This window comes from Homalodisca vitripennis, chromosome 6, assembly GCF_021130785.1.
Source record: "Homalodisca vitripennis isolate AUS2020 chromosome 6, UT_GWSS_2.1, whole genome shotgun sequence".
NCBI lineage: Eukaryota > Metazoa > Arthropoda > Insecta > Hemiptera > Cicadellidae > Homalodisca > Homalodisca vitripennis.
The window spans coordinates 60,425,001-60,542,500 of record NC_060212.1 but is presented as its reverse complement, the minus strand read 5'-3'; the positions used below and the strand labels follow the sequence as shown (position 1 = coordinate 60,542,500).

Sequence of the window (117,500 nt, the reverse complement as noted above, 5' to 3'; positions counted from 1 at the left end):
TTTTTAGAAGAGCTACACATCTTATTTTTTCGCACAATTTTATCGCCGAAATATATTAAAAAAGTGAGGTATCAGAGACTTTTAATTAATTAATACAGTTATGATGATGATGACTGTCAAGGCAAACATTTTTATTTTAATGGTGTGGATGTGTACATAAAACAGTATATTAACTTAAATTTCCTTTCCATAATTATTTATGAGACTTAAAAATACAATTATAAAATAACCTATTAGTAATTACTATACTATACACCAAACTATGATCTTTGCTACGCCAAATTTAAGAAGACAGCGAGCACAGCAATATTACGTTTCGTAGTTTTACTAAATGAAAAAAGTTAACTGGAATTAACTGTTTATGAGTGTAAATACTGAGAGACATATAGTGGCGACCTGTATTAACTGATGATGCAAGTACGTAGCCAGCGAGGGAATCCTAGGAGTCCAGACCCCCCCCCCTTATTTTTTCAATTACTTTTTAGTAAACGATTATTATTATTATTTAAATAATTCGGTATTACTGACATGTACTGCTGAAATATCGTTCTCAACAAAGAAACAGGTCAAGAACTTTTTAAGGAATAAAATGGGGCCTTACTCTCTGTCCACTAAGGGAAAATATCAGTAGTCTGGACCCCCCCCCCAACATTTTTTCCTGGCTAGTTCTTGTGATGTGGGTGTAGCATGTGTTACAATAATTGTGTTACAAATGAGAAACAAAATGTAACATGTTGGAGAGCATTGACTACTGTTGTTAACCAACCATGACTGTGTGGTATATGTGAATGTTGAGTTTAGCTCCAGTTCAACTTCCTCTTAAGGAGGCATGTGACACTTTCAGACTTGTGACTTCTGGAATCTGACTCTTGGAAGCCAAAATGAACTCTTAACATCGTTTCGACATAGAGGGGTCCAAACTATAAAATACAGTCCAATCTAGGCGAAGAGATACTCTCATTGTCTCATCAGGTGCTCCTTCGTCAACGACTTTTTTATCTCTTCAGACGAACATGACTCCAGCCAGATTCCAGGAATCCAGTCTGTGACAGCGTTAGATTTCAAACGTGCAGTAAGAGGAAAGTGAACTGGAGCTAAACTCAATATTCGCATTGAATCCACCCTTCCCACCATAGCTACGTTATGTGTGACATAATTTTATGGGTATAATAAAGAATGCAGAACTAGAAAATATCTGAACTACCGGTAACAAAATAATTACGTAGGTAACACAATATACACACTTGTCTAAGGTATCGATGTCGAATTACACTAAATATTACAAATAGCATGCAATACTATAATGAAGAGATATTTAGAATATCGTTGTTACCAAGAATATTATTGGACTTCATTCAACATGGAAGATTATATACTAACTCTGTTAAATGACCATGAATATTACATAAAGAAATTCCGAGGAGGAAATGTTCTAACATCTAAAGTTATGTCAGTTTATATACATTGCTCAAGAAAAACTAGGGATTTTCTATGTGAACTGTAAACGAATGTTAGATAAAGGGTATGCATTCAATTCCACAATAGTATAGGTATTAACTAGTAATGTTCTCTCCAAGAGGATACACATCACTCTTACCGCAAATGTGGAGATTCTGGGACGCAAGGGTAATTCGACAGGTCTAATCTACTGAGAGAGATGACTTTTGGAGTTGGCGGGGTTTCTTCCCTAAGAATCAAAGATTCTTGCCAGCCTAGACATAAGGGTGTGCCACCCCCTGCCTGCTTTGACTGGAGAGGCTGGTTTAGATCTGGCTTCTCCTTCTTCCTAGGAGACATGACTTGAGATTATTGCCCTAACGTTATCCACATGAATCTCGACAGGAGGCGGCCTCTACTCCCAACCTTACCCATCTAAAATACCCTGTCACAGCGGAAGCAGCGCAAAGGTCCTAATGGGACTAGATACAATATTCTAAGCTTCTTGTCCTAAGAGAACAAAAACACTAGTAATGTTTATTGTGAATGAATAAAAACAAAGGGTATACATACAATACCACTATAGTAGAGGTATTAACTACTGAAGTTAATCGTTAATTAATATATCAAGAGGACGTACTATTGCTAATAAGGTAAGAGTACGCCCTACTATATGTGTCAAGTAACAAGTTTGCATGCAAAATGTTAGGTCTGTAGCGCGTTTTATTATCGAGATAATCTGTAGACATTCATCCAGACGATAAATTTTTACATCCCCCAGCAAATAAAAGAGAAACTTTCTCAGCCAACTGAGTGATATGGTCCAATCACGCTCAGCCAAATTCCATGAATGGACCAGCACTATCATGGAACTCATTCATGTTTATGTAAAGACGAAGTTTTATTCATACATTAAAGTCTACAGATGGAAAATACTCATCTTTTTCCACATTTCATATTTTATTCATTAAGCTAAGTTTCTTAGCCGTGTTTAAATAATAAACGTCTACACATGAAGTCACAAAAAGATGATGATGCATTCATTCGTTAAGATAGGGATAGTCTACACATAATTGGCCTCTGGTTAGTTCCATGTGTTTGGTCAGTGAGTGAAGACCTATTTATTTATTTCAACGGTAACCCATTTACAAAATAGCCTTAAACACAATTATTACACGATTTAACTATAATATAAACATTAGTATTGGCACTATCCATAACTGAATAACACAATATAGTCCAAATCTAAGTAAAACAAACAGACAAAGATGCAGTCAAGCTATACTGCAATAACTGTACAGCTAAGCTGTATTGTTACTTGTATTTTTTAGTTCAGATTTAAGAATTAGTTTAGTTTTTATGAACTGTTTGTTTTAGAGTTAATGTGTATGGACAAAAACACGGTTGTTGTGATTCCTCACTTATGCATATCACACTTCTGTTCTCGGTTCCATTCTGCCGCACGACGGCTCACGCTTCCTCGCCGCTCTACCGGGCGATGAGGTTGTACAATTTTATACAGAGCTTAGGGTCTGATGCAGACATTTTTTTGACTCACAAAATGTATTTAGAATTAAATGCCTCAGAAGTCTAAATTAACTAATCAGCTGTGTACAATGTAATTAATTTTTATTGTACCTATGTTTGTAACTGTTTGATATTCCATTCAATTCATTGTTTGTTCCTATTTATTTCATGTGCATATATTTATTACTCATTTTTTGTTGTTATCATTGATACATATATTATTATTGTTATGGATTGTTACAGATTTATTTATTCTCTTTCGTTAACTTATAAGTTAAAAGTTATAGATTATATAAGTTACAGGCAATAGAATGTAAGTAACAATTTTTTTTTAATGTTATCACATAATTTAAAACTATATATAAAGTGAAGTGAGTGAAGAACATTCCCACAGTTAATCTATATATATAAAAATGAATGTTTGTATGTTTGTCCTTTATGGAATCGTGAACTATTGGACCGATCATGATGAAAATTTGTACGTATATGTATTTTTCCACGGAGAAGATTTATAAGCTATGCCCATCCCTTTCCCGATTCAGGATTCCGCCCCACTGGTTACAGAAATACCCATAAGAAATGCATTGCAGCAAACATATGTTAACGTCTTTTCAAATTTTTAATCAGCTGTTCTTTGTAAACATATATTACACTTATAGTTTTAAAGCATAGAGTAAGCTTAAGAGAAACGACAAATTTTGTTTAAACTGTTTTTGCAATCACTGTTAAACATAGACTTTACTATCCAGATAATACAATTCAAATTTGACGTAAAAATTCACCTTTAACTGCAATATTTATTTAATATAAACCATGCTCATGCTTGATCAGAAGAGTAATGCAGATATCATAATTACTATCTTACGTTGGCTACAAATATAAAGAATGTTATAAAATTAACCTTAGTTGTTTTTTTTTTGACAGAAGTATGGTTCTCAAAACTCCGTGTGTACATATTCTCTCGATCGAGACAACAAAGCAAGCTCAATCGTGGCATCGGAGATATAACTAATTTAATCTAAAATTTATTATAGTAAAAAAAAAATTTACTAAGTAATATAAGGACTTCGGTTCCTAAGATTTGCGTGCGAAGCCGTGGGTAACAGCTAGATAGAGGCAGGAATATGGTACATACCTTCATAATACGCCCAAGAGGCTCACGATGGAACGACTATCAGTTATCTCAGCAATGTTTAGAATGTGATAGAAAAAGAATAAGTGAATATAGTGTACTGTTTTCAACGGGAAATTGCGTGCGAAGCCGCGGGCAACTTTTGCAAAAAATTATTGAAATGCGCAGCAAAGCGCGCCGGGCCCGCTAGTAGTTTATATGTAATAACTGCTTTATTGTAAATGGTCAATACTGTTATAAAGCATGCAAATAAAATAAAATAAAAATAAAAATCACAACGCTTTGGTATACTTTGTTTGTCGTGTCACAACGCTCTGGTATGATTAGTCTACTTAAAACCTAGATGTTTAGGTTAGTTTTTCACCAACGGAAAAGGTCAGATTGCAGATCTCAAAATGTAGAGTTTCTGATTGCTTTATTACTGAACGAAGACAAATGTCCGGAAAAAACAGATTCCTTCAAGGATACATGTATTAATAACATATATTTAAATATCGTATCTGTGTATTGTTAAAAAACCTATTTTATTCCGTCATTTTCTCGTTGCTATTATGGTTACCCAAAAGCCTAATGTAAAACTTTTTGCTAACGCTCAGCCAAATCGCATGGAGTGACGTACATCATGATCAAACTATGGGTATTTATATCGAAACGAAGCTTCGCCCAAATTTCCAAATCTATATGTCAGTTCGTTTTCGAGATATCGTGATTACAAACAGATAGACAGAGAGAAATGACATTTTTCTCACCCCTCGAATGATAGGCTTCGCTACCGCTCAGCCAATACGGAGATGTATGGACTACCAATTTTACTTATTGTAAATCAATTTAAAAAGGAGTTATACTAGTCCTAATAATCAGTGGTACTATTTATCTAAACTGATCATATAAATATTATGTAATACTACATACTATATTGAAGATTAAGGAGTTTATGTTCATCCAATGTTAACCTGATGATTAAAAATTAAAAAGATTTGTATTATTTATATCTGGACGATGGAAAGATCGTGAAGGAAACAGGAATTATTCGGACATTTACGATTGTTCAGTGATAAAAAAGATCAGTAACACTACGGTAGATTAGTTCACCTGAGAAAGAGATCAGATTGCATATCTTGAAACGTAGTGTTACTAATTTGTTGTATCACTAAACGATGGCAAGTGACCGAAAAATCCTGTTTCTTTCATAACGTTAAAATTGTTATGTAAACAAGAATTAACCAATTGTTACAAACCTTGAAGTGTTCTTGAGCATCGTAAACGGTCCTCCCCTCAACAAAACAATTGTCAAAAGACTCAAATGGGGAGCGCACGACTCAACGTTCGAGAGCCCCTAGACTCACAGAACGCGGGAGACGATTAACATTCATATCGTATGCAGCACTGGGCTTAATTGGTTGGGGGTGAAATGGGGGGCAGATAGGATCTAGAGCTCAGCAAACAAGTGGAGGTCCAGGGCTCGAGCGGGGGCGAGACGCGTGTAAGGCTATACTCTGTCAATTATCAGTGCATATCATTACGGGCAACAGCTGGCTCTGGGGTCATGATTTTTGTGGAAGGGGGATGACTATATGCGTAAAGCATTGGACAAACACTAGTATTGAAAAGAATCAGGGCTGGGCCAAGACGGCAAGCCTCTATAGATGCTGACATTCTAGTCAGTACTGTTTTTTTAATCTCATTTAAGCCTCAGCGTCAGCTATGCCGGCTTCGAAGTGCACTGGTTTTGATTTATTATTACTATTACATTTTTGGACCTTCCCGGGATTTGAACCCGTGATTTCTCGGTTAGAGAGCCGAGACTATAACTATTAGTCTACGGAGGAGGACTAGACAGTACTAATTTCTATAAACAATAGAAAAGTTAGATCTATAGTTTCCAAAAGGCATTCTTATTTGGTTACTATGATGTCTTTGACCTCCTATAGTCTGAAGAATTATTTCTGATGGTTTCCTGTAGTAACTAAAATAACAATATCTCTATTTCCATAAAACAATTACAAACTATCTAGGATCATATCAAGAAAACATAAATACCTAATACTTATCAATGTGACAAAGTGGTGACGAAACAAACACCCTATAGTGTTCTCATTCATACTTTATTTTTCAGACGTATAACTAGAAGTGGAAATATTCCCTAAATTTCGCGTTTCAGTTGTGTATAAAACTAGAAATTATAGATACAGGACATGTCAGTAATCACGTTGGTATTCAAAAATCATGCAATTTAAATTATTGTATGACTCATAGATAAGGCTTTAACATAATTTGGCACAGCATTGTATTCTTTAGGAGTAAAGTACGAAGCGTACCCGTGAACCTGTAAGGGGTTCCCTTAGGAATAGAGCGTGATGCCCTGCCGTTCTTGGTCGGCCGTAATGCAAGGAATAATTTAGATTTGTAATTAGATTTACAAAATCGTAGGCTAAACATATCTTAAAGCATAATTTTGAAGGGAGATAAGGTTTATGCCTTACTCAGAGCCACTTTACTACGAGTATTAGTAATTTGTCGGCAGAGTAGAAAAATGCAGCCAAACGGGTTTTAATATTTTGTGACAAGTCTCTATAAGCGATTACAATATTAATTTTTCGCTGGTTTTTCCGATGTTTTATAAAACATTAATTACCATATACTGTATAATTACTTGTATGGAGTCGTTGACATCTTTGGCGTTGACCACTATAAGCGAGGAGTGAGTTGTACAAAGTTAGAACAGAATTTAATTGGCTTAGTTGTCTCAATAGTCTTGGTTAAAAAGTGCTTTTTGCATAATTATTATAACATTCGTCATGTATTAATCGATTTCTCGTTTGAATTGAGCACTTTTCAATCAACATTGTAAGTCTCAAGAGTAACACCAATTTTAACACAATAAAGGCTCGTACTTAATATAAAACTATCGTTCTATTTCAATCTTGTCACATTTTTGAAAATTCTACTTTTTGGAACTTCCTGCAAAAATTCATGAAGAATGTTCATTGAAGACAATTATATCTATAATCAATGAATTTGTCAATGGTTTTGAAAAGAAAGAATACATCCTTGGGACATCTTTAGATATTTCCAAATTAATTCTATCATCTAGGGTGTACCTCACGTTGATGTCCCATATTATCTCCGTGATATAGAGATCACGTGTTCAGACTTCGAATAGAAAGTCGGTAGTTGGTGTTCCACAGGGATCGATTCTAGTACCAGTTCAGTTTTGTTTATACTCAAGATGAACCTTAAGCACGGAAATTCGTCCAATAAGTGTATAACATAGGTCACTACATCAAATATTTTTCACTAGAGAAATCCAAAACAAACTGCTTGATTACTTCTTATCTTAATACACAAAGGTTTGCTCAGATTATCTTTAAAATAAACTATTTTTAACCCAATATTAGACATTTCTGACGTAACATATTAGATATTGAAAATTTTATTTCCCCTGAGGCATGGAGGACAGTGCTCTCTTGGGGAACACACATTTCCTTAGGGTGTAATTTAATTTAATGACTAGTAATTGTTGGCATGAAACGTTGGGTTTGACTTTATGTTTAAATATCAATTGCATAAAATTGTAAATTTGTTATATACAAAAAGTTAATGTTTAATTTTTACCATTGACGTTTGAAATTTATCATATCACAATTCATCAAATCAGCACTACTCCGTGAGATCTTATTTGGTTCCAAATTCCAACTCTAGCAGTTCTTTTTAACGCACATCTCCTCCATTTTCTATTTTGGACGATTGCAGTTCAAAGGTTTTTCAGAACTATTGTCTCCATCACTTTAACAACATAAATGCACAATTAATTTGATAAGTTTCCTCCTTCAATAAAGAAAAGGTAAAGGTAAAGCATGTCTTATTTTTCCAGGTAGAGTTAGAGCTAAGAAGTCCTCCCTAACACTTAACCTGGGGACCAACGGCTTAAAGGTGACTTCCGAACCACCACTAAAGGCCGGGCAGGCGGGCTGCTTGCAAGGACAGGATCGTTCAGCGGTCACCCATCCAAGCAGTAGCCACGCTCGACGTTGCTTGATCCGATTATCTTGCGATAACCTCTGTACTCGCTTACACTGCGCCATTGCCAACAATGGTAGTATGGAGTAAATTTTCAATGGTTTGCCTAAAGGTACATATTGTGAAGAAACAATCAAATGTTAAAATACTTAAAGTTTACTACTTATAAAAACTTTGATTTTGTTACTGGCTAGTCAAGAATAAAGGTTGTTCAGCATTCCATCCAAAGAGATTCCATTTAGGGGACGGCTTAAAAATACATACATCGACAGAACTTGGAGAGATCTTTTTCATTATGTTTATTATTAACTGAATCTTGATATGCGGAATAGCCTTTATACATGTTATTGTAAGAGCTACTTGCTCAGCTGGTCACCATCGCAATTGTGAATTATTTGCACATTAAAATTTTAAAGTTATGCAGAATGATTTCACGTTGATTTAACGCTGCTATCAAAATATACTTTACAGATTACATTTTTATCCTAGTATATTAAGTATGGTAGTTGAATTTTTATCAATGTGCAAACAATATTTTTCTAAAATATGGTAGTTTTTTTATAAAACATTTAATTTGTATTGTAATTTTCGCAGTATATTTAAAGGACAGACCTGCTGTGTCTCAAATATTTCTTTTGATGTTGCACTTTGGGTTTTACTCATAATTATTACGATCAATGACAATATTTTTGCTGTTATTTCGCATTATTTACGGTAGTTAAGAACGTAGGAATGTGGCTCTTAAAGTTTTAATCTGCAATATCTACAGTCTTATAAACTTGCATTATAAATATAGCAGCTTACATAATGAACAATACGTTTAAACACTGAAAATTTGAATAACGCTGTTATTTTGTGTATCATAATTTTACAGAGTAATATCGATGTTTTATTATTTGCAAGTCTATGAGTAGGTTGGAAGGCTATAATATAAAAAAAGGACGGACACCCGAATATTACAAGAGTGTGGAGCGCTAATACCCGAGAAGACAGGAAATTTGGGAATAAAGTTCTATTGAGATCTCCAATTCGAAGATTAGGCAGGTCGGTGAAGTGACCCGGGCAGAATACAAACATCTCAATAGCGCGAGAGAGAGCACCCCTCCCCCTACTTATGTTGCTTGGAAGTGCCGACAGATCGCAGCACCAGATAATTCGCAAACAAAAAACACAAACAGTCGTTGACAAAGAGGTGTTGGGGGCAGATGTCCTGAGATAGACGACCTTTGTCAGGACTATATGGAGTATCAACACGGGCTTTCTTTAAGAAGTCATTCAGTTTTTGTGCCGAAACGAGATACAAGGGTCCTGCGCAGAAATGTCCTCAGATCCTTTAAACCGTGATCCTTGCTCCAGACGTATCTCCAGTGTCACAACATATTCTTGTGTCAATTGAGCGAGTCTCTTAGCCCAGCTACCTTGGTAACAGTCTATTATTGGTAAAAAAAAAACTAGGCCTACTATTTTTTGTCTTTCGGGTAAGAAATTAAACATACCCAAAACGGCTTCAAATCTAGATTTTAGTTTCTTTACTTTCTCTTTTTTTCTTGATTTTTTTAGTGACAATCCAATTTCACACTTACAACTTCTAAGTACATGTATATGTACTAATTGCCGCCTCACCTGACGAAGAGGATAGATATCATCTCTCGAAACGTCGTTTTTTTTGTTTATTTAGGGAGAGGCAGGAAAAATGCAATTACGCACGCATGTGGCCAGCCTGTAGTGTGAGACTCCCCTAAAAACGGGTTTACCCACTAAAAACCTCCTCTACTCTTTAGGATTCTAACCTGGAATTGTTGATCACATTATGTCAGGCTAAGCCTAAATTTGGCTTAAGCCCGTGGGGCTCGCTCCTTATTTGTAACATATAACAATGGCAAATACATGAAATCTTTTCAAACCCTTCCATTGTTAATAACAAACTGTAATCAACGAAACTAATACAGTTATTATTGAGGACGTCAATACCAATAAAAAATTAGCAGATTTATGACATTAAATATACAAGTAATATTAAGGGAATTTTTTTCAGCAATAAAGTTAACTGCCTAACATAAAGTTGTCTAACATTTGTTTGAAACATGCAAAATTTAACATTAGTTTTTTTGACTTTTTGATTTTTGGTCACATGTACTATTTTGAACCTGTTTCTATTCTTTCTATTGAAGTTAACCAAAAATATACTATAATTTTGAATTGGGCATAGTATAGTGTAAAATTGCTGTTTAAAACCTTAGAAAACAAACCCAATTTTGTTTCTAATATGTAGTCTATATTGTCTTATCTCTGTAATGGAAAAGTTCGGTGATTCCAAAACTGGTAATAACACCAACATTGTTGAGCGTATGAAATGTGGACAGGTCCTTTTCCAGTCATAAGAGTTATGTGAAAGTTTCCCCGCAGGAGCAAACTTTTTCCAAGAGGTCCATCTATATGTATTCGCATTCGTAAAACGTGCAGTGAGTTTATAAAAGTAATTTTATTTGCTAAGTTCATTTCAGTTTGTTATTGGCACTAAACCTGTTTCCTGATAATTTCAAGCATAAAACAACCGACAGTGAACAAACCTAATTTTGGGTTGAGTACGAGATTGAGTGCTTGACTTGTTCAGTGTCCTGAACAGATCAAGCACTGAACAAGTCTTTTTCAAGCATTCATTTGTTGTATGAGCCTTCAACACTGATATAGGGTGTTTAAATGACTTGAATCTAGTAAATAATTATTTAGTTCAAGAATTTCATACTTAGGTAGTATCGATTAACTTTATCAGAAACTACATCGATTTTGCTAGGAATAAAATTTAAGAAATAGCGCGATATAACAGGGTGTAACCCAGTGAGGATGTCAAAGGAATTGTCTAATTAATAATCCTGATATAGTTAGTTTTCATGGGAGTGAAAGATTAATATACCGTAGCTTAAAATTTGTAAATGACGATGGAAGGTTTGATAGGATAACATGATTTCGGACATTTGTCATCGTTATGGTCAAAAAAATGTATAACACAACGTTTCGAGGATTGGAATCTATCCTCTTCATCAGGTAGGATTAGTAAATATAAAAGAGGAGAAAAAAGGGAAGGAAAAGGGTTTAAACATATCCAAAAGCTGCTTGGAGTCTTCTTTTTGTTCTATTTTTGTATGTACTAATACCTTCCCCATCAGAGGAAGAGGATAGATTTCAATCCTCGAAACGTTTTTTTATCTCTTTTGTAACCATAACGATGACAAATGACCGAAATTCTGTTATCCTGTCATACCAGTATGTTTAGATCATTAGAGAAAAAGATGAGTCGTTAAAAGAATATGGTGGAAACATGTAAGAAGGATAAACAAAGGGCAAAAGACAATATAAGGATTGAGTTCGTTAAAGATGTTTAATGAAAGTGGGATGATATACAGGTATTCTAGATTAAAGTAGTACACCATTTCGTAGTCGTTCTTAAAGTAAAAAAACCCAAAACGAAATTTGGGTCAGATAGGGGTGTATTCAATGTCGTATTTTAATACTAGACGAAGTACCTATATGAAAAATATCAACTGGATTACGAGTGGAAAAACAATTTCCAAAAACATCGTAACTTTGTTAGGGTTACAAAGCTTGGTTTGGCTTAATCGGAGCTTATTTATTGCCTTTCCTTTTATTACATTTTTTATGTACTTATATTCATATGTACTTTAAGCTAATATTTTAAAAAGCGTATTAAATTAAATAAAGGATTATTTGGAATGTATATAAAAATTGAATGATTAAAACTATCTCCGAAAAGACCAACTATTTACTAAACTCTACACTGCATTATTGAATATTGTGATGGAAAATGTAATAATGTTTGGATAAATTAAGATTTGAAAAACGTCAAATTATGACCGTTTGTAAAAATCTAGGTCGGGGAACAATGACGTCATCAATATAGAAGCATCCAACTCTGTGCATCCGCCACCCTATAATAAAACCAGATGATTGAAGTTGTTTACCAAATGGACTGGCAATTTGAGCTGGCATATTGGCAGAACTGTCAGCTCAGATCAGCTGTTCAACAATACATATTGTGTGGCTAGACAGAGAATATACTCGTAATCAAAGTCTACTTACTGACCTCCTCATTGTTCTGTCCCCCGCCCCCACCCCACTCGGGCATCGTATCGAACCCGTCAATAATACACGGTCAAACAATTGTTTTGATTGATAAGGCACCTATTATTCGGCCTTTGATTCGAACAATAAAATATTCGCTTTATTTAAGCTTGTCTGCCAACCTGGTTTAGGTGTAATGGATTTCGTAAAAGTTTTAGTAGTTTTAAGGCTCCTAATCTGTTATTTTCTGTGATCTTCCTTTTCCGTTTCATTATTTTTTTTTAAATTTTAAATAGCATCTAATTTTTCTGAGTTTTTATTTTCACAAAAGTAGACTAATGAGTGGCGTAAACCTCGATTTTGAACTATGTTAATGTCCAATTTTTGGGGTCTACTAACAAAAGGTTCTGAGTTTTTAAATTTAAATATATTCAGAATTAAAATTGTACATCTTATTATTAAAGACAGACAATTTTGGAAACAACATGGTTGTTATTATTCTATAAGAGACAACTAAAATATAATATCTGATGTTTCAGTCAAAAATTAATTCCTAACCTTTTCTGGTGTAGGCAGCCAGAGAGTTACGAGTTAGAAAAGAAACTAAACTTGGTTCATAGGTTCCTCTTTGTCCAAGAAGGAACCGTATTGTTTTTGGAGTTAAAAGTCAAAGGGCAGTTCACCAGTCTGTCCGTGTGTGCGTAGGGCGAAAAAGTATAATTACCCACAACTAACTAGTAAAGCTGCATAGATAACTAGTAGCTGTTTATTTCTGCGTTTAAATATATAAAGAAAGTAATTTAAAAACTATAACTATCAGTTTTTACAAATAAACTGAAAATTTGAACATTTATAACTCGAAAACTTGTGATCCGATTAAAACAATAGTTTTTTTTTATCAGATAGGTACAAATATAATTTTTAATTATGTAATCTTAGAATATATAAAAAAACAGTTTTTCATGAATAAAACTAATAGAAACTTTAACATTTATTCTTGATCGGGTGGTCCAAATACTTCGGCATCTGTCTTGTTACGAAGCTCTTAAATTCATTACCTTAATTTTGTAAACCTCTATTTAAAAGTTTATTTTAACCCAGATTTAATTGAACAAGGTGTTGTTAATTTACCGCTGTTGGTGAGAAAATGGCCTTTGACATAAGGTTGCTAATTGATCCAAACAACTAAAAATACTTACAAATTGCGATGAAAATTAATGGCCTAAGCTTTAGCGAAGCCTTTACTGTGGGGCTGGAAAAATTTAATTTCCGCTTATCTATCTGTTTGTATGTTACCAAGATATCTCGAAAACGAACACTGATTTATAGGGTTAAAATTGTGCTCGAATCTTAATTTATATACGATGAACACTGAGTTCGATTATGGTGCATGTCACTCTATTGGATTTGGCTGAGCGTTAGCGAATATGTTTATATTGGTCTTATGGGTAACCATGATGGCAACGAGAAAATATCAGGATAAATAAATTTATATACAAACCAAATTTATTCATAAAAATATTTAAACGTGTGGCACATTAACACATGTAGGCTAACTATTCCAACACTTCTTTGTTTAAAGTTTGTTATTGACGATGGAGGATGTGACAGGCTAACAGGATTTCGTTGTTACAAAAGTTATAACACAACCTTTCAAGGATTGGGATCTATCCTCTTCGTCAGGTGGAGGAGGTATTAGTACATACCAAAATAAAGAACAGAAAGAAGAAATGAGGGGAAAGAAAAGGGTCTAAACCTCGAAACGTTGTGTTTTATATATATATATATATATATATATATATATATATATATATATATATATATATATATATAAAACTTTTGTAACATAACTATGGCAAATGTCCGAAACCCTGTTATTCCAACACACCCAAAATAATCTTATGGTGACTTGGAAGTCGATGACATAATTTGATTTCAGCGCACTCTTTATGCCCTCCTTACCCACTGGAACTTTAATTGTTTAAACAATGATATGAAACCCAGTGTAATGAACAAAAATGTAAACGTACCACCTGGCAAGATATGTCGAGAAAGGTTCATCTATAGATTTGAAATTTTTATGCAACTTCATTTTTACATATACAACAATGAGTTCTATGACGTTGCTAGACCAACCATGGAATTTAGCTGAGCGTCGCTGATGCAAATAACCCAGTAGGCTGACACAATTTCTCCTTTGTTTACCGGTAGACGTAAAATTTGTTTCCTACGATCTGTCAATAACGAAATGAGCTACATACTTTAAATATTGCATTGACCTCATCGAGGACTGTTATGTAACACGTGATGTGACGTAATCCTACCTTGTAACACTATAACTACCAATGTAATTTTGTTGTACACAGAAAAAAAGAAATTGTGTTGTAACCGATACTGAGACATCATTACGTTGGCTGCAATTTATCACTTTTGCTAACTTGGTCGACACCAAAATGGTCATAATCCGAGATTAATTGCGATAAAGGGATCGGCGGATACGCAGTTCGAATAATCTGGACGTAGGGTACAAGTGAATCATGGGAGGGGGAGGGAAGGGTTGTGCACGTGACCTTGTTGATAACATTTACGATAACATGGCACATTTAAAACGGAAATGTTTAGCCACTTTAGTTAACGTTAAATCGTTGACAAAACTATCCTATTTCGTTCAATGACATTTCCATAGCATAATTATGACAATTCAATGTATTGGGTTCAGTGAAATTCGAATTGTTTATTTTATTACAACGTCGAAATAGTTCAAACTAAAACGAGGTGGAAATAAAGACTTTTAATTGCAGTGTTTTATTTTCGATTTCTTTAACCTGAAAATTTGAAAAGGACAAATAACTACCGTATATTAAATTATTAATTTCAACATAATTATGTAATTGTTAAAATTAATGTTCTTAAAAGTATAAATTATACATGCAATTTTATTATATAAGTTTATTCATTACATTCTAAGGTGTTCACACAGGAATAGATTACAAAATTGTACTATCAACGTACTGATTTATTCTTAATCTAAAGTTATTTTCTTTGATATAGCTATTATATTCCATCACTTCGTTAATAATCCTTAGAAAATTGGGTTTTAATACTAGTAGGTATACTGCTTCACATAATAACTTTGTCTGTTATTTTGTTTGTTAAGTTTGTATCAGTATCCCACTGTAGCCCGTGCTAGTGTGATGTGTGATTGTGATACTCGTACTTGTGATTTGTGCTCGGGACATGCATCTTGTGCAGTGACAACTTCTGGACTGGACTCCAAGCAGCTTTTAGGTATTTTTGAATCCTTTTCTTTTCCCTTCTTTACTTCTTTCTGTTTGTTATTTTTGTATGTATTAATACCTCCACAACCTGACGAAGAGGATAGATTCCAATCCTCGAAACGTTGTGTTATACCTTTTGTAACATATAACGATGGCAAATGTTCGAAATCCTGTTATCCACTATCTGTATATTATGTCTAGGTATAGGAAGTATAAATGAGACATAGGATGTATATTATGCCTAGGTATAGGATGTATAAATGAGACAATGAATAGCATCACTAGTAGTACGCATGAGACATGTGATATACTTATCATGAGTGAGACAGTGAGACAGCGATATGATTTCGGTTCAGTTTAGTCCGGAGAAAGATTTGCCAGTCTCAAGCTATAAATAAATTTAAACTTTACTTACACCAAATGAAGAGTTAGTTTCAGTGAACTAACTTCGCCTTGTCTCTATACTCTCGAAGTGGTGTTGAATCACCAATCAGAAAGTCCTTGAGTGCAGGATGTGGAATTCCAAAGTTACGACACAACGCAGTGAGACAACTATCCATCCATACAGCATCTCATTCTCCGTTGCACGTCTTCCAAAACAAGTTAAAATTGCAATAGTTTCATTGACAGATTTACTCCCTGATTAAGTTAAGCAACCAGATTGTATACTTTAAAAAATGCGAAAATAATGTAATCCCGTGTGTGTTCGGTTAATCCTAATAATAATGCGAATGTGCCTTTGTATTTTGTGTTCCTTTCACGCATAAACTATTCGACCGATTATGCTGAAATTTTACATGGACATTCATAGGGTATCTAGGATGAATATAGTCATAGTCTTACTGTATTTCGAATATCACTCCTGGTTATACCTCACTGGTCTCTAAAGTAGCAAAAAGTCCCATCTTGGTCCATAAAGTTGCAAAATATTAATTAAAAGAACCTGTTAAATATGTAAACAACTGTTCTGCGCAAACATTGATTTATGACAGCACAACAATATAACTTACTTACATTAAAACATAAAACCAATATTTAATACTAATTTTATTTTTATTTTATTTTTTTTTTTGTGAGGCCTTTCGATATCAAGGATATCTTCTTCAGATAAATTCGTCAGATAAATATATTCTTGATATCGAAAGGCATCACAAAAAATAAAAGTATTAAATATTGGTTTTATGTTTTAATGTACGAGTAAGTAAGTTATCAGTAACCAATATAAGCTCCATCTACAACAGCACAACAATATGTTTAATTAATTTAACCACTAGTTTCAATTTGTTTACAATTATAGTGCAAAAGCATACAGTAAGCCTATTCTTAACTACGTTTAATTGTACATTTTAGGAAATATTAAGTAGCAGTGTTTGGTCAGTAATATAATCATGCAAATATAAAAGACAAAGTTACTATCGAACTTTTACTATAAATTTAAATACCGTTATAAAACCTATTTTAGTTGTCTTTTGACAGATGTAGGCTTCTCAAACTGTTGTACTGTATATTAATATTTTCTTGATCGGGAAATAAGATAAAATCAACCATGGAACAATAAAATGTTAAGACCAGAGTAAATTAAAATGTCCTTAAATATACACTCTGACATATTTTCTTGATCGTGGCAACAAAGCAACTCAACATTGGCGTCGGAAACATAATTCACTCGAACCGGAAGTGGCCATACACGATTATGTATTTATTTTATGACTCTTGTAGTCTCATATATGCTGTCTTTACTGCAATATTATGAGGAAATTAATAGTGCTTTAACAAAATAAACTGTCAGTTTATCCTTATAGTTTAAACAATACAGGTTGAAAATAACTGTCATTAATATTTATAGTAGCCTATTAAGCGTGCTGATTTATTACATAGGGTAAAAGTGGAAAGAATTTACAAACGAAAGTGGATTTTGTTGTTGACAACTTTAAAAATATTTAATTGCTTTTTGCCATACAAAAATTACGTAAACATTGATGCACTTTGTACAAACCATATTCGTTTTGCGGATTCTTAACTATCATTGTAGAATCGTGACTTAAATTAAAGATAACTCATTTCACGTAAGACAACAACAATAAACTTACTTTGTTATGAGAAACTCTGCCAGATATGTTCTAATGTTCTAGCTAAGACTTAAGCAACACAGCGTATAAAATATAATATTTTAAATGTTGGTTCCGTTTGTATTTTGTCTATACCGATACATTAATAACAAATCAAGAGAATATATAATAAATGATTTAATTCTATAATCGTGTCAATAGTACACCCAATCTACTACGACCACCAATATATACCTTTGTATTTTTTACAGCAGCAAAGACTTACTATACTCTCATTGTTCAGTTTAAGTGTGTCAACAGGTCTGGTTCAAAATAATGCGCCATTCCTTCCTGCGACAATGTTTGAAACCCTCATGAGATCAAGAAAGTCTATTAAATTTCGATTTTGTGCGTCTCTCGGAAATTTTAATTTTCTAGCATGCACTAAAATCATAATGCCTGATGCAACTGCAGAATAAAGGTTTTAAATATATACGTACTTAAGATATTACAGATGTTACCATTTACGATTTTAGGATTGTTTATTTAAGTAAAACGTCTCTAACTAAAAATAGAACCTTCCCTTATTTACTTTCCTCCTCAGGTCCTGAAAACTGTTTTCATTCTGCTGCAACGCTTTTGACTTCAGTGAGAGTTCTTTCAGTTACCATTTCACGTATTGTGTCCTTGAAAATTATGAACACACCCCAAGCTATGTTTGTGATGAAACAACGTGTTCAATTTACAATTGTTGTACTTCAAATCAAATAAAATATCCTTTATTTCCATCAGACATCAGACTTTAAAATAAGTAACGAATAATTTCCAATCTTTTAAAATATTTCTAATATATTTTTATGAGAATTATTTTATTTATATTTATATATATATATATATATATAATTTGAAAGGTTTCATATATATATATGCAGCAACAGTTTTAATGATATTTACTTAAAAAACATTTTCAAGTTTTTGGAATATTTTCTGCTGATACTTGGCAACTAATGACAGCCTTGGAGGCTAAATCTAGAAGTAGTTCAAGGGGGTATAAAAAGTACATTTGGACTTTTCAAATTACATAGACATGTATATAAATAAATTGTATAATCGTTTTTAGCCAAAGGTGTCGCAACTCAGTTTCAAATTAACTGATCATGACTTCCACAACTCCATAACTGAAAGAAAGCTACCTTGTCTAAATGAAATACAGTTAATTTCATATCAGAACTAGTGTTAAGATCGGAAGCAAGAATATTGTTTTCAATTAACGTGGAAAGCTCGTTTTGCCCCAAAATTGACTGTCAAAAATTATTTTTTTAATATTACATATTTTAAAAATAGTTTTAATTTACTTTCAATACGGGCACAAATAGTAGATACAGTTACAGAATTTGTCTGTACGGTGGCTTATTCGTCAGCCTGGGGCTCTGGAAAATTACAGTAATAGAATTCATTTTACACCAAACACCCCGAATTATTTCACTCCCATTATTTCTACTCCGACAAAGGGGAACAAAAAGGTCGCCCCGGGCTCGCCGCTTGAGTCGGCACGAACCTCGGAAACGGACAAAAACTGAGTTTCCATAATAATGATAAACAGAAACAGTCTCGTACCCCCCTTGACTGCGAGACAGATGGTACGCGCTGGCTGGAGACTCCAGAGGTCAATGGGACTGACCCTACCCATGGACAGAAGGACCGACGGATTACTAAAGTCTTCAAAATTCAAGGTAGGAGTACACCTTTCGATAAGGTTGCATGCAAAATTTCAATCCTACAGCTCATTCCACTCTCGAGATGTCAAATACATAGCCAGACAGAACAGAAATGTTCATCCTTTTGGCTGACAAATGAAAATTGCGTCAACCTACTGAGTGATTCAGCCAAATTCCATGGTTGAACTGCAATATCATGGAACTTATTTTTGTCTATGTAGAAATAAAATTTCTTACTAAAGTCATTTCAAGTAGGTATTCTTTAACAAGGTATCTTGCTACATGATACATTCACATCATTGAGTTAGGTTTCAAAACAGTGTATAATAAAAGTTCCGGCAATGTAGGGAGCTTACTACAATGGAAGAGTGCGCTGACGTCAGAAATGTTTACATCATCTTGGCTGACAATTGAAAATTGTGTCAACCTACTGAGTGACAGGCTTCAATGATGCTCAGCCAAATTCCATAGTTTGGACTGCAGTATCATAGAAGTTATTTTTGTCTACGTAGAAATAAGATTTCATACAAGCGTCATTTCAAGCAGGTGATCTTTAACAAGTTATCTTGCCACATGATACATTTACATCATTACGTTAGGTTTCATAGCAGCGTTTAAATAATAAAATAATAAAAGCGATGTAGGGAGACATAACGTAAGAGCGCGCTGATGTCAAATCTTGGCACCGACTTTTAACATTTTCTTCCTTCATGTTTTTTTGTTACTGTTATGAATAATCTACATGTGATACGCCACATGTTAAAATCTTATATGCTTCTACTCAGCTTGTTTACAAATTTCTTTATTTTAATTTTGTTCGTTGCCATCATGGTTACCCATAATGTAAAAATATTTAGGCTACTAACGCACAGCCAAATCCCGTGAAGTGACGTGTCCCATAATCGACTCAGTGTTGTCATACAGACATACAGATAAACAGACAGACAGACAGAAATGATTTTTTCAGCTCCACTTTGTTAACGTTCAGCTTATAAAAATTGAATATTTTTTTCTCGATTTAGTCCATTCCATAACAAATAAGTTGACTTTTTGAGAAATCGCTATACTATAATCATCTAATATCGATAAATTATGGATCAGATTCAATAAATCAAGGATTTTAAATGTTTTCACATATGTAATTTGGACTTCTAGTCATAATTAATAGCTAAGTATTTTAGTACTAATCCCATGTTTTGCCATGTTTGATAGTTTTGGAGTTGTGGAAGTCATGATCAGTAAATAAAAGCCAATGTTTTCGAAAATTCTGTCACAAGGGTGATCACATCCTATTTGATGTCTTCCAGTGAATAATTGAATAGCATAAACAGTGACAAAATTATCAGTTCAGTAGGTTGTATGTAAGTATAATTTCTGCTATTTTAGCTTAAGTAAACTTAATTTTGCCAATTGCAAATAAACAAAACTGTTTTACAAAAGCTTAATACCATAATTTACCAAGTATGTGTTGAAAACGTTTTATAAATGGTATATGCTATTATAATTTTAATATGTAAGGGTAATAAGTTCTGAAAATATGTACGGTTTCTTCTTAAAAAAAATATATTAACTCCAAAATAAAATTTGACAGGCAGGTAAGAATAAAAAAAAAGTTAATATAGGGAGCTCAAGACTGGGGGTATTCCATTTCCTGATATTACTCTTGTAGCCATTTTTTGAATGAGGAAAAGAAAATTGGTGAGAAGCGCTTTCTGACCCCAAAATTATTACTGCAAATGAAAGATATGGGTAAATTAAACATAATATTAAATTACAGTAGGTTTGTATTCACACACAACGCTCCAGATCGGATGTCGAAACGTTGTAAAAACTTCTTTTCAGCGTCACCGACTTTTTTTAATCTCTTCAGACGAACACAACTACAGTTTCCAGGAATTAAGTCAGCGACAGCGTCAGATTCCAGATGGTGCAAGTAAGAGAAAGAAAAACTGGAGCTAAAGTCAACATTCATATTACAGTTATTCCCGAAGACAAACAACTTCCAACATCATATGATGAAGATATTTTAAATTTGTTTCGAAGTGAAAAAGCGATCTAAGTTAAATTTTCAGTGAAGAAGAGAAATATCCTATTTCCCCCCTCTTTTACGAATATTAAAAAAATATACTGTAAACACGGGTGTCAAAATAAAATCAAATCAAAACTGTAATAATTGCTCGTTACAATTTCACATTGTATGGCAAACATCACAATTAATTCTAAATTTTAAACTCTCATACCACATTACCACCACGTCCAAACTTACATTATTTTTCATACATTCCAGTCTCATTCATCCTTCGCCAATCTCAACCCAATTTCAGCGCTGGAATCAGTCATCGAATTGGGCGGTCTCCCAGTTAAACGCCAGAAACTCGTCATCGCTGTAGAATGCATTTGACACCAGAAAGCGCTTAAGACGAGCTTTTGACCCCTTGGGCGTTTGGGCGTTTTTCACAGAATTTAGCAATCTGTTGTTGATGAAATAAACACCTGCCTGCGATGGCAAGTGCTCATAAATCCCCGTTCAGTGTCTTCCAGCACGGTAGTTATCTCTGCCTCTAGTCTCATACCCGTGTATGTCACGTCCCCTGGTTTAGGGCACATTTAGACAAACAGAACAAAGATGTTTCTAAAATGTAGAGACTGGGCAAAGTCAACAGTTTCAAATGTTTTGAATGCTGTTCTGGACAAATCTCTGAAATTCAACTTTGCGATAATACGAACCGCTTCGTTTGCAATTTGTGGAACACTTAAAGTCAAAGTCGAAATTTAAAAAGCACTTAGTACCTCAATTTTATGCAACAAGAGGGTGAGATTACTCTTGGGTATTCAGAAGGAAAACGAAGCTAATACTTTATATTTGAAATTTAAGAGCTTCTAAGAGACGTTTAACAGCACGTCCATTACAGTTGATCAAACAGTTCAATTTGTCGCCTACATTTGAAACGCTTCACGGACACATGGCAATATTTCAGCAGACCCACACCTACCGGTCCTGAAGGTCCGCAACAATTGCGCCCGTTTCGAACCGATTGTGTGCGCATGGCCCACGGCGCATTGCGGGTCACACCACACAAATCACGCGTATTACGTCCCGTCCGGGCAGAATGGACCAAAAGGGTGACTCTTAATTTGGTATAAAAACTGCGGCGATTGCCGCTTCGGCTTTTGTCCGCAGCGCGGCGCTGGTTGTGCCGATTTTTAAAAACGCGTCTCCACTGTTTTTACCGATGACTGGACGCTTTTTGCCGCGTGTTCCCGCTTTGTCCCCACGTAATCCTGGGATAATTACGGGAAAACACGTGTTTTATCTGGCGTCCATCCATCACGATACAGCCAACCCCTTCCATATCTGCCCTGGCTCCCTGACCGCTCTTTTGTGCCTCACTTTTTATACTTCACGCCCTCGTTTCTCCGATCGAGATATTGTCACATTATACAGTTAATTTAGATGATAATCGGCGATAAGTTTGCGTTATTGTGCCCGTCGAACGTGTTTCCAAACTTTACCCACGTTAGAAATCGTGTTGCAGTGCTTACAGACATCGTTCGTGTTTTGTGGATTATCAGGAGATATTAATAATTTTCAAACTATGCATTGAGGCAGTAAATAACTTATTTGTTTATTTTTTAAACATGACGTATACTATGTATGCTCTGACGTTTTTACCACTAAAAAAAGTATTTATGCCAATAATTAGTATTGAAAAACCTAAAATTGCCATTTTCATCAAGGTTCAACCCCCGTGCATACCTGAAGTCCAGAAAATCCTGTTCCTAACAAAATAACTATGCTACGAAACTTTGATAACTTTCTTTGAATCTGGTCTGTCCCTGTATACGTTACATGGTCCTTAATCTCCTGAACAATAGACCTACCAATTGTTCATATTGTATTCTCATGAGCGCCTAGATTTCGAGTAAGTTTTCCGATTGATTTTAAAACACAATCTGAGGATCACTAAATTTATTGTAAAAGTTGAAATCTAATCATTGACCTCTATTAGTAAACAAACAAAGACGTAGAATTCCGAGAATTGCGCGTTCCAAACACTGTTTCCTTAAGGAGCTGGGCTTATGAGCGTACATCTGTGAAAGACGCGTAAAGATTACGAAATGCCTGTTCCTTATCTGAAACTTCCGCTATTCCTTATATAGGAATAACTGAGAAAGTTGATTCACACTCGCTCAAGGCCTAGTGGCGTTTCCTAAGGGACACGTCTAGATATTTTTTGTTTTCACTTTGTTGACCTGGTAACACTGGTGTTGATGTGGAGCAATCGGTGTTGTTTTGAATTAAAAAATGTTTTAGTTTCAGCCCTTTAAAATATCTCTATTGATGGCGAGAAAAATTTGAAAAATACCTTTTTGGTAATTACCCACCGCATTTAAAGGAATGTTTAGGGGTATCTTTTAATTGTGCAAATAGAAAAGCAACCGAAGATAAGAACATTTTTTGCACAATATAAATTTATGATTGCTTTCTTTTTTAGAATGAATGCTATTTAAATGGGTAAAATATGCCCTGTTTTATAGGTAGGCTACGCTTTCTTCATTAACCTACTGCCATTTAAAATTAAATTTTTACCATTTGCACTCTACACACTTCAAACTTGTTGGTCAAAACTGAAATATTAATTTTCTTTATTGAATGTACGAAATTTTAAAACATCTTTCCTTTTTTTAAGTTTGTATATTGTGTTATAAATAATATACATAGGTCTATATTATTTAAAAAGAAGTATTATGCTTTGTGCCTTCCATAACAGAGGAGGAATGTCATAGTCATGCTTATAATCAATTTTCAGTGCCCCAGCATTACTTTTTTGTACTTTTACTCGGGTTAGAAAGTACAATAAAATCGTGTAGAACTATTATAGTTATACATGTATTAACAAGAAAAAGTGTTTTCCCAAATTATGAAGTTTCTGTGTTTTTAAAACACAGAGGGGGTTTGTTATATTCTGTTAAGAGAGTAACATGTTTTTATCAATTACAATTACATTGATTCCATTCTCTAAGACGTAACTCATATAAATGCTGTAAAACATGTTCTTATCAGCAACCGTGTTTCTACTACTTTTAACAATGCAAAACATTCTTACTTTAAATGACTATAAGTACTCTGAGTTATCTTAAAACTGCATTAAAGTATATAAATAAAAAAAATATTAGCCCAACCAAAAACCGATTACACCACCCCAACATGCTGTCATCGTAATCCCAATTTGGTGGAACTAAACTCACCCTCAAACTCTTTCAAAATCGAAGTAAATTGCAGCATTTGCGCCACAAGAAATTGCACTGGCTTTGAAGGAAGAAACTTGTAAACAATGGTCTGGTCAGTGGGGTACAGTGCAGACCAGGAAGTGGTGTACCACAGCGTCCCGGCCCGCACAGAACTCAAGATGGCGGCCGGATGGTACAGGGTACGGACGAGCGGCTGTGGTTGACCGCAGCCAGCCAGGCTAGAGGCTAGACCGCAGAGGCCAGCGACCGGATATCATCTCGGCTCCAGCGAAAAGGTAAGAGGTTCTTTACTACCACCTTGAAGTTGTTTCTTCTTTGTTCAGTACATGGCAAGGATAACCTGGTCTTCAGCAGTAACGAGAAATTTCCCAACTACGATAGAGATCAGTGTCATTGTCTTGCTAAACTGACATGCCCAGTTATAAATTCAATATTCTAAAAATATTTTTCAAGATTCTGAATCCAATACACCTCCCCCCTCTCTCAAATAAAATACGTGTATTTCCAGATTACTGGTCTTGTTTGAACGTTTGAAACATTTGCTGAATTTGTACACAATCCTTGTATGCACCAACAACATTTTTTTATCGTTTTCGTGCACACGAAAACCTGAGAAAACATTCTTCAAACTTATTTTTAATTATATCAGCGAAGATGTTTTCGCCCTGTAAAAATGTAAAAGAACGAAATCCTACAATCATTGTCTGTCAAAATTATTACATTTTGCTCTAACATCTTGATGACTATTTAAGTTCTCATGATGATGGCTATAGTTAATACAACGAACGACGCAAGACTTTTCTGCCGCCAAACTTACAGATATGTGGGTTACCGAGAGATTTCTCTCGAGTACAAGCACAAGAAACATATCGCAAGTAAATCAATTTATCGCTAATAAACTATTTTTTTTAATTGTTAATAATAGGCTACATTTAAGCGATTCAAAAGGCCTTCATTCAGTCTTTGGCGAAGGAAAATCTACAAAGATACTCTGACTCCAAGGCCGCAAAAGTATAGTTCAAAGTAGCTTTATCCTGAGTGTAAAATAAAATACTAACCAATCACAGATATTATCATTAGATGTTGTAAAGATATCTAAGTTTGTCTTGTGCTGAAAATTCATTATGAATAGGCTACAATTTTTTATTTAGTTCAGATTTTGTTTTGTCCAGGTCGTATAGCCTGAGCAACAAGTTATTCGCTATATTAATCATGTACTGGTTCTTGTTGTTGATAAAACTTGCTGATGTTTGGATTTGGTTTTCATAATTAATTGTTATGTTCTAATAATTTGAATTTACTTTACTTTCATTTAGTGATAAATGATTCTGGGCTCTTGTTTTCACGCTTTGCCTACACTGAATCTAATACAAATAACAACTGTTAAGGTCTCACACAAATTAGAACGAACATAGAATTACTACAACAAATTTATTACTAGTTCGGAAAGAAACTCTTACAACCCTATTCTAATTTTCAATGTTAACTTTGACAATTAACATCGTGAAAAACCGCATGCGCACTCTCGAAACAAAATTTAAGAAACTGAATATCCTCAACGTCTATCTGAACATTTTTTATTAATTTCAAAGTTTCGCGCAAGACATACTAGACGTACAAAAGGGCGTGTACCATCTTTAACGTCGCAAGGCCACGATCTCAATCAGGGTAGGTTTTAGACCACACTTACCGAAAAAGGAAATTGCGCCGATAGTCAGTCTACGTACAGGTATATTGTAGTTTCCTTATACGCCAAGGCGGAACATTTTATGCTAATCTTAAGGTTGAGACCCTGGACTCACATCACAACAACTAAAGCAAGACTTTTTTACCAGACTATATAAGGTAGCGAATCTCTTTTAATACATAAAGGACTAAATAATTATCTCATGAATCGTCTGTTATACATTGGAGGAATTCTTGGGAGGCACTCTGCTGTGTAAGTTTATTAAATTATATTTTTTAATAGCCATGTTAATTTTTTAAGATATGATTACATTTGAAACGGCATGTAAGTTATAAACAATATTATATGTAATATAGTCTGGATGAATATTACACAATTATGACAATTTTCCATGCAATTTTCTATTGTTAATGAGGAATAAAATATTTTATTAATTGATTTTTGTCGACACGCCCGGTTTTACGTGGATATATATTTTTCTCTGCTCTGAATAACACTGATCCTTTTGGTCTAGTACTTTTGATCACACAATCAAAGGTAGGTTACTTGCACAGCTAGTAATAATCTCGCGCATTATTTGTACTCTTAACTTAAAATAGAATCGAAATTTGAATTCACTCTAATAATTATAATATAAATTATTTAGCTACAGTAATATATGACAATTTTCCAATTGTAATTATTCCATCTACTATTGGTGTCGTATCAAGAACGTAGCCAGGGAAAAGATTTGGGAAGGGGAGGGGTCAAGACAACTGGTATTTCCCCAAAGTGGACAGAAAGTAAGGCTTCACTTTGTTCCTTAACAAGTACTTAACCCGTATCTATGTTGAGGACAATTTTTCAGCAGTACATGTCAGTAATACTGAATTGTTGAAATAATCATAATCGTTTACTAAAATAGTAATTGAAACAATTGAACATTTGGGGGGGGGGTGTTCGGACCCCTTAGACCCCCTTGCTGGCTACGTCCTTGTGTCGCATATTCGCATATTCGTAATAAGTGCGAATATAAGAAATCATTGCAAAATATGTGTAATATAATATGATTTCCTTGGTAGTTATTGATCGGGAGCAAAAATGCTGCAGATTTTAATAAAATTAAAATAAAGTAAATTCCAGTATAGTTCTAGGTGGAAAATAAGCAGGTTAACTAACCTGAGTTTAATCTTAAGACAGGTGAACTTTGCATACTACTAATGTTAAGGAGGTAGACTAACATTGAGATTTAAAACACAATTATTATGAGGTTGGGGTTAGCCTAAATAACTGTATTTGTATTTGTTAATAAATTACTACAGCACTATACAGAGAAGGGTACTTTAAACTAAATTTGTAATAATAAATGGAAAGTTGAGAACTTATATTAAGATTATAAGTTAATAATAGAGGTCTAATCCATGTAATCAATTAAAATACTACGAAGAGGTTATAAATCATTAGTAATGCGAGTGCTACTGATATTATTTATTAAATAGATTATTATTACACCTCCTACTATCAGGTACTATAGCCTATTATGTATGATTCAAGAATCAATCAATAAGAGTTGCACGGCATTCTAAACATAGCATCAAAATTAAAGCTTGTAATTTTCTAAATAGCGGCCGTCTAGTTTTAGCCCCATATGAATAATGTTAGATATCAAGCACGTTAACATCATTATTATTAGCTGTGGAATCGTGGGATACTCGTATGTCACATCTTAAAGGTATACTCAATCCGTATCTAAACGCTTTATACGTTTTGAAAACTGTTAGTCTACTCTTTTTTTTTTATAAACAAAATCTTAAGCTTTTTGTACTTAATCTTTTCAATATTAAAAAATATGCATTACAAAATCATTTGGAAATCTTTAAAATGAGATACCTCCCCACTATTCTACGACACCTTTTAAAAGGGTAAAATTTTAAATTTCTGTTATGGAGTAAGACTCAAGGACATAGCCAGCGAGGGGTCCAAGGTGTCCGGACCCCACCCGAATTTTAAATTACTTTTGTAGTAAACGGTTGATTATTTAAATAAGTCAGTATTACTGACATGTACTGCTGAGAGATCGTTCTCAACACAGATACGGGCCAAGAACTTTTTAAGGAACAAAATGGAGTCTTACTCTCTGTCCACTACGGGAAAATATCAGTTGTCTGGACCCCTCTCCCAATTTTTTTTTCCTAGCTACGTTCTTGGTAAAACTCGCTGTCGTTGTACTAAGCCTTATTTTATAATAAAAAAATAGACTATTATTTGGATAAATATAAGAATTACTGAGAGACAGAAAACAGCCTTGCGGGATTGTTGAGACAATGAGCAGGCTAGGGTTCTACGAGTGGTAGCAATATAGCCTATTATGGGTTGCTACATGACCACTACAGCAGTGACAATCTACACAATTTGTATTTTATTGGGGAAAGAATCTGACCACAGGGTCGGCACTCATTGAATAACCTCCAGCATCATTACATTGCTTTTCATACCAACACCGTCAACAAAACGCGTATATCTCTATTTCGGCTTTGGAATGAATTCTCTGACGGATATAGATGCATTGACAACACTAAAAATTATTTGGGGAAAGACTGAAAAATAGTTAGGTATGCAGGATAGTTGAATTTGACAAGCTCTACTTACTACACATGCAAGTAGAGAATGAGGAGAAATAAATAAATAAATTGTTTTCATTCGTCCTCTATTATAAAATTTACATTTTTTATTTAATTTCCAGTTTTTATTTCACAATAATTTTTAATTCATTAATTTAGGGCGATATCATAATAATATATTTCATTTCAATCAAAAATTTTTTTATTTATTAATGTAGGGTTAAAATACAATCAAAAATAAATAAAAACCAGACAACACCAAAAAGAAATAAAAATTACATTATATATTAAGCAAAATTGTTTACGTAGACGAGTCACGTCCATTACGTAAATTATGGCGTTCGGTTAGTTTTCAATGATTAGTGGGGATGAAATTAATAAATTTTTCCTTATTAAATTGTGTAACATACAAATAGTAAATGTACAGCGTGAAATATCAATAACACAGTACGCAATAAACACATGCCTTCCACTACACTACGCCACTAGACGTGTATCTGTGTAACAAATTAATAGTTACAAGGATGAAGGCAAACACAAAAAATGTTAGAAGGCAACGTGGGAACATTATAATTCACATTCAATCGAGTTTTGGTTAATTTTTACTATTTTTAATTGCATTTATTCTTATACATTTTGTGCCATGTATAATTACAACTCTATCTGTCCCATTAGCTGCTATGTTGTTATTATAATAACATGCTATGGTAATTATCTCAAAAGAAAAAGGCCCACTCCCGGAAAGTGTTGAAAATATGACGTCCCAAAACACAATTTTTATACATTTCTCCGAAGCAGAGGGATTTTCCTATATGTGCTATGTGGAAAATATTAGTTTATTTAATTTGAGTTTTCATTTTAAATGTAGTTAGTTTTATATAAATCATGGCACTGTTGAAAGACTAACATTTTCCATCAAAATAACTAAAAGTTTAAAAATACCTACATTTGAAATGAGTTAATAACCCACATGTACTTTGTTTGAGGTTTGTTCTTGACGATGGAAGGAAACATGATTTTCCGGACATTTGCCATCGTTCAGTGATACAGTACCATCAATCAGTACATTCACTACGTTTCGAGATCTGCGATCTGATGTCTTCCTCAGGTAAAAGACTAAACTAATGCATAACTTCAACCTAGGACCCGACAGGGCTCTATACAAATCGTGTCGTTGTTCGGCCATATATGTACTTTAACTCTTGATAGAAAGGTCCAAGAAACTTTAAATGTGGTTCCTTTTGTCTACGGACGATGTTTGGGACCTGTTGGTGAAGTAAAAGACCCGTCTGTACGCTGTCTCTTCCATTACGTTCTTGATTCAACTTTGAGTCAAGTAGTCCACGTTTAGTTTATTAGAATTAACTGCTTTAACTAAACATTGTAACTAAACATAATTTTTGAAAGAAAGGGTATGACAAACATTAGGAAGAGTGCGAGATTTACCTGATAAGTAAGCCAGCGTGACAGAAATAGACAATAGTAATATTTTATTCGGTCCACTCTCACCACCTAACCGTGCATGACAAATCTATATATATATAACGACAGTGCGAGGGAGGCTCTTTAATTTCCTTAGTATTGTCACATCGGACCGGCGTAATGTCTTTTGTTTGCTGCATTTGAAATTCAGTACTGTATTTGTTTTGCGTCTAAATAGTTTGTATACAGTAATTTTAGTAAAAGTGTTTCAATAGTTTGGGATTTTGTTCTACACATAAAAATGAGCAATAAAGTTCATATGAAGGAATGTCCTAAAACATTAAGTCTGTCGTGTATGTTTTTTATAAACATATAATATATCTTTAAACCAGTTAAGATAAAGTTATGAAACGAGAAATGTATTAAAACTTTGGTAGACCTTTTTGAAAAAATAAAATGTTAAAAACATTCCTTTTACCCGTTTAGAATTGCAGATGTTTAAATTAGGGGGTTCGGTATGCCCTATCCTTCCCATGTTAATTTGACCAATTTTATGTACCTTTTTCTCAGAGACCTTTAAAGCTATCATCATCAAACTTTAGGACACTACTATTTAGACCTTTGTTAACATTTAGAGCGGAACAAAGTTAAAAAAAGAAGTTTTTATTTAATTTGTTGTAAATAAAAAATTTATTAATTTTTTGTAAAATAATTTATAATTATAATTTTTTTAATAATAAATTTAAAATAGATTTTTAACTTTGTCTTCCGCTCTAAATGTTAACAAAGGTCTAAATAGTAGTGTCCTAAAGTTTGATAATGATAGCTTTAAAGGTTTCTGAGAAAAAGGTACATAAAATTGGCCAAATTAACATGGGAAGGATAGGGCATACCGAACCCCCTTATATTATTCCATAAAAATAACTCAAAACGACTAACATCCGTCATTTTGAAACGGGTAAAAGGATTTCATTAATATTTTATTTTCAAAAGGGTCTACTAAAGATTAGTACAATTCTCAAGTTTCATAAGTTTATATCAACTGGATCAATAGATATGTTTTAAATTTTAAAAAAAAAAACACACATACAGACAGATAGACGGAAAACTAAAGGTCTTAGTACATATAAGCCTTTTTTGGTTCATTTTTATGTGTAAAACAAAATCAACTGGACACAAACAATTCTACAATGAAACAATTTTCCTGGACACCCTGTATATTTTTGGTTCCAACTGGAAATCCCCTAATAGTTACAATATCATTCTTATCTATAATGAGACAAGAGATCAGTATTCATATTCGACTTTGAAATATTCACTTAACTGAATCCTAAACTTTCTGAGAAAAATTGTAAATTCCTCTGACATGGGTGAAATTTAACCTAAAGTACGCTATAACTTTGAAATGAAATCAAACTGGAATTTGATAAATTTTTAGTTTTAAGAAATAACATAAACTGAAACCGATTTACTGATTTAAAATTATATATAACTGCAACAGTTAACCCTGGAACTGGCCATAATTTTTCCCAAAATGGCAGGCACTTTTTGGTGATTTTGTAAGAGTTTTCTATTTTAATCACTACTCATCTATTTTTTAAGATACAAACATTTTGAAAACATCAATGTCTTTAGAAATAAATGTAGTTTCCCAAAAAATATTAAAGATTGAATCATTTAATGTATTTTTATTTTTTTACAGATTAACCTAAAAATATTAGTAAAGAATAAATTTTTCTCAAAATGTATAGCACCCTCTCAGGTAATATGAAATTTTTTAGAATAATTACAAAATATACAAAAGTTTGCTTATATACCTCAATTACAAATTACAAAAAAAATATTTAGGTAAAAGAAGTTTATTGGTACTTTTGAATAATATATCTACAAAAACTACAAAATCTGAAAAAAGTTTGTATAGCACTATTATGTATACCATTGTGACATTTTGGAATCTATTGGATGAACAAATATTTTTTCCAAGAGATAAATATATGCAGAAGAGAAAAATACGATATTTATAAAAGTTTACATTGTATAAGATTCTTTTATATGGCAACAACAAAATTTTTTTTTAATTTTTACAAAAGTGAAAGTGGTGAAATAAATGCCTAAATTTTTTAGCTAACAATTTTCTTTTCATCCAAAAATTATTTATAAAGATAGTACGTTTATTGAAGTTTACAAAAATGTACAACAATGTGTTTCTTAAAGCCAAGAATACACTGTTTTCAATGACGACACTTACGATCATGTAGAACGTAAACTCACGATAGGGAAGTTTTACATACATACGGTAATTTTAGCGTGTTCGGAAATTACGCAAACAAATGGCGATCGGAAATGTGAACATTCAAGTTTAGAATTTTATAATGAAAGATTTAACGTAACTATAGAACGTTTTATGATATAATATGAAACCTTTGATCTGTATCTTTAGATTCACGTATGTTTTACTTCAAACAAAGTAAAAATAGACTTGCTGTGAGAGATCATATTACGACATAGTTAATGCGTCGAAAATCGCTTAAAGCCAGTTGCAGGGTTAACATACTCCATCCCTAAACTGAAAAAAACTTGATTGCATTAAGTTGCCACTGCGAATAGTGATTTCTTAAAAACTATATAAAGATTGTCTAATTTATAATTATTAGGATTCTATTCCTTTTTGTTATAAACATGTTGACAAGTATCATAGGAGCATGCCAAAGTAAAATTATACATCAATTTTAATCTGATAGCTCATAAAAAATTAGAGAACTTACACTGGAACAAATAGGACTTGGCTTTGGGGGAGGGAGTGAATCTAATTGAAGAGCACACACAAAATATGGAAGTCATTTAAATTTGTGTTAATTAGATAGGCCTTATTCAAGGTAAAAACAATTAACTGCTGATTTTCAAATAAGTTCGATTGGTGTTATACAAATTTTTTTATTTATTTCTAAGGCTATTGAGGGGAGGCGTATTTCTATCCCTATCATAGTTACGGCACTAAGGGAAAAAACAACATGTTCATACATTCCATCGCGACCAGTGACCAATAATATATTTTATATTATATTGTTCTCTGACTACAACACAGTAGATAAAAGTAATAAAGGCTGTACTGGCATGGATTACGAACAATTCAAGATCTATTATATAATATCTAAGTATAATACAAGTACTATCTTGTACATAAAAATGAAATTGCTAAAACCAAACGGGTGTTGAGACTTTCAGCCGAAGTTACTCACAGACTGAAACATTTGTTTACATTAAAATTTTAGCATGATGGCATCAAATACAAAGTGATTATGTAAATTTTACTTCAGATTGCGCCAGTGACGAATTAAATACAATAAAACGATGGAAAATACTATTTAAACACTGTTATAAAACTCACCTTAATGAACAAAGGTGCAAATTTCTTCACATAAGGTTCTCGCAATTGGTTGGCTTCTATGGTGTTGTGCAATGGTATTTTTACAGGGCTGTCGTTTATAATAAATGTCATTTGTTATGTATACTGTATTAGTCGAAAACTATTTCCTCATTAGATCTATCTGTTCTAGCATTAGTTTTTGCCTTATGTTTCAACCCATACCACTTCTTGGCTCACATCAAATGTATTTGTTTGATAAAATAGACTATATATCAGAGACAGTAATAATTCAGTCTCTAAACAACTAGATTTTGCAGAATACAAGTCACATTTTGAACAAGTGTCCTTACGAGGATAGCCAAAGGCTATATTAAAATCATAGTTTGACAAGTTTCATATAATACGTTACATTCAGGATGCAGATCCTTTTTGATGTAGTTTATTTATGTACAGGTTTTCTGGTATTTTTTTATGTATCCTTAAGGCAATAGCAGACATCTCTGGTCTTAAGGCTTTTAATGTGTTCACATATTTTGTTTTTAAATTCTAAGGTTAAGGCACGAATGTGGCTCTAATGTTTACCTTCTAACCACATATTAAACCATCAATAATTCAAATTTTAACCCTAATATACAGGGTGAGGCAGACCACCCGTACAGTACGTATAGCGGCCAAACCAAACGAGGTAGATTATTCGTAACAACTTAAACCCCCCTATTTCCACCCCAAAAAATTTGGAGAAATTATTTTGAAATCTCTAAAACTCCCCAAAAAGTTAGTTTTTTGGGGGTAGGGGTGGTTTTTGGAACATTTTCAAATGTAAAGGTATGTTGAGTTATACCTCATTTTAAAGGTATTTCTTCACTGATTATTTTGATGCAAAAAGTTTGAACTTATCTTGCCGCTTATGTACAGGGTACACCAAAACGTTAAAAAATCAGGGGTTTGTGGGTAAATTCATTGAAACTACCTGCACAGATGTAGAGAGACGATATTTTTATTGAAAACTAATGATGAGATGGCTTATCGAAAAATATCATCAAATGCCACCCTACCCCAAAATTTACACATTTTAAAAATACATAGAATTTTGAAATACTTAACAGCCCCAATCTAAAAAAACTCAAATAGCAACCTAGGTTGTGTTGTACATCATTAGAAAGGTCTTTAAAAAATAAACATTTTCTACATTTAAAGTTTGTCTCTATCTCCAATGGTTTCAAAACTGTAGTACAAAAATAGATTTTTAAAAATTTTATTCAATGTATTTATTATAAAAGTCAGTGCAATGAGCAAGTAAAAAAAAGTTCCAACAGTAAACTTGTCTCTTATGTTTATGATTGAAAAAAAATACTGCATCCAATTTTTAAATGTCTTTTAAAATTTAAAAAGGTGTTGGAACACTGTAAACTACAATGTCTTACGATAAGTGCTGAGTTCTCTCGTGAAACAGGAAAATTACCCAGTTATTAAATTAGTACATTTTCAATTATAAAAAGTTTTTACACTTAAATTACACAAAATGTATAGGAGAAAACCTGTTGTTATTTAATCATTGATGTGAGTGCCATGGAAGGAAGGAGTATCCTGTCATTATTTAACAAAATAAACACTTCAAACTGGCTTTGATACAAATCTACCATGTTACAGCAGCATCATGGTAAACTATCAATATGACAATTATCAAACTAAAACCGAATAATCTACCTCGTTTGGTTTGGCCGCTATACGTACTGTACGGGTGGTTTACCTCACCCTGTATAATATGTTATTTGTGTGTCCCTGATGTGTTAAACTATCAAAAACAGGTACTTTTAATCAAAGTTACTTACTAGAGAATTTTACTAAAGCACAAAAGTTGATACATAGCAGGTGCCAAACACCATGTTGAAGTAACACTTACGGATTTTTATTAATTCCTGAAAAGTTATTTGCAAAAAAAAACCAAGGAATACTTAAGAGTTACTTACTAGAGAAATTACAAAAAATTACCTCCAACTGCTTTCTGTTCCCGCTTGGCAATTTATAGGTATGAAATAAACAAACCCAAACAAATATTAGCACTTTATTGAAAGTAATTACAAAATCAATAAACAATATTTACAACTACATGGCACTAAATGGGTGCAACGTGTAGTATAAGAATATACAGAACTATACAAAACTGTAGTATCTCGGTGCATCTAGTTGTTTTATTTCACCATCAAGACACTGCTGGACGATAGTATGTAATTGTTATTAAGATAGAGGATATAGATTTCTATACACATATTGTGTAATAGCATAAACACAGTATACAAAACATTTTCTTCAAAACCTCTATAATTTGAAATTTTTTATCCACACGACAGAAATTTTTCTTAAACTATACGATGTGTTTGTATTACGATAATACGATCTATAAAAATATACAAAAATAATTAATAAAAATATTAATTCATAATAACATTTAATATGGAATAAATAATCTCTCCAAATCATCACAAAAATGATAATCCTAATGATTGCACAATAACTAAGTAAACAAACTTATATTATGTTTTGATTTAAATAATTGCAATTATGCATTTTCAACGTTCATGGCTTGGCTTTTCATAGAGAACTTTGATTAATAAATTAAAAGGATGAAGGGTACAACAAAATTACAGTTCGATTATACATGGACCAAAGTTTAAAGAGCTGGTTTCTTGGACTCTTGGAAGCGTTAACAGACTTTCTAAGGGAAACTGAAATTCACAAATACTACATGTAGGCATTCACGATAGACCTACGGCAGCACTTAGGCGAAAATAAAATATATTTATCACAGCTACGTAACATTTAAACATCCAGAAAAATATAGTAATTACTTTACAACACAAAATCAGGTCGTACACAAACAGGTTTATGTAAACATTATAAAATAAAGACATTGCAATAAAACAATCACGTACACGAAACAAACACAGTTACACTTAATGTCTTTTTCTGGACACACCAAGTGTCTTTTATCCACCTTTTAAAACAATAATTGAAACATTTTCTGTGTTACGATTTAATTTACATTTTTTTTATAACTGTATCTAAATAATTTAATTTCATTAAATTATACTGTTGGTAATGAGGAACTGATGAAAAGTATGTTTTTTGCCAAAAGTTGGCACCACTGCTCGCTCCTTAAACTAATTACCAAAATATTGATTTAAAAATGGCTTTTTACAAAGCGCAACAAGTTTGAATAATAAATTAACAAATATAATTCATACAATTGAAACTTCTTACGCAAGGAGATTCTGTGTTGTATTATTACTAGTTGTGAAGAGAAAATGGACAGAATGTCCTTATTATGTGCCAATACACTTTTAATTAACTTTCCTGCAACATGATTTGTACTAATCGTGGAAAAGTGATTGTGTCGTTCAAGCAAAAAGTACATTTTTACTCAAGTAAAATTCGTGGCAACATTTTGCTTTCAATAATCAATTACTTTGCACTTTTAATACTAATTAATTAACAACTAATACCTTGCTATACAGTTCGAAACAGTTTTAGAAGCAATTTATAAGAGCGAAAAGAGATTAAAATTCGTTAATCATTTGTTCAACAACAGAACAGTTAATCGGTTAGAGAACTGAACATGGAAGCGCCTACATTCTACTTAAAATTAGTTTCCACATTTAGCATGACACTAACATTAGCTATGTACAAAAATACGATAGTGAACAAAAATTATCACTTTACTCCACGATACGAGTAGAAATACTAAATCATTCACCACGAATTACATTCCTGGTTAGACTAGATGATATTAACACCACACTACGACACACACCAGCAAAACGAAACCTGCCACGAAAACTATGTAAAAGTCGAGTAAACCGGACAAACACGATGGCAAGATGGGTTCTACTTTGATTATTATTTACAAGGCACAGTCGACACTAACACCCAGGCGTAGGCTTACACTGAATAAATTGAGCCACGTTACGTTAAGTCATCATAAACTGGACGGATAGAATTTTCAAAGGCAGTCTAATATGTAATACTAATGTTAAAAATACTGTTTATAGTTAATTATTAATACAAGCCAACAAACTTTACCATACCCCTTTAAAAGAAATTCAACTTCTTACCAAATTAATTAGTGGTGATTAAAAACACCTAGTTATACATTTTCCAAAATACACGCTAATAAAACAAACTGTATTTGTGTTTATAACAGATTACGTGTCATGTTCTATAACACCTAATATGTTATACTATGAGGTATAATAAAATCTGTGGACATCACCAATATATTGTATTGTCAATATTGTTAGAATACAAAACTAATGTTAAACTGTAATTTAACCTGTTGGAAAATTACTAGACTTGTGTTTCTGTGCACACATACACACTGTAAGTACAGAATATTAAATTATATCCTGTACAACAAAATTACACTAGATGAAAGGCAAGGATTGCACAAAACATGCTGGCTCGAAAAAATTACTTTATATAAAATTGATTAAAAAAAAAAAATAAATAAATTGACAGTCAATTCACTGATCACGTTTGAATGACAATCTTCATAAATAACTGCATTATAATATCAGAATATTAAAACTAAGTTACAATGATAAGTAACTAATAAAGATATAACTTGTTGAGACCAATTAATTTAAAGCAGAATTCTAAATCAATTAATTTTGTCAAAATCAATTCCAATACATTATGTAATAATTCATGTTTTATACTGTATTTATAAGGAACTTTGTGAATTACTGTTTGTAAGACATTCGTACAAAAAAACCTAAATAAATTATTAAGTACATATATTATTATTTTTATTCTCAAAATTGAAAAATATAATTTCTAACAACACAAATTAACTATAATTGTTTCTTGTAATACTTTGAGAGGCTCTTTCAGTCCAAACAATTTAAATGTACAAAAGGTATGTTTGTATGTCTATTTATTGTTATTCCAAATATTTTAAATTGCTCTTTTTTTATAATTTGATATGCAAACAACACAAAAAACCCTCATTCTTTATCAATTTTTAAAAATAAATAAAATGTTACCTATAATTAATTTGATTTAGACGCATTTAACATAATATAAACTTAAAAATATGCTGTCAACAGTTTTTATATAGTAATTTTCAGTACCTTTTTATTACAATTAAATTTTAAAACTACGTTAGGGATAAGCTACAGATATAAATTTTATGATCAGGTATTATAGCGTAAGTATTTTATAAAAATAGTAACACACAAATTCTGTTAATGATTTAGAGGGTTGTGTAATTGAATTAATCAATAGGACGAATACGATAACACACCAAAGTATATTATTTATATGACATCAACTAATATTCATAAAACTGTGACTAATTCAACAAATATAGACTCATCAGTTCGCCAAGTTAAGAACTGTTACAATAAAAACCATATTAATAAAAAAGATTTAGCAAATAAATTATATCACTTAAAACTAAGTCAACAGATGTGACAATAAATACAATAATAGATAAGACTCTTAGTAAGTTGATCTGTAATCGATGGAGAGGTCAGTCTTGTTAGGTTAGTGAGAGTCCAGTGCCTGCAGGAGGATGTGCAGCTCCCGGAAAGTGTGACCCAGTTTGCCCTGCATTGTCTGCCGTTTCAGCAGGAACGTGCGGATCGTCACCAGGCTGTTGTAGCATTTGATGCATTTTTTGTACCTGCAATTACAGAACAACTTTATGACTTCATCAATCATCACTTTTTAAACCATATACATATTCTTTAAGTGCACAATTTCCGCTTCGACTAATCTGCTTTCGATATTCTTTCTCAAGATAGTTTGAATTGGATTACGTCACATTGGTCACAGTACTTCATCAAGAAACTTCCTTCTACAAGCTCGCCTGGAGGTCAACAAAAGGGCGATAAGTTTGGAAGAACAGTTTTCCAAATTTAAGACCATCAAGAAATTATAAAAACCTTGCAAGTGTTTACCTTTCCTCCCTGGATATGTCAACGCCGACAGTAGGGGCAGCATTCAGCACGTTGGACTTGATGACTGGGGTGAATGTGTGCAAGATCAACTTCAGAGCATCTGCACCAACTGTCATGTACCTAGGGGCAGAAAACAAACAGTTGAGCCTTTTATGTTTTTGAACCACTAAATGAACAGCACTAGTGGGTTTCATTTACTTCTAACTCTGTTCCAGCATCTTCCAGTCAAAGCGGACAGAGCCTTATATTTATACTTTCAAAAGATTCAAACACTAAGAGAACCCCACATCCAGCAGGGCTCACTTCTGGCTGGTTTATACCTTCCAGTTGCACCCACCACTGGGCACACCAAAAACAAATGTGTCACAAATCTGGGCAACCTTATGGATATCCAGGAGCGGCACATCACTAACCGCAAATTTCGAGATTCTAGGGTGCAAGGATAATTCTATAGGTCTAGTCTACTGCGGGAGATGACTGCTGGAGTTGGTGGGTTCGTTCTTAAAATATCAGAGGTTCTTGCTCGATAAGGGTGTCACCCCCTGCCTGCTTTAACTAGAGAGGCTGGTTCAGAGTTCATGCCTCCCCTTCTTCTGCTGCAACATGACTTTGAGATTAGTGCCCCTAATTCCTCCTCGTGGATCTCGATATGAGGTGGCCCCTACCCCCTGACCTTACCCATCCTGAATATCCTGTCACTCCGGAAGGAGCACTAAGGTCTTTATAGGACTAAGTGCATTTTATAAGCTTCTTGTCTTAAGAAAAAAAAAGAGAACCGTACCCACTACAACAGTAAACTAAGCTTTTCAATCAAATATTTTACCACAAAATCTCAACATTTTGGGAAAGTGATGTGCTGCCACTGGACAACCACTGAATTGCCTAGGCGTGACACATTGGTTTGTTCAACTGGTAGGTGTAAACCAGCTAGAAGTAAACCCTTCAGGGTCATCATAGCCTTGTGTTGCTCAGGATATTTCTTCTGGATCTTCTTAGAAAAGCACAACAGAATAGAAGTAAATCTCATCTTGAAATCTACAGGTGATTGAGACTGATACAACAATTTTACTGGTTGAGAACTACTAATGATAACTAGCTATAGATAAACCATTATAAGTTGATAGGCACTATTTCTTAAATAAAGCTTAGTTCCCGTAATATTGGAATAAGCGATTCAAGCGACTTAAGCAAGAACATTGACTTCAAACTTTGTTGGTTATTAGTCAAACTCTACATAAAACAAAACACTAAATTGGAAAGGCTACTACTTGTCTAATAAGCAAAGGAAAATGTTTGTAATACATTGGTGACATTTGTTTGGATTTGCTTTGATAACATTACACCAGGAACTTTGTGACAATGATAAATAGTCCCAAAATCCCATCTTGAAGAAGGAAGAAATGTAAAAGGAAAGGTCACAATGAACAAAATACGACAGGGTGCCTTTGAAATTGTGTTAATGCTGTCAACCATGGTATACCTAAAATGGTTTATAACAATACCTCTTAGTAAAAAGGTATACAGAGCATTGACCCTACATTGTCTCATTTGCAAAAATAATCGATCTTTTATGACCCGAAGAGGTAAATGTTGCTGAACACCAGTAACACATCTGGACCAAATGGTCTAAATCAATGTTTGTGTGTGGCCCTCCCCCCCCCTCATGGGTCCGGCCGGCTCACGCCAAAACAATCATTCCGGAGCGGCGGACCGTAGGGCCCTCGACCGTATTTATTATTCAACACGGTGTCAGTTATTTTTTATGCACGCCGCACGGCTCGACCGGGCGCGGCGCGGCGGCTGCAATTCGAGTCGGCGCGGACGGCTGCGCGACCCCGGCCATTGAATCTGTAATGCGCGACGCAAATTAGCGCGCCTCCGCTACTTGTCACGTCTTCATTCTCGTCATTTGAATAACCCCTCCCCCACCCCACGCCCGCCGCGGGCTCGGGTTGCGCCGTCCACTTTTGATAAACGCCTGTCCGATTTAACGCGTCGGAAAAAATCGCCGTGTTTGCATTCGGGATAATAGCGGACAATGAGGGGGTTGAGGTTTAAATTAATACAATGTGTTATATTGGTTTAACTGCTCGACGCGTCGATTCGGACGGATTTCTCAGTCCCGTGGTGTAGTTTTGTCGGGCATGTCAGGGCATGTCGACGCGCTACGCGTCAACTTCACTCTCCACCACAAAACTATGAATTCTATTAAACCACAATGAAACATCCAAGTTTTGCCTGTAAAAATTTGGAGAAATTTCGTAATTATGTATACATTGAAGATTTATAATTTGGGAGAGGATGAGTTCACAGGACCTTGTTGGTACGGGAATGTTTGGTCAGTATTACAGTCATGAACCGAGAGCCATATTTTCATTGTATACACTGATTTTTCTTCAAATCGTTAAACAAATTTTCCCTCATGGTCGACATGAAATTAATTATTAGAGAAACTGTTCAACACTTTTAGAGTTTTTACTTTTTAATGAGACATACAAACAAGTTCGGTTCGTCTTTACGGAGATAGAGGTGCCATCCACAGAGAGACTAGCATTTATGCCAGTAATACAAGATGGCAGGCTGTTAATAAATAGGAGAAATAGTACAGGACCCAGGACTAACCCTTGAGGAACTCCCCACTTTATCTCCCTTGAATTTGAAAAAAAACCGCTCTTTTACAACTTTTAAAGTCTTTGTAGGAGCAAATTATAATCGACCATATCGAAGGCTTTGGTGAGATAAAAAAAGACTCCCATAGCCGATTCTCCCAGCCAAGAGCTTGCGAAATAAATAAAACCACATTGTAATTAGTCTCAGTCACTTCACTTAATGAATCCAAATTGGTTACGGTGAAGTACTTTGTATTTATCTAGCAAGGTCAATATTCTATTTAGGAAAATATTTTCTAAGACTTTGAAGAAAGTCGACACTAACGATATAGGCCTATCGTTGCACTAAACACCTGATTTCCATTTTTTGTGCAATGGTGTCAAAATCGCATCAGGATGGTCACTAAAAATCTCTTTTCGAATTCCGGGTTTTTCCCCCGGTTTTCCCGGTCGAAAATGTCCGATTATCTAGTCTATTTTCAGACCAAATAGACAACTCTAGTACTGTATTTAACCCTTACGCCAAGCGCAACGATGACGTTTTATCGTCACTAGCAGTATTTACAAGAAATGCCACAAAGCTGCGGTGCTCTAAAATTTCGTCGCTAGTGATATGCGAGAAATTCGGTGACGATTAATGATGTAATGACCAGTACTGTTGTAAAATCGTGGTCTTTCAAGCATAGTTAAGCATTTCTGTTTGTATCAGAATCGAGTGAAAAGAGCCACAGTATCGAGTATCGGAAACGATCCATCTCTAGTAAAACTGTCAGGGTCATTATAAATATTATTCACGCATATCCACGTATGTTTCCCGGAGTCCAAAATCCATGCATAATGCACGCCTTTTCAGATGCTCATCGTTGGTGGTAGCCCTGGTTAGAGTCCCGAGAAAGTATCGTGGCTCCGAATATATACCATTAATAACGGCCAATACATGAAGAATGCATCAGTATAGTTAGATTATAGTCAAGGACTACGAAGCAACACGACATAAAGATCCTCATGCACCTTGACTACGGTATTTGGTTTGATCAGTTCGAATCGTCCGAACGATCGTCACGTGTGCGTAGAAGTCGTTCTGGTAAATAGTTTACCGGAAAACTGACGGGATCTCCAGCCGTCCGTCGTTCAAGCAATTTTACTCACGAGAACTGTCGTAAGTACTTGCTACAGTTGTATCGCTGGTTGTTCCGGAAGTCAAGACGAAGTCTGTTCACACACGGCAGTGATGTTTACAATTGAAATTTTAATAGCCGACACTGTTCTCCGGTCTTTGAAACAAACTGTCCGACACTGGTTGCGGCAGGCGCTTATCCGCCGCCAATTCTAAACATTAAATGTGTCTTCTGCCGCTCACCCCTCAGCTCATTCTGTCAATGCTGTGCAATAGGACGTAAACGCGTTTTTAACACTGTACATTTTAGACCTGTGATATCTATCCAACACACGTCTTTTCAAAACACTATTTTCACTCAAGAATAAGAGTTGGACAACTTCGTCCGGAGGCCCCACTTCGAGGACTGAATAATACTTAGTACAAAAAACCCGTTGGTTACTACCGTTCTGCCGCCGCTTTACCGCTTAAGGCGTACCAATCGTTTAGTGCTGAAGTCCGAAACGATCAGTCAACCGATTTTAATTTTCCAATGTATTATTACGTTATTTGGGTGGGGAGGAGGTAGAACGGAGGCTTTCTGCGGCACAGGAGTAGCTCACGAACATATGTCGATCTTCATTCACAATTTCACGATCCCCGTCGCGTAAAATACGATGTTTCGAGATTAATCAGTTCTTGATTCAAGAAGCTGTCAAATGATGTTTTGATGTTATAAGTTCTTGAAGACGGAAACATTATTTTTTGAAAATTTCCCGGTTCTCAGAAAAATTCCCGGCATATTCCTGGTTTTCCGGTCGAGTGGCCACCCTGCGGCATGTTTAAGTGAATCTGGAAGCATGCACTCCTGAAATGAACTGTTAATAAGGTATGCCAAGGGATTAGAAATGGCAGTGTACCTGCCTCAATTTTGAGGGAAATTCCATCAGAACCACACGAAGGTTTTTGTTTCAGTCAAGATTTTGTTTTATATACCTCTTCCTCAGTAACCTGATTGAGAAACAATGAATGTCTCAAGCGGTTTGAAGTTGTTGCACCAAACTCGTTGGTATGGCGTCTGTCATGAGCCAACAAGGAATAACATTCATTGAAATTGTTTATAACCAACATGGGATCTGAAATGATGTTACCACTTATGTCAGTTAATGTTATTTCTAGCACTTTCTTGGATTTCAAAGGTTTCTCAGAATTCACAATTCCCCACATGGTATTTTATCCTTTTAGATGAAGAGGAAAGTTTTGTTAGTATTTTATCTGATTTGGCTTTTCTAATTAATTTCCTACACTCCCCTTTTGATTTTTTTATGGGCTAGTTGTGAAGGATGAGCGTCGAGATCTTTAGTAGGTACGTGCAAGAACTATGGACGATTTTTTAAAGTGATTATTTCTGATTAAGAACTGGCTTAATTGGATGTGTATGAATACTTATGTTGCTACTTACTACAGGTAATGATATTTCAAAGTAATAATTTACTGTTTTTAGATATTCATTAAATTTTGCATCAAAACCTTCAGCTTGCAAAACACCCCACCCAAGTCTCCCTGTTCAATAATGTCGGAAGGAGCTTACGCCTTGAGGACTGAATCATTGAGGCTCCTTATACTTTCGGTTGATTCATAGGGGGTATGTGAACAACCGCTTCCTGACCATGGTAGTCAGACAAAGCATTAGAACTCTGCTGTTTATGTAGCCGCTCTCAATATTTGTCAAAATGTTCTCGATGGCAGATCGTGTGCCTCAATTCATCCGTCGCCATGATATGGATAAACATCTTGCTACTAGATTGCTCACTCAAATGTCTATGTTGAAGTCTGTAATGACAACCACTCTAGGACCCTTGCATAAGATAAGATCGACATTGCCTATTTAGATGAAAGAATTCGTTACAGTCATGGCCAGGAGGTCTGTAAACAGCAAGGATCAGAATAAAGTTCTTATTTTTCATATTAAATTTCGCAGGTGACATATATGTATTCGGAAAAGAAATTAAAAACATTAACTGGCTCAACATCTAGTTCGGGTTTCGCAAATATGGCTACACCACCTTTCTGACGAGTATAACAGCAGGAAGCTGAGCTATGTTTGTACTCAGGAAGACGATAAGACTCCCATTGTATTTGAGATAAGTTATGCTCAGTTACACACAATATCAGGACTATCACATTCCAAGTGTATCTGTAGGGTCTCTTAATTTGTTCTGATACCACAAATGTTTTGGTGAAAAATTGTGATGGATCTTCTCCGCACAGAAGTAAAATTATCCAAGACCGGTGGAAAAGAAATTGGGTGCTACTTCCTTTTGTGACAGGTCCCTGACCTGACCTAAAAAGTTCTGCTGAATTTATAAGTTCATCAGCATTTCGCCTTGAGTTGGACTGAATCTTTAAGTCAGACAAATAATGTCTATCGTGAATCGTGCCACCGATCTGTAAACTCGATGAGGTGTTTTCTTTTAAGTTTATAATCAATTGGGACCTTCTCGGTAGATTTAGTCACACCTGCGTCATCCCAAACCAAAACTGAACTTACAATAAGGCCAGGAAATTTCCTCTTACCCAATTCATTTAAATGCAACCCACGCTTGACATAAAGACGTTTGGGAAATGCCCCAAGAGAAACAAAAGTGGCGTGGGTATGCGTACCTGTAATTTTTAGGTTAGGTTTGTCATATCATAAGTTCATGCTGTGAATTGTTAAGCGTGTGTTGTAACCCCACACAGTGATCAGGAACATTATTTGTAATGTAAAGCGATATAAATTAATAAATTTAAAACCAATGGTATCGCAAGAAACTAAATCATCTACACTGGTGCGATGATTTAACATTATAATATCAGGACTCAGTGCAAGGAAACAGGTGATCTACGGTGTACTGTATTGTTTGGGCAACTCCAAGTAGTTGTCACGTTTGCGGACAGAGCGCAGCATCTACCTAGTCAACATGGTATTGTTTGTGACGCAATAAATCATATTGTGACGAGTTATACACACGCAAAAACATTACCATTTGTGTAACACAACACTAAATATTTTGTACCTCCTCCATAGTGTACACATATTGGCATTCAACACATTCAGTTTAAACGTCTACAGTATCTCAACTAATTAAGAGCCAACTGATTACGTCACCCGATCCATATTCATCAATGAAATATTCGTGAAATACTCTGCTCTCCAATTTTCGTGTACAACTGACCGATACCATTCGTGACATCGCGAGAGCACGTGCGTGCACGTTGACTGGCATTTTCTAATGTCCGACAACAAAACTTGCACAACTTTTTATCAGTCTAAAAGCAGCTAGAAGATGCACAGTACCGAAACTTTACTTTTACTAAACACGTATTCACAATTTTTTTCGTGGATAAAACACAAAATTCATTGAGTAAAAATAATGTTAGATATAAATAGGGATATAAACAACATTTTGCAATACCGTTATAAATAACATTGCAGAAATGATATTAATAATAGATTAACAGGCATCTACAATTCTTAGAATCTCATCTTCAATGTGAGTTGGCAGGCTGTGGCCGTAAATATTATTGTCCAGATCGTCGCAAAATCACGTGACTTCCCATTTGCGCTGTGGGTAATACAGAGCAAGTGACGATGTTTTTGACGAATCACAAGTAGCAGATTGCACAATAATTACAAACTAACATCATTACTGCTATTTTCAATAATATTCACTCCAATGCTGTATAACCCCTTAACATCCACACACATAATGGAGGTGTATATAGTATAAACAATAAAGAAATCTTCAAATTAATTGTCCACCAGCTATTTTTTTTTTTTTTTTTTTTTTTTTTTTTTTTTTTTTTTTTTTTTTTTTTTTTTTTACTTAAGTTACTTACATTTTGGTATTAACGATTGAGTTTGTAATATTGAGAATACTACAGCTAGCGAAAAGTCACGTCACTAATTAATTAACAACAGCTGTGAATTTAATCTTGAAGTTGAACCATTTATTGTAGCTAGTGTAATCTGTCCTTCAGCGATTATACAGATCAATGTGTGATATTGTAAACACGACTCAATAGGCATTTGTGCTCACGTGACGTACATGGCTCGTTGGTCTAGGGGTATGATTCTCGCTTAGGGTGCGAGAGGTCCCGGGTTCAAATCCCGGACGAGCCCTATACTTTTTGCGAGATGTTTTTCTCCTATTAATATTTTACATTTAATATTACATTTCATATAAGTGGTAAAATACAGAATTTTTTAAAATAATAATAGTTTTTAGACAAAATATTCTTGCAACAATGCTGTAATTTAAAATACATTGTGGATTGTGGAACTCGGAAAAACTAACAGATTGACTGAAAATTAAACAGAATTTTAAATGAATTTATAGCAACTTTTTTGTCCTAATTATATTTAATATAATAAAAGCATAACAAATACCGTTTTTTTAATAACCTTGTACTATGTAAGAAACTTTAACCATTAAATTTACTAGTAGTTATCACTTACTTCACTGTATTATTACACATCCTTACATTATATTGGAATTAGAAAATTGTTGTTAATTACATTTATGAGCTTAAAACTAATTTTAACAAAAGTGAAAACTAACTGTTTGAGTACAAAATAAGATTTATTAAATAATTTAATAAACAATAAAATTTATAATTTATGTAGTTTCATAGCTTTAACTTTACATAGAAAAGTATAAAACAATCCCATCTTTTATCACATTTCATCACTGCAGATTTTAAAATTGAAGACCTGATAGAATTTTCACACTAAAAAAACAACAAACACCTGCAAGGATGGAAATTATGTCGAAAAATTGATTACAAAAGATAAAAAAGAAGACAGAAAATAAAAGAGAATGTACTAATTGTTTTTAGTCAGCAAATGCATTACTTACACATTATATAAAATTGTACGCCTAGTAAGAATTTGACAGAAAACAATTATGCAATTATTTATAATTTTTTGTAAAATATACACACTAGTTTAGTTTTAAATCAACTAAAAGTATGAGCAATCTTTTATAATTATCAAAATAATTATTATGGAATATGTTATGTTTATCTTAAACCTTAAAAATTATGGAATTACAAAAAAAAAAAACATGTTTGATACTTTTTACACATCATCATCTTCAGAATAATATCCTTTTAACACCAATGCCTACAATTTATTAGGAACCTCTTAAACTTTATTGAGTATTGAATAAATATTTATCTAGTTTGTAATACTACAGAAGTAATGTGTGACTTTACAATATCCTTTTTCAAAATTAGAATGAATTTTAAAAGTGTATACTGCCATGCAAAATAATGACTGCTAGTATAATGCAGAAGTCAAATTAAATTTAAAACCTGGTTGTGTAGTATAAGTAAATGAAGACACTTAGCTCATTTTCCATTTAACACAATACATCTGATTGTGGCCAAACCTATTACTTTCCCAATTAATTAGTGTTCCGACCATAGGCTTATGTTTAACTTACTTTCCTCTATATTTTTACTGCTTTCAATGAGATTCTGCACTTCATTGCTAAACAAGAATAGTTTTTATCATGGAAGAAAATTCTAATTTTGTTGTCATTTTTATGCAATTATAATGTCTATATAAGCACTTAATTCAGATAATTACATTACAAATAATATCCGTAGAGAAAACTGCACAAGACTTGTTATCATTAAAACATGGAATAATTATGTTGAAGATGGAGCTTATATTGGCTACAGTTAACTTATAATATTTAAACACAAAAAACCAATATTTAATACTTTTGTTTTTGTGAGGCCTTTCGATAGCAAGGCTATCTTTGTCAGACACATCACAAAAGTAAATACAAAAAGTAAATTAGATTTTTAATAATAGTTAAACATATGTGATTTAATATTAATTTGTCCTGTGTGGCGTAGTGTGTAAATACAATTAAATTATTACTGTCCTCCTCCGTAGACTAATGGTTATAGTCTCGGGTCTCTAACTGAGAGATCACGGGATCAAACCCCGGGGAGGGCCAATCATGTATAGACACGAAACAAGATAAACCAGTGAACATCGAAGCCTACATAGCTGTAGCTGAGGCTTAAACAAGAGGAAAAAAAAATGATTACTGCTATTATATAATATATACATATACTATTCTTTTAGCTATAATATGTGCTTAACACTTTGCTCCTTTGCGAACTAGGATGGAATTTGTTGAGCTAATTTGCAAGAACTTGAAGAACATACAAGAACTAAGAATTTGAAAAAAGTACAAAATTCTAAGAACAAAATCAGGACCACTTGGGAAAGGATCCAATCTGAAGTTTGCAAACACCCAAACTCTAGTTCCAATGTGATGATGCCTTATAAAGGCAAACTAGTTAGTCAAACTGTTGCAGTGGCTAATGTATTTAATAATTTCTTTGTTGCAGCTGTAGATGAGCTTGTAATGCCAAACATTTCCTTGCTGTGTTCGTCAGACCTTTCCTTCATTAACATGCGTTTCGGTTTGTAACAGTAACGGTAACAGTAACAGAATCACAATTTGAAAAATATTTTGTCTTCTGAAATAAATTCTAAGCAGGAAATGATGATATTTCCATTAATAATGTTAAAGAAGCCATGCGTATAATTGTGAAACCCCTTGCTCATATAGTAATTTCTTCTTTAATGGCAGGGTATTTTTCCTCATAAGTTAAAATTAGCAAAAGACGTCATACCTATTTTCAAGAAGGGATATCTGAGAAACCCTGCTTATTACAAAATTATTGTTGTCTCACTACTTCCAGTCTTTAAAATTTTGAAGTTTTTAAAGTTTTGAACATACTGTTTTCATTCAACTTCTAAATTATTTTTAGGAAAATCAGCTATTGGATAAGCAACAACATGGATTTTGAACACAAAAGGCTACAATATTAACAGCAGGTATATTCATCATTAAGTCTGTTATAGGAGCTGTAGATTTCATAAAAACGTTATTGTAGTAATTTTTTTGGGACCTGACCAGAGCTTTTGTTAGTGTTTCAAATAACAAGTTATTAGAAAGCATCAGTAGCTTCAAAATACCCAGAAAGGAGCATGCTTGGTTTCATTCTTAAATTAAAAATAGACGACAATATGTAAAGATACAGTTGATGAATTACTTTATTATTGAAGTGTCTTGCCTGATGTACCACCAAACAAACTCAAACAATATAACATTCAGCTTGTGCTACGTTTATACCTTAGGAGAAAGAAGAAGGAAAAAGAAAACAAAACGAAGGTGTTAAATATGAAAGTGGTTGTTTCATTCCCTAATTCAATGTAAGTAGGCTTTTGTACACTAATAAATGCAGAGTTTTCGGTTTTTTCTGTTTTCTAAAAGTTAACGGTTTTTGCACGAGAAAGTAAATTTTGCGAGGCATTCAACGCATTCAGTTATTATATAACCACACATCTTGACGCCACTTGCCCATTCATAATGTTCAGGAAAAAAAAATTTCAAAAAAATCAATGGGTTACCCAGGGCATTCTCAAATCAAGAAAAAAAAATTTAACTGCACCATACATAGGGAATCTTAAAATGAGCAGTTTAAAACGTTTTTCAAAAGCTACAAGAGAACTTACAGGACAGTCATAAAAGCAGCTAAAACCAAAGACATTGAAAGTAGACTGAAGAGAGCAGACTATATATCCAAGGGAACATGGGACATTATTATCTCGAATTTAAAACCAGATTTTTCCAAATTTTCAAAACCAATAAAAATTTAAATTGGGGATGAACTTTTAAAACCCCTGAAGAAGTGGCCAGGGAGCTTAGTAATTTTTATGCACGCAGTGCCTTTGACTGCCTTTGAGTGGCAGTAGGTCTAGTTTGGAACCTGTAAGGGGACCGGTATTGTCCATGGTGCTTTCTCCTGATAGTGAGAATGAGGTTGTGGGGGTGATATGAGGGTTCAACACAAAAAAATCATGTGACATCACATGTCATTGTGGTTACTCAAACGTTGCCTAAAGCATGTTTTGAGACCACTGACAAGACTGGTTAATATGACCTTTGAAATAGGAATATTTCCAGCTCAGCTAAAAACAGCCAAAGTGATTTCAATTTTCAAGACTCGTGGATTTCCACAATAGGTTTGACATTTTGTCTTCAAGCCAATTTGGACTTCCAAAAAACGTATCAACAATTGATGCCCACAAGCCTCGTGGAGGGTTTGGAGGGTCAAGAGCACTCAGTTGGTGAATTTCTCGATCTTTCCAAGGCCTTTAATTGTGTTCACCATGGCACTCTGTTGCAAAAATTGGAATCATATGGGGTGCATGGCCTGCCAATGAAGTGGTTGTCAGATTAATTAATAATCCCTCTGAGAGCATAAAAACGTCAACAACCCAACCCTGTTTAAAGGTGTCGGTTAAAGGACCTTTTAGTGCCTGATGTGTTTTACTATGTAGATGAGTTCATGTTACGCCGCTGGGACTACTAATTTTCGTAACTAAGTACCGATACTTAGTTAAGCCATATGAATGAGAGAGAGAATGTAATTTAATATATGTATGCTAGCAATGAATGAATCTTAGAATAGTACGCAGCAAGCTTTTTAGCTTTATTTATTGATGGCAAATGCAATGTAAAATTTTTGGAAGCAATAAAAATATGATTGATTGATAGGTTCTCTTAATTTTTGGAAATAAAAAAGTGGGTAGCATGGAGTACTGTTTTTGACCAAACATTCCTGAACAATCAATGAAGTTTAAGCAGGTGCATTGTGACCTATGAACCCATGAATTTTTTGCAACAAATCCTGCTATTTTTTTCAGATTGCTACAGGCAAACAGGTAGTACTCTTTATTGACCATCTGACCTTGTGGCACGAATTCATGATGCACTATGCCATTAAAATCGAAGAAAACATTGAGCATAATCTTCATATTCAACTGCACTTTTCAAGCCTTTTTTTCTCCCCTTGGCAATCCAGAATGCCTCCACTAGGAAGATTCAGTCTTAGTTTTCATGTCATAATTATTGTAAGCACATGCTTTGTTACCTTAGCAACTCAAAATTCAACTACTTTGAATAAGTTTTGATGCCACACGATTCATACCCAAAACATTCAAAACAATTTCATGGCATGAGCCAACTGATATGCCATGATGCTCTTGCACTATACAACTGCAAGGTCCGTACGGCTAAGAGATTAGTCTGGAAGAAACTCTGCACTGACATTAAGAGTGTGCAGGGTTATGCAAGGCTTGAGAAGTTATTAGCAAAAAGTCCCATCCTGCCGCTTGGTGGTCCCAGGGACAATCAAGGTATATATATATATATATATATATTACTGAACCGAAGGGAGTCCTAAAAGTAATGATGGGAATACACTTTCCGGACTGTATAATTTATGACAAGGATTAACCACTCAGCTCAAACCTTGCCCCTCTGGACATTGTCATTCGAGCTATGGCCAAGAGGAGTGCCTGATGTCTTCACCAGACAGAAATTTGGTCAGCTTTGGGCTGCAGCAGGAGCACTGCAGAATTAGCATCCTGATTCAGGGAGATGTTCTGCACTTGATATCGGATCAGATGCTATAAAGATTTTTCTTCGACAAACCCTCTAGGATTGTTATACCTTATAGGGAGGCTTGGCCGTAGGGAAAGAAATCTCTTCCACCAGCGGAGCTTGAAATGGTTCAAAAACAGCTCTAAAACAAACAGTGACACAGGCACCGGAATTTTGGGGGTGAGACCATGTAGGGAGTTGGTACTTCCTATGGGTCCTTATCCCACAGTCTTTCAGGCAGAAGTTACAGCCATTATGGAATGTGCTTGTGAGAATCTTCATCTGCTGATATGACGATTAGCAGTTTCACAGATAGCCAGACAACATTGAAGGCATTGGAATCTTGTGTGTTCAACTCTAAAACTTGTCTGGGATTGCTATCAAGTAGTTTTTCCCTAGCCAGAATCAACAAACTGTTTGTTGGGTTTCTGGTCATGAGGGGATCTCTGAGAATGAAAGAGCCAATGTCCTGGCTAACTTGCGCTCAGAGTCTAATATGATGGGACCTCAACCGTTCTGTGGCATTTTAGGTTAGAATCCTTTGGGGCTGTCTCGAAATGGGTTCACGCTGAACATGAGACAAGGAGGAGGCTGCATTTGGGTCTGATCTTCTCTCACTAAGTAGATTGGTGTCTTCTCGAGTTATGGGTTGGATTACGGGACATGGTAACCTAAAGAAGCATCTTCACAGAGTCGATATCCTTCGGAAGAATCCGCTCTGTATAATGTAAGACAAGCAGAAGGAAACTGCTGAATATTTGCTCTTTGACTGCCTTGCAATAGCAAGGGGTATGCCATCGTGGGTAGTTTGGACAAGGGTGGTGAATTTCCCCAGGAGGACCTGATTGGTTGTTTTCGGAGGTTTGTCAAACTGTTGAAACTGTAGACTGGTCGGCTTCATAGTGTGCTTCCAGGATGCGCAAAAGACCCTTGAGGCATAAATGCATGGCAATAGGCCGCCCATAGAAGATGAAGAAAAACTGATATGCCAACATCATCACTTCACTTCTCTGATCATAAAAGGCTATCTATCGTTAATAATAATTTCTTCCACGTTTTTACATTTCATTGGTTATTGTTGTGCTGGGATGCTCGGAATGTTTGTCACCTTCACTGTTTTCACGCCTACCTTTGAAACATTTATTCCACTCGTAAACCCCTTTATTACTCATAGCAGACTCACCGTAGGCCTTTGTTAATATTTTTAAAACTTTGTTATACTTTATTTAATTTTTAATTCAAAATTTGATACATATTCTTTGATCAATTTTTTTAATACAGTTCATAAAACCCATCTAACCTTAGCAGCTGCCACTGAAAAACGAAACAATGAATACAGCTGTAAATCTTGTTATACTCCAGGAGCATAAGTATCAACATAATAAAAAAATCTTGGAAATCAAACTCTATGAAACTTAAAATTCCTATTACTTTTTGAACATACCTCGTATACAAGTTAGTTCAGTGGTCAGGGGAGATGACAAAATTTCAGACTTCTTTTGATCATTGGCACAGGGTTTGGTTGATTTGCAGAATATGTAAAATAATTAACACGCAACTACAACATTAAGTTCAAAAACATCCAATACTTACATTTCAAACTTGCTTTGAAGCAGCTCAGCAATGGCTGGCAGTAGTGAAACGCACAAGTCCAGGTTCCAGATACCCCTGAAACAAACATGACGTTATACAAAAACATCTTGTGGCTGTAGGTTTCAGTGGTACTCCTGTATACTCTCTGTTCTTGCATCTTCTCTTTTTTATTATATTTCCTACAATATCTCCTCCACTCTTTCACTCAATTTTTGTTTTCTTTTATCCCATTCTTCATATCTCCTGCCATTCATCTCTGACTCTACCTTCTTCTTCTTTACAAAATAAACAAAACATCTATTCATATCCTTTCCTAAATTTATTGTAGTTATTATTCTTCACTAATGTAATCTCTCATTAATCTATTTGTCTTTGCTCAGTCTTTTACTCCTAAGAAACCTCATTTTACTTGTCTAATCTTTAATTATTAAACTCAGGGTTCCCACTCAATCCTAATCATCAAATTCATGGCTCTTTCACAATTTAGCAATCAGTAATTTATGTACTGCAAGATTCCATCGCGGACCAATGATTGCAGATTTGATTGTCAATCTGTTCATCAATTTGAATCTTTGTCTAAGATTCAGTGTGCTCGAGATTCAAGATTTGGCTTCGACACATCTTTATTCAAAACAGCAACCAATTGATTGTGATCTGATATGATCTGATTCTCAGTTGTATTTTACTGCCAACAAATTAAAATAAGGGCAATTGTTTAAATATAGATAATTAGTATAACCTTGTTTTTATAATTTTTAGTACAACAATTTTAAAAGTAGTATTTTACGTTTCAGTTTCTGTTTGTAATTGTGTTTAAATATTAGTAATAAAGAGAATCATTCATTCATTCAATTGTTGTAATTTATTCAGGAGGAAGAAATCTGCTTGTGTTATGGAATTTTCTCTTTCAATTGGTATAAAACTCAATGCACTTTCCATTGAGTAAATTTGTCTTGCTACAACAAATCTTCAATAACATATTGGACCTGGCACTGAATTAAGCATACACTAGAATATGAGTTTGATAACACAGATCTAGGGTTAATCTAAAATTAGAGATATAAAACTCAAAAAGGCCATTGTGAACTGACGAAATGCAGTCAATATTACTTTAAAACCTAGTTTATGATTTTTTTTAAAATTTGTAACAGCAGAAAAATGTTAACAACTTGATTTATAATTCCCAACAAAAGCACAAAAAAAACACGACAACACTTACGGCCTCAAGGTGATAACTCCAAGCAGATCCACTATCACTGACTGATCCCTTAGAGTGAGAGCGTGGTCTACGGCTGTCTGTAACAGAACAGTTTTATTTGTAGCACAAGGTGATAACTCCAAGCAGATCTACTATCACTGACTGATCCCTTAGAGTGAGAGCGTGGTCTACGGCTGTCTGTAACAGAACAGTTTTATTTGTAGCACAAGGTGATAACTCCAAGCAGATCTACTATCACTGACTGATCCCTTAGAGTGAGAGCGTGGTCTACAGCTGTCTGTAACAGAACAGTTTTATTTGTAGCACAAGGTGATAACTTCAAGCAGATCTACTATCACTGACTGATCCCTTAGAGTGAGAGCGTGGTCTACGGCTGTCTGTAACAGAACAGTTTTATTTGTAGCACAAGGTGATAACTCCAAGCAGATCTACTATCACTGACTGATCCCTTAGAGTGAGAGCGTGGTCTACGGCTGTCTGTAACAGAACAGTTTTATTTGTAGCACAAGGTGATAACTCCAAGCAGATCTACTATCACTGACTGATCCCTTAGAGTGAGAGCGTGGTCTACGGCTGTCTGTAACAGAACAGTTTTATTTGTAGCACAAGGTGATAACTCCAAGCAGATCTACTATCACTGACTGATCCCTTAGAGTGAGAGCGTGGTCTACGGCTGTCTGTAACAGAACAGTTTTATTTGTAGCTCAAGGATTAAATGAGCACAAAACCTTGAAATAGTGAAATAGACTAATTCATACTCATCTCTAAAAAAATATGTACTGTTGATAGAATTGGCAAACCAAAATTATCTGGGTGAAGTAAGCCATGAAAACTCTGATTCAGTTAAAATTTGCTGCTTAAAATGTTAAAATGTATCAACACTTACAACTAGACATAAAAATAAGAAATAAAATTAATGTCACAGGCAGAAGTAGTAAATAGGCTACTAATAAATAAAATACTCATATTTAGGTTGAAATCAATGTAGTTGGGATTCAAGTCCATGGTAGTAAAACAATATTTAGCAATAAGGAAAGAAATGGATATTACCTAATACAGTGCAACCTTGTTAAGTCAGACCAGCCTTCACAGTGGCCAATACGACATAACGAAAATCCAGGTTAACCGAAGAATGTTGATAAAATACATTTCAATATGTACAAATAATACAATATTTGTTTATTGTAGAAAAATACTTAAAATACACATCACGAAAAAAGTATACTACAGTATATACAGTTTAATTTTTCTGAAAGAATTTTGTTAATTTGTGTTGCGTTCTCTTTGAATGCTGTTTCTGTACCGTTCGGTCATGCATCCTTTTCAACATGAGAAGCTCGGCCAGTGTTGTCTATCTTTATTGTTCGAAATATACCGATAACTCAAATGAGATGCTGCTTCCTCATGGCTTGTAACTGATCCTCCCTGTTATTGACATCTTTATCGCAAAAAGTCGCAATACATGTAATTATTCTTCTAAGAACAGTCTACTAATAAAAAAACATACGTACCTCGCTTGAAAGTCTGGGCGGAAGGTAAAAAGCTAATTTAAAATTTGTTGAACCGATCTGGGTTACCCGGAGATCCGACTGAATGAGATTATACTGTATAAGAAATTGTTTCTTTATGGGATGAATGATTTTTAAATATCTTTGGGATGTGATGACTCAAACTAACAAAGGGAGCTCTTAACGCAGATATAAACATAAAATAAGGTTACAGAAAAAAATTTAATAGTATTATCTGATATGGTACAAGGAAGTAATACCTAAGGCATTGGCAAACAATCCTGAGAATTTAAAGCACTAAGAAAATTCTTAAAATTCTTAAAGCACTTAGGCTTAGTACATTTTTTAGGTCTAGCCATTTTGAGGATAAGAACATAATGGTCCAAATTGAAATTAAAAGATAAAGCTGAGATGCATTAATCTTAAAAGAGCTATGACCAAAAATTGCCACAAATTCATTATACAATTTTGCATGTTGCAGCGTAGTTAAAATAAAACCTAGATCTTGCATAATGTTGGGATAAAATTTATAAAACAATATTTAAGGAATATTACAGAAGAATATAACATATATTAAGGTAATATACCAAACAATACTCAAAAATATTATTATATTAAAAAGATTAATATTATGAGGGTGAGAGACATCTCACAACATGTGAGCAAATACTGCAGCGTGTGCCATTGTGGAAATAAATAAATGTATGATTGCATGTTAAGGGTGTCATTTTGGTGCTGAAAATTATTTTCAAAATACAGGGTGGGGCAAACCACCCCTACCTGCAATGTATAGCGGCTAAACGGAGAATTTGACCTTCTTTGTTATAATAAAAATCCCCTTATTTTAACCCCAGAGTATTCATGAAAATAATTTTAAATACTTTTGAGGGGTAGGGGTAATTTTTTAAAGATTTCAAAATGTAAAGGTAGATCAAGCCATACCTCATTTGAAAGTCTGTATTTACTAACCATTTTGAAAAAAGTTTTAATTTATTTCGCTTCTTGTTTACACGGTGGTCCAAAATTCAAAATTTGTACAGTTTCACAACATTTTTGAGGAAATACTAATTTTAATCCAAGTTACCAAAGAAGTACTCTTTCAAAATAAACGTTACAATTGTCACTTCAGCACATTTCCAATTTTTTTAAGTAGTTAAAATTTATGATATTTCAAACTTGTAAAACACCTATCAATAGCTCTCTTAAAATCTTCAATGGCTTTTATTCAAAGTTTGGCTTAACCTTCAACGGTACAGAAATGCCAACACAATTTTTTCATGATTTTTTATTGCTTTTGTAGTCCCACTGTATTCTGCTATCTTTCCCTTAGGGTATTCAAAAGTGTCTCACTTTAATGAAAGGTACTGCATACTGAAAAAAAAACAAAAAAACACACAGAAAATAGGACAATGATTTCAGTTAATGAGAAAACCTCAATGACACTAGCCATTTTAGAAGTTAGTGTTACTGAAAAAATTATTAAATTATTATTTTTCTGAAGATACTACCAAGATATAAGTAAGTATGTGATTATACATTTACAGTCAGATTGACACGTTTCAAGATATACACAGCCATTAGAACCATCTGCACTAGAGAATTCAAATATAGAAAGGAGAGAAGTTGGATGGATATACTGACAGCAATAAAAGGCTATTGTCAAAAAAATAACTTTTTAAGACGCCAGGTAAATGAGACATATAACAAAACTTTGCAGCGAAATGACAATCAACTGACCTTGAGATCCTTATTGTGCCACATGGAGTAGACAATCTGTAGCTGCCGCTCTCTCGCATCTTGAGGATGTTAACTATGTATTCGTGTCCGCGCATGATAGACGACAGGACCTCCGCTTCCGACATCTCTGGGAATGTTTGCTGCAGCCTTTGCTATACGATATAAAAATGAGTTCAACCAAAGACTACCAAATTCAAAATAAGCAATCTTTAAACAATTTATTGTAATCTCTAGTTTGCAATTAAAAAATATATAATCCAAAATATAATACAATTACAATAACGCCGTTTTTAACTTATCTCATTAACAAAATTTTGAGCAAATGTTATGTTTATAGATGGAAAAAGTCAGAGACCAACTGAAACAACAGAATGCAATCGTGATGGTTGTTAGGAGGGGTGATAAAGGGCTCATGTCTTCTGCCATACAGTATTTGCTTCATACATAAAATTAGCAGATAACCACTAAGTCATCATTCTGTTAGGATTGGGCCACTTTGTCAACCGATATAAAAAATAACTAGAAAATCTAAATAAATTGTAATAATCAAAGAAACGTCAACAAACAAAATCTAAACATACACCATGAATTTGATGGTGTTTGCACTTTACCACACTTCCTCACCATCACAGTTGTTTTTTTTTTTTTTTTTTTTTATCGATATGCCACAGAGAGTGCAGATATTGATTATTCCCTGGTATCTCAACTTCTACAGTGCGTGTAACATGCTTGTTTTCAGTTCACCAGTTCAGTGCAGTGTTAAGGTGAGACCTTCCTTATCCTCATCATTCTAAATATATTATTAATTACAAAATGTCAAAAAATGTTCTTGATTTATTTGTTATTTTATCTATATTCCTCAACTGGTTTACCGGTAAGAATTCCTCCATGTTGAGTCCACTTGGTTTGTCCAAAGACATGGGGATGAAGTCCAAGTCCTTATCTTCCTCACAGACTTGCACCTGCCTTGCACTTGACTGAGTGACGACCATATTGTTGTTCACTCGGTTTTGCGAATCTAAAAATACAATAAAAACTGCTTTATTACCATGTACATTGAGAGCTGCTCAATCCTCTCTTCCAATAAATTTCAAAAGAGATAAAAATGTTTGACATAGAAGAAATTAACATCAGAATACTCAGTGCTCAGGAAAACAATCCTGAATTTACTCACATGAAACATTTCAATATTCATTTCACAATTGAAGTTCATAAATCCTACTAAATTTAGTCTCCTTTTTAATTATTAATTAACTATTTGTCTTCACACGATGTGCTTCAAACTGTAGAAATAAGTTAGTCAATTGCAGGTGGTGAAAACCCTTCTCCAGCAGCCGGAGTTATTTGCAGTGGCAGATGGTGTAGCAGCAGCAGACAGTCTGCAGTGTACACAGTTTACTTTTGGCAGTTCTTTATTGCACTAATCGCAAATCTAAATCAAATTTTATAAATTGTTTATACATTCCTGAGATAAATAAATCTGAACTAGTTAATAGGAAACCCTAACGTTTTACTCACATTTATTTGAAGTAAACAAAATATACAAACTGCTACTTAATAATCTAACCGAACATCTGAGCTAATTCTACCAGATGTTTATTGTATTACTGTGAAAACAACTAACTGAGAGTATCCAACACATTCTAGTGGAAATGTCAAGAAATACAATGGTTATTGCTAAAATGCAGAATGGATAACACAGCTTATTTGCCTTTCAGCCTTCGGTTCACCGAGTGGTAGGACAAACACACTGTGTGTTAAACGTGAATATAGCAAAGCCCATAGGTGTTTTTAAATAGCCATGTGTGAAACAATTTAATTTAATTGTTTAAGAAAAAATTGTCAATTTTGTATTACCTATCTTCACTTAGATTTTAAAGTTTACAAAGAAATATTTGACTTAACCCATGTCAAGAACAATATTTAAAATTAAAAAAAATCAATTTCAATTTAAAAGATATCTGCGAGATGTATTACAAATTTTATAGTAATTCAAAATAAACTCAAATTAAAAATTCAACATATAAGAGAATGAAGTAAAAATAATGTGCTCTTGGTTAATAAATACAATAAAGACAAGTGAAATGTAGTTATATAACTCATGCCAAACAAACCTTGTGTACATATAGGCTTACTGTTTAAACAAATGTTTAAAAGTGAGCAATAGTTTATTCATTTATACAAATATTTTTATATAATTTGCGCATTGGAATTGGAATTTTCTGCAGATAAAACCTTAAATTACTGGACTATTTGTGGTCCAGAATTTTTACTGGGGGCATTTTTGGGAAACGAATTTTACAACCACTTGTTTCAAACCCAAACTCAGACAAAAAACTTTGGCAACAATAATTTTTGGTATGTCCAAATCATCCTTCAATTCGTGCACTGTTAACCCATTGCGGATCAACGACGTGAGGGTAACGCGGAGCGAGGCGGTGGACCAAAAGCACAACGACGTGACCCTCACGCGGATGACGTGGTACGGATGACTCATTTGTTTTGAACGCTTATCGGTGTTAAAAGCCTCGGAGATATTTATAGTCTGTTTTCCCTGGACTGGCTTTTTTATCTTATCTCTGGTACTCGTCCACAAATTACTCCCCTCGTTATCGGTTAATAACGTTATTATTTGCGACAAATAGTTTGTCTGAGGCGTACAGTCGTGGAGTTCGATTTTCCTTTGCCTCGTGTGCGTGTACGTAAATAAAATGGGTGACAATTTACGATCATCTGAATTAGATAGACTATTATTAGAAATTGGAAGTGATAAATCGATGTCGATAGTGGTATATTGAGGATGGAGACGGTTCTATCACGCGTATTTGTCCACGTTTACGCGGATACTAATGTTGACAGTGACGAGCGGGCTATCACACTAAAATCCACTACTAAGACAAAAGTCTCAATACAGTGTAAATATTTTTGTAAATATTAGATTAGTTGTTTTCTTGAAGTGACAGTTTTATTACAACATTTTTTTTATTCTGTAAAACATTTGATCCGTCCTACATCAAGCAGCTACAACACGCAAAAAACGTTAGTAAAAATGTTACGTACCTGTTTTTTTACATTTTTTCTAGTATAATATACTTGTCTAATATGATCTGTATAATGTTTATATAACATAATTAACAACATAAACAAAGAAAACATGTATAATTAGCGAGCGCGCTAAGCAGGCAGGTAGGCGTGCAACCACTGCGGGTGCTGCGTTGTAATACGGATTAATTCGTACTCTAAGGCCCGCGCGCCCGCCGTTTTCACGATCGGCAATGGGTTAAGTGATTGTCTGCTTTGATTGTAAAAGGAACATGTTCAATGTTTTTGGAGATTCACGATAATGGAAAATCGACCAGAACACAGATCACTTTCAAATCGTGACCAGTTATATAACGGTTGAACCACGAATTCACAAAAAGTCCATGATATAGCTTTCCCTTAGAAGGCTTGCTTGATCATTTTGAATCATCTCCGCACAAGTTTTCCTAAGTTTGAAACAAAAAACTTGACGCAATTCACTGTTCTTTAGGTTCCATCATTTTTTAAGGAAAAAAATCTAACAAAGACATGAGAAACACATGTACTGAATACCGTCTTATTAAAGGTATGAATGGGAGCTATTCTCTGTCCCAAGCAGAAGGGTACAGAGATAGTGTGTGCTAAATCTGATAATAGTAGCTGCTGTAAATAATGAGTAACGCCTGAATATCTGATTCTTTTCACACAACTCACATTTGATTTTCAACAGACCAAGTGTTACATGTGACTATCTACATGAAAATGAGGTTCTTGAGATTGAATGTAGAAAGGATGAAATAGGTATATAGTGAGAAATACTAAACAAGTGGGAGATAGTGTGTAAAAGACATATTGGTGCATACGAGGTGTAACGATAGTTTCGTAGTGAAAAGGGAAAAGGAGGTACGGGTAAGGATTAATGACCACCCAGACACCACAGAATGGTAGGACCTATACCAGATAGTAACATATTTTCTAAATACTCATTGATATAACTAATGTAAGACTTACTAATGATATCAGTCTTGTTGGTATTGCCCGAGGTAGAGGTAGAGGTGGAGGTGGAGGATCTCTGGGTATGGAAGTTGCGGCCAACAGAAGATGTTCGACTGTGACCAGGGGAGCGGATTGTCACTAGAGACGGCTCACTGGGGCTGTGCGGTAGACCCTCGTTCAGCCTACACAACAAAAATTGTCAAGTAAATGTTGATGGTGAAGTGTTTTCTTTTTCTTTTATGCCTGAGTATTAAATTCGATCCCACAAACACTAATGAATGGAAAGGTTACACTTTGTCATGGCATGCAATATACTATTGATTGCTTTCAGATGTTCTATATTTTTACGGTTATTTTGTCTATATTCTACTTCCTGAATTAGGTTTTCCAGAATTTTACCAGAAATTTGCTGGGTATTCATTAAAAAAGTTGTTAAATCTTACTTGGTGGGAAAATCGGAGTCAGGTGATGTGCTGAGCTCAGGGTCCTTGCACGAGCTGAGACGCCGTAGTAACTGGCGGGGACGCGGTGGGGCGAGGGAGGGACTGGGAACACGGCGGCGGGGTGAAGAAAGGGGAGGAGGTGATCGGGATTTGGGGGGAGAGGGGGTCCGTGGCTCCAGCATAGAAGGAGGAGGAGCGCTGGGCATTGGTGGCAGCGATAGGTCTGCAATCAGAGTTAAACCTTTATCTAAAACAATTCTGATAAAAACTATTCAGCTTGGATATCTGCATTTTGACAATCTGGTCCCAGGATATTTAAAGTATCTAGAATCAGAGGTTCCTGAATTTTAAGGCTATTTACGATTTTCACAATTAAATAAATGCAATCACAAAATGTACTTTAAAACATAAAATATGAGCGATAAGACAATATTGCAGTGATGAGTGCAATGACAAATGAAGTTAGTATTATTAGAGAACATCCATATTTTCTTACCAAGTGTTAAAACAATAACCCAAAAAATTGAATGATTTTAGAGAAATAATTAACCCTCCTCCCGATCGAATTACCATGAAATACTTCTGATGCTATGGATTTAATTTTATTGGACATCACGGAAGAACACATTCGTCATTTTTTTATTATTTTAACAACTCTACTTAAACAAAACTGTTACATATTAAACATAATTGTAAATTTTCTTAATCTTTCTAAAACATGGTGGTATTTAAAAAATTATTAAGCCTATAATGTAAACTAAATAGAAATGAATACTCATTTGTACAAGAAATGTTTGTTTGTACTATTATATTAAAATAAGAGTACATGTCTCGCACGAAAAACTTTAAAAACAACATAACAATGTGTCAGTAAAACAGCACCTGCAGGTTAGAAATAGGTCTAATAATAACAAATAAAAAAATAGCAAAAGAAGTTTGAAGGAAATTTGATGAAGAACTGCTAAAACACTGCCAATAAAGAGATCGATGTAACATTTCATGTATTAAACCTAGATTCACTAGGCATAAAAACATGCAATGAAGAGGACAACAGTACTGTCTATTGGGCAGACCCAAAATTGGCCGTTTGGTGGCAGCACAAAACAGAGAGCAATGATAAAGCAGTTAATGGTGATTGTCCGGGAGAGGGTTAAGTACAGATACGCAAATAAAACAATCACTTAAAAATATTAGAGCTTATCAGATATTGACAATAACGTTATAAGATATATTAATAAGATATTCTACAAGAAAGTTTCAGTGTAACATCAATACGGTTTGTAAAATAATTTTATCTTGTAATATACTACTACTATATACACTTTAAATAAATGAATGATTAAACTTAATTTGTATTCTGATGATTATAGCTAGAAATAATAAATAACTCAGTATGATACAAATGTGAACTTTAATGATGGTAAATTAATTGACATACAGGTTTGAATTTTTAAACAAGATGGAGGATACAAAAATGGTAAATTTTTAAATACAGTTCTTAAATTTTAGGGCAGGGTGGTCGTGCTGGCTTAATGAAATAGAAATATTAGGTATTGTTTTTTAATAAAAGATATTGTAATTTAAAAAAATAATTTTGTTAAATTTTAATTATATTAAATTTGAATTGTTAGCCAAATCGAATGTTCCTGGGTTTTATATTCTTCCAATGAATCACTGTTAAATTTAAAAGGAATTTTCTCACCCAATGTCTGTCTTCTGCTTCTGTGTACTTCAGTGATAATATGAATTTAATAAAGTAACCTTTCAAATCATCTCAAATCAGATGATTTGAGGTCACTAACTGGACTATTTATGAGTGAGGCAGAGAAAGTGGGGTTGAAGACGAATGATGCAAAAACTAAATATATGCACTTTAGAAGGAATCAAAATCAAAGAGGAGGACCCCTACAAATTGATGGGCATGTTTTCGAACAAGTGGAGAACTTTAAGTACCTTGGGGTCACAATATCAAATAAAAACACAGATGAACCAGAGATACAAAATAGGATCAACTCAGCAAATAGATGTGCATATGCATGCAATAGGATACTTTCAACCAAATCTCTCTCTCACAAAACTAAAACTAGAATATACAAAACAATTATATGTCCAGTGCTTTTGTACGGATCTGAAACGTGGAGGCTAAATAAGAAGGATGAGAAAAAGCTTCTAGTTTTCGAGAATAGAATTTTACGTAAAATTTATGGGCCATCATATGAACAAGGGGTATGGAGAAGAAAACATAATAGAGAAATCAGGGAGCTCTACAATAGTACGGATGTAATAGGAGAAATAAAGTGCAGAAGACTCCGTTGGGCAGGCCATGTTTTGAGAAGAGAAGAGAAATGCAAACTGAGGAGGGTAATGTACGGTAACCCAGAAGGAAGACGACCCCGTGGGAGACCGAAAGTGAGATGGTGGAACCAGGTGAAGGCTGATATGGAGAAGGTGGGCGCTTCAGAGGAAGATGCGGAGGACCGTTCAAGATGGAGGAGCTTTGTTGGTGCGGCTAAATATCACCTCCGATATAAATGGCCCTGGGAGTAAGAGTAAGTAAGTAACCTTTCAAATACTGCTGAATAAATGTAACCAGTTTCTTTATTTAAAGTGTTAATCTTGCTTCACTTCTTCTATATCCCTCTCTCCTCTCAACTTTTAAACCTCTGTTCTCTTCACTCAACAATCATCCCTGCACACTGTATCACTGACTTTAGTTCACTTTATAACTTTTGAGTTTTATATGTAATAAGGTGAATTTTGATTAATTTAATTTTGTATTTATTATTGTTTATTTATTATTCCTTAATTATTATTACTAATAAATTTCTAAATTAAATTAAATATTGAAATGAATGTGAGATGGGTGTATGAAATGAGTCATTACAATTTATGCAATCAATAAATAATGTTACTTGATTCAAGAAAATAAATATTTTGCAATTTTAAATCAAATTAGAAATATTTACTTATTTAATATACTAATACAGCTCATGCACTAGTAAGTCTAATAAAATCTATAAAGTCAAATTTTACTGAAAATTCTGTATACCCATAGAATAATTTTTTGAAGATCATTAATATTTTTAAAATTGGAATAAAACATTAGATTTTCTCTCCTTAGCTAGTATGCCTATAGAATAGCAATGCTTTACGCTGAACATCAGAATCTATTTCACACATGAATTGCATACTTATTGAAAAAGTAGAAATGAATGAATTAATATTTTCAAAGAATGTTCGCAGCTCATTTCACGGTTTCTGAACAAGACTAAATCACAAAAGCTACTAACTACTTATGTAAAGTTGTACAAAAAATGCAATAATGTAAGCTAGACTATGTTACTGTTACCTTCATCGCTAACAGGAGGTGGTGCAAAGCTGGGAGGTGGACTTCGGTTCACTGCGAACAGACAGTACACTAAGCTGGGCTACACTACATACAGATGGGTGGGTATGTACGGGTACAACTTACGGGCATGGGCACAAACGGTTCAACAAAAAAACTAACAGCGGTGTGATACTCTTGTGGTTGGTAGATGAGTACAATTTACAGACAATACATTGGAATAGCTTACGATGAAATCATTGTTAGAAGACATTGCAACAAGCATACATATGAACTGGTGCAAATATACCATTTTAATTGTACAATTAACTAATGCTTTGCTGTCAATTTAAAACACACATTTTTGCAACAAGGAAGATCAGATACTACAATAGTAAATGAACTGAGCAAATAATACCAGTTGGTATTGTACTAAAATTTAACAAATAAAAACTTTCAGTGCAGCGTAAATTGAAATCAGACTATGTAATAACATTCATTTCAGACATCAATAAATGTAGAAACATCTTAACTCTCTTATTCTATTAGCATATAGAAACAACACAACACTGTTCTGCACAAAAGAATACATTTTTTTACCCATGAAATCTGTTCAAACTTTCAATTACACACTTTTTTTTTAATAATACTAGATTAATCTAAGCAATAAGATAAAAATTTTATATGCAATTCAATTCTCTAAAATAAAATTATTGACTACAGTTACTGAAAAAGAATTTTTAATCATTGTACTTTAATAAATATAGTTCAGAGATCTTATTGACTCTAGATTAGTTAGGATTGTATGAAGCTGAAACCAACAGGGTATAACTATTTAAAAAAAAGTTAACTGATACTTTATTAACTCTTCAACACAGGGATTTCCAAAAACTCACTTTAGTCTGCTACGGGATTTTTTCCTGGTCTTGAGCGTACAATGAGATATTTTAGTTGTAATCAAATTGAGTAAATAGTAAAAAATGTCTAAAAGATAGATATAATGCAACACTACTAAAAATTGTACATTGTTATGCATAAAACAACCAAATTTCACAGATAGGTCTAAAGCTACAACACTTACAAGCACATACTAAATTAATTTGTATCATTATTATTTTGCACTTACTGTACAGTGAAATAGTATTTATACTAAAAACTAATAACCTTTGAATTTGTAACTGACTAAAAATTATTACAAAATAATTATTGTTTTACAAGTACTCATGAATCACAAACCGGTGTGTAAAAAACAACAAATCAGATGATGTTGCGATACAGTTGATTTGAGCTATCGGTTTGTTTCTCAATAATAAAGAATACAATTCAAAGCTCTATATAACAATTCACTGGACGTAATTCAAACTCACACAGCTAGATTGCATATACTTATGGTCAGTACTAAACCACATGACACTTACATGAAATCATTGCAGTCAGCCTGTTATTTGGCCTTAGATTGTCACGTGAAACCACATTGAACCCAAAAGGGTCTACTTGAAATCGTGACTTTGTTGGACATCTGTGCTCTAATTCTTGATAGAGAGTCCTACCTTAAAACTTGGTACACTGGTTCAATAAGAACCCTATTGATGTTATGGTCAATACACCCAAGGACATCTGTCTGCCTGCTGTCGTCCATGTGATAACGCTTGATAGAAAAGTCCTAGAGACTTGAACCATGGTACATGGGTTCCTCTTGGTTCAAGGACGAACCCTATTGATTTAGGGGGTCTAAAGATCAAAGGCCAGTCCGTTTGTCTGCCTATCATCCAAGTAATAACTCTTGATAAAAAAAGTGGTAGGGACTTGAGACACAAGTTCCTCCTGTCCTGGTTCAAGGAAAAAAGAAATGAAATTGAGTTTGTGGCCAAAGGCTAAAGATCAGTCTGTATGTATGGACTGAACACTACCTATTTCATTAAGTTCTGCCAGTTCTTTCAATACTCCATAGTATTGGTTTATTGGAGACTAAAATGAGTACTGTTTCATAAATATTCGAAATATTTCAATGTGATTTTAATTTATTGTAACCAAAACGTCATTCCTCCAATTCCAGTCAACTGAATGTGTACAAGTTCTAAATGAAAATCTTTCAACCAAATCTACGCCATGTCAGTACGGCTGCTTGGCTGTTATTTATTATATATTTATTTTATACTGATTTACACTTACGAGACGTCCTCGGCTGGAAGACGGACCTGTAGTCATTCATGTCCGGAATCTCTGCATGGTTCTCTTCCTCAGGATCTGTTTCTAGTTTATCTACTTCTTCTATTGTTTTCACATTAATTCTGTGAACCAGTGTATTAGTTAGTATTGTTACATAGTTAACAAAGAACTTAGTATTTTATTTACTGATATTTTAATTGAATTATATTCCATAACATTACACAAAATTTTTATTTTCATACATATACTGGGAATATTAATACAATATGATTCAGTTCATTATTTGGCTAAATATATAGTTTATTCATGTAAGTAACTTTGCTGAATATTTGGCTGTAAATTGTTCAATTCTTCTTCGATATTGCCAAGTATTTTGCAGTTGAGTATAACAAACACCACAAGGTCTGACAATATGAACCGTTGCTTGCTTCACGACAGTGAACAAAGTGCCATTATTATAGATACAATTATATTTTTTATGTTACAGTGGTTTTTTTTTTTATATATATATATATATAAAACAGTATTTTGATATGTGAAATATCAATAACATAAAAAAGTTAATTCACATTATCTTCTTTTACAGTGAACAATGCTAATTTGCGTAGCACCCTTATAAGTCTAAACCAGCCACTTCTCCAATTTATAAACTATGTTATTATACAAACTATATAGAATGATGGTTAAAATAGAAGAATGTATTTTTGAGCAAAGAGAAATGTATCTCAAGCTTTCCGGACCAATACCATGTCATATCCTTAGTAGTAGCAAAATAATGGTATGAAAGGATAATAAGATTTCGGACAATTGCCATGTGCTTGCTAATTTTATGTGTGAAGCCTAAATAAGTTTGTGTTAAAAAAAATTTTTCTCACAATGTATTACATTCATATATTAACAGACAAACCACTAAGTCAACCTTTGGTTGTGGTTAGCCATTTCGGGTAATATTAAAGAAAGAAACAACTAGGAAACTCAAAAATGCTCTTAACAATCAGATGAATCTCAATCAACAAAATTCATAAACACACTATGACATTAAGGTCTAGGACCAAAACATAGTGCCGGAGGTTACCTTTACCCTCCCGACCATCGCCTTCCTGACTCATTGTTTAAGATGACTTACTGCAAGGCCCCAGGAAGTACTCAATTGATTTTCTTGTTAGTATCCCGTTTTTGCCTACAGTGATATGGCATATGTTAGTGCTTTTGAATTCTTGTGCTCGTGACTTGCATCCTGGACAGTCACAACACCTGGGTTTAATTCTACTGTCTGGACAAATTGATTGTATGTTTACTTTTCTCTTCTTTTGATGTACTAAATATCTCCCATCTGACGAAGAGAATAGCTTTCAATCCTTAAACCGTATTATAAATTTTGTAACATATAACGATGGCAAAAGTCCAAAATCCTTTTATCTTTTATCCTTTCAAACATCCCATCATCAATAACAAACTTTAAACAAAGTATGACTCAGTGCATTTTCAAGACAATCGTAAATCTGTCCCCCATTGCATTCTTTGAACAAATTAAGATTTTAAGAATTCTTTTTGGGATAACATCATAAAAAATTTTAAATGGCTACAAATTTGACTTCTTGGCAAGACTTAGTATAACATGTACAATGATGTATCATTTTGGACAGAGAGTATAAGTTTACGGACACCTCTGGCACAACAAGGAAAATACTTATAACAATTGATATTAAAAATATTTCTTTCACTATCACTAGCCTAAGCTCAAATTTGTATCGCCTTAAACTTCTTGGTTTACTACTCTCGTAACATGGCTTAGAGTAAAAAACTTGTTAAGAATCTTACGTGCTCTTTTCTGGGGCGGGTTTCTTGGTGAAGCTCTTGCGCACACTCTGGCCGTGGCTAAAGGGTGAGGGAGGTGTGGAACCACCGAGAGGGGCAACTCTCATAAGGTCTACCATCCACAGTGATACAGTGGTCAGCTGGAATGATGCTCCCACCTGACGGAAATTGATTGATTTAAAATATCTTCAATTATAAATATATATTTATTTCAATGAGGTCCATATGATGTAATTTTATTTTTCTCCTGCCTAGCATTTTAGTTACAAATTTACCTAGAAAATCTACTCATTTAAATAAATCTTTAAAATAACAGGTTAAACTACTTTGTCAAAAGTTTGACATTTTCTGTCTGTAATTACTTTTACATTTAGTTTTATTTACATAATTCTTTATATGGTTAGAATTGAAAAATAAAAAATGTTCTAATTAATTATTTGCAATATGAAATTAAGTATTATACTATTTCCATTAAATAATAAGTACTTTAATATTTCTGTACCTGACCTCCATGGACAAATTCAATTAAAAATGTGAGTTCGCTAAATATTTATTTAAAAATACCAGCTCATTTCCAGAAGCATGGTTTAAATATATGAACTATTAGGAATAGTTGTATTATGCAAATAAAAAAATTTAATGTTTACATAAACTCTGAAAACAAGTTATTTATTTAGTAATTTACAATTCATATTTTTCTATTATTAATTTTATATTAGTAAAAAAATTGTTTCTTTATATGCAAAATATTATTTTGTTCTATTTTTGATGTTAAGCAGTATTTTGTAAAATAAAACATTTTTTTAACTATTAGTTTTAAGATACCTACAATCTTAAATAATCCTTACATTAACTCTTGTACTTAGTATTTATACAATATATATATTTAGTTTACTTTATTATATATATATATATATATGTTTATATATAATTGCGATTCAACGTTTATTGAAATAAATTAAATTCGGCTATGTAAATAAAAGTCATTTGACAGGTATTTGGTCTTCCGATCATATGTTAGTTTGTTTATTTAAACACATATGTGAAAGAAACGGCCAAATACAAAATAATTGAATCGTAAAAAGTGAGGGCTCTGTGGTGTAATAATGGTAGAACATTCACCCGGCAAGTGAGAGATCCGGGTTCGAGTCCCGGCGGAGCAAGTACTTTTTGCGATTCAATGTTTATTGAAATAAATTAAATTCGGCTATTGCCATTTAATCTAATTTAATGAATGTAAATAAAAGTCATTTGACAGGTATTTGGTCTTCCGATCATATGTTAGTTTGGTTATTTAAACACATATGTGAAAGAAACGGCCAAATACAAAATAATTGAATCGTAAAAAGTGAGGGCTCTGTGGTGTAATAATGGTAGCACATTCACCCGGCAAGTGAGAGATCCGGGTTCGAGTCCCGGCGGAGCAAGTACTTTTTGCGATTCAATGTTTATTGAAATAAATTAAATTCGGCTATTGCCATTTATACAAATTTAATAAATGTAAAAACTTCTTATCACACATCCTAGACCACAGCCAAGCACACAATAAGTTATTTTTATTACTAGGGGATATAAACATTGATAGCCTAAAAGAAAACAGCCCTGACAATTTGATGCTACAAGACGAACTAACCACACACAACATAAGAAGGCTTCCCCTTCCTGCGACACGGGTAACAGCCGAGACGAGATCCTCGATAGACTGCGTATGCACCAACATCCCAGAAGCAGAGGTCACTGTAACTATTTTACAAACTGGCCTCTCCGACCATACAGCCCAATTGAGCAGCCTTAACCTAAATCAAGAGACCAAATCAACATCAAAACTAAAGCGACAAATGGGGAAAAAAAACCTTGAAAATCTCAAATCCATCTTCTACAACAAAAACTGGAATGCTGTTGAAACTGCTGAAGACACAGAAACTGCATATAATATATTCCATGACACCCTTTGTACTGCCCTAGATATCTGCTGCCCACAAAGGAAACACAAGAACAGAGGCCCTACCAAACCATCTCATTACTATGACCTGGAATCTGCCGATATGAAAGCCTCCTACCTACGAGCCCTCAACACCTATGAAACAACAGGAGACATTCGAGACAAAGAAATAATGAGAAACAGTAAGAGGATATATGACCAAAAACTAAGAACACTGCATCGGCAAGCAAACTCAAAGCACATAGAAGAATCTGACAACAAGACCAAGGCTCTATGGAGTTTGATTAATAATGAGAGGCGTGGGAAACAGTGCAACCAGGAGTGCCCTAAACTTAACATCAACAACACCACCCTACATAATCCTACAGAAGTAGCCGAAAGCCTTAACACTTACTTTACTCAGATGGCTGGCATGACAATTCAAAACCAAATACATACCCTAGCATCTGGATGGACAGGAAAAAACCCGACATTATTGCACATTCCCTTGCCACAGTCATTTTGCATGACACCAACAACTTGGACCGAGGTGAATCAAACAATTTGCAGCCTGAAAAACAAATCGTCCAGTGGCATAGATGAGTTTTCTTCAAAGAGTGTGAAGTTCTGTGCAAATGAATTAACCCAACCCCTTGTAGCAATCATTAACAAATCTTTTGGCGACGGTCACTTCCCCTCAAGGCTTAAAGTGTCAAAGGTCTATGCAAAACACAAGAAAGGGAAGAAATCAGACCCTCAGAACTATAGACTCATCTCGCTAATATCTACTTTTGCAAAAATCATAGAGAAACTTGTTCTGAAGCGATTGATGGCCTACCTTAAATAACATGACCTAATCACAGTCAACCAACATGGATTTCAAAAAGGAAAATCAAACATATCAGCAATTACTAGCCTAGTAGAATCAATCATTGACAACATAGATGACGAAAAGTACGTAACAGCCTTATTTCTTGACTACAGCAAGGCTTTTGACAGTCTGGGACATGACCTAATCTTAAAAAAGCTGGAAAATCTGGTAGTAAGAGGCATAGAGAACAAATGGTTCTCCAGCTACCTCCGAGGAAGGTCACAACTTGTGGAGGTACAGCATACTGAATCTTGCATCACCAGATCGTACACATCAACTCCAAAACCACTGGCACAAGGTGTGCCTCAAGGATCGGTACTTGGCCCAGTTCTTTTTATTCTTCTAACTAATGACTTCCCTACTTTCATCGCCAGCTCCAGTACTGACTGCATAATGCATGCAGACGACACTACCCTTCTTATAAAAAATGACACAGCAGATGAACTATCCCTTAACTCCTTGACTTCTCTCCAACAAGCCATCAAATACAGTGCACTGAATGATCTGACAATAAATCCTAATAAAACAACGCAAGTGCATTTCAGTAAGAAAAAGGAAATACCAACAAATATTCCAGACATATCAGTAGTTGATAAAACACAAATTCTGGGCGATCGATAGTACACTTTCATGGAGTCATCATGTGAGCAAATCAAATCAAATCAGTTTTTTATTGCCGGAACATTATACAACGCATGGCAAATGTCATATTTTTACTTTTTACTGGCTAAAATTTTTGTCAAACACACCACAAGAAATCTCATTCAAACATACAATTTTGCAAACGTACCCACATCCATTCATTCACCAATTATTCCCACTTCCAGCGACGAATTTTGTCAGTCTTTTTAATTGGTGGTCTCCCAATCATAAGCAAAAAACTCGTCAACATTATAAAATGTTTTTGACACTAAAAAGCGTTTCAAACGAGTTTTTAACACTTTGAGTGTTGAAGTTTTTTTAATTGAATCTGGTAACTTATTGACGAATTGAACACCTGCCTGTGAAGGCAAGCGTTCATAAACCACCGTTCTGTGTCTACCAGTTCGGTAGTTATCTCTGCCTCTAGTCTCATACATATGTATGTCTCGGCCATTCGTCATGGCACATTTAGACATACAAAACAGAGTTGTTTCCAAGATGTAGAGACTGGGCAGCGTCAACAGTTGCAAATTTTTGAAGGCTTCCTTGCACGTCTTTCTAAATTTCAACTTAGCGATAATGCGGATTGCTTGTTTTTGCAGCTTGAACACTCTCAGGAATTGATTGTTTGCACAAGCTCCCCACAACACGTAAGTGAGGTGGGGGTATATCAAGCCATAATACGCCATCATCAGAACTTGAGTCGGGCAGTATTTGGCTAGAGACCTCAAAACATAAATGCCTGAGGCCAATTTGGAGCAAACGTGGTCGATGTGATCGTTCCAAGTCAACCCTCGATCTAGGTATATTCCCAGGAATTTCGAACAATATACTTCTTCCAGCATAGTGTCAGCCAACATAACAGCTGGCTCATCATGACTATCTACTGGTCGTAAAGCAAAATTTATAAAATTGGATTTTGCAGAATTTGTTTTAAGATTGAGGCTGTTAAAATTTTGGACACACTTGTTAATTTCAACAAGCACCATTTCCAATAAAATATGTGTAGGCATATACGTTATGAGGCGACTCAAATCAGTGGGTACTCAGGAATCCGTCAAAGCTGCTTATTACGCACTGGTAGAGTCCCACATTAGATATGGTCTTATCATCTGGGGCAGCTCTACTAAAAACCTGAAAAGGATACTCACCCTTCAAAAAAAGGCAATTAGATCCCTTGCCAATCTGGAATCTCGACAAAGCTGCAGGGAAGCGTATCCAAATTTAGGCATTCTAACTGTACCAGCCTTGTATGTATACGAAACAATTCTACATGTTGACAGACTCAATTTTGACACTTACAACAATTTCCATGACTACAACACACGACATGCCTCCAGATATGTTCTACCCCGCCATCGAACAGCCCTCTTTGAAAGAAAACCGTCCTACATAGGACGAAAACTCAGAAATCAACTGCCAGAAGACTTCCAATTGCTAACTGGAAACGCACTGAAGAAAGCACTTCAAGAATTCCTTGTCAAGACTCCACTCTACACCCTGGAGGAGTTCCTGGATGCAACAAACACCTAAGTGACTTTTCCTATTACATTATACTATGTTTGACTATATTACTGTACTTAATGTTCATGTAATAAAGAAATATTGATTGATTGATTGAATGTAAATAAGTCATTTGACAGGTATTTGGTCTTCCGATCATATGTTAGTTTGGTTATTTAGACACATATGTGAAAGAAACGGCCAAATACAAAATAATTGAATCATAAAAAGTGAGGGCTCTGTGGTGTAATGGTAGCACATTCACCCGGCAAGTGAGAGATCCGGGTTCGAGTCCCGGCGGAGCAAGTACTTTTTGCGATTCGTTTATTGAACGTTTATATATATATATATATATTTTATTATATATATATAAAATGACAATATACAATATAACATGTATTTACTCTATGTCCAGATATTGGAACAGCTGTTTGCCTTATGTTTTTGTTCACATGTCTCCCTGACTGTTCAGCTGTTCAAGAGTTCAGTCCATCCCTCTTTCTTTATTGACAAGCTATCATCCTAGTAGTGCAGTTCAGATGGTTTAGCAATTTTATATTACTTTTTATAATGTCCATAGTGTAAGTAATAAGTGTTTTATTAGGGAAAACACTGCAATCACAGTGAGGTAGATTGTGGTGATTTAAATGTAGTGTAATGATTGCTGGAGGTGGATATGCTACCAGTCTTGATACTGTTTTATTAAAGTGTTTTTGAATGGAAAGTGTTAACTAGTAACTCTTAGTTTTGTTTATACTATCAGTAAATTGGGACTAACCAGTTGAGAACAAAATTATGGTTTTGTAACAGTGAGAATTGATTAATGTTTCCCCTTTTATTACAAAGACATAATTAACCTTAAAATTAAATTTAAGAAGTTATCTGTTTCGCTAAGTTTTTTTTTTTTAATTTTGTGAAACATTTTAAAAAATAACTGTGACTAAATAATATGAAGTCATAAGAAATGCAAGTAATGAACAATTATGTTAAGAGTAAACTATTTGTCAATAATCAGGGATAACCTAGATCTGCCAGCTTGGTCATGTTTTTGAAATTCTGTAATTTTCATTGTATGTACTCTGCAATATAAAGGTAAATTGTTAACACATTTTAAAACAGACAAAATTTAAAAATAAATTCCATATTGTAATCAATATAGCTTACTGTAATGTTTTCTTGAGAAATCACTTCTTTACAGGAAATGACACATGCTTGAACTGACAGGTGGAAGAGAAGGATATAAGTTTCTTATCAGCTAGTGATAGTTCAACTGATAAAGTAGTACACACTCAACCTGAAGTTCATCAGTTCAAATCTTGGTGAGGACTTTTTATTTTTGTACCGAATATCAGACAAATTTTTTAGCAATTTACTACCATTAAAATTTTTGTTATAGTATTTTTTTACAAAAACATGTTGAATATTACTTACAATTATTTATTAATGAATTTATTGAAGTTGTCTGCTACTGGATAAAATAATAAGTATTCTCAGTGAATTCTACAATTAGTTTTGTTTGACTTGACAATTGTTAAGCCTACTGTTATTAGTGTGTAGTATAAGTGCAAAGGAGTGAACTGTGTACATTTTATTTAGTTTTTATCAAACATTTCTCTTTGACAGATCTGGTTTATTTAACTTGCATGTTCATTTTATTACATCACCGCTAATTAATAAAAACATTGCTATTTATTTTCTGAAAAAAAAAACTTTGCACTATCAAAATTATTTCTGAAATTTAAAATTTAATACGGTTTTAAATATTCTGCTGTTTAGTTATACAGTAAGACATTATTTATGATATGGTAAAATTATGAAGAAAGGACCCAAACGCTCTTGTGGCAAATGTTATAAAATGTCACTAAGCAGTTCTATGTAAGGTTTGTTTCCAGTGGTTTTCACCGTTAATGTATGTATCACATCTTAAATTGACTACAAGAAAGATGAATATCATAATTTGGTTAATGAGGAATTAATGGAACAATTACGTAATCAGGACAAGATAGTAAAGATATCGCTTCAGACTAATAATGAAATTAAAAAACTAAGGTCACAACAGCCAACTTGATATACATGTGTTGGAAAAAGAAGAGAAGATCATATTATATGAAGGGGAATTAAAACAACTAAATGAATTACTTAAAGGAGAAAAAGTAGGCAATGGCTAAGACTAATGACAAAACAATGAAATCAAAATTTTAATCTTAACAGCAAATATTGATAATGGTGAATTAATAATAATGGGAGAGTTAGACATGGTCAGTCCTATTGAGGAAACTTATTCCAGTATGGTTAAGAAGAAACAAAACAAAAGTGATAATTTTAAACTAAATCAGTCTAAGCATAAGCATAGTGGGTCAAATTAAAGTTTCAAGTACACTAACCATTTTGAGGTAATGGAAGTTGAAAAAGAAAATATTGTTGAAAAAGAGAGTATTCTGACTGGTCCAGGCTTGAGTCAGACGAAATACAAAAAAGAAAAATATTGATTTCTGCTAACAACTATGGCAGAGATTTGTCGTGGTATGTGAACTCGCAATAAGACATGCACAAGGCTGTTGGCTTTGTCAGACCTGGTGCTGGCTTAAAACAAGTGCTGGAAATGTGCAAATAATCTTCAAGAATTTCACAAGGAAGACATTGTGGTTCGAACGACGTGCAAAGAATGTATCTCAGGTAGTCTTCAAAGCAGTTTCTAATATTCTCAGAAGACTGCAAGATAATTTTGGTAGACTTGGCAACAAGGTATGTTGGTGGAATTGTCATGTGTAAACATGGAAGTTAAAATACTAACTCAACTCAATTCTTAAGGTACAATGTAAAAAAAATAAATTTAGTCCTTGTAGATGCTAGTAAGGCTGAAAGGACTCTACATACAAGACACGGGATGTATTTTAATCTTAGAGGGAAAAAATTATTGTCTAATCAAATTATTAAGGCAGTAGAATATTTAGAACTTGAGTTTATTCCGATTGACAATTCTAGTCCTGTTCTTGAGTCACAAAATGACATTGGATGTATCTCTCTGGGAAACTCTTCTTGTCCTTTGAGATTCCCACTTCGGTAAAATCTAAGACTACATTAAGAACTGAGCACTATGTTTAATAAATCTGTAATACAGGCTCTAGGACAGGGGGCTTGGGAACATGTAGGCCTGAGTATAGTTGTTTGAACTGTTTTCTTCTGTCCTTCTTTTTATCTATTTGTCTAGCTTTTAAAATTTAGCTATAATAAAAATTAAATTTGAACTTAAAGAATAAAGTTTTTACTTGTCTTGGTGTTATAGGAAAGTTAATGGATTTATTAGGGGCGTGTAAAGGGTTAACTGTTTTTTTTTTATCTCTATATAATTTATTTATTGTTATATCATTCATAAGAAAATTGTATCATATAATGTGAGAATGAAATCCATGACAAATCTACAAGGCATGCTAATCGTCCTGATGTATCTTTCACATGATTGGAAAATATAATGTCTTTTCACATTATAATGTGTATTAGACTATATAATAAGTTACCACTCTCAACAAAAAATTTTTCATTTAAATGTAAGTTACATAGATGGCTGGGTGCTCATGCTTTATCGATGAATTTTTCAACACACCAACTTCAGGAATAAATATTTAGCAAGTTTTTAAATAAGAAAGATTATCTATTTTAAGTAGTTTATTTATTTAATTTTAAAATGTTATATTAATATTTATGAATGTTATTTTATTTGAAAATTTCCTTCAGCAAAAGAAGTCTTACATAGCATACATGAGTTTTATACTATCAATTTACAGTAGTCTAACCCTACCTAAGCAACAGTAAGAACGCTGCTATGACAAGTTATGATTTGTAACACAAAATGATGACCATGTTGATTGCTATATGCCTAAAGACAACGATTTTGATTTGAATATTTTAATAAAATTTCAACCTATTGTGATTTTATTTATTTATTTTTGTAGCAGGTTCTATTGTAATTACAAGATATGTTAAAAAAAACTCAACCTCTTTTTTCCAGCCGATTATTATCTGACCAACCATCTAAAATTGGTTATGGGGATGAAGGTTCTGTGATGCAAGACCAATGGAATAATCAGTTATATTGAATTTCTGAAAATAAGTAGAGAATAACATGAGTATCCAGACAAACTGTTTCTAGTACTCCCTCACCGTCTATTTGTGACATACTCATGACAACTAGTGTGAGAGTCCTTATTTTCATTAAATCAGACTGACTGATCCTCTTTGTTTGCTGGATTTCACAACACGGGTTGTGTCTCAAAACATTTTGGTTTCACTTAAATAGTTATTATCATCTTAAATCGATTATAAATTGACATTTTAAAACATTTTCACTAAGTACCACCGTGTGAAAGGGCTGCAAGATGAGTAAGCTTTTTGGCATTCACCTGCAAGAAACGTTGCCTTTGAAGCACTAGATCTGGAGAGAGGCTTTCTGTGTTGGATAACCAAGCTTAATGCAGACTTGACACTGTCATCCCCACCTTCACAGGATGGGAGACTTCTATAGAAACTCATGTGTAAGGTATGTAAAGACATTAGTACATGTGATTTTCAACTGACTCTGTTGAAACACTATTTGGGGACCATGTGGTACTTCATTGGTAATTTATAGCCCTTCGTCAAGCTTCTTGAAGAGGTCAAAATGTACTGAAAAACTTCTATCTTATTTAGTAGGAAGTGCAAAGAGCCCTTAAGGCTCATGTGCTTAGGATTTGAGTTCATCCTGCTTCAATAGAATACAATTGAATACATAAGATTGTGGCTCTACTCACCAGTCTGTTGGGACCGTACCCTGTTGAGATATCTTGTACACGTCCCCAGTTGATGGGTACAATCTCTAAGGTACGGGCAGGTTCCCATCCGATCACCTTGAGCACATCTAGCCCACCACCATATAGACAGTCTCCATTGTTGTTGAAACACATGGATCTTTAACAAACAAACGGAGAGTCAAGTGTACAGTTCATGTTATATTGTTGGTACAGTATAAGTACCATAAAGCGGGCACACTAAAACTACTATTAAAACTGATTGAAATATAAAAATTATTTAATCAACACTAACTAAAGCACTCATATTCAGATCTCTCAATGTTAATTAAAATAATATGGAGGTTAAAGAACGCTTTTCAGAATATTTTAAATTTTATCTAAGGCAAGGAATCCCAAAAAATGATTAAATTAAGGATTTAAATGCCTTAACACTTATAGATACCACTAAGCTTAGATCTGATCAACAAAAAACTAGCTATAAATGCTGTAAATCTGACTCTTTGTTATATAAAGTTTCAAAAAATAATTTATTTAAATATTTACATTGATTGAAAGTCATTTTTGTATGGCAATTAGTAAACAATTCCAATAGAGCTTATATTATATGACTAACATAAATTATTTTAAAGCAATTTTATATTGAAAATACAAATGCCATCCAAATTTGGCCATCCTTATTTTATTCAATATCACAAGCAATTTTCCCGGGGAAGTTGGCACTAGTGGATGTATTTCACCAACTTACAGTTGTTTTCTACTATTTATTTGTGCAATCAGTTATGTCTAGTGAGACTTACAGAATATTTGGCAACACAGTTTCATGCAGAAACTTCACCACCAAGGTGCCAGTCACTTCTGATTGACACTTATCATGACTAAAGATCAATTCCAGAATAACAAAATTACAAATGGGTAGTTGCTTAAATTAGTACCATAGGCGAAGCACTAATGAATACAACTCAGGAAAATATGCAAAATAAAGTTAAGAAATTTGTAGGAGAAAAGCTACATCACAATCGTTAGGGCCTCAACAAGCACCATAAAGAAACTTTATCCCACAGGGATCACTAGATCATATTTTAAATGCAAATAATTTTACAATACATTTTTTTTCTCTCCATATATAACAAATTACCTGTAATTACCAATATTATCAAAGTGTAAAATAATTCCAAATGATGCACTGATACTTCAATATGACCATATTAATACAATGCACCAATTCAATACAGAGAATGGAAGCAGTTCGTAACAGTCTTGATCAGATATGATAATAGGTCTTCACTGTGAATCAGAGGAACTGAAAATCGATGATGGAGCATGTCTCTCCATGGGATTTCACTGAGTGATAGTAAAGCCTAACATTCCACAGGATGTCTTGAGAACGAAATGAGCCATAGACTTAAATACAGAGGTACGGGGGGGAAATAAAATAATAAATCACAGGCCACCTGCAGGAAATACCAACGATGTGAGATACCAGGAAATACCCTGCTACCGTGAGAATTGGGATGTCCAAACTTTCTCAGAAATACGCAGGGGGGAGGACAAAATTGAACCAATGGTTTATTAGAGCCAATGAAATTACAATAAAGCCTAAAGGGCAACACCCATTCTAGAATGGTGGAATTTGATCCGAGAGAGAAAAGTCAGTCTTAGCTCAAGCCTTTGAGGCAAAAGGACAGTATCTTGGGTTACAAAATGACCGGTATTGTAAAGGGTTAAAGTAATAGCTCAAACCTCTGAGGCGCGAGGATCGTGTGTGGATCTTATAAAAAACTATCAGTATTACACAGTGTTAAGAGAGTTAGCTCAAACCTTTCAGGTGAGAGGATCGTAACTTGGGTTACCAAATTATCGGTATTGTATGGTGTTAAAAGTCGTAACTGGAACAGCTGAGTGTCAGGATAGTACACGTAAAAGAACCACAGTGTAAGTGTTGCTACAAAGGTCACGAAGCAAGTTTCATTACTCAAGTACAAATTTTAAGTGGAAACTGAGAAGTGTTGTGTGCCGGAAATTTGACTTGAAATAAAAAAGAAAAATCTAGGTGAATTGAGTAGTCTCGATTTAATTTGATTGGTTAAATGAACTATACTTAATCGACAGTGTCGTCGCTTCATCATTGTGACCATTCACATTTGGCAATTGTTACGAACGTTTACCAAGGAATCGCTCCAGTGACTTCACTTAGTATTAAGCTTCAACTTATTTGATTTTGAATTTAATAGTTAGTCACTATTATTATCGCTAAGTTGATTATTATTTCACAAGGATAAATAAGAATCATTAATCTAATATTGTAATTAAATAACGATAAACGAGTTTTAGTATTTTTATAATTATACTAATAAAAGAATAAAATTACAAAACTGTAACCCTAAGGTTCATATATAATTTCCTACAGTGATATCTAACTGATTAATAAGTCGGCAACTAATTAACCAATTAATTTAATAAAAGGAAAGATGGAAACATTACAATATTTCATGAAACTTCAGTGAAGCCTGTTAGGCGACATTTGTATAAAAGGGGTCATAAATGCTTAAATAAGGACTATAAAAGTGAGATTAATCAATAACTTTTACCTTGTTTAATGTAAATAGGATTTTTATCACCTTTTGGTGATCTTATAAGATAACCCTTGACTAGCACAATGGATTGAATGGATCTATGAGTTAGGTCTGATAGAATGTTATCAGACCTCCACATCCATAATTCACTGCTAGCTGAAGAACAAGTATGTCACCTGATGGCCATGGTCTCCTTATCGCTGGTGGATACCAGGGAGAAGTTCTCCAGATCGTAGAAGTTGACAGTTTTGTCACAGCTGGCCGATGTCAGCAAGAACTCATGTGGGTGGAACTCGACTGACGTTACTGGACCTGAGTGCTGGGAGAACTCATGAAGCTGCCTGCCTGCTCGGATGTCCCACAGCTGAAAATAACAAACAATTACCAAATGTAATACTGGTTATATGCACTTAAGATAAAGCTATATCCAGAATTCTGACAATTACAGAAATTATTCTATTGTAAAAAATTTCAAAATCTAAACAACACTAATTTATTGGTTGATAACAAATAGAATATAAAATATTTAACAAACTTCATTTACTAATTTCTGCATTTTTAATACTACCATAAAAAACCTATTGGAAAATACTATAGAATCCTGTTTAATAAGGCAACTTTTTCAGTATTTTACATCAAACAATTTGATCTATCCTTATCAATTTGGCTTTAGACCAAATCACTCCACTGTAATGGGTGTTGAAGCAATTATTTAAAATTTTCTAAGGTTAACCCTATATTTAAGAAAGGAGACAAGAATTTACCAGAGAACTACCGTCCTATTACAATAGTCCCAATAATTAGTAAGAAAAAAAAATAGTAAAATAAAATAGTTTTAACGATTATTTGAAAACGTTTTTGTTGTTGTTCACACACAATTATTAAATCAAACATTCATTACAAAATAAAAATGCAGCACTTTTTGTATTGAAAAGTGCTGTTAAAAGGTACATGAGGTGAGATAAAATATCAAACTTGGGCATAAGCTTTACATGTAACACATGAAAAAAAAAGCTCTTGAATAATTTTCACAAATTAACTATACCTCATTCCATAACTTTCCAATGGGCTTTGTTACATAATTACTGTACAATCAATGTAAACCTGTATTAATGATAAAAACCTATAACAGTTTCAATTGTCCTTTTGAGATAAAATTTTACTTTAAAATTTGGAGAGAAGATACAAAACTTATTGGTCAGTATTTATTTTCATAAAATTACAAAGAAAATTATAGTTTACAAGAAGACCTACACTATGAACACAACTGATAATAAATTGAGGGTCAATGGCACACTTGTTCAAAACGCACCATCACAACACGAAAAGCAGCATCAGACAGCACATGACGGGAGTGGCGGAAGAGTTTCTTCCTCCACCTTATCCCCATTCAGACTCAATACCAAAGGGCTAGTTACCCAGGAGAGTTCATTTCTGGCTGGTTTATACTTTCCAGTTGAACCCACACTAAGCACAGCAAAAACCGATGTGCCACTTAGATCTGAGCAATCTTATGGATGTTCAGGAGCGGCACATCACTAACTGCAAATGTCAAAATTTTGGGGTGAAAGGGTAATTCTATATGTCTAGTCTACTACGGGATATGACTGTTGGAGTGGTAGGGTTCGTTCCCTAACAGTCAAAGGTTCTTACTAGCTTAGACATAAGTTGTGCCACGCTCTCTGCCTGCTTTGATTGGAGAGGCTGGTTCAGTGTTGGCTTCTACGTCTTCCTTGGGGACGTGACCTGAGATTTGTGCCCTAAATTCTTCCTCGGGGATCTCGATAGGAGGCAGCCCGTAACCCCAACCTTAATCATCCAGAATATCCTGTTACTCCAGAAGCAGCGCAAAAGTCCTTATAGGCCTAATTGCAATTTCTAAGCTTCTTGTCCCAAGAGAACAAAAAAGAGACTAGTTGGCTGGAAACAATAGACAAAGATGCCAGAATTACCTCAACAAGCACAACAATACGATCTTTGTTTTTAGCAGGAAACACGAAAAATAAATATAATTTGTCAGCACTTACGCGATTCTCGGCCACAGACGTAGATAAATGCCTACACCACTTAGGGTTTTCAAATATCTGTCTGATAACGTACTGCCTGAAAGCGTATAATTATAACCTAGAAACTCAGCAGGGTTTATTACAACTAAAAGAACAGTAGTATTAATGTATTGCTACTGTACTCTAATGGCTAATTATGAAACTATTACTCAAGCTATCGCCATGTTTCCTATTCCACAATTTTGTGTAATAGTAAAAAATAAAAATATTAGTGTTTCCAGGTATTGTGATTGGTATCATTGTCGCTGTTATCTTATCTTTCTCGAGAATCCCGATTACGGCCGCGCGGCATCACATGATTTGCACGGTACATAATTGCCTTTCCATTACAATTAAATTTATATTTCTGATCAGCCCCTCTAGAATTTGATATTTTACTGATAGGTACTATCTCGAGGGATGTTTTTCTTTCACCGAAGGTGCTGCCGAAGCTGATGGCCGGAGGCACTCGCATTTTGGGTGGCGGAGTGTGATCAAGAATAAAAACAAGTTTTAAGTGTTTTTTCAATAAAGAGTTTAGTAATGTTTGTTTTTGTTGAATTTTTGTGTGTTTAGAGAAATGTAGAGGTAAAACACGGAAGTACAACAAAGCGACGAACCAGCTGAACGGGCGGCGAGACTCTGCAATCACGTTATCTACTAGACCGCTCGACTTTGACCTCTGTCTGAGGATGGGGAGGGGTTTGCGATAAGACAATTCCTGTTTTATATTGACGAAATATTGTTCTACGCTAATCTAGTAATCAGTAGAAGCAAAATGTCAAATAACGATTCATGTCTGGGTGTGGTCGGTATAATCCCAAAGTACCTAATAATCATTTGGTAAGATTTTCAAAATAAACCCAGCTAAAAGGTGTTGCAATATTAATGTTAAATTAGAATCAGGTTGTGTAAAATGATTCAGAGGTGGTCCTAAATCTTTCAAGCTAAATAAAAAAAAAAATTAATTTTCCATATCAAAATAATATGGTTTCTGGAGCAATTTAATCTCTCCATGTCTGAGTCCTTACCTTAACCATACCTTCCTCGCCTCCAGAAGCCACCCAAAGTCCATCAGGGCTGAACTTGACACTGTTCACACTCTGTGAGTGCCCTTTGTACGTGAAGATACAGCCCTTCCGTCGGACATCCCATACCTAAGGAGAATAACAAGTGCTGTATCACTCAAATACTGCTTATTTAACATGAAACTTATTGACAAAAAAAAAAAAATGTTGCAGCTGACTAATTAAACACTGCTTCAAAAATTTAATGAAACATTTGAGCTGTATTATTGAATACAGTAGTATGACACACTCTTAATAAACAAATATAAATATTTTACAAACAACATAAAAAACACCTTCACAAATACTGAGTGTGTTTTACCTGTATCTCAAGCCTCCCTGACCAGAGCAAATTCCTGATATGATCAAAAGTTTACTTGGTCATATTTAGTGAAAATTGATAAATCATGTCGACTCAGATGATGCTGTAATTGATTCAAGTAATCCTGCATAGAACCAATTCTAAGCCTAGATTAACGCTTATACCCAGAAGAAAGATACCAATTTTGTTGAAGTGACATGCTAAAGCATTGGAAATTACCTAGCACCAAGTGTGATGCTTAATGGTTGAATTCTATAAGCAGTTATTTGAGGGATAGAGAATTAAATACATTCATTCAACATTATTAAAACTAACTAGTGCTGTCAAGAAAGTAATTGACATTTTGAAAAACAAAATTAACAAAGCAAAAGAAAAACTTCTAATTTTTAAATTTTAAAGCTACATTCTTAGGCTATTGCAGTTTCTCGATTACACGTTTACAGAAATTCACTGCCTGGTCTCCACTGGTTAATGGTGTGAAATTTGGTGTCAATACTGAAGTTCAAGAACAGCATCACAATGTAATCAAGAAGTTCATTCCATGTTTATCGTAATCTTAAAAAAATTAAGTGATGCAGCTAACATTTGCTTTTGTTGTTTTTCTTTTTTATTTAAATCTTCTGTAAGGATTTATGGAACCTATCTGGCACAAGATTTGTGGTAGCCAAGCTTTCTTGTGTTTCAACATACAAACTTTGAGAAATTTAGGAGAACTGTTATAAAAGTTCAGTGGTTGTGAAACAGCGATTTTTGCAACATTTTAAATTAATTTTCGTCAACAACAACCAGGTTAGGTTAACCACTGTGAGCACTGCCTCACTCTGTTTCAACTTTTTATTTCATTCCCATAAATGTCACAAAGCTGGTGATGGATTTAAATCAATTTATCAATAAAAACCCAATCACTGAACTTACTTCACATGAGGTAAGAATTTTAGCACAGCGCACATTTTTACTAGCGACAGTGAGAAAGCAGGAGATATAATATGCTTGCTACCATATCTCAATGCATACTAGGTACAATATCATGTTACAATGATTTCTAGCTATGCCCATTATCAAGCTGATCCTAAATTTCTGTTATTTTCTTGACAACCCTCGAAGATTTTACTACTGAAACAAAAAGAATCTAAATATTTCATATTGTAACAAAAATCAAATCTGATTACTGGCCATGGATCCTTGGTTTAATGCCTAGTCACTCGCTCTACCAAAATCGAATTCTCAAAATCTGTTCATGCTCATGTTTACCTTGACACTGCTGTCGAGGGAAGCGGAGGTGAGGAAATCACCATACGGATGGAAGTCAACGGCCCGTAGTCCTGAACGGTGGCCAGTGAGAGTTCGCATGATCTTGGTAGCCTCCAGGTCCCAGATTTTGAGCACTCCCCCTGCAGAACCGGCCGCTACTAACTCCTCCGTGTGGTTGAACCTCACCGTTTCCACTGATGTTATGTGTCCGTTCAGGCTCTGAGACACACACAAAATAATAAATACGAGAAAAAGAAGTTTTTTTTCTTTTCATTTAAGCAAGAACCTAGAAATTGGTACTTTGGTATTATCTGGAGGCTATTATTTTTGGAACAGTTTTTTTTTACCGGAGACCTAAAAAAATTACAATATTATAAAAAACAGACTTCATTTGACTTATTGTGATAATCACATGTCATTATGACGATCGGTTCTTGTTTTCTGCTACCAAAAGCAAGTGATGTTGGCAAGAAGGCAGCCACGCTGTTCTTATCTACTTTTTAATATTATGCGGTATAAGCAGGTTTAAGTCAAGTTATCATAAATATGTTACTAGTAGTATCATATTTGTATCAGGTTAAAGATGACCTATACAAACGCTCACATGATTTTTCCACCAGAAGTGCGGGGTAGCAGCACCACCGAAGCCTACAGTGATGACCAGAGGCATTTCTGATCGGTACTTTTCCAACGTCAAATCACGTTATGCGATCTAAATTCAAGCTCAGATCATGTGAGTACTCGTAAATGTCGACTTTTAACTTTTATATTTATAATAGGTATGTATATGTACCCTATAACAAATAACAGATAGGGACAGAGTGGCTGCCTTCTTGCCAAAATCGCTTCTTTTCAGTAGGCAGAAGACAAGAAACATGGGTCATAATGGCATGCAATCTTCACAGTAAGTCAAGTAAAGTCTGTTCTTTCTAATAGTTTTGTAGATCTCAGTAACAAAAACTGTTTCAAAAATAGTGTCCTCCGGAAAATACCAAAATAATGAGAAATTCCTCCTGATTGGATAAGGTTGGAGTAGGGGCCACCTCCTGTTGAGATCCTCTGAGGAGGGATAGGTTGGACTATACGTGTCATGACCTCTTGGAAGAAGTGGAGGCTAGCTCTGTTCTAAACACTTCCACTAAAGTAGTGGAAACACTTCCACTTCCAAAACACTTCCAGTCAAAGCAGTAGTCTCTCATACTAGCAAGAGTCTTTAACACTGAGGGGGTTTGACCCACTCCAACAGTCATTCTCTGCAGTAGACTACACCTATCAATCAACACCTATACCCCAATATCTCGACATTTATAGTTAGTGATGTACCACTCCTGGACATCCAAAGGATTGTCTAGATTTAAGTGTAACACATAGACTTTTGATGTACCCAGTGTAGGTTTAACTGTAAGGTATATATCAGCCAGAAATATAAAAACTTCTGGAAAAAAAAAGAAATTAGTTCATCTTATAAAGGGGTTCAGTAGAACCAGAAGTTACAGAGCAATACTCCTGACCATCCAGAATGGACTTCATTATGATGGCTTCAACATATTCTAGCATTTCCAGAATTTTTTATGTTATCAGACTCAAGTACTTAATTATCTGAATGTATTAAATTCTAAATTAAAGAGATGGTCCTGACACAAAATTCAACTTAAGCTTCCAGTCTTTGTACATAATTAATATTAATCCCCATTTATTTATTAGGAACATTATACTTATATTAACAACAAAGGAACACTATCTTGCAGATCGTGGTGACTAAGACCAACAAGTAAAATCTTATGGGTGATATAGAATATTTTGAAGTATAAGATATTTAGCAGATTCAGCATTCATTAGGTATATTTGCAAATAATGGAGATTTTACCATACCTAAAATAATTTGTAACCTTTGACATGTTAAGATTTAGAGTATATGAGCCTGTCCTATCTTATAATGGTTACTAAATATAAATTCAAATGATGCAAAAATTAGGCCTAAATACTAGGGTAAATATAATGAAAGTCATTAAATGCCCCAATGAAGAGCACATCCACAAGGCTGAAAATCCCATATAACTAGAAAAGTGACCAAAAGGAAGATAAAGACTGGTTTGATAAGCAGAAAGGCCAACGGTGGAGGACACTATTGAAATGCATGTTCACTGTTTTATATTCTTTCCTGCAAATATTTTTGCTATTTTCTTAAATTTGTGTTTTTATATTGAGGTGTCTGATATTTACGTAACAGTCAGATAGAGATAGAGATATCATTATCAAACATTTATGACAGTTTCTTAAAATGAAACACTAGTGACTAATAAAAGAAAAATCAATAACTCTCATAATATGCTTCATAAACTATTTTGAAACTAACAAATAATATTTTTTTTACTGCAATTAGTATAATACTTAAAAAATGTTCATCTATTTCATAGCTAATGTTTGGTTTCCTTCATAAATTCTGCAATCTACACAACTGCCAGTGTCTGGCAGGGAAAGGATAAGAATAAACAAAACTAAGAGTTTAGGTCCAATCTTTTTTATATATATATATAATATCACTCTACTTTATATTAAGTTTTTAAGTTTTTAATGTAACGGTTAGACTGCCTATGGGGAAATGATTATTTCAATACAAGATTTCTATTGCTTGTGCAATACTGAAGAGCTTATTTACCAAATGTAGATTAATTTCTGTGACAGGTTTTTGAATGACTTCAAACGTCACGAGTACAACATATTAAGATACCAGGAAAACTAATACGAAATTGATTAGTCACTTCAAATACAAAACGTACAGGGGTTTCCTTAACAAAAATATTTGCTGGTTGATATCACAGCATATCAGAGTTATCTAAAGCTCAGCTATTTTATCAGCTGATTACAAAACCAATACTGGTGTGTGAGAATTACTTTTGCTTTTAATCTATCAGTTTCTCAACACTGCCGTGAGAGAATTACTTTTGCTTTTAATCTATCAGTTTCTCAATACAGTCGATATCAATAAGTGTGAAACAAAACCCTGAGAATTTCCAAACTTACTGTTCAATTATTACTGTAACTGAAAATTAAAAATACTTTGCTACGAACTGATACTCGAAATAATGATTCAACTCTTGAATTTATTGTAGACCCAATTCTGAATATTTCGGGGTAATTGGCACCTAACGAGTGTTCCTTAATTATAATTACAGGCCACAACAAATGTTAAACGGCCGTGAGAACGCTTAACAGACAGACAGACAAACCGATCATCAAGTGTTAATTGAGGCAACTCCAGCCTTCAGATATTCATGAAGAAGCCTTCCACTGAGTCGTTAGCTGATATGTGACCAGCCACTGGCATTGTACACAATTTACACACTAACGCTAACTTGCAAACACAACGTGCGTTCGCGTTCTTTGAGACTCAACTGAAAATGTAATTGTACTTTGATTTGAGTTTTATACAGGTAGTTTTTGTTTGTGTTATTGTATTCAATACTAGGTTACTTAAAAAATTCATTGTTTTAATTTAATGTGAAAAAAAATGATAAATTTAAAGTATATAGATGCGCTACAGATTGACAATGAAAATATGATAATAATTTACAATGGAACACAACACTGGAAGACTGTGCATGTTATTGGTATGGCCAAAACAAGTCACATTGGGATTATGACTTCTTGCAATAAATTTGCAAACTGGTTCCATTAACTAAGCTGAAACGCTTGTAAAAAGTAGTATGTGGCAACAAATAAAACATACGTGGCCTTCCATTAGTTGGAGTATTAATTGAATAATATTGTTGTTTTTAAATCTTTATCTTTGAAAATAAAAAAAAGAATAATAAGTGGTGTTGAAATTGATTGAAACCAGTTACTCGGAACTACTTTTATTTATCATTATACTAAAATTTACTTTTTATTATATGTATTTGTCCTTACAACTTTAAATGTTTGTAATTACATTTAGTAAATTAAAAACAATAATATTTATACTGCACAATATATTACAAAAAATGCTGACATCGAAGTAAATTACAATGACCTTAAATACACACTTTTTAACTTATTTTCTTAATCATGGGAAGAAAGCAAACTAAACATTAGTGACGGAAATATAATTCACTCAAACCAGAAGTGCTCATAGAGGTGCAAAACCTACGAAAGTGCGTGCGAAGCCGCGGGTAACTGCTAGTACACACACACATATATGTTTATTACAATATCAATAGTTACACAGTGTGTAGAACAAGTGAATTGGCAACCCTACTTTCCACATTGACTCTGCGACCCAAAATGGACGACAGACAACTGGAATGCTCTCTACTGGTTGAAAAAGATTGCAATGTAATTAAAAATTTCCAAATATGTGTTCTTTTAAATTTAACTTAATGTAGTTTATACTTTGTTTGAAGTTTGTTGTACTTTGAATTGAACGATGGCAAATGTCCGGAAAATTCCTGTTTCCTTGTAGTTTATAGTTTCTTTCAAATCATTACACCCTAGAAGGGAGTATTCAAGGTAATCCTGCTGATTTACCTATCCATTAGTAATAATCCTTGGCTTTTCCTATTAATTTAAACCTAATTGCGCATCAAAATGAACATAACCTTTTAAGCCCTGTAAGTACACCAACAGAGTAGAATATTTTCTAGCTCCAGATATTGTTTTACTAAATAACAAATTTTGGAATTGGAATTGTATAACTCGTATACATATTATACTTGTGCTTTGTTACTGTCACCTCTTTCATTAAAGTCCAGTCAATCTCTAAGATTATTTTTAGAAAGATATTCAACTACAGGCTTTCATTGAACTTGTTTCTAACACGATGATATAATGTATTTGTTTACAAACAACTAACATCTAGTGGAAACTAAAAAAATACAAAATTATTACACAGTGACCGTAAAGGCAGGAAAAACAATTAAACTACATCAATACCCGACTCTTCACAAACAATTCTGATTTTTACACACTCCAATATTCCATATTAAATCTAACTGGTTTTATTAGAATTAAAGGGTAGAAGATTAAAGACATTAATTACCTCTACAGTGCGTTTTGGAATGAATTGCATAGTTAATCTTTCAATATACTTAAATTGAAGGCAACCAAACACTCACCATGATGCAATTATTTTTGCCAATGGCCCAAAGATTGACTTTTTTGTCATCTCCTCCTGTTACAAGAACTCGTCCGGACTTCTGCCCTAAGGCGAGACAATTCACGTTGGCACTGTGAGCTTTGAATTCCTCTGCAACATAATGCAACATTGTGAACAAATCTAGATACAGTTTTATGATTAACTCATAAAGAAGGTATATGAAATCCTAGTTAAAATTTGGTATTAAAGAACTTCTAATATCTCATTGTATAAAACCAAATCAAATCGCTCAAAGTAAAACCTGCTTTTAAGGTACTAAACCAATTTTCTAATCCTACTTTCATTACAAGAGAGACAGACATAATAACAAGATTTTCTACTTTTGCCATCGTTATATGTTACATTAAGTAGATCACTACTTTTCAAGGATCGGAATTGTTTGTAGACCTGATGAAGAGGAAAGATTCAAATCCTCAAGTGTTCTATTCGAATGTTGAGATTATCTCCAGTTCATCTTCCTCTTAAGTGCAGCATCTGAGAACTGGAGCTAAAATCAACATTCACAGTGAATCAACCCTTCCTACCATAGCTGTGTTATGTGTAGTGTTCTATTTTTATGACATATAACGATGAGAAATGCTCGAAACCCTATTACCTTTTGAAATCATACATGGTCAATAGCAAACTTAACAAAGAGACCCTTGTTAAAGGTTGAGATAATTGATAAGAAACTACCAAGAAGAATCGCCTAGGTCTACATGACGCTCTGATAAAGTCCAAATGAATGACTGCCTTGTGCATTTTTCAGTGTTTCATTTTACTGGTCAGCAATCATCAACAGTTAACCAGTCCTGTCGGACCGTAGTTCTTCTCAAAACCTCTTGGATAACGTTAGCAAACTTTATAGCCACTGAAAACAAATAGTTGACACTTTCTCCACACACTGTCTGTACATGTAAGGAATAAAAACTGCTTCAAACAAGAGTAATTTTAAGCTGTGTTGTATCAATGCAACTGTGCTTTGTCCACTTTGTTCAAATTTATGCGTACTTTGGTATTATCCAGAGGTCAATAATTTTGGAACAGTTTTTCTTACGGGAGACCTAAAAAAATACAATATCAGAAAGAACAGACTTTATTTGACATACAGTGAAAATTGCATGTCATTATGACGATTGGTCTTTGTTTTCTACCTACCGAAAAGAAGCAATTTTGTAAGTCCTCGGTAAAAAAAACTATTAAAAAATAGTGGCCTCCAGATAATACCAAAGTATCCAATTATTAGCATTGTAGGTTGTTATTGTTGAGCTGTACTTTTATAATAGTTTAAGTTGTTTTATGCAAGCCTTATTAGAAACGCTTGAAATTAGTATCTGAAAACTGATGAGAGGTGAAAATGTTACTTAATTTGCTCTTTCACAAAATGAATCTTTCACAATTCTTAGAATTGTCCTAAGAAATAAAAATTGTATATAATTCATGGATGTTCATTAAGTTATTAATGTACTTTTACATCTGTAAAGAGCACACAAGTGTTCTTTAGCAAGTATTTATAACGTCATATGAAGACAGGATCTTATCATATACTACATACCTTGCCTAATTTCTGCTTGGTTTTTAAATGATCTTTATGGAAAAAAAATCACTACAAAGAAATAGAATTAATTTAGTACAGTTGTGTCAGTACAATAATAATATACTTACGGACTTTCCAAAGTCTCTTTGTGTTTGCTGCCATTGCCTTTCCGTGTTAGGCTAATGCCTTTCTGTGTTGGACTAGTAATAACGGCACAGTTAGGCCAGAATCTGTTCTGTAAATAAGAAGTCCAGGCACGAGTATATCTTGTAGAACACCTAAACAGCAACATTAAAGGGTCAATTTCACAAAATGACAGAATTTCAGTCACATGAACATAAATTAAAAATAAACATACTAATAACGATAATGATGAACGGTTTTTCATTATTCATTCTGGGTTACCTTTTCACATAACTTTTAATCCATTTGACACCATCATTTTTTATGGACTTGCCAAAAATCCCAGAGTGGAAATTATGCTCCTTGATGCATAGTTGAAAAAATACATATATTTTTTTTTTAATTTTTAATGATAATTTAGATTTTTTTATAGTTAAATAAGTATACTTTTGGATACAATGATTGAAATTATTTTACACAAGTATAAATTAAAAATTGTATACATATACATTTATAATTTTGATTTTGGAAAAAAACTTCTGTGTTAAAGACATTTATGAATTAGGTAGAAAAACATAGTTTCCCCTTAAATGCATACATCTCGTCCAACACATATTTCTTACTACATACACACAAATATATAGTCTCCTTTGTTAAGTACAGACCGTCGCGACGTGAAACTGGCCATAGATTCCATCCATAAAAAGAACGAGTAACTGGACCTAGTTCCTAATTGAATCCTAACCTAGTTCATCAACTCAGAAGGTATATAATCAATTAATTTTATTTACATGAAAGCACTTTTATATGCACTTTCTCTATATATACTACAATAACATTATGTTTAACTTACACACATTTTTAAATTTATAAAAATTGTTCTATAAAATAACATATTACAAACTTGTTATATTTCTAAAAGAAAGAAAACAGGATAGTAAAGAAATACAATATTCAAATTTGATATAAACATTTACCATTTAGACTAAGGTGTGAACTTAACTTTTTGCAGTTCTTGCAGTATTCCTTTCTTATTTACACTGGACTCACTAGAGACTATTCTCTATAACATTTACTCACACTTGAATATTGAAAAGAATAAAGCATATGATAACCAACAGTCAACAATATGTCATGCTGATGTCATCTGACAGCTGACACCAACAACTAAACTGCTCTATTTAAATGCCTTTATTACACCCATGATGCTAAGCCTACGTGTAAGTGGCCAGTTCACAAACCAAGTTAGGATTCGTATCAGAGGATTAGTTCTTTCTATGGATGAAATTTATGGGCAGTTTCACACTGCTTGTTGCCAATATGCGGTACTAGCACATCAGGCAATTCTGTACAATTATTAGGTGAACTTCCAATATATTTCATATTTTGTATGACAATCAGGCAGTCCTTATAAAATAATAAACATGAAAACTAAGTGTCAGAAAGCTTCAGTTACCAAGCAATAAGAAGGTTCAGAGCCAAGCATTATCAATGGCATACAAGCATCAGTCAAATCAGTCTTGTGCATTATGTAGAATCTTTAATACATATTATAGATATAGCAAGTGTAAATTTATCCTTACCTTTTATTCAATCTATAGTTACAATACCTATAGTGATTAGAACACTAGTGTAAATCTTTCTTGTGGGTTGTTTTCTTATGTCTAATGATGAAGCTGGTACTCATGGCCCACTTTGAGGCATTTTTTGTAAATTAGTATTTTACCATAATCAGATCAAATGTATAGTCTTATAGCCCTAGAGTTGTCTCTGAAGTTTTCAGACATAATTATTTACTCATAAAATACAAACTTATGAAAACTAATAAGTAAAACACACTGTACAATGCACTCATGACACAAAAACTAACTCCTCTGTAAAATAAACATTTGTTTTTTTTTTTATTGTACAACAAATATAGCCAACCCATATTACATCGCGATATAACTTTCCATACAGAACAAAGTACTTTGAATACCTTCTTCTTTGCCTTTGACCAGCACTGCTGGATTAGCTGTGTCAAAACTAACCTAACTTAACCAATATTTAAAAACTGTTCACTTTTAAAACTTATAAATTCTGTCAAGATGGTGGCGGATTTGACAATTGAGGTCCAGTCAATTGAAAAAACTCATTGATGGAGTAAAATGGATTCTCCATAAGCCAGGAGTCTTCTCCGCTTAAATTTATGTAATCTAATTCCTTGACCCCATCCGGAAGAGCATTGTATAGCCTAATTGCAAGAACTGGGAAGCAGTCTTTCCTCTTGTTTTGTGTACAGTACGGAACATCTATATTATGCTTTTCAGCGTGGGATGTGTGTTTGTCTTCTCTTTTGACAAATTGTCAATTGCTTTGGTTAAAAATAAACTAGCACTAGCCTATATTTCATGTTCTTCCATAGTATATGTTGTCATTTATAAAAAAAATCAATATTTACAAATAACATATAGGTATACATCTGTTTTGGTAACAATATTTGTCTCTGCCAATCCAGGCGGACCTTTGGAAACGAATATTCTTTACATGCCAGATCAAAGGTTAGTATGATATCTATTTAAACTAGGTCTACATATTGTAAACCTACATATTAAGCAGTTACCAAACACTAGTCACTTCTCATTATTTCTTGTCTTTATTAAACATTATTATAAATTTATAAAGTCATATTTATAATAATTTGTTACATCAAATTAATCATTTCATAAAAACAACAAAATAAAAAGTGTAGACCACTTAAATCTACCCTATTGTAGGTACTCTACCAAGCTAAACAATGTAATTTTAAGTTCTGAGGCTTTTAACCAGTGTCCCACTAAAGTAATGGACATAACTTATCAATTATCAGTGCTTTAGACCCAGTAATGCGTGGGTTATGAATTAACCTAACCAACAGCCTACATCCAAGAACAGCCTATTAGATACAATTTAAGGTTAGAAATATCAAACAATATCTAACTTTAAAACTAATAAATCATTTCAGGATGGCTACTTACTTTTCCAACATGGAATTGCTGCATGTGTTATCTGCAAAACCAGTTTTCCATTAACATACGATAACTTCGAAATGAAATGCACAAACACTAAAGTTCTTAACGATTTTCTAATTGTGAGGGTTGCCGTGGTGAACGAAGTTTGTTGTTGAAGAAAACTAGTTTTATAAAAATATTAATAAGATTCAAAGAATCTCTTCCAATTAAGCAAGGTTAATACTAAAAAAGGAGAAGCAACTATATAATCATGTCAAGGCTTAAAAATCATTACATTTCGATTTCCTTCCACTAATCCACTTCCACTTCACTTCTCTTGTTTGTTCTTATTCTTCTGTCTAGACGGAATCTTTCTCTCCCCCGCTTAGAAAATGCAACAGCTGTGTTGGTTCTTCAGGTTCACCAACAAAAATTTAATTAAAAAAAAAGTTAAAACAAGTAGTCTATATTGGTATGTATTTTTTCACTTCACAATGAATACATTTAACTTAACAAACAATAGGTGTATACTGTATACGCAACATTGTTTTAAATAGTATTAAGAAAATTTGTGCGATAGCATATATTAAAAATTAAACTTTTCTCAAAATCAAAAAAAGTAATAAACAGCATTTTAACCAATTGCTCACATCTGTAAACAGCGTACAAATTTTATATTCTGAAAGTGAACTCTGAATTTTAACATTAAAATATCTATATCATGCATTATATAAAATATAATGTCAACTGGAGGGAAGAACAAAACTGAGTAAAATTCATCATTGAACATGGAAATGCACATTTGCACAAGATAAGATTAATCTAATTGGATATATAATTACCAATAATGAAATTCAACCTGATCCAGATCGTCTTCAGCCTCTTATTAACCTGACTCTTACTCATGATCTTCAATTATTGCATCGAACTCAAGGCATTTTTGATCATTATTCTGACTTCATAAAGAACTTCTCAGAAAAAAATATAGTACATTTCATCCTTCAAGTGTTTTTACACTTCACATGAAGCAGTCAACTCAATTTATGAGTTAAAAAAAACTATATAGTCTCTGCTACTAAAACACCTTTCCAGGATAACGTACTATTTACTGTGGAACCGATGCATCTAACTTCCTAGAGCTCATAACGAACTCTCGTTCAAAATGCTTGCTCCACCAGCATGCTATATGTAGCACATTTTTATGCTATGTAATGTAATGTGATTTTTATGTATGTAATCCTGTTTTTTGGGACCTATGACAAAACTACGCTTAGTGAAAAACATATATGTTCTTATGAAGATAACAAAGATAAGTATGGGCAACCTAAAACAGATAATTTTAAAAACAAAAACTTTAACAAAGCACTGGTTGAAGCAGATAAGTATTTAAGCCCCAATCAAGACCTACAAGACATCAATGAAGAAAACGAAAACTCGACTATTCTCAATAACACTCAAAACAATATAGGACAGGTTGTAGAAAAAGTTAACAACTATCACTCACGTGAGGAAACGGACCTGGAAACTTCCTTGTCACTTGCAGCTGAGGTAGGAAATGCTCTTTTATTAGAAAATTCCGAACTCAAAAACATAATTAATGACAAGAGTAATGAAAATAGAGTACTAAACAATCACATTTCAGCACTCATGGAAGAAAGGCATGTTTTAAGGCAACATATACATGACTTAAAGCAAACTAAATCAACATATGAATCTGAAATAGAAGAAAAACTTATGTATAGCGAAAACAAATTCCTTGATATTAAGGGGAAGTGTTCAGAATTTGAAGATGAAATCAGATTTTTAAAAGATAAACTAACCCGTGAGCACACTTTCAAAGAAGAATTGCTAACACAATGCGAATCTGAAAAAGAATACTTTAAAAATCAAAACTTATCTCTAAACAAAAGAGTGTCTCACTTAGATAGTAAAGTAGCAGAGCTGACACATGAACTTCTAAGCATCAGGACAAGTAATATTACACTTATAGAAAATATTGCCAAACTCGAAGAAAAAGAAAAAGAGTTAGAAAATGAAATCAAAGATAAGAATAGACTTATTGCTAACCATAAACTAAACCAGGATGAACTTTCACAACTTTCACAAAAACTTTATGAGCAAGAAAGGAAAACAAAGGCTTATCTGACATCTCTGATAACTAACATACAGCACCATCAGGACTCTTACTTACCCAATGCACAAGATACTTTTACCGAGAAGTATAACCTAACTATTAACAAAACCCCCCTGCAAGATAATACCCCTTTCCTTGATACAATAACAACCAATCACCCAATGGAAAGAGAAAGACAAACACTGACCAAAAAACTGACTAAGAAGACGACCAGTGCAAACCACTTCAGCGTGTCCCTTCAGATTGCAAAAGCCAACGCTCTCAAGGAAAAACCCGAGGAAAAGAACTATCAGCTGAACACACAGATTAAACCGCTGGTAAACAAGCAACCCTCAGCAAGCCTTCAAGCACCAATCCACTTGGTTAAAAAGCCTGTTGACTTGCCTAGGATGGGCCCTAAACACCTGAGCCGATCACCGCCAATGCATGCTAAACCTAGGGCAAGTGACGAAAAACTAGAAGATTTTTTTAACAACAATATTGAATATTATACTACACTTATAAAATTGAATAATCACAAACTGAGTCCAGCTCCTTCACAGAACACACTTTCCCATAATTTTTTAGAAGCTACCACAATAAAAAAAAGGAGACAAAAATAGGCAAAAAAATCAAAATAATCCACCAAAACATAGATGGTCTAAAAAACAAAATTGAACGATTGACCCATTTTCTGCACAGTCAAAAACCGGATATTGTCATTGTAACGGAACATGGACTCAGTAGTGAAATTTTGGAAAATATCAGAATACCAGAATATAAATTCATTGGAGGCTTCTCTAGAACACAACACAGGAAGGGAGGGGTGGCAATATTCAGGAACATGGAATTCAAATGCAAGGTCAGTATAGTTTCCATTTCCGACTCAGAAACAGAAATGGTATGTGAATCTATCTTGCTGAAAATAAATCTAAAAAAAATGCAACTTATACCTGATGGGAGTCTACAGACCACCACACTCCAACTTGGAAAATACGTTAGACACAATCTCAACAGAATTGGACAACATTCACAATTTGAATAGCCCGATAGTCATAATGGGTGACATAAATGTGGATAGCTTGATTGACAGCCATGAAAATCAAAAAGTAATAGAAGCTCTAGGAGGGTTCAACATAAACAGACTAGAACTACCCCCCACAAGAATTTCACACCACAGCCAGACTTCGATTGACACTATATGCACAAACTTAACTACAGAACAGATAACAAACTGTGTGATAGAAACAGGGCTGTCAGATCATACAGCACAAGTATGTAGTATAATGACAGACATGGAAAACCATACAGCAACGGGGTCAAAGGAAAGGGTCATAAATAAACATAATATGGAAGAGATAAGAGCCCTATTAGCAACACAAAATTGGTCAGATGTCACATCTAAAGAAAACACGGAAAGTGCTTTTTCAGCTCTAGACAGTGTCATAAAAATTACACTAGACTCTGTATGCCCATATAAAACAATAAAGAAAAAGAAAGCAAAAGCAAAAAGACTATGGGACGCTGAAAGCGAAGATCTAAAAAGATCCTACTTAGAAGCACTAAACAGACAAAACATTACTGGAAATGCAATTGATAAAGAAGTCACAGCTCTTAGAAAGAAAGACTATGATCTTAAGCTAAAAGATCTAAGGAAAAAACACAATGCGGATTTCATAGAGCAAGCACCAAATAAGTCAAAGGCTTTGTGGAGGGTAATAAATCAGGAAAGAAAAGAAAAATGTGGAAACGCATATCTTGAGAAAATGAATGTTGAAGGAGCTCTCTGCAAATCACCTGAAAAGATTGCCAATTACCTAAATTGCTTTTTTGCAACAATTGCAGAAAGAACACTTGAACAAAATAAAAATGAAAAACAACGTAAAATAATAAATCTCACAAACAACAACGCAGTTCAAAACTTTCAATTCTCAAATACCACTGAAGAGGAAATAAGCAAAATAATTGACATAATGAAGCCTAAAACATCAGCCGGCATAGATGATATGACCTCTAAACTAATTAAATATTGCAAAAGTGAACTTACCATCCCACTTACGAACCTAATAAACAAATCCTTAAATGAAGGTATTTTTCCCAGCAGCCTAAAAAACAACTAAAGTCTACCCTAACTATAAAAAGGGCCAAATTACAGAGGCAGCCAGCTACCGTCCAATATCACTGGTCTCAAATTTTTCAAAAATCCTTGAACGAGCTGTTTTGAATAGACTCTTAAAACATTTAAGAGATCATAATCTTCTTACCCAAAGGCAACATGGCTTTATTGAGAACAGGTCAACAACAAGTGCAGTCACACAACTTATCGAAAGCATCATAGACAAACTAGAACAAGGACACATAGCTTCGACCATCTTGCTTGACTTCAGTAAAGCATTTGACACTCTGGATCACAAACTGATAATTGAAAAGCTCAAATCTCTTGGTGTCACTGGAAAAGAAGCTCAATGGTTTGAAAGCTACCTTGGAAACAGGAAACAACTGGTAGAGATTACTTACAAAGAAAATTATGTCCTACGCAAAATTAAATCTGAAATCCTACCATTGAATAGAGGTGTACCACAGGGATCCGTTCTTGGCCCTATCCTCTACATCCTGTTAACAAATGACTTCCCACAATACCTTGAAGAATTTTGTGAAACAGTCATGTTTGCTGACGATACAGCATTGATCACTACAGCCAAAGATAAAGAACAAATGGAAATAAACTCACATATAGCTTACAACATGGCAAAGCAGTACTGTTATCATAATGACTTAGTTTTAAATGAAGACAAAACCCATCAACTTATTTTCACACCAACTCCAAACCAACACCAAGGATTGCCAGACATTAAAACGGTAGACTCGAATGCATATTTAGGAATAACATTGGACAACAACCTTTCATGGACAGGCCATATAAAACAGCTCTGCAAGAAGTTAAATTCCAACCTCTTTGTTATTAGAAGAATGATACAGATTAGTGATAAAAAAACAGCCCTAACTGCCTATTACTCTTTGTTCGAGTCAAATCTACGATATGGACTATTGGCCTGGGGTGGAACAAGTAGTACAAACCTCCAAACAGTACTTGTAATTCAAAAAAGAGCCATAAGAACACTGAATGGACTAGGCTCGCGTGAAACCTGCAGAGATGCCTTTAAGGAACTCAAGATAATGACAATAGTCTCCCTCTACATACTTGAGGCAATCCTCTACGTAGTGAAATCAGGACAAACCAGGATGGGAGACCAGCATAACTATAACACAAGGCATAGACGCAACTTCCTACTTGAAGCACACCACCTCAGTCTCGTTAAGAAGAAGCCCTCATACAGCGGCGCTGCCTTCTACAACCAGTTGCCTGAAGAACTGAGGAGACTGCCAGAAGAAAAATTGAAGACTTCCCTGAGGAACTGGCTCTTAGACAGATCTGTATATTCAATTCAAGAATTCCTGGACTGGAGAAATCAAACACCAAGATAACAAAGAAACAATATAAAGATGTATTTTTTTTTTTTCTTCTCATGTTTTTAATTATTAAATTTAGATGTATTAATTAATAATTGTTGACGCACCACTGTACTCAATGTATATGTGAATAAAGATTGATTGATTGATTGATTGATTGAGGCTTGTGGAAACGATAACTGTCCCCAAAGAGACTAAACTAATTGAAACTTGTTACAAAAATTGTAAATATCTACGCTAAGTGTTTTTGCAAACTTGGTAAACAATTATGACGTCCGTTTATACCTTAAAGAAATGTATAACTCCGTTATTTATGAACCCAGAAAAGGTGGTGGTAGTTTATAACATTTCCTAAGCGTTTTGTTATAAAAACATTTTCCATCCCTAGCGTGTTAGAGATATTGATTACACGTAAATCCTATGAAGATAATTTCATAATAATATTTCAGCTATCACAATATCGACCTACACCTTGCAACTAAGCTGAAAGGAATATTTAAAATATATTTGTTTAAATAGTGAGCTATATATCGTATCTTCTACATTTTATGAAATGCATAGTTACATGGGCACATGATTACTGTGAGGTGATTTTTGCATGACAAGTCTCTCAGTCGTAACAGATTTTTGCTAAGCACAGATGTAATTTTGGGCAATATGACATCTAGGGCGGACCCATTTAGATTGAATTGAAAGTGCGTAATATAGTTGAGACTTCTCTCCCTTTATATAATAATACCCTATCGGTGAGAATCATGAATTGTATCCAAATTATGTACGTTCTTTTTCTTAGTATGAATACTCGCAGCACTGCAAGCAGATCATGTATGTGAAGTTCGTTAACTTTACTGGAGTTACGATCGCAAGATAAAACTATTAGAACGCTCTCTGTTATAAAATAATAAACTACTGGTAGAATAAGAATACCTTGTGTTAGGAACATGTATAAGTTGCCAACATGTTCATATACATTTGTATTATTAATTATTTTGCCCTTGCGTGAAACTTACTAATACAGTGGAGAAGGAAGCTCCTTAAATAGATCACTCCAGCTCACAAAAATATATCTCCTACAAACAACTAGAATCAATCTAAACTCAAACTAATACATTAATTAATAATATAAAACATAATAAAAATATCCGTCAGTGTTACAAGGCTAATATCTATTAAGTGTCCTCAAAGGAGAATCCAAACGTATACATCTCTCGAAGAACTAGGACTAGCCAACAGAATGAGCTAGTAGTGTGCTATATCCCACAACTATTTCCTAGATCTGGCCGTCAGATCACGATGTGAACAGTGTCCCAGCAAAACTTCTGTGTTCTATCTTTTCTGTGACGTTACTTTTGGGTGTCTCTTCGTGTGAGGTTTCAGAGCTACAGTAATACAAATTTCTAAATTTAAATACACGCCAAATACGAGTATTAATCAAACATGCAATTTGGATCACAGGATTTAAATTTGATTCTTACGTTACTTCATTTCTGCAAATTTTTTTTGATGTACGTCTTTATCTAAGAATAACAACAAAAAAACCTAAGAAAAATAATTTAAATGTATGAGTCTAGATTCCAACTACAGTATTCTGTTCTGCTCCCTAAAGTATTAAGTATTGTCCAGATCGTCACTAAACCGATTACGACTAGTCTCCGATCTTGCAGTAGGGCTAGGTGAAAGTAACCAGTGTTTTGTTAAAATTATTGACAATAATTCAACAAACCAGAAGTATCAACCATTTTTATAAGTTTCAACTTTCTGTTAGAAAGGGAAACAGGATATCTGACATTTGCTATAGTTATGTTTCACAAGGATAGAACACTAAGTTTCATGGAGCAGAATTTAACCTCTTCTTCTGGTTTAACATACAATATATTTGACGAAGCGAGTAAAAATCAATACATGGCGTCGTATATATCAAAGTTAAGAAATTTTACAACAGAAAAAGTCGTACGTTAAGAAATCAAACATGTACCAGATCGAGGTTGGAGTTAGTTGTGTCTTCACTCCATCCCCATGCTTTCTACAATCATTGTACAAAGCTTTGTCGTAGGATCTATCAATGAAATCTATGATTGACATCTACCTGAAGATGAGGCAGAAAGTGATATGACAGTAATATGACAGTGACCTAAGAGACAAGATTGATTGCTTGCTCACTAGTATTCCTTGTTTCGATCTTACTAGATCTCTTCAGGTTGGTGTCTATCACAGATGTCAGTAATTTATCCTACGACACGGTTTTCGGATTGCAAAAGGGTTGGAGATAGAATGAAGTCACAAGAAATTGCAACCTCGATCAGGTACATATTTGATTTTTTGACGTACGATTTTTTCTGTTGTCAATTCAAAAAAACTTTGAAACACTTAAACCCGATACAAGAAAACACACCGTATTTCGTGTACCCGACACTCATAGCTGTGTTGAGATCAAAAATTATTGACTGCACAATGCAAGAGTACTACACACAACGTCCTATTCTCACCACAAAAGGCGAGAGACTAACGGAAATCAATATCGGCACATCATTCTGGTGGTTGGTAGGGAAGCGGGAGATGCATTCAACGTACGTTTTTGCTCTAGATCTGAAGGTCCTAACCATTGTACTCCTGAGCTTTCATCCATGGATATTTTGTTTGTTTATAAACACATTTTACTGGATTGAGAGCTATTATTCAATACCGAATGCTATGTTTTATGTTATGAAGCGCTTAGTGATGTTATGATGATCAGTGCCATAGTGGTACTGCGATATAAATAACACCCACTACCACTTTGAACTAAATGGCAGTATAACTGTTAATGGATATTACTTAGAGTTCATTACATGATATCATTTTAAATAGCCTGTTTCAATTTCAATGCACTTATTTTCTAAAATTTAACATTTACTCTATGCTTTTTAAACGTCTATTTTAAATTATCTGCTTATTTGCTTTTAATATTGTCTTTCTTTGTTACTACATTTGTTTATTATTCTAGTCTTTGTCTCACCATGTAGGCTACTCTTAATAGTTTCATTCAATGTTCTTTCTTTCCTCGTTTTTTAATTATTATACGCTGCCGTTTTTGTTCTAGATCTGTAGGTCCTGATCATTGTATTGCCGAGTTTTCATCTATGGATACCTATTTTGTTTGTTTATAAGCACATTTTACTGGATTGAGAGCTATTATTTTAAAAACAGAATGTTATGTTTTATGTTATGAAGCGCCAGATCAGTGCCACAGTGGTTCTGTGATACAAATAACACCCGCACTACTTTGAACTAAATTCCAATATAATTGTTAATGGATATTACACAATTATTGCAAAAGTTTATTACATCATATAATTGTAACTAGTATGTTTTAATTTCAATCCACGTATTTTCTAAAATTCAACATTTATTATATGCTTTCTAATAGTCAATTTTAAATCATCTGTTTATTTACTTTAATATTATATTTCTTTGTTTAGGCTATACATTTGTTTATTATTCTAGTCTTTTCCTCACTATGTACTCCTAATAATTTCATCCAATGTTTTCTCTTTCCTCGTTTGTTAATTATTATATGTCGCCTATTCAGTTTTATATTCAATTTACAATTTACAATATTATTACAAGTAGGTTATTAAGGTAACATGGTACCCAAAAACGTAAATTTTAAGTGTTTTTGTTTTATAACATAAAATTAATCAGTGTTTTCTTCATGAATTCAGTGATACCAAACACTTGTTAGTAAAAATTTTATTTTGTGTATATATTAATTAATTACTAAATCCTTACACACATTTTTTGGACCGCAGCGCTGCGAAATCGTGTCCTGCAAACAGCTTGGTAGCAACACACTTGTTATATTACTTAAAAACTAGGTTTTGCAAGTATAATAAAAGAGTACTAACTCCAGTAGAAAAAGTAAGCAAAACATCAATGTCAAATGCAAAAAGGGAAGCAATAAATGACAATGACGGAAGCAGTTATATCACGGTTGCGATGGATGGGACACGGCAGAAGCGAGGGCATACATCATTACATGGAGTAGTAACTGCCACTAGCCTAGACATAGCAAAAGTGCTGGATGTTGAATGCCTCAGTAAGTATTGTCCTTTATGTAAAATAAATAGCAAAAAAGACCACCCTAACTGCCTAATCAATTATGAAGGTTCTAGCGGAGGAATGGAAGTAGCAGGTGCTCTAAAAATATTTGAGAGATCACAAGAACCTCCTGTGCCAGTCCGATATGTTAACTTTTTGGGAGACGGAGACTGCAAATCTTATGATTCTGTGTGCCAACTAAAGCCTTATGGTGGGGAAGTAACTGTAAATAAATTAGAGTGCATCAACCATGTTGAGAAGCGGATGGGAACACGACTTAGGGAACTACGTAAAGTTTATAAGAACAAACTTTACCTTCCGGATGGTAAACGCCTCTCTGGGAAAGGAAGGTTGACGGACGGTGTGATAAACAACCTACAGGAGTACTATGGAAATGCAATTAGATCAGTACAACTCTTGAAGAAATGAAGCAGGCATGTTGGGCAACCTACTACCACAAGATATCAACAGACGCCGACCCATCACACGGTTTGTGTCCAATTGGTGGTGACTCTTGGTGTAGGTATAATCGGGCTGCAGCTCATGGTCTATCTTGCCCTGAACACACAAACTCTATTCCTCTAGAAATGATGAAAGTAATTAAACCTGTATATGAAGACCTGTGTAGCCCTAATCTTTTGAAAAGATGCATGCACGGTAACAAATAAAATTGCAATGAGGCGTTTTAACAACATCATCTGGACCCGGCTTCCAAAAAATAATTTTGTTAATGCAACTACCTTGAAGATTGGTGTTTTGGACAGTGTAATTTCGTTCAATGAATGTGTATTAGCCAAAGTACAAGTGTTAGAGGAACTGTGTGGAAGAGCAGGGGGAAATTGTGTTGTAGGCCTAAAAAACAGCGATGAGAAGCGTGTGCACCAAGCCGAGAAAGCATATTTGGACATTCAAAAAAGGGCTAGGAAGGCTAAAAAGACTGCTAAAAAGAAGGCTTGAACATACAGAAGAGGAAGATGGATCAAGTTAAGGAGCAGGGTTATTTTAGGTATTATTTTGAAAGCTTTTTATATGTATTAGTTGTAGCCGTTTTAGGTTTTTGCGATTTCCCGAAAACTTATATTTTTTGTCTTTCGGTACACTTTGTAGCCATATTTATGAACATATTTCAATGAAATTTTTACCAGTTGTCTTATGCACATATACAAACAGTATTATGAAGTAAAAAATCTCCATAGTAACACTGTTCTTGATTTATGAATTTTTTTATATTTTAAATTTAGATTTTAAATTTTACAATATTTATTTTGGTGTCAAGTGCTTATTTATAGCCATAAAATAATTCTGGTTCATAATATTGTAGACACTAGTGTCAACTAATAGGGGTAATTTTTCTGAGCTGATATAACAACTTTTAAAAAAGTTATGTGTACCTAAAAACAGCAAATTTAACATGGGCAAGATAGGGAGTACCGTGTTATCTTAAAAGCTGGCTTTCCGAATTAAACCAATCACAAGTAGTGGAATTTGGATTGACGTATGAACATTGATTACTGAGTCCATTCCAACGTACATTGCTTTTTTGTGCTGCTGTGAACATTTTTATAACCAATTATAACTCGCATCATTTGTTACCGTGTTACAGTAGAAGACAAATGGATTTCTTAATCATTAAATAATACGCAATTCAATTTGTTCTCATCATTATATTGACTTTTTGTTCCATTTGAATCGGGTCCTTATAAAATATTTTTCTTTGATTAATACTCCATATATAACCGACAGTATTCAAGCTATCAGAGGTGTGGAGAATCGGATCGGTTCATTAGCTAATTTAGTGCTTGGCTGTCATTTTATATTTGAAGGTGAGTACAACATCAAATTCCACGTATAGAACTCTAACCTGGCGAAGAAATACAAGGGTGTGCTTTATTAGCGGAGGAAAGTGGTTAGTTCCGTGTATGACGTCATGTAGAGGTAATTAACCATTGCGTCCCCCAGCCAGCCCTACTGCATATTTTTAGCATGAGTGTCATGTTTTGTTTTACTGTACATATAACAAAACATGGCTGTAGTAAAATAACGATAAATTGTGCCTCCAAAGAACAATGTTGAACTTAATACCCCTCAATAGCCTTATATTTGATCGTGGCAGTTTCATCGTCTCATTTTAATTATAATTAGTTTTCCATGTTAAATGTGTGCTTTGTTAATACTTAGACTTTTCTTATAAACATAGTTGCCTATATAAGTAAATATTTAAAATAGATGAACTCTATGCTCTGGTAGAGCTATTACGTGACAAATCGGTTATGTAAAATTTTTCTTCGTCCAATACAAGAATACATGGAGTTGGTATTCTGCAAAATAAAGTTTTAATCCATGTACGATGACAAATTTCTTCATTACAATGTAATCTCAAATTAAAAATATGAATCTTTAATTAACAGGATGTAATTTTCTGTAATACAAATTTGTATAAGCGTACATTTAAGTTTAATATTTGTTTCTTCTGTTTCTTCTTTCTATTTTCTTCTCCGGTTCGAAACCCTATTAAGAAAACAAAGTACACTTCTAAGATTTGTACTACTTTTGTTTTAAATCTGAGAGCAAATAGACAAGACAATCAACCAAACAAAAAAAGTTGATACAAAAATGACTTCATTCTTGTAGAAATGAAGTGTTTCATGCAAAATTTAAAGTCTACACGTGAAATCTCTCTAGACATGTTTTGTCACAGGATTCAGATTTCTGTTCATTAAATTATAGGTTTCATATCAGTGATTAAATATAATAAAAGTCTACAAACCAATTCACCACAAACGATGTTGTATGTGTTGGAGTGTTGGGATAGTTAGGCTACTTGTGTTGTTTCTGCTTTTTTCTCGTTGCTATAAGACCAATGTAAAAATATTCGCTAAGGCTCAGCCAAATCTCATGGAGTGACATGAACCATCAACGAACTGTATTCCTCATATAGAAAGTAAGCTTCATGCACAATTTCTAGTTATATATCATTTCGGTTTCTAGATATGGTGTAGACAGATAATAACATAGTAACACAGACAGAAGTTACATTTTTACAATAATTGATGATAATAGGCTTCACTAAAGTTCAGCCAATGATGTTAACTTCCTAACTAATAAATAGAATACTGGATAAAGGTATAATAGTGATTAAAAATACAAAACCGTCACACGTACAAAATTATTACATTTGTTATCATTATGGCGGTATTTTATCGCTTTTAACGAAAATGTGGAATTGAACTTATAAAATATTAAATTTGTATTTTAAGTACATGACAGCATAATTAAAAATTGACCCATTTATAAAAGTTGTCAAGCAATTTTAAGCAACATTTATTCTTACTCATTTTCGGAACACCTTAAGGTTTCAAACTAGCGGATGAAATACAAACTTTTAGTGTACATTGAATCTAGTAAATGAATGTTTACAAATTAATTTCAGGATGGTTCTGCCTAAATCAAGTCCAGTGAAAAAATGTACGTACTTATAACGATCGTTATCTTATAAGGTTTCAAGGTGTAGGAGTTTCTAAATATGTGAATACGCCAACCTTGAGAATTATCGTCCCATCAGTGTTATGCAAAACGTCAACGAATAATACATCTTTAGTTTGACATTTCGAGATGACAATCACATACCTGTTTTCACTAAGACCCGCAGATAGCTCTAGATAATCCCAGGTGAACCCACCCAGTTATTTACCTGGGGGGTTTTGTACACTCGAGTCAGTGAGTTCACAAACAAGATGACATGAATTATCTACCTTAATACTGTCGCCTTTGAACCAGGATGTCCATTAATTAAAGGTGAGTGATCCATATAATTAATCCAACACTAGTATACCTATCTAAACCACTTTTTATGTGGTGGAAGAATTAAACCGATCTTTTCCCTCAGGTTACTGTAGCTTTGTATATATTTTTATCAACTTAAACTGCTCTAATTTCAAGAAAAACGTGGTTTTAGATATGTTTCATGTGCACTAATAAATGGCCTCTAATGACTTTTAGATCAGCACTTCTAAGAGAACAGTACGTACAAGCAGTTCCCCTTTCTGTATAAAAATACTTTAAAATAATGGTTTCTGCAGAAAAAAATATTTTGAAGGAAAACATTACGGTACATGTGTGAGAGGGCTGTTCTTAGGTCAAATGAATTTAGTGGTCGGAAAGTTTTTAGTTATAGCACTTTTTCTGTAATATTACAGGGCCGTAGATAGCTTTGGCGGGTCCCGTTGAAAAAAGTTGATCGGGCTCCCATGTATATTCATAGGATGCTTCATGAACTAACGACAGAAACTTCGATAAATGATTTTAACATGTGATAATAACCTAACAGTTTTCTTCAGTCGTATATTTTACAATACAATTTCAACACTGTTTCAGACCTATAAACAGTCGTAGACGGAAATGTTAAAACGATCGCTTTGCATCGTTTTCTACATCAGAGACCTAGGTGTGTACAAAGAAGCTCAGTCTGGTTATGCAGCTGTTATCTACTGTAATGTAGGTGAAGAGGTATTCATAATTGTCTCATCGGGGCACAATTGCATGCTCTATGATGTTTTAAAAACGATTTCAATGTACGGTGGATCAACCGAGGCATACAACAGGATTTTGCAGACATTTGCCATCGTTCAGTGATTTAAAAAAATCAGTAACATTAGTCAGTCTCTGTATTTGCAATCTGATATCTTTAATGAATAATTCATCTAACACATAAACTACAATCTAGGTTAAATAAACCAAATCATATCAGAGTGACATACATGTCACGATACCAAGTTGTGTATTAACTCCATACGCACTAATTAGAGAACATGCACTAAATACAGAAACACAAAACACAAAACTAATTAATTAATAAAACCAGATCAGATTGCAGCAATAATGTAGCCAGCAAAACATTTTGGGGGGGGGAGGGTTTCAGACGACTTAAATTTTTCCCGTAATGGACAGAGTAGAGGCCCCATTTTATTCCTTATAAAGGTTCTTGACCTGTTTCTTTGTTTATCTTTCAGCAGTACATGTCATTAATACTGAAATATTGAAATAATAATAATCGTTTAATAAAAATTAATTGAGCATTGGGGGGGATTCCGAATCCCTTGGAGTCACTCGCTGGCTACGTCCTTGGATTGCAGATCTTTAAATGTAATGATACTGATTCTCTGTATGTACTGAACGATGTTAAATGTTCGGGAAATCCTGTTACCTAAACAATCCATCCATCGCCAAAAACAAACTCCAAACAAAGAACTTAGGGTTGATTTAATACACGGTATAGATACACCTACATTACACTGGATACCGGTATATGTTGTGTTATCAGACAGAGGTCCTCTGTAGCAGAGATGTCTTTAAAGCCGTTAAAAACCATCGCATCTCATTGTCGCCGGTCCACTTTTGAGAGCACTGTGTTCGTGTTCACTATTTTTGTCGCCAACAGAAACGGTATTGGTTGTGTCGGCCAACCTATTTTTTGTCGCCCAGATAGGATATGAGTGTTCTCACTTTTTTAAGAATGTAAACACAAATTTGTTGAACAGAAATCGATCTCATATTTTTATTTACAAATGTAAGTCCGGGCCCCGGCAAAAATATTGAGTATACTACTAGTTATACCGAGTAAACCTGTATGACTAGTAATCCTGGAAAAAAGCACACTTAAGAGTATTTGCACCAAGCTCCATATACATGTGACTGTAAGTGAATATTTATATTAAGTATTGCTAGAAATTAAAGATTGTGATAAAATTAAAATACGAAAAATGATGTAAATGGATTCATGTCATTATACGTTATTAAAAAAACATTGTTCCCAACCTTCGTTTAAATTGATATCCTAAAGAGTTTTGATTTTAATTTTGACGATTTTGAACTAGTGTTAAACCTTTAAGAAGCAAACTCAAACGCCATGTTTTGAACAATTTGACGCATTGGAATATCTTGTTCAGTAGATTCTTTTAATGTGAATATCTTAGGTAACCAAACTCCATTAAGGGTCACTGAATACTTCTTGAGGAGTTTCATACTTAACACTGTTGAAGTGTATATGTACATTATTGGTGTATGTATGTGAACAAAGAAGCCTTTCAACCGACCTTGAAAGAAAGATATATGCTCAATAATAAAATGTATCTCAGGTTAAAGCCAGCCCCAACAGTAACCATACGGTTTTCACCTTCCTTTTGTAACCATGGGTCGATCAGACCTGGTTATACAAAAAAAGTTGTAGTTGACACAACATTTTGAAAAAATACACAGCTTCACTAATAGTCAAAAACATTAAAAATATCCGATTGCTAAAATTTCCAAAGGTATCTCAAATGTATTGTGGGTATAAGGTATAAGGGTTTATTCAAAAGTTCAATTCCTTATCACCTTCCGCTTACTTGCATCTTCTTAAATCTGGCGCTATCATAAACTCGACTCTTGGGAGAATCCGTCTGAAGAGATCCAAAACAAGTTGGTAACGAAGGAGCTCAATACGTCGACGTTTCGCGTCGTTTCGACATGAGACACACATAAACTACAAACTCAGCACTGTGGACCAACCAAATTTTCTACACATGAGATAGCTATGGTGGTAAGGGTTAATTCAATAAACTGCATAGACACACATAGATTATACTGGATGGCTGCTCGGTTAACAGAGCTCCTTCGCAGCCTGGGTGTCTCTGATGTCAAAACTATAAAAAGAGTTCATTTTAAATGTTCCAAAAGCACGGCGGAGCAACCGAGTTCGCCATTGGGGGAGGAAAAGGCTGATCTGACTTTGTTTATATCTATTGATACTACACAGTATTGAAGAATAACCGAGACGTTGTTTTACCCTTTGAGGGATAAGAGTTGTTAGTCGAATAAAATACGTTTCGGTAACGGTTAATTATAGTTAAAAGGATGTAACTGGATATTTAGAAAACAACCAACGAGTGGCGGGTACGTGACTGGTTAAGAATAATTAACGTCAATTGATTCAGTGTTGATTGTTGCTCTGACTTTATTATATCCCTTGATTTTCAGAAAATTTCACGAATACTTGTATATACCTAGTTTTTACATATAAACGGCAAATAATTTTTAAATTTTCACAGAGTATTTTGTAAATTAAATATTTGTTGTAGAGTTTAATTCCAAAATGAAAAAATGTGGCAAAAACATTAAATTATACACATCTTCAAGGCAATCTCGGTATAATCAGTGGTTTATAATCTGACTTAAATTAAAATCCGATTGCAGTGCTAAACATTTTGAAGGTACGTCAGAGTCATATTGATATGGTTAGACTATATTACAGTATCATAGCTGTCGTTTAATATGTCTGAATTTTAGGCTTGTATTTAAATTACATTTGTTTTCAACACATATGCAATACACGAAATTTATAAAATACACTAAATGTTGTTAGTCCATGCAATGGAATATTGTGAACAAATAAAGCAAGAAAGAATAAATGACGTAGCAAAACCCAATCTTAAGTAGGATAGTTTCCTAAGTATCCACTCTCCGTACAAAAGTAACGTTTCCAACTTGAGTTCCATTGTTAAGAAATGATTTAAAATGTCTTAATTTCAAAGAAAACAAACAAATAATTAATACATGGATGTGGTATACGTCTTTCTCATTTAATATTAAACTTTAGGGATTACATTATGATATAGCATAAACATAGTATAAACAAAATATGTCTGGATTAAGGGGATTCTGGACTCAGACATATCTTTTTTTTAGTTTTTGATGAAAGAAGACTTTTAGTATTTTTTTAACATTGATTGGGTTCAGAAATCCCACATTAAGTGGTGGAAGAACGTATAAATACCATACGTACCATTTTATAATTTTTTATTCAGCAAAATGTAACACTTTTTTAATATTGATATAACTCGACTAATATTTCACCTAACACCTTCAAATTTGTGTCATTTTGTAACCATGGATACTATCTAAATTTTTTGGGTATTTGTTTGACCATACCATGCATATATTATTTTTTAACCAGGTTGAAAATAGTTTTAAAAAATCTTTTATTAGCACACATTATAAACCAATTTTTTATTTTAAAATCTACTAATGCTAGACACTTAATTATACCCAAAAAGTTGCTTTATATAATCAAGAACATGAAGTAAAAATTTTAGCTTGATATCTTGTTTATTACCTGAGTTATTCAAATCTATTCTTCACAAAACGCTGTAAAAATGTGATTTTCGGAAAATGACATTTAAGGTTTTGTTAGTTTTTTTAAAGAAACAAACTGAAGAAAAATAAACATAAACTAACCTATATAAATTTAATTCAATAAACAATAATTTTCTACCATTATCACTAACAACAATACTTTCTTACCATAGGCCTACTGTATACTGAAAATAATTTTTCATTTACATAAGAAACCATGTTTATTTGCTTAGAGTGGAAAGTAACATTATTTTAGAACAAGATAAACAAACACATAGATTTATATGCCTCAAAACTCTCCAGCTCCATACATCTGTCCTTCTTTTTCTTTAATCCCCTCCTCTTCTTCCAAATAAAAATAAAGAAGAATATACTGCAATAATAATCTTGAGTGTAACTAGGAACAACTGTCAAAACAATAACATTATAGTACACAGTTTTTTTTTTCTTTCTGATCTATGACAGCTGACAGAGAATAAATACAAACTTCAAAGGCATGTAAAATAAACAATGTATATTAGTAGCCATACTATAATATGTGCATAGATAATAATATTAGAGTATTTTTCAGTGGGCAAGAAATAGCTAACTTTGTTGCCGCTGACGCCCGTGTAGTACCTAATGAAAATTTAATTTTTCTTTAGGAAATAAGGTCCAAAAACACTAAAACCTAATTTTTTCTTGTAGAGAAATGTCCAGGGAGCAAAAATAAATAATAATAAAAAAATGTAATAATTTGACATTTTTGGCCAAATGTGTGTCCAGAATCCCCTCAACTCTGATACCAAACCCATCAAGAACAATAATAATTTGAATTATATTGAAATGAATTTGGTCAGACAACCTCCAGCTTATAGTGGCTATAGGACAGTGATTGCAATTTCCGTCGTTAAAATACACTGCATTGATTGGCGTGGCAGTGGAGTTATTCCGTCGTTAAAACACACAGTGATTGGCATGGCAGAGGAGTTTCTTCCGACATTAAAACACACTGCATTGGTTTGCGTGGTAGAGGAGTTCTTCCGTCGTTAAAACACACAGTGATTGGCATGGCAGAGGAGTTCTTCCGACATTAAAACACACTGCATTGGTTTGCGTGGTAGAGTAGTCCTTCCATCGTTAAAACACACTGCAGTGATTGGCATGGCAGAGGAGTTCTTCCGACACTAAAACACACTGCATTAGTTAGCATGGTAGAGGAGCTCTTCCGTCGTTCAAACATACTGCAGCTAAGCGATTTATGAATACCTTAATTGTATATACACACAAATCATTAAACATTCTGAGTATTTTTCTGGGGATCATCTGTAAGTTAAACATACCGAGTTTAAAAGTTTCAGATTAGACACAACGAAACAAAGAAAAACACCTGAATAATTCCTGACAGTTTTACTAAATACAAAAGTATACAGATTGGAAAATAATTAATATAATTAAATAAAATTGCTTTGAATATTGGTTATATAATTTAACTTTAAAGCTTATTATTGAAAGAAAATCAAAATTTTTGTACCTAGGTTAACTTTTACCAACCCTATATAAAAGTGAAAGTTTCATAATTATTTTATAAAGCAGCTACCTTATGAATATACGATGAAAGTCTGGAATTTAGAACCCAAGAGTAAAACAGTTAAATATTGAGAAAAATGTCACTGTATTCCACTGCAAAGAAACAGTGATAGACAAATAGTGTATTAGAAATTGTGTAAGTAAAGAACGTATTTATTGCTAACCCAATTTCGTTCTGTAGAGAACTGCGAGATAGATAGTCATGGCCTTCAAGTGCTGACGTGTTTCTTTAATAAAATGAAAGTTTATTCTTATTTTAACCCTTATAAAATTCATCTAATACAATTTTTAATTATTTACGTTTTATTCAAACAGAGGTTAGACATTCGTAACTTGCAGGTACATTTCTACTTGACACAAGTGAAAGCAATTAGAATGCTGAAATTTAAACACTTGGAATGTTTAAATAGCAAAGATTACTACTCACATGTGTGGAATTGGTAGCTGTTTGTCACATTCTTGGGACTTTGGGGGGGGGCTGTGTATACGTAGTGTAGGATATGTAAATTTTTTGTAGATTGAGTACAACTGGTAAGTATAGTGTTTGTATGTATCTAGTCGCATGTGCGTCTGTATGTAGTGACGATAACGGCTCAATTTCATCTTTATGTTCCGAATGGCCCAACCACCAGCAATAGTCCTGGAGCCACCATTCGGAGCCATGAAGGCGACGTAAACCTTGTGGATTTGGTTGCGAAGCTCACTCAGATCAAAGTCGCAAACTCGGTACTGAGTACGGCGATAGCGATGGGTCACGACACCCGGCTTACAATTAATACAGAAATTTGACCTT

At 33.9% G+C, this 117,500-nt stretch overlaps 1 protein-coding gene and 1 non-coding gene across 2 annotated transcripts; one reads left to right on the top strand and one right to left on the bottom strand.

The window, feature by feature from the left end:
• Positions 1-35,620: 35,620 nt before the first annotated feature.
• Positions 35,621-97,649, bottom strand: LOC124364358 (katanin p80 WD40 repeat-containing subunit B1-like). The gene is given in 19 exon segments (XM_046819757.1): positions 35,621-39,252; positions 39,530-39,649; positions 54,349-54,423; positions 55,568-55,644; positions 58,813-58,869; positions 58,872-58,964; positions 59,685-59,830; positions 62,845-63,011; positions 63,273-63,495; positions 66,622-66,672; positions 68,770-68,888; positions 70,588-70,742; positions 80,309-80,465; positions 83,058-83,245; positions 85,958-86,083; positions 87,567-87,785; positions 92,660-92,790; positions 94,345-94,494; positions 97,336-97,649. Coding segments are annotated over 18 exon segments (2,277 nt in total). The 5' UTR covers positions 94,379-94,494; positions 97,336-97,649; the 3' UTR covers positions 35,621-39,113.
• On the top strand, positions 47,328-47,399 carry Trnap-agg. The gene has a single exon. It is a non-coding gene; the product is annotated as a tRNA-Pro (tRNA).
• Positions 97,650-117,500: the final 19,851 nt, after the last annotated feature.